The 144,179-nt window shown below is 47.2% G+C and overlaps 1 protein-coding gene across 3 annotated transcripts; it reads right to left on the reverse strand.

Annotated features, from left to right (window-relative positions):
* Positions 1–41,702: 41,702 nt before the first annotated feature.
* On the reverse strand, positions 41,703–100,745 carry Ypel2 (yippee like 2). Of its 3 annotated transcripts, XM_057776049.1 has the most exons (6): positions 100,584–100,745; positions 79,506–79,575; positions 78,871–79,184; positions 51,383–51,426; positions 50,083–50,191; positions 41,703–46,987 (listed from the first exon to the last, which is right to left on the reverse strand). In XM_057776049.1, the coding sequence occupies exons 3-6, from the start codon at positions 78,985–78,987 to the stop codon at positions 46,898–46,900; spliced, it is 360 nt and encodes a 119-aa protein (XP_057632032.1). In that variant the 5' UTR covers positions 78,988–79,184; positions 79,506–79,575; positions 100,584–100,745; the 3' UTR covers positions 41,703–46,897. The 3 variants fall into 3 exon arrangements, with proteins under 3 accessions (XP_057632032.1, XP_057632031.1, XP_057632033.1); XM_057776048.1 differs by lacking the exon at positions 79,506–79,575; XM_057776050.1 differs by lacking the exons at positions 79,506–79,575; positions 100,584–100,745 and adding an exon at positions 100,298–100,390.
* Between the last annotated feature and the right edge of the window lie 43,434 nt (positions 100,746–144,179).

Below are 144,179 nucleotides of genomic sequence, written 5' to 3' on the forward strand. Positions count from 1 at the left end.
GGCTTATTGTCAGATATTGAGGTCCCCGTCTCAGCACTCCATGCTGGGTAGAGAAAAGTGGGGGCCTATAGTCAGATAGTGGGGTCCCCGTCTCAGCACTCTGTGCTGGGTAGAAGGCATGCCTTTTTAGGGAACTAGCTGATACAATTGTGGCTCTTCTTGGCCGGGGTCTAGCATTTCAGAACTGGCCCATGTACACTCAAAATCACTCACCATTCCTCTCAGGCTTCATTAGTAAAACAAATGTATTCCTAGAATTTAAACACAGACTCCAACGGCTGCCCCATAACAAAACCATGTTCTCAGGCTTCAACTAACTTAGGGGACAGACTAGCGATCAAAGCAGGGAAAGACCTTATTAAGAGATAGCATTTGACCTCAGAGGGGAAATTTTCCTAGAAACAACTACCAATTCAAAGTTTACTGATTTAAAAAAAGAAAGAAAGGAAAGAAAAAAGGCCTAGAAGCTCCCAGCGGCAGAGTGTGACACCACCAAGTCCCAAGAGCAGAATCAGCTGCCCCTCAGCTGCCACCTGAAACTACAAAGCGTGGGCATTTCCCCAACCTTGGTGCAGAGTGGGCCTCATCAGAACAGTCAGCATGGTGGCAAACACTTGTGATCCCAGTACTTGGGAGGCTGAGGCGGGAGGGTAGTGAGTGTGAGGACCAGCCTAGGTTACATAGAGAATTTCACGCAAGCCTAGGCTATCTATACAGCAAGAATCTATCTCAAAAACTGAAATAAAGTCTTTACTAGCTATACTGAAGCTCTGTACTTGGTATCACAAGGCCTTGCAAGGTGCAGGCAGGAGGATCGGGAGTTCAAGGCTATCCTTGGTTATGCATCTAATTTAAGGTTAATCTGGGCTACATGCGACCCTTTCTAGAAAACAAAAGCACACTGCTTTAGGATACCCAAGAGAAAAGACCACCAATAACAGATGCCATGTCTCCTTTGCTAAAAATAGCCCTTACCTCATAGAATATAGGTTCTGGCACCCAAACCAAACATGAAAAACGGTGTGAAGAAATACCACGTTGGGAAAAAAGTAAACAAGAACACAAAAAGAAATGTTAACATTCGGGTTTGTGAGCTGGCCTAACCGGTAAGGGCGTTTGCCACCAAGCCTGATGCCTGCATTCAGTACCTGGGACCCACATGGCAAGACAGCCGCCACCCCCCAGTTGTCCTCAGGTCCCCAACAGGCACATCCCCCCTAACCACCACACTAAATTAAAAGTGGGTTTTGTTTTGTTTTTAAGACAGGATCTCACTAGCTGGCCTGGAACTCACTATGTAGATCAGGCTGGCCTCAAACTCACAGAGATCCTCCTGCCTCTGCCTCCAGAGTGCTGGGATTAAAGGAAGGCGTGAACCATCGTAATCTGAGTAATTTTTTAAGATAAAAAGGGGGGGGTGAAAAGAATGCATCACTGGAACCAGATGTGGCGCCTCCTATACTCCTGAGGCTGAGGCAGGAGGGTTTCTACAACTTTGAGGTCATCATGGGTTGCATAGTGAGACTTAAAAAAATAAAACAGTGAGAGAGAGAGAGAGAGAGAGAGAGAGAGAGAGAGAGAGAGAGAGAGAGAGGAGACAGGGAGGGAGGGAGGGAGGGAGGGAGGGAGAGAGAGAGAAAGCTCACTAATGCCAGAGAGTTGCCCTATTGGATGTATACAAAAGGTGTCTTTGGGCCTGTAATCCCAGCTGCTCAAGAGGCTGAGACAAGAGGACCTCAAGTTCAAGAGCTGCCTGGGCAACTCAGCAAGACCTTGTTTCAAAACAGAATGTTCAGAAAAAGAAAAAAGAAATAATGGCCGAGTTGGGGAATTGCTTCCAAATCAACCTGCTGGTTTTGATGCTGTTCTGTAGCTACTCATGGTGTTAATCCTGCAGCAGGCAGGTTGAAGAATACATGAGCCTTCTCTGTCCATTGTTCTTTCTTTCTTTCTTTCTTTCTTTCTTTCTTTCTTTCTTTCTTTCTTTCTTTTCTCATGTATTCAGTGTACGGCTTCCCTAGCATTCATTCATGAGGCCCCAGATTCAATTTCCATATTTTTTTAAAAAAAGAAAAGCAAAGAAAAAAAAGAACACTCACAGCTAAGGGAGGTTAGTCCAGGCCATCTTCTGCAGGCAGTACAATTTCCTGGGCTCTAGAATAAGGTCATATCAGGTGCTACTGGGCTTGGAAAGCAAAGAGAGGAAGGGCAGGAGACGAAGGGTATTCCAAGTCGACAGAGTGGGATCAGGCTGAGAGGTGGCAAGTTGTAAATTCCAGGCAATTGCAAGTGAGCTAGTATCTCACAAATGTTCGCAGACTTTTCATGAATCCTTACACACACACACACACCTGCTGCCTACCTGTTTAACCTCCTCATAGAAGCATAACTTCTGGCTCGTTCCTGGTTCCTCTGGGGATTCACCGAGTGTGTGCACCAATATGCAAACAGTTGCCTCTTTAGTTCCCTACAGATGGGCCTGGGCCCTTTCTCCCCCTTGTACGGTTGACTGTTTTATAGTTCTTTTGCAATTTCTTTTGGAACGTGGTAAATGGAACTCCTGTGTGAATTCTTCCAGATCGATAGTCTCTCTCAGAGAAGTGCACATCTCTGTCAAAGCCCTTAATCAGATCTCACAAATGATTAGACCAGAAGCGCTCATCCTTGAGGACCCAGCCTTACTGGGAGAACAGGGAAGATGCTCTTGTTTCCCTATCTTTAGGGCTAGATTTACTTTGCCAAGTGATTCCATGGAAGGTGAAATCCAGAGTTTTAGCGTCTGCCTTCCAAATGGCCTGGTGTGGCGTTCACGGTTTCACAAGGGAACCTGACAACCCCGTGTTCTTCTGGAAGCGGAGTAACAGGGATGAACTGGAGAGTGCCACAGCGCCCCCACTGGATGCCTGCGGAAAACATGCAAGAGGGAGGATGTGCCAGAGTCAGGGTTCAGAGAGAGCGATCAACACTTGGGGGAAGTAATACCCTTACATAATTCATCATTCTTTCTCTGTCCCTCCCTGTCTCTCCACCATACACACGTAGTGCAGTCCATGTGTGCGTGCATACATGTGATGGTCACATTGATATTAGATGGACCGATGTCTTCCTCAACGGCTCTCTGCCTTATTTTCTGAGATAAGGTCTCTCGCTGAGCCGGGTGCTGGCTGATTCAGTTAGACAGGCCAGCAAGCCTCAGCAAGCCTCGGGGACTCTGCTTCCCTGCCTGCCCCTCCCAGCACTGTGATTACAGGCATGCCACTGCACTTGGGTCTTACGTGGGTGCTGGGAGAGCCTAATTCGGGGGCTCAAACTCATGCAGCACCCACTTTACTGCCTGGGCTCTCCCCAGTCCCCCTAATTCTTTAGGTCACACATCAGCTCAGCTGCTGCTCCCCTTGGATGAACCCTGCTGGGAGATCGATGCCATCAGGACAGAGCAGGGAGACTGCCTGGGCTGTGGGGTTACAGATGACTCTGCCCAGCAACATTGACAGGGAGGAAGGCCTCGCTGGCCCAGGGCAGTCAGCTGTGTGTCTCTGCCAGAGCCCATCAAACGGCTGCCTGTCACTAGCTACCCGGCACACTGGGGAGGAAAAAACACACAAGATAATTTGGGTGCATAGCATCAGGAAAAGAAAGTGGTGTATCAGATCAGTTCTTGAACTTCACAAATGAATGTTTTGGCTCTGGCTCTGGCTCTGTCTTTAGGACAGAGACACTAAACGAAATGGACAGTTTGCTCCCAAGAATAGAAAATTCATTTTTCTTAATGAGACTCATCTAGAGACTTGATAGATTAAAGAAAAATCCATGGTGAGCGTCCCTCAGCTGGGAAGTTTGCACTTGTTTAGCATCCCAGACAGTAATGTGCCTAGCTGGGAAGACTGTGTGGCTGTCAATAACGCTGGCTGTCTCTCTCCTGAGACAAGGGCTCAGTATGTAGCCCAGGCTGGCCTAAAACTCTTTCCCACCTTCCACACCCTGAGTGTTGGGGTTTCGCGTGTGAGCAACCGTGCTCAGCAATAGTCATTCTTAAAAATCTGAGTGGTGACACATGTCAACAACCCCAGCTCTCAAGAGGCTGTGAGTTCGAGCCGGGCAGTGGTGGCGCACGCCTTTAATCCCGGCACTCGAGAGACAGACGGATCTCTGTGAGTTTGAGCCTAGCCTGGTCCATAAAAGCTAGTTCCAGGACAGGCTCCAAAGCTACAGAAAAACCCTGTCTCAAAAAACAAAACAAAACAAGAGGCTGTGAGTTCAAAGCCATCCTAGGCTGTAGATACAGAGGGAGACCCTGTCTCACTCCCCACCCCCACTGATTCTTCAGCAGGTATGGGGTATGGTGGTGTCCCCTCTAGTAGTCCCAGCTCCTCAGGAGATCCAGGTGGGAAGGTTACTCTGGCCTTTGAGCCTGGACAGGACAACATATTGGGACTTTGTCTCTAGAAAGGAAGGTAGGGGGATCTTTTCGGCATTATCCACAAGAGCAAGCCAAATGTCTGCCCTGGGTGAGCAGGAAAGTACTCTGGATACACGATGGAGACCGTCCTCCAGCCTTAGAAAGGAGAGAAAACTGCTTCAACACTAGTGAGAAGACACGAATGCAGTGAAAGAGAAAAAGCTACAATGGGGGTGAATGACAACGACGTAACCGCGAGTAACATAAGCCAAGTATAGAAAGACAAGAGTCATAGAGTTCACGGATACCTGGAGCAATCCAGTTCATAGGAACCAGCAGTACCGTGGTGGTCAGGGCTGGGCTGTGGGCACCATAGGGTGTTGTATTCCAGTATAGGAAGATGAAAGCAGCCGGGAGCTGGGCATGGTGCTGCTGGCCCGTAATCACAGTTCTCAGAAGGTGGAGGTAAGCACATCAGAAATTCAAGGTCAGCTTTGGCTGCGTAGTGAGCTTGAGGTTAGCCTCAGTTGTAGAAGAATTTGCTCAAAACAAACCAAAGCAGCAAAAGGTCAGTGGTGTTGAAGAAATGGCGGAGCGCTTAAGAGGACGCCCTTGCAGAGGGCCTGGATTTGGACTCCAGCACTCAATCAGGTGGGTCACAACCACTTGTAACTCAAGCTTCAAGAATTTAACACCCTCTTCTGAACTCCTCTACTACACACCAAAGCAAACACATATCCCACACCTCCCTGACACACAGAGACATAATTACAAATGAAGTAAATCTTAAGAAACAAACACCAAAGCGTAGCAGTCTTTCTTATGGGCCACGAACCAGCTTCCAAATCATGACAAGGAGACTTCTTATTAGTTATGAATGCTCGGCCTTACCTTGTGCTTGTCCCACCAGCTCTTATCACTTAACCTGCTCTCTTCATCGATGTTGGCTTGGGTTTATCACCTTTCTCTCCTTTTGTAGAGCTTACTTTCACTGTGTCTCGTGTCTGACTGGCAGCTGCCTAACTTCTGGGCCCCAGTGTGCCTCCTTCTCTTTTTTTGTTCTCTCTGTTCTTTTCTTCTTCCCTTTCTCTCTCCCTCCCTCCCTCTCTCACCTAAATTCCTCCTATTTATTCTCTCTGCCTGCCAGCCCCACCCATCCCTCTCCTACCTAGCTATTGGCCATTCGGCTTTATATTAGACCAAATCAGGTGCCTTAGGCAGGCAAGGTGAAACAGCAGCACATCTTTACATAGTTAAACAAATTCAGCATAAACAAATGTGACACATGTTTACACCATTAACAAAGGCAGCAGAAATAAATGTAATACACCTTCACACAGTTAGAGCAATATTCCGCAGCATAAACAAATATAACACATCTTTCCCTAGTTAAAATAATATTCCATAACACCAAAGGAAAAAGAACACTGGGTGGATGAATAGTGGTGACGGTGTTCAACTATACCAATGCACAAAATTCACTGAGCCATAACTTAAAATTAAGTACAATGCTGGAGAGATGGCTTAGTGGTTAAGAGCGCCAGCTGTACTTCTAGAGGACCTGGGTTCAATTCCCAGCAACCACATGGCAGCTCACAACTGTCTGTAACTCCAGCTTCAGGGATCTGACACCTTCACACCAATTCACATAAAGTTAAATAAATTATATAAAAAAATAAGTACAATGAGCCAGGCATGGTGGTAGACACCTTTAATCCCAGCACTCGGGAGGGGAAGCAAAGCAGGAGGAGCTCTGTGAATTCAAGACCAACCTGGTCTATATACTGAATTCCAGGACAGCAGGACTATAGAGACCCCATCTCAAAAACAAAACAAAACCACCAAAAAATGGATACAATGGTGACAAAATAGGCCTATAGCAATTCCAGCTACTCTGTAAGGTTGAGGCAGGAGGATCACAAGTTCAAGACCTGCCAGGGCTACAGAGGGAGCCCAAACTAGCCTGGGTAACTTAGTGAGAGCCTGTCTCAAAATAAAAATATTTAAAAGGGCTTGGGATATATAGCTAAGTGGCAGAGTGCTTGACTAGCATGCAGAAGGCCCTGGGTCCTGATACTGATAAAAAAACATTTTTGAAAACTTAAAAAGAACAAGTAGAGTTTACTTTTGATAATAAATTTGTGCTCATAGAGGCTGACAAACTGATCGTATGTCAAAGCAAAGCCCAGGTTGCGATACTGTGACATAAAGCTTACCGGCCAGGCAGTTTCCTATCGTGTAGATCAGGTTTTCAAGCCCGAATGTGCATGGGGCTCAAGCTGGCATATCTTAACAGACTCTGATACAGGAGATTGACAGTGCGGCTGGAGATCTGTTTGCCCTGTTGTTTGTCTAGAACTCTCTCTGCAAAAAGATCCATGTTCAGCCCTTGAGGGTCCCAGCTCCTTTTAAAATGGGAACACAGGCAGCTTGGGGTGAGAGGAGGGTCTCTGGGTGATAAGAATTATTTCTGGGACCCTCTCACTTTGCTTCTTACTTTAACCAAAACTTGGACTGCAAGCTGGCATGGTGGCACACACCTGTGTTCCCAGTTATTTGAGAGTACTGTTTCAGGCCCTCCTGAACTACATAAGGAGACCCTCTCTCAGAAACCTAAGGCTGAAAGTTGGGCCTGGTGGCACATGGCTTTAATCTCAGCACTCAGGAGGTAGAGGCAGACAGATCTCAGTGAGTTCTAGGCCAGCCCGGTCTACAAAGTGAGTTCCAGGACAGACAGAAAAACCCTGTCTTTAAAAACACCAAAAAACAAAACAAAACAAAAACCCCAAGGCTTCCATCTGATCCCCAGAATGGGTGGGAATTGGCTGTCTGGGATCTGTGGTTCTTAACTTTTTTCCACACCAAAGCAAGGATAAACTATAAATAACCCCCTGCCTTTGTCTTCCCCGGGGACATGCCAGACCAGCTAAGATTTGAAAGTACAAACAGAAATGAAGGAACAAAGGACAGAATGAAGAAAGAGGGAAAGAAAAAAATGGAAAAATTGGTTCAAAATTAAATCTTTATTTTATTTTGCATGTATGGGTGTTTTACTTGTGTGTATGTCTGTGAACTACATGCATGCAGTGTTCATAGAGTCCAAAGAGGGCTCAGGTCCCTCTTAACCCCCAGAGGGCTACAGACTGGCGCAAGCCTCCATGAAGGGGCTGGAAATAGAACCCAGGGCCTCTGGAAGAGCAACAAGTGATCTTAACAATTGAGCCATCTCTCCAGCCCTGTAAAATGTTTTAAAAATATAAACAACATAGGAGTAGGACAGCTAGATTGCTCAGTGGATCCCTGGGACCCACGCGGTAGGAGACACACACACATGCACGTGCACACATACAACACACACATATACACACACATGCGTGCACGCATGCAAGCACACACACAGACATACATACAAGTTGTCCTCTAACCTCCACATTTGTAATGTATGCTTGAGCTAGCTCTCCGCACCCCCTCTCTCTCTTCCTCTCCCTCTTTCTGAGGATTGAACCCAGAGCACTGTGAATGCCAGGCAAGTACCCACAGGTACATTCCAGCAAGTTCACACTCTAGGGCCACGGGGCCCACAAAGTCACCTGATGCCACCTCTCCCCATTCATGTCTGACATCCTCCTCTCTGGACACTGTTTGGACACAATGGAAGTCCTTTGTTTTCACGATTGTTCTTCCTTGGACCTGGGTCCTCATCCTCTAGTGTGTTATCTGGCGGGCACTGCCTCTTCTGTTTGTTTGGTTAGTTGGTTTGATTTGGGGTGGATTTTTTTGTTTTATTGTTGTTTTTGTTTTGCTGGGTTTTTTTTGTATTTTTTTTGTTTGTTTGTTTTGTTTTGGTTTGGTTTTTCAAGACAGGGCTTCTCTGTGGAGCTTTGGAGCCTGTCCTGGACTAGTCACTCTGTAGACTAAGCTGGCCTCAAACTCACAAAGATCCACCTGCCTCTGCCTCCCTGAGTGCTGGTATTAAAGGTGTGCATCACCACTGCCTGACTTTTTTGTTTTGTTTTGTTTAAGTTTTGGTGTTTTATTGAGACAGAGTCTGTGTAATCTGGCTGTTTTGGAACTCCTTGTGTAGATAGAGCAGGCTGGCTTTGAACTCACAGAGACCCACCTGCCTCTGCCTCCAGAGTGCTGAGGTTAAAGTTGTGTGCCATCATACCTGGCCTTGGATTGGGGGGTGAGATAGGATGTCATGTATCCCTGGCTGCCATGAACTTGTTATGTAGTGGGTGACCTAGAACTCCTGGTCCTCCTGCCTCCACCTCCCACATGCTGAGATTACAGACATGTGCCACACCCCCTCTGCCTCTTCTAGAAAGACTTCTCCAGCCATGCTCACAGCCATGTTTCCTGCCTCTGCACTAGGACGTTTTTTGTCCTCGGCTGCAGACTGGGCCTGCCTCAGCAACAGTCCCCTGCTTAGCTCTGCTGGGCAATGAGCTCCTTGAGAGATGAAAAGGCGCCTTTTGTCCGCAGCGCTCTCTGGGCCACTTCAGATATTCAAACAAGGCTGAAAGACGAGCAAAGGCAAAGCCCTGACACGCCGCGTGACATCTGAAGACGCGGCTTAGTTCCTAGAACACTGTGAAGGTGGCCTCACAACGACTCTTCTAAATGTCAAACCAATTATACCCATTCCTGTGTTCTAGCAACTTCTACTGAGCTCTCCAATCCCAACAAACTCCATTTCCACAGTATCGACAGTAAATAGCATTTAACATGTATGTCCTCCCGAAGACCATAAGACCGAATGCAAAGAAATATGCAGGGGGTACACACGCACACACACCTATACTCTCTCCTCTCTCTCTCTCTCTCTCTCTCTCTCTCTCTCTCTCTCTCTCTCTCTCTCTCTCTCTCAAACTGGGTTTTATTTAGCTCAAGCTAGCCTAGAACTCTCTAGGTAGAAGTGAATTTTTCAGTCCCCTGCTTCTACCTTCGGAGTACTGGGATTACAAGTCTATCCTCCATGCCTCGTTTATGTAACAGTAACTGGAGCCCAGGGCTTCATGCATGCAAGGCAAGCATCAACTAACTGTATTCTTTCTTTAATGGGGACTGGCACAGATGCTCTTCAGGAATTCTCTCTCAGAAGCTCTGCCCTAATGGCTGCCTCTTCTGTTTCTGTGGTCTCCTGGTTCTCCCAGCTCTTCTCTGGAACCCTTTTTACCCCCACCACAACCCCTGCCCCTCCGGTCACCTCCCTTGACCAGGCCACTGCGCTAGAGTCCCCTCAGGTCGGCTCTAGTGCTTCACCTCCACTGGTTCTTCAGCTCTGCCTAGTCTGTGCCAGGAGTCCACAGACCCAAGCCAAGCTCTCGCTTCCATCTTTCTCAACGCTAAAGCCAGTATTTTAAAAATATTTTGGCCCTGTGTGGTGGCACATACCTTTAATCCCAGCACTTGTGCAGCAGACACCAAGACCTGTTGGAGAATATTATTTTAAGCTGTGTTACTTTTGTTTACGTTACGTTTGTTTAACTCTGTGAAGCTGTGTTACTTACTGTGCCTGTCTAAAAACCTGATGGTGTTTTAAAGAGCTGAACGGCCAATAGCGAGGCAGGAGCAAGGATTGGCGGGGCTGGCAGGGCAGAGAGGATATATATGAGAAGTCCGGGGGAAAGGATCAGGGAATAAGAGAGGAAGGAGAAGGGGCCAGTCACCCAGTCAGACACGAAGTAAGAAGGAAAGAAAAAGTATACAGGAATAGAGAAATGTAAAAGTCCTGAAGCCAAAGACAGATGGGATAATTTAAGAAAAGCTGGCAAACCAGGTGATGGTGGTGGCGCACGCCTTTAATCTCAGCACTCAGGAAGCAGAGGCAGGTGGATCTCTGTGAGTTCAAGGCCAGCCTGCTCTACAGAGCTAGTTCCAAAGCTACAGAGAAAACCTGTCTTGAAAAACCAAAACCCAGGGGCTAAGAGATGGCTCAGAGGTTAAGAGTACTGACTGTTCTTCCGGAGGTCCTGAGTTCAATTCCCAGCAACCACATGGTGGCTCACAACCATCTGTAATGAGATCTGGCGCCCTCTTCTGGCCTGCAGGGATACATACAGGCAGATGCTGTATACATAATAAATAAATAAAACTTTAAAAAAAGAAAGAAAGAAAAAAAAAACCAAAACAAAACAAAAAAAAACTGACAAGAAACAAATCCAGCTAAGGCCAGACATTCACAACCAAGAATAAGCCTCCTTTTATTTGGGAGCTGGGCAGTGGCCCCCCCCAAATAATCTAAAGAGTAGAGTGAAGGAACTACAACACAGATCTCTGTGAGTTCCAGGCCAGTTACAGCGAAGCACTGTCTCAACCAAAAATAAAACAAAAATATTATTTTAAAATGAATTAGGTGGCTATGGGGATGGGGAGGGGACATGCTCTCATGCAGTACCTGCAGAGACCTGAAGATGGCATCAGATCCCCTGGAGCTGGGGTTACAGGCGGTTGTAAACTGCCTGGTGTGGGTGCTAGGAACAGAATCCTGGTCCTCTGCAAGAGCAGAGAGCAGCAGTCACTTTTAACCTCCAGCCTCACAAGGAAGAAGTTACTAACTACAAATGAGCCATGTCCATTGGCTGTTCTGCAGACATCTTAAACACAGCACATTATAATCTATTACCTGTGGTGGAGATCAGAGCCCCAATTCCTCAGTGGCACAGGTATTTCCAAATCTTTTTTTTTTTTTTTTAATGCAGCTCAGACTGGTCTTGAACTTGCACGATCCTCCTGCCTCAGCCTCTGGAGTGCTGGGATCATGTCCCTCCAGTTTTTTTGCATTCTTAACTCTTTTCTCCGTGCCCACCTAGTGGCTCGAGTCTGGCTGATTGGATCCCTCTGCTCTTCCTGGAACGCATCGAGTTCATTCCCTTTCCAAATTCAGTCCTAAAGACCTTATCATCGCCCTCCCATCTTGGCTGCTGAAATAGCATTCCACATGACTTAACCCCCACTTACCTTTTCAGGCCCCATTTCCTGCACACCTGGGATCCTTGCATACCAGACTGCTTACAACAACCTTAGCACGCTTATCAGTTCCTCTTTCAGGGGCTTTCCAGTTCCCCTGGAAAATCGGTGCTAGACATTTCTTCCAGGTGACTTCCCTTCTGAAGACATCACCTCCAGGCACTCAGAGTGCGCTTCTGTTAGAGCATCTGTCGGACTACAGCCATTATGTACGTGTGCCCCCCCCCCTAAGCTCCCAGCATGCAGAACCTCAGTCGCTCTGCGTTGTACCTGGCCCTTGGCGTGACTCCAGGTCAAGTGACCTTCTGTCATGGTTCAGTGACAGAATAAGGGACTAAGTCATCAGCCGTGACACAAGTCAGCACAAGAGCAATAGAAAAAGTACAGATTGCCTAGTGCCGTCGTGACCAGAGGGCTGAGTCACACTCATGCAAAGACTTGGTATGACTGACTAGATTCTCTTGACCTAACCTACTTGCTTATGGCTTAGTGTAAGGTCAGTTCTCAGGCACAGCTTACCCGTTCTCCATCGTCCTCTCTAGAAATGAAACCAGTTTTGCCCTTTCTATCCCTGGAGTCCAGGCTCACCCTGACTATACTGCGTACTCCAGGTGCCCATGTTTGAAAGGAGGGTTAGGGCCCGTTACTTAGTACAGCCTGCTTGGCAACCCAGATTCACTGTCAGATGGAGCAGCGTGTATTTGTAATCCCAGCACTTGAGGGGCGGGGGTGGAGGCGGGAGAATTCTAAATTCAAGGTCATCCTCGGAGCAAGCTTGAGGATAGCCTGGGCCACATGATCTCTTCCTTATCTTAAAAAGGTTTCAAGGGGGGCTGGAGAGATGGTTCATTGGTTAAGAGCACTGGCAATTCTTCCAGAGGTCCTGAGTTCAATTCCCAGCAGCCATCTATAATGAGATCTGATGCCCTCTTCTGGTGTGCAGGCAGAACACTGTATACATAACAAAAACAAAAACCTTTTAAAAAACGGATTCAAGAGCCTGCTGTATAACCAAGGGGAGAGGGTGGATCTGGTTGTGCACCATGGGAATGACTATCACTGAGCTGTACCCCCAGTTCCCTGCTGTAGCTTCTTACATAAAACGTACCTAAACAAACGTTTACTCCAAAACCACAGAGAAACCCTGTCTCGAAAAACCAAAAAAAAAAAAAAACGTTTATTGACTCAGCACTGGGGAGGTAGAGGCAGAGGCAGAGGCAGATGGACCCCTGAAAAATAAGGGACTGCGCAGCTACCACAGACACTTTTGAGTTGTGTGGCAGCTCTCACAGCTCCCGTGAACCAGCAGTGGCGGTGAGCAGCACGCCCCCTTTACACTGCGCATCTGGCTGCACTCCACGGGTTCTCAATTTGCTCGGGTTATATCTTGTTCACAGATCGCTTGAACTCAGAACACGGAGGGCCAGTGGATCTTCATGGCTCATAACTCATACAGTGCTGGTCTGCGCCAGGGTGGTTAATGGTTAGCCCTCACATCTGATGAGAATAACTACCCACACTCAAGGCAGCTTGAGTGAAGGGATTTGCTTGTTTCGCTTTGTGCCTGTCGCCTTGATTATCCGCCCAGCCTCTCTCAGGTGAGCACCCTCCTTTTCAAACAGAAGATTGTTGCACATGCTGGCACACCTGTGATCTCTACACTCGGGAGGTGGGGGCAGGAGGGTTTCCAGGTTAAGATCCTTGGTTACGGAACAAGTTTAAGGCTAGCCTGGGCTACATGAGAATCTGTTTAAAATCCCGAGGTGCTAAGGATGTAGTTCAGTGGGTAGACTGTATGCCTAGCATGCACAAGGCCCTGGATCCACTGCATAAATCTGTCATAGTGATGCAGTCAGGTGGAGCAGGTTCAAGACCATCTTCAACTTCATAGTACATTTGAGGTTGGCCTGTTCTACATGAGACTCGGTACAAAAAACAATATTTTTTGAAGCCAGTTTTCTCTGCATAACCTTTGGCTGGCACAGAACTCTCTATGTACACCAGACTGACTTTAAACTCAGAGATGTTGGAATTAAAGGCATGTGTCCCCACAGTTAGTACAGATACATATATGTGTGTGTGAATAATATTAATTATACATTATATTTATTTATTTTTTATTTTATTTATTTTTATTTATTTATTTATTTATTTTTGGTTTTTTGAGACAGGGTTTCTCTGTGGTTTTGAAGCCTGTCCTGGAACTAGCTCTTGTAGACCAGGCTGGCCTTGAACTCCCAGAGATCCACCTGCCTCTGCCTCCCGAGTGCTGGGATTAAAGGCGTGTGCCACCACCGCCCGGCTCATTATATTAATTTATTATTAATACATGATATGTTGATATAATAATTATATAATGTTGATGCTATATATGATATATGTAAATATATATATTTTTTAATCAAAAAGGGAAGGGGGGAGGGAAGGATCACAGAAGAGGTAATTCTAACCTAAGGACAATTCCCGGGGGCCCAGATCAAGAAGGGATGTCTAGGGATGGAGAAAGCCTTTACTCCGCCAGTAAAGAGCTTGCCTTGCAAGCACTAGGACCTGAGTTCAGTCCCCAGAAGCCACGTAAAAATGTTAAGTGTGGTGATATCTGCTTGGAAGCCCAGGGCTGGGGACGTGGACACAAGAGGAGCCTTGGGCCTTGCTGGCCAGCCAGTGTAGCCTAAAGGGTGAGATCCAGGTCAGTGAGAAGCCCTGTCTCAAAGGAGGTAGGGTGAGTTTCTGAGAACAACATCCAAGGTTGTTCTGTGGTCGGCACATGCATTGAGCAAACACACGTGTACATACGCCCATGCAAAAACAAAACAAAAACAACAAAAAAACCTCAAAATCAAAGTCTATTCAACCCAACAGTGTCCCAAGGATCTGCTTTTAATAACACCTGCATAGAGTTTGCAATGTAAATTCTGGCTTCCCAGGCTTGAACCTGGCACGCCAATTTGATCAGGGTCCCCCACATATTAAACAAATGTTCTGCTGCTGAGTTGTGCCCCAGCATTCTCTTCCTTATTTTTTTTTTGTTTTGTTTTTGTTTTTGTTTTTTGAGACAAGGTTTCTCTGTGTAGCTTTGGAGTCTGTCCTGGAACTTGCTCTATATACCAGGCTGGCCTTGAACTCACAGAGATCCACCTGCCTCTGCCTCCCGAATGCTGGGATTAAAGGCAAGTACCACTACTGCCCCGCCATAGACTGCTATTGCATGTTATATAAGTTACTCTCCTACTACTATGATAAAACACCATGACCAAAAGCAACTTGGAAAGGAAAGGGTTTATCTTACCTGTCCAGATCACACTGCATCACTGAGGGAAGTCATAGCAGGAACTCAGTACAGGAACCTGAAGACAGGAAGGTAGGGGTCATGACAGAATGCTGCTTACTGGCTTGCTCATCCTGTTCATTCTGCTTTCTCATGGAACCCAGGATCACTAGGCCAGGGACAGATCACCCACAGTGATCTGGGCCCTCCCCCATCAAACAAAAATCAAGACAGTACCCCATGTACTTGCCCACAGGCTAATCTGATGGAGGCGTTGTCCCAGTTAAGAGTCCCTCTTCCCAAATATGTCTAGGCTTGTGTCAAGTTGACAAAACAGTGAGCACTAGCACTGCGGTCCCTTCTTCCTTCCAAAGAGACGTCCAAATTGCTGAGCCGTGTAGAGAGGCCCCTTGTTATAGTAGAGCTCATTGTCAACTTGACAGACTCTAGAACCACCCGAGATGGGCCTCTCCGGGTCAGGGGTCCCTGAATTGTACAATGGAGAAAGTGAGCGGAGCACTGTCATGGGTTTCCCCATCTGTTTTCTGATGATGAATGTCATGTGACTGCCTGCCTCAGGCTCCTGCCGCCTTGACGCCCCACCAGGATGGACTGGACCTCTGAACCGTGAGCCAAAATCTACATTCCCTTGTTTTTCTCAGAGTGCTATTTAAATTAAAAATCCTTTATGCATATGGGAGTCTTGCCTGTGTGTATGTCTGTGCACCACCTGTGTGCCTGGAAGAGGGTGTTGGAGTCCTTGAAACTGGAGCTGCGGACAGATGGTTGTGAGCCACCATATGGGCACTGGGAACTAAACGCAGGCTGTCTGGGACAATAGCCACCACCAGTGCTGTTAACTAGAAAGCCACCCCTCCAGGCCGCTTTGGCAGAGTACGTCATCAAAGCAACAGGAAAAGAAACAGAGTATCAGTGAGATGGCTCAGCCGGGACAGGGTACTTCAGCTGGGTAGTGGTGACACATGCCTTTAATCCCAGCACTTGGGAGGCAGAGGCAGACGGATCTCTGTGAGTTCAAGGCCAGTCTAGTCTACAGAGTGAGTTCCAGGACAGCTACACAGAGAAACCATCTCGAAAAACATAAACAAAAAAACAAACAAAAAGTTACCTCTTCCTACCTCTTCCTAGAACCATGTAAAGGGAGAGAACGGACTCCACAAAATTGCCCTCTGACCTCCATTTGCAGTCTGTGACACATACACGTCCACACACACCACGCCCACAGACACACACATACATGTCCACACACATCATGCCCACAGACACACACATACATGTCCACACACACCACGCTCACAGACACACACATACACGTCCACACACATCATGCCCACAGACACACACATACATGTCCACACACACCATGCCCACAGACACACACATACACGTCCACACACACTATGCCCACAGACACACACATACACATCCACACACACACCACGCCCCCCCACATACACGTCCACACACACCATGCCCACAGACACACACATACACGTCCACACACACCACGCCCACACACACATACACGTCCACACACACCACGCCCACAGACACACACATACACGTCCACACACACCATGCCCACAGACACACACATACACATACACACACACTATGCCCACAGACACACACATACACGTCCACACACACCACACCCCCCCACATACACATCCACACACATCACGCTCACAGACACACACATACACGTCCACACACACCATGCCCACACACACTATGAGACAGGATAATAAAATTTAAAAAGTCACATTTAAAGAGACACTATACCAGGATGGACCCTCTGGTCAGTGTGCACTGTCCCCTGAGTGTGTGACCCAAGATATCCTCTGAAGGTCTAGTCACAGAAAACCTCAGGCACTTGAAGGGACAGCTAGGACGCGGGGTCTTCACTGTCTGGTAAGCGGTACATCCACAGTCTGCTGCAGCCAGAGCGGGAAGCACCAAGCTGCCGGGAGAGAGAGAAAGAGAGAAATGATGTCATGGGTGGCTCAAGAATGAATCCAACCCAGAGAAAGCAGGGCCAAGGAAGGATGTGTGTTGTCTTAGCTCTGGATTCAATCGTTCCCAGATTTCCAAAGAGCCATTCGATGTTTGAAATCACTTTATTTCATTTGCAACATTAAACACCACAGTTGATACACCCTAGTTAGACTATAAAGTTCGATGGCACGGAGCATCTCTCCCCACCATCCATGCATCCCTGGGCATTTGTTATGTTACCGTTGATACTACATTTCAGATGGGAAAACACTCCCACTCCATCTGCTCATTTGACAGCTAAGGAACCTGGCATTCTAGAGACAAGTAAGGAAGCACTAGCAGCCAGCTTCTCAAACTTAACAGGAAGTTCCCAGTAAATCTGGTGGGGTCTTTGTGGGGGACTAAAAATAGTAGCCCTTCCCCTTCCCTGCGAGTTTCAAATGGAATCAGAAGGCAGGAGTAAGTTAAATGAGAACCCAAAAAAAATCTGCAGTGCAGATAAACTGACTGGGAATGTGGCTCACGCTGTCAAGAAAATGGGCTCCAGGACTCAATCTTAGGATCAGACCATCTTGGCCACGCAGGGAGAGGACCCTGGGCCACAATGGACTCCTGTTTCCCACCCTGCACCTAGGAAGACAGGAAAAGGGGGTGCTATGAAGCCTGCTTCCTCCTTCCTACCCATCAGTCACACTAAACTCCTCCTCCTTCTCAGGGAGGAGAGAGGAGGGGAAGCCAAGAGAGCTCTACTAATTGAGTTTCTTTCAGAAGAAAGAAACCACCAGCCAGGAAGGATTCTGGGCCACAGACCTATAATCAAAGCTACTTGGAAAGTTGAGTCCAGAGGACCAGGAGTTTAAGACTATCCGGCTACAAGCGAGTTCAAGGCCAGGCTGGGCTACAAGAGACCTTATCTTAACTGAAAACGAAATAGAAAAAAGTGTCAGCTAGGCAAGGCCTGGTGGTACAAAAATACAGTCCCAGCTGCTCCAGAGCCCGAGGCAGGAGGATTACAAGTTTAAGTGCATCTGGGCTACAGAGTAAGTTCAAGACCAGCCTGGGCAAAATTAATGAGACCTTGTTTGGAAAAAGAGAAGGAAAGGAGGGAGCATCAGGAGGGCAAGGGAGAGGAAGGGAGGAAATTAAAAGTGGGAGGACTGTATTGTCCTGTTGTGTACTGGGTGAGATTCAGTCAATAATTCTACTTTGCTTTCAGCCAAACGGGATTCTTCTTCAAAGCTGTGGAATTTGAATCTAAATTATCTGTCTCCATAAATAGCTCACACACCATGGAAATCATAAAAAATAAATAAATAAATTTAGTTGGGCAGATAGACGAGCGGTGGAGATCTCAATCTGAGGTCTCATGGTAGAAGCTCCCATAAGTGGTTTTCTGACCTCTACACACGCATGAAGACATGAATGCATACATGTGCACACATGCACACACACAAATAATGGGGGGGGGCAGGCACGGTGGTGGCGCATGCCTTAAATCCCAGCTTTCGGGAGGCAGAGGTAGGTGGATCTCTGTAAATTCTAAGCCAGCCAGGGCTACATAGATTCTGTTTGGGGGGGGGGGGGAATTAAAGCAAAATTCAGAAGAAGAAACTAGAATTCATGGGGAAAAAAAAGAAATTACATAACCAGGGGCACTAGGTGGTAATAGTCCTTTGTGCCTACTCGCCATGCCCATCAAAGGCATCCCAAGAGCACGGAAGCCTCACACACTTCCCACGCCAACTGTCAATGTCTTTCTGGATGATCTCAGAACAGCACAAGTACGCGTGAGTCACTCGGTGAGCAGAACCAAGGCAGAACTCCTGCTGGCAGGGGAGGGTGCACTGGGATGGGATGCTGGGAAATGCAGCCATAGCAGTCAGCCTCGGTCCCCACTCTCCAAAGTGTCGATGCTGGGGCATGAGCATTGTTCAGAGCAATGGTCAGCCTGGCAGTTGTGCCTGCCTGCCACATGCTTTTAGTTTCTCTCCTGGGCACTTTTCCCTGCTCCTGTTTTCCAGGGGCTTACACGGTGGTTTTGTTGTTTTGAAACAGGGATTTGTGGTGTTCAGGCCAGCCTCAGACTTAGAACGCAGCTGAGATGGCTTTGAATTCCTGATCCTTCTGCCTCCACCTCCTGAATGCTGGGATAGCAGGCATGTGCTTTTGCACTTGGTTTATGCCATCCTGGGGATCAAACGTCGGATCTGAGAGCAAGCGAGACAGGCAGACTGCTGATCCCCAGACCGTATCCCCAGCTAACATTTATCACCGTTCCCTTTTTCTTTAAAGTTCTTTTGTTCTTGTTTTTCCAGACAGGGTTTCTCTGTGTAGCCCTGGCTGCCCTAGAACTTGCTCTATAGACAAGGCTGGCTCCAAACTCGGAGATCAGCCTACCTCTGCCTCCCAAGTGCTGGGAGTAAAGGCATGAGCCACCAACTCCTGCTCTAACTCAAGGATTGAATACAGGCCAATTGCTCTCCTGCTGAATTAACAGCCCTTTTGTTTTGCTGTTGTTATTTTCCCCTTTGGTTTTTTTTTTTTTTTTTTTTTTTTTTTTTTTTTTTTTTTTTTTTTGAGATACTTTGTATCCCTGGTGCCTAGAATTTGCTATGTAGATCAGGCTGGCTTTGAACTCACAAAGGTCCACCTGCCTCTACCCCTGAGCACTGGAAATGAAGGTGTATGCCACCATGCCTGACCTGGTTTTGTTTTAAATTTTTATTTGCATGTAAGTATGTGTGTCTGTGTATGTCTATGCTACACATATGTACAGGGGTGCCTGTGGAGGCCAGAAGAGGGAGCCAAATCTTCTGGAACTGGAGTTTGGGGCTGTTGGAGCCACCTAACACGGGTGCTGGGAAACAAACTCTGGTCCTCTTAAAGAGCTGCAAAGATTTTTAACTACAGAGACGTTTCTCCAGCCCCAGCTTTGGCTTTTGAGGCAGTCTCACTCTAGTTCAGACTGGAGATCACTATTTGGACTCTGTGGCCAGGCTAACCATGGAAAACTAGGACATGGTGAGTTAAGACAATCCTTGCTTCTCAAATGGAAAGCCATTTTCCCATCTACCCCTGGCCCGCTTGCTTGTACCATCCACGCTTTCCAGCTCCACTAAAGCTCTCAAAAGCTGGCAGTGAGTTTTGCACTAAACGCTGCCCAGAATCAATCGAAACCACTTCCTCCAAAAGAGCCGACTGGGGGATTACTCAGCCTCCTACCTATCCTCTCTTTCCTTTTTTTCTTGCCTCCTACAAAATCATCTACCAGAAGAAGCTGAAATGGGAACCATTTTACCTAGATGCGCAGTTCTGAGTATGCACCGGATATTTGAGAAATGCTTGGGTTGACGAGCGAAGGAGCAATGGCCGCTCCAAGGAGGCGCTGGCAGCCAAGAGAAGTGGTGTCCACCGGAAATCTCAACACGTGCAAGGTGGATGCAGGAGGATCTGAAGATTGAGGACAGCTTTCAGAGTTTCAGTTCGAGTTGAGGTAAACGTGGTAATAATAATAATAAACACCAAAATAATTTTTAACGAAGTTGCGCTATTCACAACGAACATGAGCAGGTTTTCCTGCTGACTCATTAACTGTCACTATTTAAAGTCAAGGCCCCAGGGACAGCATTGGGTAACAAACATGGCTACAGGGAAAACCAACAGAAACTTATCACATCCCCAAAGAGAAGAAGTAGAGAATTACCAGCTGGGGTGGGCCATCTTCACCTTTGCTGGTTTCTTTCTTTCATGAACAAGATGCTCCCTAGGAAGCCAGACTTGTCTTTCCCCCATTCCCATGACAGGCATAGGACAAGGATTTTTGGTTAGCTCCCCATAGTCTCTGTCAGCTGGAGACATGGAAGGAGCTGGTCCTGTCTCTATGGTCTCAAAGTGACTCTAGAGCAGAAGGCTGTGGACCTCCACTCTCTGGAGAACTAAGTGCTTTTGATTTTTAGAGACCTTCCACATTCGGAGTAAACGCTTGCTTCCCTCTGTTCCTGATCTTGTGTCTGTGAGGCAAAACACTCATTGTAGCGAAGCAAGCCAGGAGAAGGTGTTTTATTGTGCAGGAGCGAGGGCCATGGCCTGAGGTGAGGGAGCCTCAGAGGGCACAGGGTTTCGTGGACCCGCCTTTCCCCTCGTGATTCCACTTGTGCGTCTTCAAGTCAGCCTCAGCACCGTGGTTGTCATATGGCCTGGTGTTTACAGCAGAGATAACGGAGCCATGGCGATATCTGTGTTTATACCCTGACCCCACGGTCCAGGAACCATCACCTGTACCAAGGGTAAACTCCGTCCTGTTTTTATCTGTGCAAAATAACAGGACGCCTCTGCCTCAAAGAGCTTGACCCTGCTGTCAGCTGCAGGGGAAAAAACACAGCCAGAGTTGCTATTTACACCCGAACTGTGAGCTGGGTAAAAATAGTGCCAGCAGCCGGGTCCGGCTTCAAACCCACTACAGAAAGAGGTTATTTTGGGAAGATTTTTCCTTTCCTCCCACAGATCTGAAAATGGTCACTTCTCCGGAAGAAAAGAGACAATCCCACGCAAAGGTGAAGTGTCCCCTTTTGTATGCCTCCCTAGGAGATTGCCCCAGGAACCAGCCTGGCAATGTCCTCCTCTGATAGCCAGGTCTACCCCCAATACAGACCTGCAGGTGACCTAGTTCAAGGTACAGTGAGAATTAATTAACTTTGACCACAACGAGCCAAGGCAGCTGTCTGGGCCTGGGTGCCTCTACTCCTGTGTTGGTTGGCACTGTTCTGAGGCCATTTACCTTTCAAAACAAGGAGGGGAAGCTGCTTTCCATTTCTCTCAGGCTCTTTGCAAGTCTGATCTGACTGTAAAGAGATGAACATGTTCCCAAAAGCCAGGGCTGAAAACCCTTGTGTATGGCTAGAGCCCAAAGCCTGTGCCCAGGGTCATGGGATCTCTTTCAGGCTCAGGAACTGACCCACATGACAATCAATGGCAGGAAAGCCACACCTTGAGATATCATTCTTCCCCCTTTGTTGGGAATTTTTTAAATTCATTTTATTATTTTATGTGTATGAGGGCTTGCCTGCAGGCATGTCTGTGTGCCATGTGCACGCTTGGTGTCCACTGAAGTCAGAAGAGGGCATCAGATTCCAAGGAACTGAATTGACCAATGGCTGTGAGCAACCATATGGGTGCGGGAAATCGAACCCTGGTCCTCTGAAAGAGCAGTCAGTACTCTTAACCATTGAGCCGTCCCTCCAGCTCCCTGTGCTGGGTTTTTAACTCAGGTTTTAAAGGGAAAAAAAAAGATTGTACAGATACATCTAAGCACATAGTAAGGACACCTAGGTAACTCTAAAAGAAGCAGATACCAATGGATATCTGTTTGCTTAAGATAGTCTCTGGTAGCCCAGGCTAGCCTCCAGTTCACTACCCTAAGATGACCTTGAACTCTAAACCTCCTGCTCTCTCCTCCCGAGTATGGGACTCACAGACTGTAGCCACCATACGCAGTAATCCGTGTATCGTTCTCATCACAGGAAATGGTGCTAAGATGTGTTAGAAAGCTGGAGAAAAAAAAACCACACCGACTCAGATGACCGTGGGAGTGCAGGCACAGGCCTGTGATCTGAGCCACCCAAGGAAGCTGAGCTAGCACAATGGCAAATTCAAGGCCTGCTTGAGCTACCGAGTGAGTCAAGGCCAGCCTGAGCAGTTTAGGAAGAGTGGGTCAATAGACAGACAGACAGACAGACAAATAGACAGACAGACAAGCAAAAGGCAGGCTGGGGACATAGCTTAATGGTAGCACACTTGCTGAGCACACACACAGATACTACAAACAACCCCAGACAGACCAATGGTGTCATTAAAGTGCTCTGTAATCTGCAAGTCCCCGGGTTACCCAGAGCTCCAGCCCAGGGGATACTTAAGCAACAGTGCAGGACACAGGAGACATCTTCCATGTCCCATCTCCATTCTCCTTCAGTGACCCAGGAGTCAAAACTGGTCTTCCAGTTTGGGGAAACATACCTAACCAATGAAAAGAATTTCTTCTGAACATCTTTTTTTTGTTTTGTTTTGTTTTTTTGTTTTTTTTTTTGAGACAGGTTTTCTCTGTAGCTTTTTTTTATAGTTCTTTAAACTAATTTTTTGTTTATATTTCTTTTCTTTCTCATTCTTTTTATTCTTTTTTAATTAAAATTTCCAACTGCTCCCCGTTTCCCATTTCCCTCCCCCTCCTCCCACATATTGCCCCCTCCCCCCACTCCCCTCCCCCTATCCCCACTCCTCTTCTCCTCCCCCCAGTCCATTCCCCCTCCCTCTCGATACTGAAGAGCAGTCCAAATTCCCTGCCCTACAGGAAGACCAAGGTCCTCCCACTTCTATCTAGGTCCAGGAAGGTGAGCATCCAAACAGGCTAAGCTCCCACAAAGCCAGTTCATGTATTAGGATTGAAACCTAGTGCCATTGTCCTTGGCTTCTCATCAGCCTTCATTGTCCGCCATGTTCAGAGAGTCCAGTTTCAACCCATGCTTATTCAGTCCCAGTCCAGCTGGCCTTGGAGAGCTCCCAATAGATCAGTTCCACTGTCACAGTGGGTGGGTGCACGCCTCGTGGTCCTGATTTCCTTGCTCATGTTCTCCTTCCTTCTGCTCCTCATTTGGACCTTAGGAGCTCAGACCGTCTCTGTAGCTTTTGAGCCTGTCCTGGAACTAGCTCTTGTAGACCAGGCTGGTCTCGAACTCACAGAGATCCACCTGCCTCTGCCTCCCAAGTGCTGGGATTAAAGGCGTGCGCCACCACTGTCCGGCTCTTCTGAACATCTTTAGCAGTTCTCACAACACACACAGACACAGACAGACACGTGCACACATGTGCACGCACATGTGCACGCACACACACACAAATGCATGTGCACACCTGCATCCATGCCCTCAGGGTGCAGATACAATAGCAACAAAGATGAGACTACAGCTGTCTGGGTCGCAGACTTACAAAGGACAGGGTGCGTCTCAAGTGCAGATGCCGCTAGCTGTAGCCTGGCCTCTCCCCCTGGCTGTCTTACAGGCTCAGGTTTTCATCTCCTCTCTGTCACCAAGTCACTCCACTGGGGGTGGGGTTTATACCACTTATTGTATCTTGTGGAGATATATAAAATGTTCACTGTGAGGCAGTACTCAGGCTGTGGGTTATGGTCTGACAGAGACTGGAAACAGGAGTCCAAACCATTTCAAGTCTACCACGACATCCTCTGGGCATGATCTGGGGATCTATCCTATTTCCAGGTGCCAGATGATGTTGACATCACCAAGACCTGCGGAAGTGCAGCACATTATACAAGTTACGAAGGCTATCTTGTTCCCACGCTTTAAGATCCCCTGTGGGCCCTCACCTTTCCGCTCCCACCTTTCTCTAACAGCCACATCTTCGAGCCTAGCCACCAAGCCAGAAATGGAATCACCCTGCTCAGATGTCTCAGCCTCTGGGGAGCTCCGACAAGCTAAGGACTGGATCAGCACTGGCTGCCTGGCCGAAAGAGGCCACAGAAATGGAGCCCGAGTGCCTCTTTCCAAGTCCCATCGACCCACGGCAAGGAGAGAAGGGTCGCTGCTGCACCTCCCCATGGACTAGGGAGAGACAGTTAAATGACCCTTTGCCCAGGACTGCTTCAGATTTGCGATTTCCCAAATTGAGAGCTCCAGATAATGCTGATGATTGCCCCAGGAGGGAAATGAGCTCAGGTCTGTCCCATCCCCTGACCTCTTACACAGGATTGTAGGCCAAGGTGGCCCGGCTCCGCTCGCCAGCCTAAGTCAGCTTCCTTCTGAGTCAGCTTTCTTCACCTCCCTATTAATAGCCACTGCTTTGGCTGACCCCACTCCCAGAATGATTACAGTTTAATAATACATCGCAAGCAAGGAAGCAGCGCCCTTCCTGAGCTGGGTTGCCAGGGGCCTGCAGGGAACACACACTTCAGCTGGGAGTACAGAAAGAGGCTGTGGTTGGCTTTTCCCAGCTGAGGCGGTTTGATAAAGAGGCTGGGAGACTAACCGACAAGTCAACTGCTGTAGGGTTTCAAGCCTGAGAATGTGACCCTGATTCGGAGCAGAAGCTAGGCATGCAGCCTGTCATCTTACCCCCAGGTATTCCTGGGCACCATTGACAAACTGTGGCTGCTGGCATCTCTGCCATGCGGATCTCTCAGCTACCTTGGATGTCCAGTTCTGAGCCAAACTGGAGTTAATCTCTACCAAGGTCATCCTTTCTCAGCCTCTGTGGTAATACAGTGACCTACTTACAGGAGTTCTGATTAGCTGGATGGGATGGGGGCACTTCAAGCACCCAGAACTCCACCAAAAAGAATTTTTTTTTCATGCCTAACCCCCATCCAGTTTCTTCCCAGTAAAACCAGACAAGCTGAGAGCTGGAGATAAGACCCTGGATTTAGAACCACTTGTCTTTGGAAAGGATCTGAGTTTGCGGGTGCACAAGCGTGGGTATGCACGCACGCACGCACGCAGCCAGAAAGCAGAGGGCTCCACTGTTTGCACCATGGAGTGTTCCCCTGTTTTCAAAGTTCTCATTAGAAGAACCAGGTCAACACTCCTGCCCGGAAGGCCAAAGGAGCAACAAAGTATCACGACGACACTTTCAGCCTACAGAGAAGAGATCCGCCCTCAGAACCTGATTATTAGACGACAAATAATGGTCCCTTGCACCCAGTACCAGGTGGCTCTTCTCATCAAACTCCTTCACCTGTGGGGGAGGGACCGGGAGACTGAGTTTGCTCCAGCTTGGCTCGCTTCCTTCTTGCTCGCCAGAAGCTGGCTTACGCTTGACAGCCAGAGGTCTTGGCAGGGCGAAGCAGGGCAAGCCCCAGCACGACCTGGCCCCCACCCCTGTGTGCAGCCTCTAGCCTGGCACTGACTAGGACAAGTGAGGGAGAGGAGAGTGCTGGGTCTAACTCGGCTCAGGCACCTTTCCATAATCGCAGCCCAGGCTGGATGCTGGTTCACACCTTTAAACTGAGCACTCAGAAGACAGACGCAGGTGGAGCTCTGTGAGGCAGAGGTCAGCATGGAATACAGAGCAAGTTCCAGGCCAGCCAGGGCTGTATAGCAAGATTCTGTCTTACAAGGGCAACTCAAAATTCTCCTCTGTCATAGGCATACTCAACACCCCTGAGAGAATGGTCCAGATTTCCTTTCTATGCCTGTCCTTTGTGTTGTCCCTAGCCTGGATCCGCCTACAAACACATGTTGAGGGGAACACACATTAGAATTTATTTGCACGCCACAAAGACTGCCCCAGGGAAGGACCAGCCACTCAAACACTTGTCCAGTTATTCTAACAAATCATAGTTTTGCTTTGTTTTGTGGTAGGGTCTCCTGACGTAGGCCTATCTGGCCTGAAAGGCTCTTCTGTATGTAGATCAGGCTGGCTTTGAACTCACAGAGATTCACCTGCCTCTGCCTCCCTGTACTGGGATTAAAGTCCTGAGTCACTACGGCCCAACACCTGTTCCAGGTTCTTTTTTTTTTCTGGGGGATGAGGGGAGGGAAGTGGTTTTTCTTAAGACAGGGTTCTCTGTGTTACCCTGGAATTCGCTCTGTAGACCAGGCCGGCCTCGAACTCACAGAGATTCAGCTGCCTCTGCCTCTGGAGTGTTAGGATTAAAGGTGTGCGCCAACACCTCCCGGCTCTGTTCCAGGTTCTTAACACAAGATAATGAACTTTAAAAAAAAAGTCTGTGTTCTAGACAAGGAGTATGAGAATTATCAAGTGTAAATAATGAGACCCATGGGAGATGCTAGTGAGGGAATTACAGCAACAGAAAGTAATGATGGCAGCTCAAAGGGAGGCCCAAAGGGTAGCTCTTAAGAGCTAAGGGACTTCCGTAGCAATTGCACATGAATGTCTCTTTTCACTGTTCATTTGAAAGTCCCTGAGCCTGGCATTAATGGTAGTGGCTTCCCAAAACAAAAGCCCCAAGAAGAACATGAGGGTACCTCAGTCAGGGGTGCTTAGAAATGAATTCTGGGAGAAGGGAGGAGGCTGGAAACCCTTTCTTCCATCTCTCTATCGAGAAGTATTTCCCCTCCCTTTCCACTCCACGACCCCCAGCATCCCACTGTCCTCAGTGCCAGGGCCTTTCTTTCCTACACTTATCTCCCCAGTATTTCCTATCCTCTGTGAGGACACTGCCTTCCTGACATACCCCGGAGAAGCTCTTCATGGTCTCCTCTCAGCATTTGTCAAAACTCTTTCCTTTAGGGACCCCGAAGTCCTGCCCTTGAATCTCTAGAAGTCAAATAGCTCTGCATTTTCGCAGATAAAGCTCTCCATTCCTGCTGGGCCAGTTAATTAGAGTCACTTTTCTAGAACTCTTCATCTTGGGGTTGTTTTCCTAAATTGGCATTAGCCAGCTGATGGATGAAGGATTTGGATAGTCAGTCTGCCATAAACCAGCTCAGAACATCAGAGCCGAACAGACCTACCTCTGAGCTTCATCTTCTATCAGTTTTTCGGCCTTGGACACATTATGCATCTTCTTTGGGCTTCAGGTTTTTACATGCAAGATGAGGAGGATTGTTATCTGCTCTGCAGAGTCTTTTTTTTGTTGTTGTTTTTTGAGACAGGGTTTCTCTGTGGTTTTTGGAGCCTGTCCTGGAACTAGCTCTTGTAGACCAGGCTGGCCTCGAACTCTCAGAGATCCGCCTGCCTCTGCCTCCCGAGTTCTGCAGAGTCTTGTAGAAAATGCTGAGAGGTTCGGAAGAAGCCTGGGTTGGAAAAGGTGGACTACTGGTTGGAGTCTTGGTCGTTTCATCAAGGTATAAAATCGTCTTTACAGAAGTCAGGCACAGCGCCACATGTTTATAATCCCAGCCCTTGGGAAACTAAAGCAGGAGAATGGAGTAGGTGTTTTCTTTTGGGTCACCAACTGGCACCCAAATCATGACGTGGAGACTTACTAGTTATGAATGTGCTGCCTTAGCTTAGGCTTGTCCCACTGGCTCTTATAACTTAACCTGTTCTCTTCATCTATGTTTTACCTTGGGCCTTTTTACCTTTCTTTTATTCTGTATGCCCTACTCTGTGCCCCAGGTGTCTCCTCCCTTTCATTCTCTCCTCTTCTCCCTCAAGCCTAGATTCCTCCTCCTACTTATTCTCTCTGCCCGCCAGCCCCGCCTACCCCTCTACCGCCTAGCTATTGGCCACTCAGTTTTTTATTAGACCAAGCAGGTGCCTTAGGCAGGCAAAGCAAAACAGCAACACATTTTTTTTTTTTTTTTTTTTGGTTTTTCGAGACAGGGTTTCTCTGTGGCTTTGGAGCCTGTCCTGGAACTAGCTCTTGTAGACCAGGCTAGTCTCGAACTCACAGAGATTCACCTGCCTCTGCCTCCCAAGTGCTGGGATTAAAGGCGTGCGCCACCACCACAGCAACACATTTTTATATAATTTAACAAAGGCAGCATAAGTAAATGTGACACATGTTTACATCTTTAAGCAAACAGCATAAACAGATGCTGTACACCCTTGCATAGTTAAAGTAATAATTTACAACATAAACAATGTAACACATCCTTACGTAGCTAAAGTAATAGTCCACAACAGGAAGACAGTGAGTTTGAGGACAGCCTGGGCTACATAGATGTTCCAGGTTAGCCTAGGCTGCACAGTGAGACCCTGTCTCAATAACTGTAGCATTTTTCTGCCAGACAGTCATCCTGGGTTACACACTCCCTCAGGGGAAGAACCTGTCCAAATGGGGTCTGCAGTATGGCTGTCACACCCCATGAGGCTGAAGTTGGCATCTGACAATGTAAAGTAACCATGCACAAACAGCCCAAGAAAAGCCAGACTCCTAGCCGGGCACACACCTTTAATCCCAGGACTCCGGAGGCAGAGGTAGGTGGATCTCCTGAGTTCAATGCCAGTCTGGTCTACAGAGCTAGTTCCAGGACAGCCAGGGCTACAGAGAAACCCTGTCTTGGAAAAAAAAAAAAAAAAAAAGAGAGAGAAAAGCCAGACAGCAGACTCCCTCAGAGACTGGTATGACCCAAAAGAAACCGCATGGTATGTACAAGTACATTTGTAACTGGCAATAAAATCTTGAGAATTTCAAAGTCCACAGGACTTGTTCCTGTACCTCCTGAGGTGCTCCGCCACCTAACTGCGAAAGCAGATGCCTTCTACAAGCATCTTGAGAGACAGAGAGGATAAAGATGCTAAACAGAGACCCGAATTCAGATTGGCTCCTTCACCATAAGACTCTCCCTCAAGGCAGGTGGTGGTGGAGCACACCTTTAACCCCAGCACTTGGGAGGCAGAAGTAGGCAGATCTCTATGAGTTCAAGGCCAACCTGGTCTATAAAGCAATTTCCAGGATGGTCAGGGCTACACAGAGAAACCCTGTCTCAAAAAACAAACCAAAAACCAATAGACTCCCCCTCTCTGTATCGGGTTGTTCCCACGTCATAGTCCCACCACCACCCCAACCCCAGTTAGGAGTCATGTAGGTTCTGACTTGGTATAAATTTATCTCCTGTACTTCAGCCATAAAATCAGTTTAAATAATAGTAATTAAAAAATAAAAACAGCCGGGCGGTGGTGGCGCACGCCTTTAATCCCAGCACTTGGGAGGCAGAGGCAGGCGGATCTCTGTGAGTTCGAGACCAGCCTGGTCTACAAGAGCTAGTTCCAGGACAGGCTCCAAAACCACAGAGAAACCCTGTCTCGAAAAACCAAAAAAAAAAAACCAAAAAAAAAAAACCAGTAACAAAAGGATACTTGCCCAGCATCAATTTCTTGAGCCATTTGGCCACAATAGCTTTGCAAATCTGTATACTGTTCAAACCTGGGGTCTGGCGTGCTAACAGTCACCTTTAGTCCCAGCACTCATGAGGTAGAGGTGGGCAGATCTCTGTGTTTGAGTTCTGCCTGATTGGCACAACATTCTGGGCCTCCAGGCTACACACTCTGTCTCAAAAACAAACAAAGAAGATGAAAGGCGAATATTTCAGGACCCAAGAAATGGTGAGGCTCCCAGAATTCCAGCTGGCGCGGCTCTGTGTTCGTGTTCAGACTGAACTTGGACGCTGGATGATGGGGTTCTCTCCAGCATAGGAGGCAGCCGTCAGCCACACTGCCCTCGTGGAACCATGCTCACCTATTGTGTTCAAACCACGGTGGTGTCATCCTATAATCCATCCAGAGACAGAGTGAAAAGGGAGGAGAGAAGGAAAGGCAGGGAAGAAGGCTCTAGAGACAGGCAGCAGGAGGAACATGAAGCCAGGTGACTAGGGAGCGACTGGAAGACAAAGGGGTGGTGTGAAGGAGCCACCCGATGGCTCCTGAAGTCCTGGACACCCGGGTCCAGCTGGGAAAGACTGTCCTCTGTGTTAAGGACCTCTGTGCCAAGTCCCCAGGCAGTGGACGTGTTAGAGGCACAGATTCAAGGCCTACGATGTGGTCCGGTGTTGCCAGGCTTTGATTCAGAATATGTAGGGCCTCGAAGAGTTCGGCTGTGATGCAGTCATAGAGGAGTTGACAAGTTCTCGAAGACTTCAGGACTCGTGGGAAAGTACCAGAAGGAGCAAGACAGGACATGGGGGAACTGCTGGTTAAGGAGACTACCGTGGTTCAGGCGGTAGGGGGACTAGCCAGCAATCGTAGGACCGCTGGCCCCTGCCGCACTGGAGAGAAAGAAAAACACAAATATCCTCAACACAAGGACTGGGGGGAAGCTCAGCTGATTGGAGAGGGTAAGAACTGCCAGGCTGTACAATGTGGGGCCTTGCAAATGAGTCTGATGTGAGGGTTGAATGACAGAAAGAAAGAAACCAAACTGGATAGGAAGCCTAGTAAGCTGGGAGGGGAAGGTGCTGTTAATTGAGATGCTATCTTTGGGAGGCGTTGTTTGTTCACATAACATCTGTCTCCTCCCTACATAACCTGGAACATTCAGATGTACCAGGGTTTTTTTTGATGTTGTTGTTTTGTTTTATTTTTTTGAAACGGGCTTTCTCTGTGTAGCCCTGGCTGTTCTGGAACTCACTCTGCAGATCAGGCTGGCCTCGGATCTGCCTGCTTCTGCTTCCTGAGTGCTGGGATTAAAGGTGAGCATCACCACCCGGCTGAAGCATCAGTTCTTGTGTGGCTCCAACAAAGTACCACAGAGGCGGTTGTCTTTGGGCCATCGTGGTGGGAAGGGTGTGGCTGACCAGAGACTCATCTTGTATGCCTGGGAAGCAAAGGCAGGATGGCCCCATCATGGCAGTGATGGTCCAACCTACGAATTTTTGTCCTACACCCATACCCCCCCACACACACACAAAGGCCAGGCGTGGTGGTACTTGCCCATATTCCCGACACCAGCCACATAATGACTTTAAGGCAAACATGGGTTATGTGAGACTTTGTCTGAAAACAAAATCAAAGGGACAAAGAAAGGAAGGAGGGAAGGAAAGTGAGTTAGCCATAGGCCCACCCTAAGGGCTAGTGTGATAGGTAATAAGACAGGCTCTAAGGGAGTGTGGCCATGGACACAGAGGTGTGCCCACACCTACAAACTATTGCTACCAGCTCTTTTCTTTCATTTGACCCCACTGTGACACCATTATTTTTGGAACCAAATGCTTGGATTCTAGTTCTCAAATGTGGGTGCTTTATTTTATCAGAGTTCATATTTGCCTTCCATGCTGCGTCACCTTGGAGCTCTGGGGCAAATGGACCCAAACAGAATCTAAAACTAGGAGGAGACTCTCGCTTCTGCATTTTGATTTATTGCCCAGAAACCAAAAGCAAGCTCTGCCGGCTGGTCACCTGGATTCTCCGACATTTCCAGCCTTAGGCTCGTGTCCCTTGTCCATTTTGCTTGGTTTGAAAAAGATGACTGACATAGCCAGTTCAGAAAACAGCAAGCACTTTCGGCTTGAAGGAGGGAAATGAGACAGACACTTACCTCAGGGTGGGCCATGGGGTATTTTGTTCCTGGGGGGGGGGCAGATGGGTGTGGGTGGGTCCTGGGTATTGAATATAGGGTCTTCAGTGTGCTAGGCACATGCTCTATCAATGACTCTCTCTCTCTCTTTCTCTCTTTCTCTTGTCTTTCCCTTACTTCTTTCTATGTCCGTGGAGTATTTTGTTCCTGTGTGTGCGGGGGCAGATGGGTGTTGGTGGGTCCTGGGTATTGAATATAAGGTCTTAGGTGTGCTAGGCACATGCTCTACCAATGAGACTCTCTCTCTCTCTCTCTCTCTCTCTCTCTCTCTCTGTCTGTCTCTCTCTGTCTCTCTCTCTCTGTCTTCCTTTTCCAGTTCTCCCTACCTTCTCTCCTCCTTTCCTCTGTCTCTTTTGTTTTTGACAGTCTCTATGATGTAGCTCTGAGTGTCTTGGAACTCTCTATGTAGACCAGGCTGGCCTCCAACTCCCAGAGATCTACTGGGATTAAAAGCATGTGCCACCTACCCCCAGGCTTCTCCCCTTTCTTTTCCTCCTCTTTTACCCCAAACCATCCCAGATACAGTTTGGGGAGTCAGTACTGGGAATTCTGGGGATCAAATTCAGGTCATCGGGCTTGTACAGCTAGGACTTTTATCTTCTAAACTATCTCACTGGCCCTATTTTTGGGGTGAGGGTGGGGGTTGGTTTTTAGGACAGGATTTCTCTACATAATAATCCTGGGTGTCCTGGAACTTGCTCTGTAGACCAGGCTGGCCTTGAACTCACAGAGATCCAGCTGTCTCTGTCTCCCAAGTGCTTGGGTTAAAGGCGTGTGCCACCACTGCTGGGCTCCCTGTTTTTAATCACTATAGAAACTCACCCTTGAATTTCTTCTTGGATTTGAACTTCATTTTGCCAAATAGGATTTTATATATATTTATCCCAAGGAAGAAAAACGTTGGTAAAAATCCGAGGTGGGGACCATGTACTTCTGTGACGACGACTAAACCGATGAATGAATGGTTGGCTGACCTTAAATGCAACAGTGATGCTCAACCAAGAACTCCAAGATGCTGCTGAGTGCGAAATGACGCAACTGCTAGAAACGCAAGTTTCTTATACACTTAAAATCCCCCGCACAAGATCTTGTGGTCGCATTCCTAGGAAGTCACCAAAGAGAACTGTTAAAAAATTATGGGGCTTGGGCTGGAGAGATGGCTCAGTGGTTAAGAGCATTGCCTGCTCTTCCAAAGGTCCCGAGTTCAATTCCCAGCAACCACATGGTGGCTCACAACCATCTGTAATGAGGTCTGGCCTGCAGACATACACACAGACAGAATATTGTATACATAATAAATAAATAAATATTTTAAAAAAAGTATGGGGCTGGAAAGGTGGCTCAGTGGTTAAGAGCACTGGCTGCTCTTCCAGAAGTTCTGAGTTTAATTCCAGCACCCACATGGTGGCTACAACCATCTATATAATAGGATCTGATGACTCTGGCATGCTGAACACACAACATAAATAAATTTTTAATTTTTTAAAAAATTATATTTATACACAGACACACACATTTACACAAACCAGTTTGCAAATGTTCTCAGAATTTTTTCATAGCAGTTGAAAACTACACAAATGTCCATTGACGGTGGGTCCACAGGGGTATATCCATACAATGGAATGCTGTTCAGCAATAAAAGCCGGGTGGTGGTGGCACAAGCCTTTAATCCCAGCACTTGGGAGGCGGTGGCAGGCTATATATAGAATTAGGCATGGTGGCTCATGTCTGTAATCTCAACATTCAGGATGCTGAAGCAGGACGATCACCCTAAATCCAAGGACAGGTAGGGCTATATAATGAGTCCCATGCTAGCCTGGACTATAGTGTGAAACCCTGTCTCTAAACAAAACAAACAAAGACAGCTACATTTGGGGCTGTGCGTATAGCTCAGTCGGACAGCTTTGGTTTAGATGCTCAAAGTCCTGGGTTCAAACTCCAGCACTTCGGAGGCTGCAGGAGTAGGGTGGTACAGAATTACTGAAAAAGCAAACAGGCAAGAAGAGAAAACGGTGCTGTCAGGAGTGGGCCGCACGAGGAGAGCGGGACAGCCCCAGGTCGTTCCTCAAAGTGGCTGTTTGCAGGCGGCATTGTTTATGTTGCTTTTTAAAATTATTTTTGAGGCAAGTTCTCTCAGTGGTCTGGGGCTCCATGACTCAGAGGATCTGATTGGTCAGAGAGACCCAGGAAACCACCTAGCTCCACCTCTCCCCCTGCCCCCACCCACAGTGGGATTATATGTGTGTGCCCCAAACCCCATTTTTTTTAATGTGGTTTGATAGAAATCAAACTCAAGTTTATGCTGCAAGCTCTTCCCCACTGAGCCTCTCCCTAGCCTCAACAGAACTTACTTTGTTGTTTGAAACAGGATCTCATGTAGCCCAGGCCGGCCTCAAATTCTAGGTAGCTAAGGATGACCCTGAATTTCTGATGATCCTGCCTCCACCTCCCTAATGCTGGAATTACAAGTGCCTGATTTAGGCATGTCTGGGAACTAAGCCCTTGGGTGACGGGAAGTCTATGCCTCTGCCCCCTTAGGAGCTATAGAGGGGACAGGCAAATACTGCTTACTTGATAAGGGCGATACCTGAGACCCCAGCTAAGAGCTTCAGGGACTCATTGGAAGAGGGGCTGCAGAGCAAGGACCCTGGGAGAGAATTCTGCAACTCTTTACTTCTGCGGGAAATGGATGGAGGGCAGGCAGAAGCCAGGACCTGCATTTAGGCAGAGCCTCTGCCACCAAGTTACGGCCTCAGCTTACAACAGATGCCTTCTAGTCCAGACGGTAAACTCTGTGGCAATGCGGACCTCTCATTCACTGGGAAAGTGAAAAAGGCACGGCCTTTGTTAAAGAAACATTTCCACGGGGAAAACTGGGGCTTTCACCCTTTTTCTGTGGTTTCTGGGGGTGACACACCTGCACCCCAACCTCGGCTATGACAGTGTTAGAAGAGGGGTGTACCCGCATAGGACTGCTCTCCTGGTGTGGACAGAGACCGCGTTCTATGCCAGACTTACCGAGAAAACGGAGGTTCCTAGTTTTTTAAAAAAAATTAAACACATATTTTTATAGAATAATTAGTTGTATGTATGTGTATATGCTTGCATGCGTTTTTGTGGTTGTCAGCTCCCATGCCAATTTGATGCTTAGAAGGAACCCGGGTTCTCAGCAAGAGCAGAAAGTATTCTTAATCGCTAAGCCATCTTTCCACCCCCAGTTCTTAGTCTCAATATTTTTTTATTTAACAAATGAACTCAGAAGGAAGTTCAAGGACAATTTTAATGGAGTTTAAGAGAGAAATCTAGAATGGATTACTTGAAAAATCCCAGTAGCTACCATGAAGAGAGATGGAGAAAAAACCTTGCCTTTTCAGTGACCAATGGGACAGAAGTAGAGATGATTCACTAAGAAAGGGTGAAACACTCCAGGGGGCTTAGGAGGGAATCCAAAGCATCCAGCCAGGGTTTTGGTCGATTGTAGGTGTCATCCTCTCGGGTGGGCCTGTATTTCTCTCTGTTTCCCACCAGGTTCTCTTTCTTAGATGATGCCAGAGAAAAGATGGGCTTCTGCCTTCACACGTCCACCCCAGCCTGTCACACGTCCATTCAACACACTTTCTGTCAGTTCCCACTCCTGTCGCATCAGTACCACCAAAATAGAAAAAAATAGTAAAGTGACAAACTTGTTTAGGAAGTGATACCAAAAAGGAAGAGAGAGAGAGAGAGAGAGAGAGAGAGAGAGAGAGAGAGAGAGAGAGCACCTCCATTATATTACTCATACTTCTCTTTGTGTGGTTGCAGGATTGCTTTTTTCCATTTTAATGAACACACATCCAGATTTGCCCTCACCACTGCCTAAGCAGTGAGCTTCAGGTTGAAGGTTCCAGATATGCCTAAGTTCTAGTATGTCTCCCTTGACGTGGCCTTCACAACTGTTCGAGTCAATTGAACCTCGGGGGGTAACTGACCCATCCATGTACAGAAGCTGGAAATCTAAGTGCGGGCATTTGTCCCAGGATCCCCAAAACATGGGTAGGAGAGAGCTTCAACACAGCATAGGGTTTTATTTTTTCTTTCAGTTTTTTCCTTTTTTTGGTTTTTCGAGACAGGGTTTCTCTGTAGCTTTGGTTCCTGTCCTGGAACTAGCTCTTGTAGACCAGGCTGGCCTCGAACTCACAGAGATCCGCCTGCCTCTGCCTCCCGAGTGCTGGGATTAAAGGCGTGCGCCACCACCGCCCGGCTTTCTTTCAGTTTTTTGAGACAGGGTTTCTCTGTAGCTTTTGGAGCCTGTCCTGGAACTAGCTCTTGTAGACCAGGCTGGCCTTGAACTCACAGAGATCAACCTACCTCTGCCTCCCAAGTGCTGGGATTAAAGGTGTGCTCAGCAAAGGTTCTTCAGTCTTGGATGTACCACACCCTTTAAGGCAAGCCTCCCTCAAGCTAAACATGATGTCACCAGTGCAAGAGGAAGTGTCCAAAGCTCTGGACACAGTTGGCCTGCACTAGTCACCTGGGAGGCAGCTCTTTCCAGGATGACTCTCCAACCCCTTTGTTAAACAGAAACTCCCTCAGGTCCTTCCAGAAGGTCAGTGGTTCCTCTCCTGCTGCAGTTTTCGCTCTCAGATGGCTGACATTCTCCTTGGTAAACAATTTCTTTTATAATATCATTGAGATCTAAAACAAAATGAAATTGGAACATTGGCTGCGTCTTGTTGCCATGGTAACGACATCAAGCCTGAGAGCCTCCAGGAGATGTGGGTGCTGGGAGACCTCCTCCCAACTGTGGGGCAGTAAAGGATTGGGCCCTGGCCAAGGTTAAACAGGTTTGCCATTCGATTAGCAGCAGTTTAGGGCATACATACATCACATTCAAGACAGAGCTGTGCCACCAGCAGCAGCACAATCCAGACTATGGTTTCAGTGTCTGTAGGGGGCTGGATTGGTACAGAATGTTGGAGACTGCGGACCACCAGACCCCGAATTTCTTGTAAACAACCTGTTTTCCTCTGCTCTGAGCACGAGACCCTGAAGGCAGGCTGAAAGATCCCCAGAGCTGGGGTGTGGCCAGAGCCCTATATAAGCTGCCCCTGAGCACAATAAAGGGGACATTCTTGGCATTTTTGTCTCAAGGATGTCCCCGTCTGTCTGTCTGTCTCTGTGTGTATATTTTTAAATTTTCAGCCTAGTTCCTGTAGTGTGTAGCGAGTATGATGCAGAACAGAACCGGTGTAGTTTTACAAGTGGAGGCCCCAGCGAGATCACCCTTGGGAATGGTGAGGGTGGATTAAGATGAGTATGTGTGTTATGTGTGTTTGAGTAAGTCTTAAAGAGACGGAGCACAGACAGATTATAAGCCACGAAAGTATAGGATGTGCACAGAGAATTTGGATTATGTATATTGTGTTTTGGTTTTTTTTTTTTGGACTGGAGAAAGACATTTGATTCCAGGAACTGCAAAAAAAGGTATTTTGACTTTAAACTACGGGTCTAAGGATATGTTGCTTTGGGAAAGAGGTTCTGTTTGTTTCCACAGAGCATGATGACCTGTGGATTTCTTCTAACTGGTGTGGTTTTGTGGACCAAGAGCCCCTGAAATGTCACTGTGAATACCCCCAGAGAGCAGGAAGTAGTCTGGAGAGAGAACTATGCCCAAATTCCCTAAATGATTGTTTAACCAGGGCTCAGGAGCCTGTTTGCCACTGTGGGCCTGAGGAGTAGTTTGCAGGCTAATAAGAAACCAAAATTACCCAAGAAATTCCTTAATCAAGGCCATAAACAAAGCCTTTCTGATTCTTTAGCATGGCTTCTGTGTTTATATGGCTTCACTCTGGCCCAGCGGGGGAACCAGGAGAGGCTGGAGGACAGGATTCCGACAGAAGTAAAATGAGCCAATGTTGGTTTACTGAAGACCACAAAGGTAGTGCCCATGAAAATCAAGGATGGACTTTCTGATCCCCTCTCCTCCATCTTCTCTAATGTAGTTTGTTCTGTTTTAACGGTGCTCAGAGTAGAACCCAGGGCCTTGTGTATGCTAGGTAAGCACACGACTGCTGAGTCACCCCCAGCCTGCCTTCTTTTGTACACGCTCTCTATGTGTGCCAGATACTACATGGAGTTACTTACTATATTTGACTTTTTTTTTTTTTTTTGAGACAGGGTTTCTCTGTGTAACAGCTCTGGCTGTCCTGGAACTAGCTCTTGTAGACCAGGCTGTCCTCGAACTCAAGAGATTCGCCTGCCTCTGCCTCCCGAGCACTGGGTGTATTTGACTTAATAACTTGGGTTGCTGCTGGCATCTCTGAGACCCGGAGAGAAATCAGTTAAGTAACTTCTCAGAGATGAACGTCTATGCATGAAGTCAGGTGATGTCAGGCTGTACCTGACATAGGGTTGTACATCCTCCTCGGAACTCAAGAGCCAGAGTTCCTATTGACTCTGGAGATTGTGTGTGTATGCTTTGTTTTTGTTTGTTTCCTGTTAATGTAGTTTAGGCTGGCCACAAAGTTGCTGTGTGGCCCGGCATGGCCTTGGCTCTGATCTGGCCTCTACTTTCCAGGTGCTGGGATTACAAGCAGCCACCACTATATCCAGTTTGATTCTGAGTTCATGAACTCGAGATAAATCATTAACACTATTTTAATCCCCCCTCAAAACACTTAATTGTTCTGGCATGGATTTCCAATAATTTGTTAAGAGCCTTCAGAATATTCTGGCTGTTCTATTAAAATGATTCTCATTATCACTTGGAAATTAGAAATCTCTTCATGTGACATATGACATTTAATCTGAAAAATTAGTCTCAAGAAAAAAAAATCTCAGTATATAGCCCATGCTGCTCTTCAATGTTCAGCCTCTTGCCTCTGCCTTCTCCTGCTGGGATTAAGGGGTGCAGCACCAAGCCTGCTGTTTACTGATCTTTTCCTGGGCAGAGCAAACATCTACCCACCCCCCATCCTCCCCACAGAGTTCCAAAGATAGACCAAAGTAGTCCATTACGCCAAGATCCAATTTTGGGAACCAATAACTTTGCTGGGCTTACTTACAGAAGCATGAGTGAGGAGGTACTTATAGGCCTGTGGGTGACCCCCAAATAACCACATCATTGAAGTCTCTCCACCAGTCACTGCAGAGATGATATCATACATCTGCTTCACCTTCCTGCCCCTGAGACCAGACAGTACTGCAGACGGCTGGAAGGGATCTGCAGGAAGGCACGGCTGGGATTGCTGGTGAGGGTCGCATGACCTTCCTCACTCACTGCCTTCTGGAAGGGCGTCCAATAGATCCAATCACATCACAAGGGCACCTGGAAGCAGTCACAGCTGCTTTGATGGGCATGGCTGTTATACTCTGAGTCAGCCCCTAGCCTTGTTCACAGGCTGGCAGAGAACTCACACAGATCCGCCCGCCTCATCCTCCCTAGAGCTGGGATTAAAGGTGTGTGCCATCACCACTGCCTGGCTCTTTTTATTTTGTTGACAGACTCATGTGTCCTAGGCAGGCCTCAAATTCAACTTGTCTCCAAGAAAGACTTAAGACTTGTCATTCTCCAGCATGGTGTGCAGTGCTGGGGACCAAACTCTGGGGCTCCTGCTTGCTGGTCATAATCTTTGCTGGGCTGTATTCCTAGCCCTGAGACTTAGAAATTTTAAATAATGTTAAACCATTTTCTGTGCTTAATGATAAACCCTTTTAAAAAGATCTATTTACCTATTATTTATTATGTATACAGCATTCTGCCCGCATGTAACCCTGCAGGCCACAACAGGCACCAGATCTCATTATAGATGGTTATGAGCCACCATGTAGTTGCTGGGAATTGAACTCAGGACCTCTGGAAGAGCCACAGGTGCTCTTAATTGCTGAGCCATCTCTTCAGCCCGGTAAACCCTTTTTTTTATTTGCCAAAGATTAAGGGAGCAGAGAATGGGAGAGAGAATACCATGACATCTGGATGTGTGTTTAGCTTGTCAAAAAGGGTCCTATACAGAGACGCCAGAGAGGCTGGTGCTACAAAAGAATTTTTTTTTCATAAGTTGATTTGTATTTTTTGTTTTGTTTGACACAAGATCTCTCTATAAAAACCCTGGGCTGTCCTGGGACTCCCTCTGTAGACCAGGCTGGCCTCAAACTCAGACATCTGCCTGCCTCTGTCTCCCATGTGCTGGGATTAAAGGTGTGTGCCACCACTGTGTGGCCTTAGGCACTATATGTATTTTCAAAAGCATCTCACATGGTTGACCAGGCAGGTCTCAGTCAAATCCTCCCAGCCCAGTCTCCCCAGGGCCAAGGTCACAGCATCAATCACCAAGCCCACAAAATCCTAGTTTTGCCTTGGGGATTCATTTAAGGGTCTCAGAGCCTTGGTTTCCTCACCTTTAAATGGAAGAATTAGTGTGAAAGCAATGGTGTGGAGAGCAAGGGACCGACTAGATTGTGCCTCAGACAAGCCACAGCAAATTTAAGGCTGGAGGGGAAGGGGAGCTGGGCCTTTGATCTCCAGTACATGTGTCCTAGGATAGCTAAGCTTACATAGTGAGACCCTGTCTGAAAATAAAACAGGGGCTAGAGAGATGGCTCAGTGGTTCAGAGCACTTGGTCTTGCAGAGGACCTGGGTTCAGTTCCCAGGATCCACATGGTGGCTCACACATCCCTAAGCCCAGTTAAAAGGGTCCAAAGGGCATAAAGACATGCATGCTAGCAACACATTTATTCACATAAAGTACAAAAAAATCAAAGAATAAAAACCCAGCTTGAAACAGTATAGGGGAAAACCCAAGAGTCGTGAAGTCAGATGTTCTGCTTCCTGACCCATCCCTTGTAACTGGCATTTGTCACTGCTTTCCTGTAGGTGCTGAGAACTCGGGGGATGTAAGGAAGAGCCTGAGCGTAAAGACCCTGCTCCAGGTTCTGCAAGCCAAGCACCAGGAGTCACACAGGTCAGGCACTCTGTACTCTCCCCTTGCTGGTCACTGTAGGCGGCGGAATTAGAACAAGGGCCCAGGATGACTGGCCTGGGACTGGCCGTCCGCTGCGTGTGTTTTTTTTCTCCTCTCTGTCCACTAAAGGCGAACCAGAGAGAGATGATAATGGGAAGTCTACTGAAGCAAACAGGTCACAGGAAGGAGACCATGCTCGGCGACAAATAAAAGACAGCTGCAGCTGGGCCCGGAGAAGACAGCTGGACATGCGTGGGACGCAAGCTCGGGGCTTTGTTTTACACACACACACACACACACACACTTTTCTCGGTGTGTGGCCCGGGCTGTCTCGGAACTTGCTCTGTAAACCAGGTTGCCTCAAACTCAGAAAGGCCAGCCTCTGCTTCCTGAGTGTTGGAACTAAAGGGGTGTGCCACCATGCCTCTGAAGAAGCTTAAAATACAGAGCATGGGTGGGGATCTAGCTTGGTAGAGTCCCTGCCTAGCCTTGCACGCATGAAGCCTTGGCTTTAAATGTAGAGTAAGACAAGCACTGGCACACGTAAGTGTATGTAGGTACTTACAAGCGACTGGTTATTCAAGACTGTGTGCTTGGAAAACATACACGGCTGACTTATCACAGAGACAGAATTCTCAGGTTTGTAATCTCAATTTAATACCTGAGCAAGATTTGATTAAGCCAGACGGTGGTGGCACATGCCTTCAATCCCAGCACTCGGGAGGCAGGGGCAGGCAGATCTCTGTGAGTTTGAGGCCAGCCTGGTCTACAGAGCTAGTTCCAGGACAGGTAAGGGCTGTTACACAGAGAGACCTGGTCTTGGAAAAAAATATTTTTTTATTATTTTTTTCACGTATTGAGATTGGATACTTATCTTCCATTGTTAACCCCCCCCCTCCCCAACCCGCACCTTTAACGCAATCTTCCATCTAAAGACAATGTCAACAGAAAAGCTTTCGGAAGGTGGATCATGGCACAGATAACTGGAGAAAGCTCATTCTGCACTTCTGATAGCTAAAGCCAGCTGAAAGGAGATGAACAGGAGACCTGAGATTCGCTCATGAACAGGCTTGCTGTCCTTAAAGAAATGTCCTTTACGGACTCAGCTAACAGGCCTGTGACCAGTGACAGACAGACGACCCAGCAGTGTATGCGTTAAATGTCAAGATAATACACATTGTGTCAATGAAAACAGATGCCTTCGGCCCCGGAATTAATATTTGAAAACTTTATTTTCTCAAATGAGCACCAACACAGATTGGAAATGACAAACAATACAACTTCTCACTAATACTGAGTCATTATGTACAGATACCGAAAAGAGGTGAAGACGCATCACTCAAAAAACAATCGCCTTTGTTATTGGAGCAAAGTGACCTGCGGGGGGGAAAAATGCCACCGAAGACAACCGAAAATGAGAAACAAACACAATTTGAAATCCAACAATATAGTTTGTAAACACAGACAGACAAACCTGTGGTACACAAGTCTCTGCGGGCTGGGAAGAGGGGACTGATTCTGCCTTCACCAAAACACTGTAAAACACCGGGCAGAGCTAACCTTGTAGAGACAATAACGTCTTTCTAGGCTTTATCTTTGATTCTGGTACATTTCATGACTGTATAGTAATTTTAGAAATCAATCACGATTTTAAAAACAACCTTTCCCCCTCACAGAACTAGAATGTATTTTCCATTGAGGCAGATTTTTTAAAATATAAAAGTGATGTTCAAAATTTGATTTGCCAGCCTCTGCCTGAACCTGAAGCAATCGGACCTTCAAAAAAAAAAAAAAAAAAAGAAAGAAAAAGAAAAGGAAAGCTACCGTGTTATCAATGTCCTTTTAGCCTGAACCAGTTAACATTTAATATGACCTGGCTTCTAGAACAACCAGAGCCCTCGGATGTGTGACTGATCTGTCCACATCTCAGAAGCATGGACCTGACTTTGATTTCATCTTACAGGTTTGATTTGCCAGCTTTAGAAGCAGAACACAGAGCACACTCCAGCTCAGGGAGAGAAATCCTGCTCCATGCTGTTGGTCCACTCAGACAGGGAAACCAGAGAGGGAAACTCTACGTGCCCAAGGTGTAAACTGTAATTCATATAGTGTCCTCAGTAGAAAAGGAAGCGCGCGCGCGCGCACACACACACACACACACACACGCACACACGATTCCAATTTCTCAGAAGTTCTCCCAACTACAGCAATTACTTATAAGTTGTTACTACTGAAACTTGTTTCTTTTCTAGCCAAGACAGGGTAAGAAAGTATCATTTCACAACCTGGTAATTTACTACAGTCTGTTCCACTGGGGAAAACGCAAACACAAAAATGCAAAAAAATGTTTTAAAGCCTCAATCCAAGTTAAAGTGACAGATCTTTAAAAAAAAAAAATCTTGGTGATTACTCTTTCCCTTAAAATGTACTTCAAGAAACACAGAGGAAGCCATAGAACTGAAAACAACGTGCTCCCAGGGATCTGAGAATACAGCACCAAATATATTATTTAAAAAATTAAATATTATTTACAAAAGTATATTTCACAAGAGACTTGAAAACCTTATTATAAAGGGGACACCGCTTTAGTACACACTAATCTACCAGCAAAGATTTACTTATCTACATGATCTGACGGTCTAGGTGCTGGAGCGGGACTACTCAGCCAGGCCCAGCCGAGAACCCGTGGGCATCAAGCTTGGCTACCCTTGTCTCATGCTCATTCACCCATTAGCAGCCTAGGGAAACATGGGGGAGGGGGTGAACGTACTCCAGGGTGGCCACGGCCGTTACCTTTCGGTGGCATGGGGAGACGGAATGGGAGCTGGTCAACCAGTCTTCAGTTCAAAACGAAGGCAGCTGTGGGCTGAGGTACAGAACTTGAGGCCCCTCCCTTTCTTTGCTGTTCACCCACCCCTGCCCAAGGTCACCCAATCAACTCCAATTCCCTGAACCTATGTGGGGTGAATGGATGAGGTCTTTGGTTATGCTGAGTCAAAAATTTGGTGAGGAAAATAAAGAAACTGACCGAGGCTTGGAGCACACTTGTCTCCCTTGCTCAGCTGTGGACTCTAATACTGCTAAGTGTTAGGTAGACACGCCACGGATGGAGCGAGGGTCACACTGCTAAGTGTTGGGCAGACAAGCCGCGGATGGAGCGAGGGTCACACTGCTAAGTGTTGGGCAGACAAGCCGCGGATGGAGCGAGGGTCACACTGCTAAGTGTTGGGCAGACGCCGCGGATGGAGCGAGGGTCACACTGCTAAGTGTTAGGTAGACACGCCACGGATGGAGCGAGGGTCACACTGCTAAGTGTTAGGTAGACACGCCACGGATGGAGCGAGGGTCACACTGCTAAGTGTTGGGCAGACGCCACGGATGGAGCGAGGGTCACACTGCTAAGTGTTAGGCAGACAAGCCGCGGATGGAGCGAGGGTCACACTGCTAAGTGTTAGGCAGACAAGCCGCGGATGGAGCGAGGGTCACACTGCTAAGTGTTGGGCAGACAAGCCGCGGATGGAGCGAGGGTCACACTGCTAAGTGTTGGGCAGACGCGCCGCGGATGGAGCGAGGGTCACACTGCTAAGTGTTGGGCAGACGCGCCGCGGACGGAGCGAGGGTCACACTGCTAAGTGTTGGGCAGACAAGCCGCGGACGGAGCGAGGGTCACACTGCTAAGTGTTGGGCAGACAAGCCGCGGACGGAGCGAGGGTCACACTGCTAAGTGTTGGGCAGACAAGCCGCGGATGGAGCGAGGGTCACACTGCTAAGTGTTGGGCAGACGCCGCGGACGGAGCGAGGGTCACACTGCTAAGTGTTGGGCAGACGCCGCGGACGGAGCGAGGGTCACACTGCTAAGTGTTGGGCAGACGCCGCGGACGGAGCGAGGGTTTAAGAAGCACTTCTGGTGTCACTACCACAAAGAGAAGCCTAATGGGCTTTGGTCCCACCCCCAAAGTAGCTATGGAAAAACCGACCTGCTACTCCCCTTCGGCACCAAATATGGTGCCAGACACCCACTGGATGCTCGTCAGACAGCAGTTCAAGAAAAATCCAGAACCAGGCTCCTACTGGAGCTTGCTCTGTTCCAAGATGATCAAGGACCCCACCAAGGAAAAACAGTGGCACACTGGTCTCCTTCTCTGACCCTTGAGAATGGCAGGGCATCACATATCCAAGTTCTACGCCTCACTAATTTTAGTTTTAAAGAAAAACTATCCATCTAGGTTTAACCCCCACCCTCCATTAAAAAAAAAGAAAAAGGACTTTAGTAGAGCTGGGATATTCCCTGAGCAAAGGGTGTGTGTAATCAAATCCTTACATGAAGGCCACTTCCCTCGGGCAGGATTGGGGGGTGGATGCGACAAGGCATGACTCTGGAGACAGTTTTGGAATGTGAAAGTGGAAAAATGTGTGTCACTGAGAACTTGAGCCTGGGAGCCACCGAGTGGTTTTCAGGAAGCAAAACTTAGTCCTTCTGAGGCTCAGTCTGTCCTGCAGTCCATGGTGGTGGTGGGGGATGGGAGGTGGAGCTAATGTTCCAAGGCTCTGGAAAAGGAGACTTGAGGAATAAAATCCTGTTTCTAGGAATCCTTATGTCCCACAAGAGGAGCGATCTGCTGTTAAACAGGCCTGACCTGCTCTCTGCCACCTTGCCATCACCACCAGCAGGGCAGGGCCAAGTCCCAGATCAGGACATGGGGGACAAAGCCAGGGAACCACAGCTCTCCTGCTGGGAAATTAGTTCTGTTGAAGATGAGATTTGAAAATGCCCTGGGTCAGATGCTTTAGTCTGAGTTAACCAGTTTTACAGATTCTTATTCCTATGAACTCTTTTATTAGGCTTTTTTTTTAAAGAAGTGCATTTTCCTGTAGGACCAGCCTAGTTGGAGAACAATGTTGAGAATTACCTACTATGTGTGTATTTTAACATTATTTTCTGCCTACGAAATGAAATTAATTCAAATGAGTTTCAGCCATGTGCCATGTCATAGCTGAACTGCTGTAAAACATTCAGTGTTGACTCAATGTGCTAAGTTCCTTATTGTCTCGAGACTTACAGGGAATTTTCCCCCATTGCTAATGTAAAGCTTGGGTGGGGTGATGGGTGAGGGGGCCACAGTGAACCTCTGATTCCTCCCCACTGCAGGACCACACTGTCAAAAGATTACTCTCCCCACATAAGACATTCGGGTCTAAAACAACAGAGGCATGAGGGGGATGCAATATCTTGAATCTTTGCTTCCTAGGTTATGATGGAACTGGAGAAAAAAAGCAAACCAGAAACACTATGCACAGAGAATTGCTAATCCCATGGAAGCTACTGCACACTGAGGAAGGATGTGCCAAGCCCGGACTGGCTTGAATCTAAACTGTTCCTCCCCGAACCTCTCCTCATTGCATTGCAGCCACAGAACTGCTGACTAGTTACCAATTCTTACTTTTCCTGCTCGTTATCAGGAGTTCCCAGGCTGCGACCCGTGCTCCCTGGCTTCCCTCCACTATGGATTTCAGGATGCTGCTGGCTAAATGGAATATTTGCATCTTGCATCTCTCCCTTCACTGAAAGAGTGAAAGAAACCAAGGTGATTTCCCACGGGTGGGGTGGGGTACGGGAGGCAGAGTCACTAAAACCCATTTGGGCTTTACCTACCCCCCACCCACCCTAGGAGGACATTCTGCGGCCCAGAATGCCAGGGTCTTGCCCTGTCAGCAAGAATCAGGGCCATTTCTTGTGCTAATCTGCTATTCTGGCACATTTGATGTTAGGACAGAAGTTTGTTGTCAGAGAGAACATAGCCATGAGGTATTTTTTTTTCTCTTTGTCCTTTAGAAAGAGTCAATTATTTCAAGCCAGGTCCCCAAGAGTAGCACGGCTTTGCTCTACCTCTACCCTCCTGCCCCTTCCCCAACCCCAGGACTCTGGGGTTCATCTTTGCTCTTCCTCGTGCCCAGGTGCCACTGCTCTGACAAGAGACAGCTCTCATATGGGCTGGGGGCCCCTGTTCAAGGTGGATGCCCCCACATGGCCCCACACGGCCAAGGATCTGTTCTGTTTGTCATTTTGTTTTCAGCCAACACTGGAACAGAGAAGCCAAGATCAACTCACAAACAGATACAAAGCAAAGAGACAGAGAGACAGCGATTCAGAGGCCAGTCACCGAAAAAGATGGCGTCAGGGTAGGAGTATGCCCCCTGATGGCAAGGCCCCTAAATGGATGGAACCAAGTGTTCAGTCACTCTCTCACGCTTGGGTAGAATGTTCGACTGGATGGCATTCATGTGGATGCTGGACCGGATGGACGCTGTCACGTCAGTCCCAACCATTGTCCTTGATCATGTGTGCTAGTTCGATGATGTATTTGCCTTCTTTATATTTCTGACTGCTTTCAAAAGCATGTTCCTATAAAACAGAGGAAGAGAAAGAACACTGAGTGATCAAAGGCAAACAGGTCACCGCTGAGGCGCAGAAGCAGGGATGTTGCTGATGAGAGGCACCAGGACAGCAGAAGTCAGGTCTACTGAAGATGTTAGCACACAAGCATTCTGAGTTCCTCAGTATCGTGACAGAATTTCTTTTAAACCTCTGCTTCAATGCCACCATCTTGGTAAGTTCTTTCATCTGACATGCCTTTGCCTGCTATGCCACCGTCTTCCCAGCTTCTTCCCTTATCTCTATCCATAGTACTTCATATTTCCCAATGCACACAACACACTCCCGTTCAGTTTCTATTGCCTGTTATGCAAATGTTAAGGAATGCAGAGATGTTCATGATTTTTTTTAAAGGATTTTATCTATTATGTACACAGTGTTCTACTTGCATGTATGTCTGTATACCAGGACACCAGATCTCATTATAGACAGTAGTGAACCACTATGTGGGTTCTAGGAATTGAACGCAGGACCTCTGGAAGAGCAACCAGTGTTCTTGACCTCTGAGCCCTTTCTCCAGCCCCAAGATGTTCATGTTTTCTGCACACTAGAAGATTAAACGCCAGCTAATAGGCTTCAGTGAATCAATGAAGTGCAGTTGTTGGATCTGAAAGTCAATTTGGAAGCTGAGTTGAGGACAAGGAGTTGTCTTCACGTGGAAGGCAGGAAAGACTAGAGTTGGCTTCATGTGAAGATCGTAAAAACAAAACCAGGATTGGCAAGACTGAACATCTCTGATCCCAGCACTTGGGAGGCAGAGGCAGGTAGATCTTTGGAGTTTGAGGCCAGTCTGGTCTATATATCAAATTTTAGGACAGTCAGAAGCATGTAATAGACAAATCCTGTCTCAGAATCTAAAAAACAAAAACAAAGCCTGCAATCCCAGCTCTTGGGCGTCAGAGGCAGAGCAGCTCTCTGTGAGTTCCAGGCCAGGTAGGCACAGACACACACACACACACACACACACACACACACACACGCACGCACGCGCGCGCACTCCTGAGCTCCTTAGGTACCCATATTTCTAAAGCTTACTAGAGGTCTGCCCTAAAGATGTATCTAAAGTTTGTATATTATTTCCACTAGTTTCTAGGAACACAGGGAAGCTTGGTTATAATCTTTTTTAAATGAAGGTCTAAAAAAATGATATTTTTATTTTATGTGCATTGGTATTTTGCTGGAGTTATAAGCAGTGGTGAGCTGTCATCTGGGATCTGCAAGAGCAGCTTTTAACCGCTGAGCCATCCCTCCAGCCTTGGTTATATCCTAAAATGTACTTGTTCGGCTTAGGTGGGATAGCAAGACTAACAAGTATTATGAGGCCAGCCCGGTCCTGTTTCCTTTTCTTGTTGTTTCCACCTTAGATGAATCGAGTGTGTGTGGCTCTTTCACTGCTGTGCTCCAAGGTGATGATAGAGGCTAGTACAGAACCTGTCCCCACCCTATCCCATCACGGCCCCACCATCTTGCCTGGGTGTAGGATCAAGGACTGAGAACACTGGTCCCTGGAGCCGTAACTCCGGAAATGATTGCGGTACAGGGCAGTGGAAATTGTCTCTTCTGGCCGGGCGGTGGTGGCGCACGCCTTTAATCCCAGCACTCGGGAGGCAGAGGCAGGAGGATCTCTGGGAGTTCGAGGCCAGCCTGGTCTACAAGAGCTAGTTCCAGAACAGGAACCAAAAAGCTATGGAGAAACCCTGTCTCGAAAAAAAAAAAAAAAAAAAAAAAAAACCTGTCAGTGTTTCAGAACCCCTGGGCTTTAGTTATCTTGCTGACCAGAGAATTGTTCTATGAAGTGAAGAGCAAGAGGGGAACCAGGAAAATGTAGTCACAAGACAGGAAAAGCAGAATAACTGGGTCCCCAGATGATCAGCATCAGAACTGGGACTGCATGGTGGTCCGTGCTTGTGATTCTAGCTTGTGGCAGGCTGAAGAGAAACGACCCAAGTTGCAGGCCAGTCTGGTCCTCGGCAAGACCTAACACCTCTGCCGCCACAGTCCCACTGCTCATAATTTATTTCCCCACAATAAACGTCAATACTTTTAGAGCTTTCATTACTTCCTCAGCAAGGCTGGCTGGCCAGGATCCTTCAGCCACCACCTACCATGCCCAGGGGCTACTATATTCATTAGCACTTAAAAAGCAGAGAATGAGGCCATAAAGCCACCTAAGAGCCAGAGCCAGGTTTGAACCTCATTCCAATGCTTAGAGGGAGGCTGTGGAAGCATTGGCCGACATTTTTCTTTTTGTCTGGCTGACACAATCTACCCGCTGGAAGCTCTTGAGTGCAGGGAGTACAAGTGGTTTTTTTTTTTTTTTTTTTCGAGACAGGGTTTCTCCGTAGCTTTTGGTTCCTGTCCTGGAACTAGCTCTTGTAGACCAGGCTGGCCTCGAACTCACAGAGATCCTCCTGTCTCTGCTTCCTGAGTGCTGGGATTAAAGGCGTGCGCCATCACCGCCTGGCTAAGTACAAGTGTTTGAATAGCCAGTGTTTTTATTACTTTCTCTGCATACAGATATCTATTTATGTGTACACGTATTTGGGTGTGTGTGAGTGTGAGAGAGAGACTGCGGGTGTGTGTGTGTGTGTTGTGTTAGCCACAGGTTAATGGCACATGTCTTCGTGTCTTCCTCAGTTGCTTTGCTGAGACAGTCTCCCACTGAACCCGGAGCTCACCAATTGGCTAGACTGTCCCAAGTATTCTCCTGGTTTGTAACTACCGAGCTCTGGGATTACAAACGTGTTACTGCACCCAACTTATTTTTTCCACTGGTGCTGGGGATCAGAACTCAAGCCTCATGCTTGTGGGCAAGCACTCTGCTGAGACATGGTCCTGGTGTTGTCACATGACACATCCCGCACACTGTCAGATGCTACTAAGTCCTGTTATAAACGTATGCATGCACACCAACAGGGTGTTCCCAGAACAGGTGAAGGACTGAGCTTGGAGGAGTCATCTACTTGCCAAGCCTGAGGGAAGCTAGTGGAAGAAAACACCCTCAGAGAGGAGGCCCTTCGCTACCTGCCGCTCCAGGCCCCTTCCACAGGCCCTTTCGTACTTACGTATTTCCAGCCCAAGGTGGTTTTGCAGTTTTCACAGTAGATGTCTGCAACCGCATGGAGGCCTGTTAGCAGCACCCGCTCTTCTGCAGGCCCACAGCCCACATTAACTCTACGCCAAAGACAGAAAGAGAGCGGGTAGTTAGTCATATGGGTAAACAACCATTCGTCATTCAAGTTGAGCTTCTGGCAAAAACTGACTAGACAGGACTGCTTCCAGGGAAGCCAGCACTGAGAAGAAAATGGTCTAGAGAGGAAATGAGAGGTAGTCACGTGGAAATATCTAAGAGGGAATAAATACTAGATCTGCAAGATTGAATTCTGCAAGCTTACCAAAACAGCTCTGGATGAGTTTGCTTAGGGTTTAAATTTTCTGACACAGATTTTTAATCTTGTAACTAAAAGAAAAACTGTATTATATTTACTTGTTGGGGACACATGTACGCTAGGGTGCATGTGGAGGCCAGGATGCCTTCAGGAGTGGGTTCTCATCTACAATAAGGATTTCCAGGGACCTAACTCATGCTGTCAGGCTTTTGGGGAGCATTGCCTTCACCTGCCCAGACAGCTCTTCTCCCCTAATTTGGCAACTGCACAGTGAGGTTCACAGCCTTGAGACAGGTCCTTAAAAGGTTCCAGAGGGCTGAGCAGTGGTGGCACATTCCTTTAATCCCAGCACTTGGGGGCAGAGGCAGGTGAATCTCTGAGTTCAAGGCCAGCCTGGTCTACAAGACTTAGTTCCAGGACAGGCTCCAAAACTAGAGAAACCCTGTCTTGAAAAACCAAAGTTGACGATGCCTAACCTGGCGAGCAAGCCTTAGCATAAGGGCGGGGGGCCTAGACTACCAAACAGCACACCTGTTCCAAGCTGTGCTAGGTTTCCTTACATAGTTCAAGTGTCTGTGAGCTTTGCCTTCCTATTCCAGCCAGAGGACTCGCGTGTCCATGGTTGACAAAGGGCTGTGTAGACATCCTCGGCAGAAGGGATGAAGCCTTCCATAGGTTCTAGTCACCCCTCCTTTCTCCTTTAATAATGAATCTCGGGTCTTGCTGACTGCTGTGCTGAAGAAGCCACCCCAGTGTTTTCCTTGTGGGAAGACCCAGTGCTGGACACTGCAGTGAGTACTTTATAGTTGGAGGGGCTGTTAACAAAATTTCACCTAAGGTTCCTGACAGACACTGACTACTAGCCAATGTAGTAATATTGAGAAGACAGAGATCATGGCCCAAACACTGAGGAGTACTTTCCCCGCCCCTCAAGGATTTCACCCAATAAGCAGATGCTCCATTCAGAGACACTCACACTGAGTTAAAGAGGTATGCTCGTCCTTGACTTCCCTGGAACGACTGAAATACAAGAAAACAAATCAATTGTTAGACATCCACGTCTCTTATGCCCACCTGGGAAAAGACCCCAAATCACAAGCCTGACCTTCCCTGCAGAAGGGGACTGGCAGACTGCAGAGTCTAGCTGGCAGGAGGCATGGGGGAGAAGGCGAAGGCAGAACAAACAGCTCAACAGAGATCAAGCCAGCCTGCATGGGGGCTAATTCACCAGCTCAGGTGAGATGAGGGACCGGGTACAGGTTAAGCAGCCAGCTGGCATGTTGGTGCAGCCTCAAATACCAGCGCTACCATGGGGCACACTGAGAAACATGATCTTTATTTAACAACAACAGAACTCTGGGTAACTAAATACCCCTCTGTTCTTGACACTGCCTGACAGCGAATTTGCTGAGAGGATTAATCCACACCACCATTCCCAGTTTGAGCTGATGTCAGCCATCTGTGTTAGCCATCGCTTCACACAGCAGCTCAGCACAGAAAGCCAGGGGCAACAGTCTGTCCTCTTCTTACTCAGAGCCTGGCACAAGAACTTGTTCTCATCACGTGCCTGATGCTGGTCATTTCCACCGGCCACAGCAGTTAGGGTCCTGAGGAGGAGTCTAGGGCTCCACTTCTGGTCTCTAGGTCTCAGAGATGCTTACCCAGCAGAAGCCGCAGCACTTCAACCTCTAGCTGGGTCTGCCTTCTGGATGTCTAGTGGCAGAGTGACCGGGGATGGGACAGAAAAGAGCCAGAGCTGCCATGCAAGCTGGCATCTACTTTCATTAGCACAAGCCTTGCCCGTGTTTCCCATCTCTAGTTTCACTGAGCTGTCTGGCCGACATGCGCTAGCCATGTTCTGTATTGCTACTTGCATTTTTAATGTGGTATGACAATTGTATCCGAATTTAACTTCCTAGTCAGCTCTGGGGGAAAAAAAAGTATAAAAGCGGACAAGGAAACAAGGAAGAAATCTGGGGCATCTAGTTGACAGATGATGAGAAGAGCCAGCAGGGTTCAGAGCCCTGTGCCTCAGACAGTCATTTTGTCAAAGTACAGGTCTTTGGAAGTTGGTGTCTTTGGCCACAGAGAAAGGCAGCATTCCTGTGGCGAAGCAGCCACTGGAACAGCTGGATAGCTGGATGTCTTCCCGCCCAGGTGCAGCTCAAGGAGCAAGCAGATGCTCCCCAGCTGTTGCCCACACCCAAACCATGTCTCCTGAAACCGGTGACAACCTAGACTTTACACAAACGGTCCAAGGGAACAAAAGCTGCCGACTTAGTGGTCTCTTCTTGCTGCTTCATCACTGTACTGCTTACTCTAGCCCAAGCCCAACCACACTGCTTAGTGAATGTGCACAGCTTTGCTCACCTGGTTCTCTGACCTGCTCAGGAGGCTGTGCCAGCAACACCTGTGCTTGGGCTTCCTAGTTTTCCTCCTCCTCTGCCTCTGGATTTAGTTTCAACTATGCTGTGAGTTTCAGAGGGCACGGCCCACACCTTCAAGTCTCTCTGAACCCCCAGAACAGCGTGTGAATCTGGCACATAATGATTGCTGATTTATTATTTTTATTTTATTTGCATTGGTGTTTTGCCATGGGTGTCAGGTCCCCTGGAAGTGGAGTTACAGACAGAGTCTCACAATGTAGGCCAGGCTGGCCTTGAACTCCCAGTAATCCTACTTCAGCCTCCAGAGCTGATAGGATCATGGGTATGAGCCATTACACCCAGTTCAGTCAGCAGATATTAAATACTATTCCAGTGAACTGCCTCTGTATTTTCTTTAAATACTATTGGGGTGCATGAATTCATGTGTTCGGATATCTGTATGCCTGTGAAGCTAGCACCACCATCATGGCCTGGTGGCACTGATTTATAAGTAGCATTTCAGAAATCTAGGATCACACACACACAACCCTCATTACACACACAGTGAGGCCAGTCCCTGGCTGACGTGGAACTCACTATGTATACCAGGATGGCCCACCTCTGCCTGGGACTAAAAGCGCGCACCGCACTAGACTACAATACATTTTTATATGAAACTCATTGGTGTTAGCTCCACCATCTCGCCTCCCTTTCTTCTCAAACAACCAGTTACCAAATGCGGATTTACTCCATGACCTCAGAACAGCACCTGGCATCTGTCTGTAAGACAGTCTGATTATGGGCGGATGTGCATTTTCTTTAGGATAGTGGAATCCTAGGATTAAAGACACGTGCCACCACACCCTGCCTCGACTTCTGTTAGTTGAGGTTAACCTGGTCTACTAAAAGTGTCCCAGGTTAGCCAGGGTGACAATACTGAGACAGACACAAAGGACAGATCACGGACTCTTCATCGTGCCTCAGGATTTCCTTGGGTCTCTCCTCTGCATCCCTCTCTCAATAACGGCTCGGCAGGCAGTCAGTGCTTTCTGTCACTCATACACCATGTAAGAGTTTTTGTTTGGCCTCTTTTACTTAGAATTATTTAAAACAAATTTTTAAGGTATATTTTATTTATGACTATAAATGTAAACTGATGTCCAGAGGACAGGAAAGAGAGTGCCGACCTCCTGGAGCTAGAGTTATAGATGGTTGTGAGCCATCTGATGTGGGTGCTGGGAACTGAACCCAGGTCCTCTGTAAGAGCAGCAAAAGCTCTTAACCATGGAGCCATCTCTTCAGCCTCTAGCTCAGTTCTTTTAAGAGTCATCCATGTTGCTGGGTGGTGGTAATCCCAGCACTCAGGAGGCAGAGGCAGGTTAGCTCTGAGTCTGAGGCCAGCCTAGTTCCAGGAACTAGTTCCAGGACAGCCAGGACTGTTAAGAAACCCTGTCGCAAAAAACAAAAACAAAAAACAAAAAAGAAAAAAAGGAAGGGAGAAAGAAAGAAAAGAAAAGGCTCTACTTATGCACTTATGCATCTGATGTACATGGGTGATTTATCTGCACACCAGAAGAGAGAACTGGATAGTGTGCTCATTGCCATGAGGGTGCTGGGAATCGAACTCAGGACCTCTGACGAGCAGCCAGTGCTCTTAACTGCTGAGCCATCTCTCCAGGCGCCATATAAAAAGTTCACACCATATATACTTTATAGCAGCGCATTCACGGCACCCATGCATATGGACAGTAAACTTACGCTCAAGCATTTTGCCAAAAGAGCACCGCACTGGGAACGCCCATCTGCTCCAGGGCATTGACCAGGAGTAACTACTTGGAGCCTGACACAGATTAAAATTCCTAGAGAGCAGGGACTGTGAGGTAGGATGCATGGCAAAGAAAACAATTTCCTTGGGCTCAAAGGTGGCTCACAGGTATGCCAGGACAGATCCTCCAGGCCTGTTTGGTAGGAGTAAACTGGCAGAAGTCCAGGCCCTGCTAAGGGTGCTGGACCCAAGCAGGGCTGTTCTGGTGGGAGTACGTCTTCAGGTACGCTCCAAGAAGCAATCTACCACTGTCTCCCCAGCCTGGCACTCAGAGCCGCTGCATTTTCTGAGGCGGAAGTCTGGACGCTCTTCCACTGCGGATTCCACCACCCTGGGGACCCTACCAACCCAACATTTATGATGAGAAAAACAGACAGGGAGAACAACAGGCTTCTTGCAAACAGACACAGACAAGAATAGCCTGACTGGGTCACTGTATTCCGTAGGGCTGGCCCAGCCCAGCCCAGCCCAACCTGGCACAGCCTGGTGTTCCCTTGGGTGAGGGTGGTACCGAAGGTGGGGAGGCTAAAGGAAGCTAAGGAAGCAATTAAAACAAGGCAAATAGAACCAAGACCAGGAGATGCCAGACTGTCAGACACATTTGTTTGCTGTCATTACTGCCAGGCAACAAAGCAGTTCTTTTCCATGCTGTGTGTTAACCAGGGCTGGTGTGCAGGCCGGCACCAAAGGCTTTGTTTTGTTTCGGGCATACGAAACTTTTCTTCTGTCCTTCAAAGTACACGATCAGCAGTGGGTCCAGCCCTTGCAGGCAGCTCAAAGACACAGAAAGGGCCCAAACCACTCAGTTCTGGCCCTGTTGGACGTCTGGAAGGCAGTAACTCCTTTTAAGCAGGGAGCTGCTGAAGCTGGGTGTGGTGGCACATGCCTGCAACCCGAACTCTTGGGAGGCAGAGGCGGGAGGAATGCGGGGAGGCCAGCCTGGGTCACACGCAAGACCCTGCCTCAAAAAGAGTGAACACTGGAGCATTAGGGAGCAGAAGGCAGCGATATGGGGAGCAGGTACAACCTCTGGCAACAGACTGAGCACTTGCTCCTCTGGGTAAGGTAGGAGCAGCTCGTCATTCCAGGAGACCTAGTTCCAGTCCTGACTGTGACACCCCACTCACCTGCTAACCGACTCGCGCCTCTCTCGGCTCTCACTTTCATCTATAAATGGAAATCATGCCTATTTCAAAGGGCAGTTAAGAGGGGGAAGCAGCCAGGCAGACACATTTAATCCCAGTACTCAGGAGGCAGAGGCAGGTGGATCTCTTTGAGTTTGAGGCCAGCCTGGTCTACAAAGAGTTCCAGAGCAACCAGAGCTGCTGCAGAGAAACCCTGTCTCAAAATCCACACCAAACCACAAAACAAGGAAACCAGCAAGCCCCACAAGGTAGATGGCCAGAGTAGAAAGTTCTACTTCCAATCATGGCTTCTCAGGACCTCAGGGAAGAGAAGTTGACTTTTTAACTCTCCAAGGCTCTTCTCTTGGGGACTATTAAAAATAAAAGTTTATGTGTCTGAGTATACGTACGTGTGTGTGTGTACACATGCATCATGTGTGCCTGGTGTTCAGAGAGGTCAGAAGAGGGCATGAGATCCCCTGAAAATGGAAGGAGTTACGGATGGCTGCAAGCCTCCATGTGGAAGCTGGAAAACAAACCCAGGTCTACTCCAAGGTTACCAAGTGCTTTTAACAGCTCTCTAGCCTCTCTCTTACCAAGCTGAAAGGTAGGGCTTCCCTACTTTGCACCTCAAGTGTCATCATGAAAAGGGAAAAGAGCCGGGCAGTGGTGGCGCACACCTTTAATCCAAGCACTGGGGAGGCAGAGGCAGGCAGATCTCTGCAGGTTCAAGGCCAGCGTGATTCACCAGAGCTAGTTCCAGGACAGCTGGAGCTAAACAGTGAAATCCTGTCTGAAAAACCAGGAAAGAGAGAGAGAAAGAGAGAGGGAATGAGAATGAGGCTAGTGAGTTCCAGATCAGCCTAGGCTAGAATATAAGATTCTGACTCAAAAATACTTTTGAGACATAAAAAGGATGATGGAAATGTGTCTTTAAATATAAAATTAAGTGGATCTTGCTATAGTCTTAGGGTTGTACAATCATTATCATGTTTAATTCCAGAACATTCTCATGTTCCAGAAAGAAATCTCAGCAACCTTTCTCTCTCTTGCCCCAGCCCCTGGCAGCCAGTCTCCTCCCCACCTCTACAGAGCTGCATGAGGCACTAACTATACTTATGAGGTGGTTAAAACTGACCTTTGAAACGCTTTCAAATGCTTCATCAGGATGGGAGCCAAGTATGTAGATATAGGTACAAAGGAGGATCAGGGATCAGTAAGACCTTTTCCCTTGGAACTGTGGCTGGCGCCTCCCCATACCCAGCAGGAAACAGATGTGGCATGTTAGGAGAAAGGGTCAGGTCAGCCATTTTCCTATTATTTGTTCTCATCCTTTTCTCTGTCTATCGTTAGTGTCCCTGAGGTCACAATAAAACACAGCCATTGCAAAGGGCTGGAACCCAAGCCAAACAATGCTAGATCCTGCTGGACGTCACCCTTGAAGAGCATATGGGTAAGTGAGAAGAATGGTAGTAATGAACAACGCTAGAAACTTCCAGAATGAAGCACACATGTAGCTGATACACGCTGACTGTTTAGTTAAGAGGAAAAGACTCCTACAGGGGATTTCTTCCATCATCTCTACAATAAGAACCGAGGAAATGGACTCAAATGGAAATGGGGAGGTGGTTAATTATGAAGGTATTTCCTGGCTGTGGTTACCACACTGGGACATAGGTCACCAGGAAGACTGGGATAAAACAAAGCCATTCGGGTATCTTTATGATTTACCAAAAAAAAACAAAACAAAACAAAAAAAAAAAAAAAAAAAAAAAAAAAACTTCACATAGAGATCTAGCAGTCTTAGTGGTGTGACATACCTATAATCCCAGGACCTGGAAGAACTATTTACAGCTCTACGTGATAAGTACCATGTGACTCCGAGTGACAGAGGGACACCCTGTGTCAAACAAACAAAAGGGACTTCAACAGGATGGCTTCCTCTGTGCCTGTGGCCTATGGGTCTCACTGAAGGAGGGGCAGAGAAGGGACACTTTTGTTTGTTTGTTTTGGTTTTTGAGACAGGGTTTCTCTGTAGCTTTGGAGCCTGTCCTGGAACTAACTTTTGTAGACCAGGCTGGTCTTGGACTTACAGAGATCCGCCTGCCTCTGCCTCCCGAGTGCTGGGATTAAAGGCGTGCGCCACCATTGCCCAACTGAAGGGCCTTGTTCAAAAGGAAGAAATAGTTGCTGTGCATGGGATAATTCATAATCGCTTTATTTGCAAAAGGTGGTAAGAGCCCCGAGTGCCTGATTTATTGCTGAAGGTATGGCATAGTTGCAGATCTCCGCCTTGGTGAGACCTTTCACTTCCTGTTCCTGTTGACCCAGGTGCCCTGCAGTTTCAAGGTTGGGTCTAAGGACAAGTGGTGCCCCAGCTCACCCAGTCATAACTGCCTGGTGTCTGGCAAAGAGGACGCAGGCAGCTTCGGTGCTTGGGAAGCCTTGGACCAGCTCTCCCTAGCGGCATGTCCCTGGGCAAGGCATTTCTGAGTCTCTGACATCCACAAGTAGGATCTGGAAAACTACCTACTCCACAATATATACTAGATAAGAGGGGTGTTGTTCATGTGTGCTTTCAGGGAGATCCCAGACTCCAGACCCTACAGGTTCGTCCCTCGGCTGTCCCAGGGCCTCAGATGGACTTGGAGCTGTGGTTGTTCTCTGTTGCACTAAAGGCAGGGAAGATTCTGAGTGTGTGGCTGTGGGTTCGAGTGGTAGAGGCTAAAGTAAACAACCAGGCAGTGAGAAAACAGATGCTGCCAGCTAGCAGGACCCTCCCTCCCTCCCTTCTCCCCTTGGAGAAGGCCTGGCAAATGCTCATTCTTCACCGGACAGAGTAGAGGGTGCTCAACACACCCTGTCCCCTAGGACAAAGGCTGGCAAGTCAGCCTCACAAGGCCTGTTCAGGAAGATGACATTTTTCTGAACTGGCCCCTGGGAGTGGCGGAATGATATAATGGCAGCTGGCTACTGGACATCAAATTCAAATCAAATTTGAATTTGCTTTAATTTTGATGCCATTCATCTATAAAACTAAAAACTTTTAACAAAGAGTATTCATATTGGAGCTCAAATTCCTCTCAAATCCTTCAGGCCTTTGAAAACAATTCAGGGTTGCTATCATTTAAGGAAAAATGCTATTACTATGATCAAAGCATAAATATCAGTATATTTTAAATATACTAATCAAAATATAAAAGACTCCTATTCCCAAAGTTAATGAGGCATACGCAAATGAAATGTCCTTATACTACGGAAGGCGTGAGTCAGCAGTTAAAACCTACAGACTCCTATTGCAGTAAGCGCCCAGTGCCTTCCAAGGTAAGCGACACGCGATACAGAAGGAACTGCTTTCTAAATATTTCTAACAATCACTCAGAGAAATTGGGCAGAGTCAGTAACACGAGATTAAAGGGGTTTATGAAAAGGACTGAATGGGGGCTGGAGAGATGGCTCAGCGGTTAAGAGCATTGCCTGCTCTTCCAAAGGTCCTGAGTTCAATTCCCAGCAACCACATGGTGGCTCACAACCATCTGTAAAGAGGTCTGGTGCCCTCTTCTGGCCTTCAGGCATACATGGAGGCAGAATATTGTATACATAATAAATAAATAAATACTTTTTTTTAAAAAAAAAAAAAAAAAAAAGGACTGAATGGGTGGCAAGGTGGCTGACCGGGTTAAGGCACTTGCTAAGTCTGGTAACCCTGAGTTCATTCCCTAGAGTCAACACCTGACAGAGAGAACCACACATGGTAAGTTAAAATGTAGTTAAAAAAAGGTTGGAAATAAGTCACGGCTCACACTGGCCTCACCACGGACCAGGCATGATCCAAACTGTGATCCAAACACAGCCAGTCCTCTAGGCAATACAATGAAGAAGGCTAAATCACCCCCCACTTTACAGATGCTTAAGGAATATGCCTAGAGTCAAACAAGAACATGAGAGACTCAGGCAATAATAGGCTCTAAAATCTGGAGGAGCACGAAGTCGGGGTAACAAGGGTATGGTAAAAGGAAGGGAATTAGTTTCAAATGTATGTTGGGCACCAGGACGTAGAGAGAGCATGACAGATTTCACCTCCAAAACAGAACAGGAAACACCCAAAGTCACCTTGGGAACCTCCCAGGTTCACTCAACTTAAGTCAAGGTCATTGTAAGCCTAAGGCTTCTGACTTCCCATCACTGGGGAAAGCTGTCTGTTGGGAGCTATTGGGGGCTGTGGACCCCTGGACCCTGAATTCCTTGTGAGCGGCTTGTTTTTCCCCTGCTTGCAGCTGCTCTGAGAACGAGACCTTGATGGCAGGCTGGTGGGTCTGCAGCTGAAAGATCCCGGGAGCTGGGGCGTGGCCAGAGCCCTATATAAGCTTCCCCAGTGCACAATAAACTCCGGCATTCTTGTATCAAGGATGACCTTTGTCTCTGTGTCTCTGAGCGTTTCCATCTCCAGTCCCTTGCCCGTAGCAGTAGCACTAACCGTCCTGTACTGCAGGCGTAGAACTTTACATCTCTTTATGAGAGAGGGATGGGTCAATCTGTCAGAACTGGTGAAATCTCATCGGTTATTCAAATGCCTCTGCTCTGATGCCATGTTTACTTAATAGTCTAAATTTAACTCTCGTTCAAGTGGGTTTACCTTCAAGGAAGATAATACACAGTCCAAGCTTTCAGGATTAAGCGCTGGAAATTAATGAATTCGAATTCTGGCTTACCAGTCAGCTCCCTATGAGTTGTGTTACAGTGAACCGCTTCAGAGTTTGGTTGCTCTTGAGTAAACGAAAAAGAAGACAAAAAACTTGATTTATGGACCTGTGGTGTGTGGGGCTGTCTAAGGACCACCCAGGGGATGTTCTGCACCCCGGGCTAAAAACAGCTTTCCAGCTCACTACTGAAAGATTATTTCACAACACTTGAAATAAATAATTCAAAGCTAAGAAGTTGGCTTTTAGCTTTTTAGCTTTTTAAAAATCCTTTCATTGGCAAAGAAGGATTAGAAGGCTGCTTGGGCCTTGTACAGCAAATGCGCCAGTAACCACAGTCCCTTGAAAGCTCCCGTAGTGGGCTGCACTCTGAGCATCCTGGAAGCCCTCCAAACACATAGGACGACTTCCTCTTGTTTATTTCACAGACCCACATGGCTTTTGCTCTTATCGCAATCTCCCAGTACTTTTTAGAGCAAACTCACTACCTTCTTCAGCCAATTGGCCCTTCACTGCCAAATTTCTTGAATGAGCTGAGTGAGCCCCTTCCCCTTAGGGCTGCCTACCTGAAGTTCTGCGTGTCTGCATCAAGCGTCTATGAACTAGACATCCAGCGGTTTGATGTAAAAGAGTATAGCTAAGTCGGCTGGCACATAATTAATTCCATCACCTGGAAGGCAGAAGCAGTTCTAGGGTAGCCTGATCTACATAGCCTGGTGTATGGTTACTTGCGGGCCATCCATGGCTATATAATGAGAGCGAGGGAGAGAGAGAGAGAACTAAGAGTCCCCTAGGCATGGTGACCGAACAACCGTCTAGGTTTGCTTGTGTAAGTGCTCTGTGATGTCTGTACAAGGCTGACCTCTGGGGACAAATTTCTCAGAAAGTCTCTGACACATGACCGTGCTTGGGTAAGCCAGGCTTTTAATTCCTCGTTCTAGCACTTTGTCATGAGCTTTGTATCTCTGGTCCCACGTTCTTCCTCTGTACAGCGGAATGACAGTGCCTACTTTCCTTCAACTATCGTTTGCGTTTTCTCTACCTAACTTGGCTTCACATCTCCCTGCCCATGCCCCATGCTTCTGTACCTCATTTTCAGCCCTAAATGTCAAATACCAACTCCTCCCGGAAATGCTAATCCACGTACAAGGTCTTACGACAATTAATTTCACTTCAGGTTGATCATATGAACTAAAGGAGGCTGATGAATATGTTCCTTCCTGCGGTGGCAGCTGTCCAGTTTCTACCGTATTAGCATGCTCCCATCTCCAGTTCAGCAGATGCATGCACGCAGTCAGATATATTACTTAAAAGGTCATGATCAGCATCTGAGAGGGGAGCTGAAGCAGGAGAAATACCACAAGTTGAGACTGGCTAGGCAGTGCAGTGAACTCCAGGCCAGCATGGACGCCAGAAAAAAGCCTGACTCAGGTGTAGTGGGGCACTCGGGGAGCAGAGGCGGGCAGATCTTTGAGCTCCAGATGCTGTCTACATAGTCAGCAAGGACAGCCAGAACTAGAGAGAGATGCTGTTTCGGGAAAGGGGAAGAGGACATGGTGGGGGCTGTGAGAGTCCAAGTGTGGACCACAGAAACCAGGCAGAGCGCGGAAGGCGCTGCCAAAGGGCCAAGAGGCACACACAATGAACTCCTGGCTTTTCTGGCTCACCAGAAATAGAACATAACCAGATCGGAATAACCAGCCTGTTGGCTCCTAAGCTAGGAAGAACTCCATAACCTGCCTTTCCCGAGGAGAGTGTCCCCAGCGCTCTGTGAAATGAGGGAGCTGAGAAAGGTCTCTTACAGAGCAGACCTCCGAGTCCATAGTCTCTAGAGAACAGCCACCTGGCACACTGAAGGTTTCTGACTCAGACCTCTCCACACTCGTGGTGGTAAACATCCTCTTTGCTTTTCACTGGCTAACCTATCTGATGATCCCTTGGCTTAGGGCTCTCAGCACTCAGATGGAGAAACTAAAATTCCTGCCGTATAATCTGGTGTTCATCTTTCTTCCTAGGCCAACATGAAAGTATTGGGCTCACTGTGAATTAGGCCCTAGTAAAACATTGCCTAGTCAAAGGGAAATCCCCAATCTAGGAGGGGCTCAGAACCACGTGGTATGGCCACGTGATCATGCCAGTGTTCTTTATTTCAATCTGCAAGGCATGCTGGATACCATGGAGGATTTAACTAGTCGTCTGTGTACTAAAGGTGCTTATTACAATCTGGCCAAGCAGGAGACAGGCCTAAAACACATAAATAAAACATGCTAACACAGTTAAAAGTTTAAAGATGGCTGGGGCCCAGAGAGGATGGGAGCAACAGTCTGGGGCTGTTCAAAGGAGAGGGTGCTCCTCGGAGAGGAAAAAGGGATTAAATCTAAGAATCCAGGAAAGTCAGAAGCCCAGCAACCTTCCCTATTGCACGTTATAGAAACCAACAGTGGAGCCAGGCGTGGTGGCACATGCCTTTAATCCCAGCACTCAGGAAGATGGATTCTCTGAGTTCCAAGACCAGCGTGGTCTATAGAGGGAGTTCCAGGACAACCAGGAAAACACAGAGAAACCCTGTCCCAAAACAAACAAAAAACAAAAACAAAAATCAAGCAAGCAAGTGTTCCAAACATTTGTTCAAAAATAAGACAGGGTCTTGTTATGGATATATAGCCTAGGTAACCCTGAACTACTTGATCTCACCTCAGCCATGTGAGTATAGATATCAGCTATTTGGACAAAATAAAGACTCCACCCCTTATATTTCCCACAATTTTATATACTTGGGGCGTGGTCTTAAGCAATTTTTTAGATGCATCCGTTTGTTTTGTGAACGTGTGTACACGGAGGTCAGAGGTCAGAGGACACTCTCCAGGAGTCAGGCCTCTCCTTCCGCTCTAAGCTGCAGGGTCTAAACTAAGGTCATCGGCTTGCAGCAGACACCTTTAGCTTCTGGGCCGTCTTGAAGGCCCCTAAGCACTCCTGATAACGAAGCACTCACGTCTCATGATAACCCTGGGACTATGTAGGCAGTATAATTTGCATTCCAAGGGTGAGGAAAGTAGATGGGATCTGGGCCACGCTTAGACCCCAAAGAGAGACCCTGACCCTTTTCAGCCACCCACATTCTTCTGTGAGCCTTGTCTACTGTCTATACTTCCTAACACCAGACATCTTCATCCCTTAGTCCTCAACATCCCTGATGGGGTGGAGAAGGTGTGCCATATCTACCAGACGGGCAGGGAATCCCAAAGCAGAGCTTGTTAGTTTTTAAGCAAGGACCGGCCAGTGGGACCGAGAAGCGGGACTTTCACCCAGACTGCAGGGCTTTCATGTTGCTCCGTGAATGCAGCCAGGACAGTAAGCCCGGGTGTTCTGCAGTCCGTTACCAAGTCTCTGATTAGGTCTAGCAAGGGACTCAATTAGCATCATGGAAACACGGAGCAGATTTTGGAAGAAAGGTCAGCCACAAGCCCTAGCATTTGCTGTCAGCCATCTGCCAGGCAGGAAGTACTACTCAGATCTATTTTTAATCCTCTTCCCTGGGCTAGGACTCCTGGGAGAATGCAGAGGCTGGGGTTATTCCGAGACAAACATCTAATTACCACCTTTCTATACACATCTGAAAACACTGGATCCTCAAGACCAGTGCAGACGTGGAGGCCCAGGTCCTGGACTCTGTCATTCTGGACTGGACCCACAGGTCATCTTTGATAGCCATGGGAAAGTATCTTAAGTCTGATTGGGTCATGAATTCTATTAGGTAATTTGGTGATCTCTATAACCAGGTTCAAAGGACTGGATAATGGAAGGGACTTCCGGCGAGGCATCCCTGGGTTTTCCACAAAGTAGGCCTGTGGAGTGACATTGTAGGCTTCCTCACTGCTGCCATCTTTATTTACTCTCATTTGTCAGGTAAACTGAAACCAGCGAAGCTAGGCAGAAACCTCATTTATTACTCAGTACAGGGAAAGAGGAGGGAAAGGGGAGATGTTCCAACTCAGTTCCCAAGGACCAGGCTTCCAGAAGCAGGAACCTTCTGTCCACTGGCTTCCTCTCCCTCTTGTTCCCACCACAGTCCTGTCTCACTTCAGTGCAGCCCAGGGGATTGGATGGGGAACCTGGCAGGACCAAGGGAGATTATGCAGAAAGGGGCCTGGTGGTTCAGGGAGCCCTTCTGTTCCAGGCTCACACCTCAGAGTTCCCTTGTCTCTTGATGCAAACTTCAGCCTCCCGTTCCCATCCAAAGGTAAAACCGCCAGCATCAGGGTACTGTGCCCTCTGACAAAGGGGCCTGGGGGGGGGGGCGTGTGTTAGCCGTCTCTCCACCCTCCCCTTCCCCCCAGCAGCCTTATCTATCAGTGAGAAACAAGTGGGAATGGGAAGCTGACACAGCATTTGGTTGCAGGAGCTCAGCCTAAGGATGTGAAACAGGAGACTGGGCGGTAGAGCAACTCAACACCAGCACCCGCGGGGCCAGAGTGCGGGGAGGAAGGGAATGAATAGGCAGGTCTGTGCTTCACAGGTGCCCTTGGCTGGATGCTGGCATCCCAACCCCTCAGTGGTGGGGAACTCTGCTCCAGTGAGCTGGGACATACATGTCTGGGAGGGGGGGACACACGACACTCCAAAGGTCACATTCCCCTGACCTAGTTGGACCACAGTTAATTAAGGCTCCCAAGCCCTGCTGACTCCTGGTTTCCTCTTCTGGTCTGGTTTCAGGAAAGCAGGGAGTTAATCAGCAAACAACTGAAGACTGGTTACTCTCTACCCCTGCGGAGGATCATGTGTTCCCTCTCCATCCCTGTCTGCGCCCAAGCAGAGCCAGAAAACCCCACTTTTAAAAGAATAAGGACTGGGAGACAGTGATCACCATAAAGTCTGATAATCTGACTTCCAGGATACACGTGAAGGGAGGTTACTAACTCCTACGAGTTGTCCTCTGACCTCCACATGTGGGACACAGCAGGTACACCCAAATATACACTCTATCCCTCACACTCACAGAAAAATAAAAGTTGCAAAATCAAACAAATAGAGTCAGGCCTGCTGGTCCACACCTGGAGGTAAGACAGAAGGATCTAGAGTTCAAGGCCTGTCTGGGCTATATGGTAAGTCCTTGTCTTTAAACAGCCAAATATGGGCTAAGGAGATAGCTCAGTGGTAAGCTGATCGGTGTGCAAGCCGGAGCCAGCATCCACAGGAAAGCTGGGTATGGCAGCACACACCGATAACCCCAGTGGCGGTGGGTGGCAGAAGAGTGGGGAGGAGCAGGGAGACAGGCAGAATCAGGGGACCCACAGCGGGTTGGCCTAGCCAAACTACCAAACTCCAGGCCTCGGCCTCTCTACATGTTCCTGCACAGACAAACTCACTGCATGCACATGCACAAATAAATGTGATATATTTAAGAAATAGAAGAAAAAAAAAGCTTCTAAGTTAGGGGCTACAATCACCAGTCATTCAGGTATCCTTACTCAATAAGTCAGGGACATCATGCTAGACGACAGTGCCCGGGCCCTGGGAGCTTCTGGGTCACTACAGGTCTGCCACTCAAAGTCTCCCTGGCTTCCTGTCATTTGCAAATGATTTACCTGCTTCCTGTTATTTGCAAATGATTTACCTGACTGCTGTTTAGCTGACAGCATCACCAGAAGGTTATTAATTATCAACATACACGGCACATTATCGATGCTTTTCCAGCTGCTGTACAGTATCAACAATGCTAGTCACTCACAGCTCCAGGCCACGCTTTTGCCTGAAACTGGCCACACTATACTATTCCTGCCCAGTTCTAATAAAATCCTTTTGTTCCCTCCCTAAAGTCGTTTAGTGGTTCCCTATAGCACAGAGAATTAAGTCTAAACTCCTTAGCACAGCCTTGTGCACCCTGAGACCCACACCTGCTGAACCGAAACACACTCTCTCTGCTCAGAAGGCGTACCCATCTATACAGTATACAGAACGATCAGGTGCACAGGAAAGCCTGTGTTTCGACCCATTTTATAACAGCTTAGCTGCTTGTCTTCTGCACTAGAAACACATGCCGTCTGCAGGCGTTAATTATATTCTAGCCACCTCTATAGCCCCAGCATTTCACACAGCAGTGCTCCCTGTATACTTCATCAGTGAGGTTAAGATATTTTGTCCAACACAGCACTGAAAACTTCGCGCAAAGCCAGGCCTGAAGCAGAAATGAGCGGACCCTTCCATTCAGGGTTTTGAGGATGGTGCCACTGACTCTTTTCCCAATAGGGCTGTGCAGTGTTTTCCAGTTAGAGTGAGCCTGGCTACACTGTCTGGCTCAGTCACCAGCTTAACCTATGGTGGGAACCTGTGGGTGCTCAGCGGCTAAAAATGAAGTGGAGCCAGAGGAATGGAATTTTCCATAGTTGCCTCAATTCCTGCCCTGTCCCTGCCATGTCGGGTCCTGTGGGGCCACCACTTTCCCCACCGTTCACTTCACAATAGGCACTTCAAAACAAACATCTGCCCGAGACGCTGGCAAGGCCTGGAAGCCCAGGTCACGCGTGCTTTTGGTAAAGGAGGTTTCAGGGGCTCTCTGCCTCTCTTGATGTTTTCTCCAGTACCACAGAGGTTAGCCGTGAGGACTATGGGCTGGGCAATGCCCAATGTTTACTATCTGGTCTTTCTATGGAGTCTTGCAGACCCCCTGGCTTTAACCCGGAGAAGAGAAGATCAAGCTTCAAGAGCCCCTCCCTCCTGGGGCAGGCTCCTCTCTCTCACTCCCACCCCCAACTCCCTATTGCAAGCTCGGTTTTTTGAATGAAGTCATTTCTTTTTTTAGCGCTGTTTTGCAAGCCTGGGATCCACAAGTCTGTCAGAGACATACAGGAGCCTGAAATACCTAGCACATGACCTGGCACCTGATGGTGCTCAATAAATGTTTATTGAGTAAACCAAGGCATGGGAAGTCAGCCAGTCTAGCCCTGAACCAGAGGTCCACCCCCCCCTCGGTTTCAAGGTGACCAATCACACAGGTGGCTGGCAGCAGCCTGGTGACCTAGATGTGCCAGGGCTTATCTTATCGGCTTTCCTTCTTCCTCATGTACTTACCCAGCACCCCCACCCCTCGGTGCCCAGGGCAGAATGGCCTGTTGTTTTCACAGAGAAGCAGACAGGCAGGGAGGCACTCTCCTCCCCCACAGATGTATTTTTGTGGTTCTTTTTTCTCCTGGTAGGGGGAGGATGAAGAAATATGGTTTCATATGCATCTACCCCTCAGGGTTCCTGGGTGAATCTGTCTGGAATAAAGAACCCACCTCGGTGCCCTACCTGTCATTTGGAGCTTTCAGTATATAGAAAGAAGAGGAGGCTACTAGGAAGAAACTTTGGCAGCTTTTTAGCAGGTCCAGAGTTGGGGACCAAGCAGCCACTAGCCAACAAGGAGAGGCCCTGAGAACAGACAGTCTCCCCAAACAGAAGCCAATGGCAGGCAGTTTCACTAGACTGAACTAGACCAAAGTCCTGATACTCTAGGATCAATCGTCAGGAGGAAGCTGAAGTGTTGGGACATCTCACATAAAGACAATCTGAACGGAAAACAGAATAGGGATAGTGGCTTCTCGGTACCCGAGATAATTTCCGGGGTCAGGCCCAGAGTGAGGACCCCCACTGTGGCTGCCACCCACCAGTAGCCAGAGGGTCCCGTGGGCCACTCCACTCCCCCAGGCCAAGGCTTCTATCTGTCTGCTACTGCAGACCCTGGGTCTATCAGCTAAGGCCAGGGCTCACAGCACGCAGCAGCTCACACACATCTCTCCCCACCCATCTGTTGAGAAACTGATGCTAAAAAGAAAAATGAAAAATGCTTTTAATGGGGCCAACTCTAACAGGAAGGAAAAGGGGCAGTTTTTCTTCTGATGGTTATAGATTGCCTCCCAAAACAGACCCAGAGGGAGAGGAACTATAGGGAAAGGGAGACCACCTATGACCCCTGACACTACTGTGGTCTAGAGAGGGTGTCTGTGGACAAGTGGATGCTGCTGTTTTTAGCAGCAGCTGGTGGAGCTTTCTCTACCACCCTGCCCCCACTCCTCCTGACACCAGCCATAGGCCAGGGAAAGGAGAGAACGGAGTTTGGTAGCCCTGACCTCAAAGATAATACTTAGGGATCACCAGGTCAAACCCTCCCCTCCAGAGTTTTGCTGAACTTTGGGAACAAAGATATCAGTTTTTGTTTTGCTTTGTTTTTTTAAGATAAAGAAAATGGCTCCTTTCAAAAGAACCACCCCAACCCCCACGCTGTAGCCTCACAGAATGAAGCAAACCAACGGAGCAGTTCACAGCTAGGGACTTAACACCAGCCTGGAAACCCTCTTCCAGATGTCAAGGCAGCGGTTGTCACAGTGGATTGAAGTCTCTGTAACTGGTTGAAATGTGGGTCAAAAGCAAAACAAAAAACCAAGCTCATTTGACAGATTATCAGGGAAGATGGGAGCCCCTCTGCTGCTTAGAGGCAAGGCCTCCGAAGGGCCCTGTTGCTAGGTGCTGCTATTTAATTACCTTAGAACTGTAAAGAAAACAGAGTCCAGACAGACTAGAAAGGCCTCGGTAGATAACTGATGGCTAGCATAGCTAAGCCTTCCGCGAGACAAGAAGATACAGAGTGCCAGCCCCTGGTTATATCTGAGCGCCACGTTCCATCTGATTTTACTCGGCAGAAGCTACTGCTGGCTATTAAGCACACTGTGAACACTACCACCTCATTTAATATCCCTAAAAAAAATCCAACCACATCTCTCTCAACATATTCCTCTTATTTTGTCGCTTACACCAAAGTCACTTAATTTGCACAACTACCAGGTGAACAGCCAAGATCTGAACACTGGTGGGCTGGTTCACACCTTACTGCAACCTTGTGGGGGAGGTTGAAGGAGACGTACTGCACTTATTGGGATGTGTGCCACAGTGGAGCAGTCTTGGAAGATCCCAGGCTGACACCTTCATTTCCCCCGCTGCAGGGGCTACGCCCAGCACTTAGAAGCTCTAATGTGCAAGGCAGTAAGCTCAGGTTCAAAGGTATCTGGTCTGAAAGTTCCTCACTAGGAAGCAAGGCAAGGCTACATTAAGAGCGCACCTGAGGCTGAGGCCAGAGTTAGGGTCCTAGACCCCAACTGCCTGGACCACACTCGCTGGACTCTGGGGGTGGAGGTGGGGTCTATAACAATTCAAAGTTGGGAGGGACTCTTACAGGCAGGGCACAGCTCCCTGGGAAAAATTCTTAGGTGATCTTCGAGAATGGATAGAGGCCCTGGGATTTCAAGTAGCAGCAAGGAGCCTGCCTAGTGCGGGTGAGGTCCTACGTGCCATGCCAGGGCCCACCCCCAATGCTCCAACCCACCAACTCCAGTGTGTGGCAATTAAGTGGAGAAACAGGGAAGATTCCCCAGGCATGGGCTATGTCAACAACACAGGGTGTATCTACCACCAACACTTGTACACAATCATAGGTCAGCCAATGCCAAAGGAGCAGCCCGGGCCACACAGACAGGTTGTGGCGAGAAGAACTGGGCAGATCTGAAATGGCCTACCTGACTTCTCTGTAACCTTGGCCTTGGGCAAGCCACCTGATGCCTACCTAGAAGGGATGTGGTAAGTATGAGAAGGACCAGCACATCTGGGGAGGTGGACACACAGCAGATAGTTAACAGTGGCCGCTCTCCTCAGCACCACTCTTGGGCCTCTGCGGCGAGGCCAACATTTCATCTCAACTGCTAAGATCTCCGGCTCTCATTGCAGGGATCAGGGACCGTGCTGGTTTCATCTCCTCCTCCTTAGCTCTGAGATCAAGTGTTTAAAGAAGTATTATTCAGGCTGGGTCTGGGACTCCACCCTATAATCCTAGCACCAGGCAGGCTAAGGCAGCACTGAGAAGCTAGCAAGACTGTCTTTATGAAGGGGGAGGGCGCAAGTACCAGAAAAGGAACTGAACAGACAGCACAGGAGCAGGGGAGCCTGGCCAGGAGACAAACAAACCAGCAGTTTTATCATTCCAGAGGCCAGAGGGAGAGCCTGGGCTAACACAAAACCACAGGAAGGGGCAGTCCTACAGCGAAGTCTTATCCCCAAACATGAGCAGTCCTGAGAAAGTCTCTCCCAGGAAGAGTGGTTCATGCCTACCTGTAATCTCAGCATTTGAGGCTGAGACAGGAGGACAAACAACCGCAAGTTTGAGGCCTACACTATATACGGATTTCTAAGCCAGCCTGGACTCCAGAGCAAGACCCTGTCTCAAAAATATATATGATGTGATACATATAATGTTATGTATTATACATCTCTCCCTGTGTATTTTGAGTGGAAACACACACTTTTAAGTACCTGCGACCTCACTAAGTGTCTACATATCTTAGGGGTAAATTTGGCAGGCATGCATTTATAGGTCACAGAGCAGGCTTGCAGGACACGCCTCATTTGGTCAAGTCAACATCTCTTTTTGCTATTTAAAATACCCACGATCCCACCGGATCGGATTTGCGTTCCAGCTCCCTGTAGTCTGCAACAAGACACAAAAAGATGATTATCAGGCCCCCAGAAGCGCCCCAAAAAACAGACTGGTGAGCAGCGCGACACATGCCAGGTCATTCACTTTCCCAGGGAGCAACCATGACTAAGGGACCAGTCTGACTCTTGGCTGAAGACGAAGAACCGGAACTGACTCCCCTGGTTCACACCAAAAAAGGAGTTCATGGTTTCAACCACTAACTGTACACTTTCTGCCAAACAGCACTCTACAGTGGGTCCTGAATCACCATTCAGCTCCAGAACGTTCAGACCGCAGCAGTGCAGCCGTGGACACAATCAAGTAGCCTTCCAGCCCCTCCTTAGCAGCTCACCTTCCACATGACAGCAACATGGACCATAGAGGACTTATCCCGTCTTCAGTAATATCCACTGCCAGCAGGATGGAGCCTAACTCCAATCTGGCTTCAACCTATCCCTCCAGTCTGTTCTCACGCACTTACTAATCCAGAAGATTGGCTTCCCCTTCAGGCTTCTCCGCTGCTCTTGTTCATGCTGCCCCTCCTACCCACTTCTACAATGTCCTCCTGCCTTTGTGTCCTAAGTGCTGGGATTCTCTGGCAAGTGCCACCACCCCTGGGTCAAGGGCACTCTTCAAGTATGCACACACCCTTACTCTTGCAGATAGGGGTTTACATGGTTCAAACAACAACCTCAAAGACCGGACGGAAGTTATCGTCCTAAAAAATACACATGTGTATAACTTCAGGGATTCCTTCAGTCAGTCCACAGACCCTAGACTGCGTCTCCCTAGCTGAAACCCTGCTTTGTGGTGCTAATATTTTACTAATGGAAAATCTGCCACCTTGAAGCACTACCCTAGAGATAACGTGACATCATAAGCACCTTAAGTAACACATGGGCTAATGGGACACAGGTGTCAACATACGGGTGATAACTGTCTCAGGAGAGACTCAAGCCCAGTCCCCACCGTCATGACAGGATCAGCCTCATCTCACCCTGAAGTCACCAACTACATGGCACAGTGTTTCCAGTTCCAAATAGCGTTTTACCAAGTGCTGAAATCCAACCAAGTCACTTGGTCACTTGGTTCAGAGATTTTTCCGTTCAGCTCTTTTACCTGCCCCCCCCCCCCACATACACACCTTAGGTGGTCAGCAGACAGCTCTGGAGAAGGATGAAGGAGTTAATACTTCATTAGGAGACAGGGCTTTTTGGGAGTAAATGCTTGAAATAAAGGAAATAATTTAAAGTTGGAAGTGTGATTCCCTTTACAAAGACTAACTGGTTAAAAATCCTTTGGAATAAACTTTGGGTATAGCTCACGTGCTGCTGCTAGGGAGATACGGAGCTGGCTGCACAAGCATGGGGACCCAAGTTTGAATTCCACAAAGCATGTGAAAAGTTGGATGTAAAGGAAAAAAAAAAGGTGGGTGAGAAAGAGAGAAAGCCAAGTGTGAGAGGCATGGTGGTATGGAGGTGTGGGTGTGTGGGTGTGGAGGGAGGTGTGGGGGTGTGGGGGTGTGGGTTGTGGAGGGAGGTGTGGTGGTGTGGAGGGAGGTGTGGGGGTGTGGAGGTGGGGGGTATGGAGGTGTGGGGGGAGATGCTGGTGTACGAGGGGTAAGGGTGTGGGGTGCGGGGGTGTGGAGGGGGGGGGGAGGTGGGATGCAGAGGTGTGGGGTGTGGGGTGTGGAGGTAGGGAGGTGGTGGTGTGGGGGTGGAGGTGTGGTAGTATTCACTTGTAATTCCAGCACTGGGAGACAGAGACAGGGAGGTTTCCCGGGTCACCTGGGTCAGCCAGGCAGCCAAGTCTGTGGGAGAAAAGGCGGGTAGCAGCTGAGGGATAACAATGAAACTGACTACGGCCATACACGGAAGCACAGGCACACACACACACACTACAGAGAGAACTTAAAAAAGAAAAACAGACTCAGAGGCACAAGATTCCCAACTAGGCCACACAACGATAGTTCAACCTCCCGATTCTGAGAGCCCTTTAATTACTGGGTAGAACTGGAGCCCCAATAAAAACCTTCTATGAGATAGATATTTATAGAACAAGCTTCAATCCTGTTTCCTCCCCATTGTCAAAATAGAAATACTAATTTTGTTTCAATTTTTTAATCCAGTAGAGCATATATCCATTGGATTAAAAAAACAAAAAATAAAAGGGGCTGGAGTAGTGGCTTAGCAGTTAGGAGCATTGGTCAGCTTTGCAAAAGACCAGAGTTCAATTCCCAGCACCCACATGATGGCTTAGGCCTGTAACTTCAGTAACTCAGGGGATCCAGCACCCTCCCCAGGTGCCAGCCACACACAAGGTACACATACATTCAGGCAAACACACACACATACACACACACACTCACACACACACACACTCAAAGTGAGAGTTCCACATGCTTTGTGAGCTAGCCAAGTCCACGGCCCTGTGACGTGGACATGTTCCTCAGGAGTTGCTGTGCTTTAGGGGAAGATGAGTACCAATCTTACACCCCAACGTCTACTTTGCTTATAGATTTGCCTAAAGAAAAGGAAAGACATTATGTTTTCTCCTATATTCCTCATGGGATTTTTTTTCCTCTTTTGAGACAGGATTTCATGTAGCTCAGGTTAGCCTCAAACTTGCTATGTTGCCAAAGATGACTTATGAACTTCCCAACCCTTCTGTGTCAAATCCCTAGTGCCGGAATCACACACATAGAGTGCCATATTTTTGTGGTTCTGGGGATCCAATTTAGGGCTTCCTACATGCTAGATGCATCATCAGCCCAGGACCTTAATACTTTAGAACACCAGTACTCAACCTGTGGGTCGTGACCCCTTTGTGGGTCAAATGACCCTGAGGGTCGAATATCAGATATCCTGCATACCAGATATTTACAATTCATAACAGTGGCAAAATTAGTTATGAAGTAGCAATGAAAATAATTTTATGGTTGGAGGTCACCATCACATGAGGAGCTGTATTAAAGGATCACAGCATTAGGAAGGTTGAGAACCACTGCTTCAGAGTACATGTGGTTGTTTTTGTTGAGACAGGCTGTTTCTGTATAGCCCTGGCTGTCCTGGAACTCGCTCAGTAGGCCAGGCTGGCTTCTTCTTCCCAAGTGCTGGGATTAAAGGTGTGCGCCTCCAACGCCCAGTTAGAGTACTGAAAGCTCAGAATGGTGGGCAGCAGAGACCAGCAGAAACAAAGTCCTGCCTGACAGCACGGTCAGCAGGGTGGGGCAGATCTCTGCACCACAGCAGCACCCTGCCAGGTCCGCAACCTTTAAGCCACTGCACTGGAGTGAGAGGTAGAAGGCTTGCTGGGAACCACAGGTGTGGAACACTAGGGCTCAAAGGCACAGGTGGGAAACTAAGGACAGCTTAGCCCTTTAGCGGCCACTAGATCAATACAGCATCAGCACACAGCGCCTCCCACCCCTCTTCTCAAAGCAATGCCACAGAAAATCTCTTAGCGGGAGGAGAGTCCAAATGCCACCACAGCCAGCCCGAGGACCCCCACAAGGAACAAAACCTGCCTCCCGAGTTCCCAGCCTTATTTAGAAGGCAAGTCAGCTCAGGGCCCTTCGCAGAGAACATGGCCCAGACTGAGATAGAGATCGCTGGTTCAGAGTGCCGTGACCTAAGGCTGGTCACTGCCACACCCAGAATGGTTTCCTCACCAAGACCAGACAGTCTGCAGTCCTAGAACACCTGCCTCCAGAAACAATCAGACCCGCAGCTCCGACCAAACACTAACAAGTAGGTTGGGTGGTGAGCAAAATATTGCTTCCTTCCACCTGCCCGGACACCCACCCAACAGCCTCCCACAAAGCCCTTCCGATAAGGATCAAGTCTCGGAATGAAGTCACAAGTTTCCAAACGCCCTACCGCTCAGTTGAGGGCTGACGGGCAGACAGCAAGGTAAGGCCTCCTCACAAAAGCTTTGTGAAATTGGACTTGGTGGCAGGGGCCTATAGATTTTTTTTTTTTTTTTTAATTTTATTTTTCGAGACAGGGTTTCTCCGTAGCTTTTGTAGACCAGGCTGGCCTCGAACTCACAGAGATCCGCCTGCCTCTGCTGGGATTAAAGGCGTGCGCCACCACTGCCCAGCGGGGCCTATAGATCTTGACTGCTTGGGAGGTTAAGGCATAAGGACTCACTGATCGGGTGGAAGCCGGTGTATTTTTATGCTGGGCCTGCCAACATTAAGAAACAATAGTGTGAGCAATTCCTCATGTCAACTCAAAACACCCCAGCACGGGGACCACAACACCCTCTAAGAGAGGCTGTAGGAACCTCGGCACACTCCCAGGTCTCCCCTCCCACAGACCAAAGGCTGTGTTACTTCCTATGGACACGTTAGGCTCCCAACTGTCCCCTCTGTACATACAATGCCCAGGCACAAGGTCTTAATGGAAAACACGTGACTATTACCCAGAATACCCCCTCCAACATACTCCCCCTATTCTACATTTGCATGGGAAGACCAAGAGAAGAAATGGAACCATTTCATATTGCATTCATATTTACAAACCACCTATGCACCCCTGACCTCACCTGAGCTGTGTGGCGACCCCATGAGGTAAGCCTTGCTATGGAGGCACGCACGAAGTGTGGTTACCTGCCCCCTGCTATGGGTCTGAATGCCCCTGCCCCACCATCGTGTTGAAATACATGTATTGGGACATGTGGCCTTTAGGAAGTTATTAGGCCACGAGGGCAGAGCTCTCATAAGTAAGATGATGGTCAGGATAAAGAGGCCAGAAGAAGCCAAGCTCAGTAGCACATGCCCTGATACCTGGGAGGTCAAAGCAGCAAGACCGCTTTAGCCCAGCAATTCAAAGACATACCAGGCAACTCAGCAAGACTCTCAAAACACATACATAAAATACGAGAATACATAAATAAGCCAGAGAAAGATCCCTTGCCCCTCCCACTATGGAAGGCCACACAGTAACAAGAAGCCTTCTGTGAACTGAAACGTGAACCTTGAGACAACCTTGAGTTTGCCAAATTTCCAGATCCGGGGTTTCCCCACCTCCAGAAGTGTGAGAAGCCAATGTCTGTTGATGGCCCACTGTTACACCAGCCTTCACAGATGTCAGACTCCATTGACAGCCAATAGCATTTTGCCCGTTTTATGAGCAAGAAAGGAAAGACTCAGAGGCTGGGCAGCTGGCTGCTGGCACTTACCTCCTGGGTCTGTAAAGAGAGTTGGGAAGGAAGCAACCCCAGCACAGCTTTCCAGCACCAGAATCAACATACTCTGGCTGTTTAAACTTTACCATGTTGTACTTCCTTAATGGCTTAGCAATGCTGATAGGAAGGGAGCCTGAAATCCCCTGCTCCTAGGCTCACTCTGTGCTCTAGACCTTTGCACTATAATAAAGCAGCCCCCAAACAAAGGTCCAGCTCTCTGACTCAGGACCCCATTTCACTACAAAGCCTCATTTAGTTGCTCCACTGCACCCACCCCCGCTATCTGCTGCCCAGCTCTCAACTCCTACTGGGCAGACTCTGAAACCATACAGGAGATTAAGTCAAGAGGGAGAACAGGAGGGACATTCTCTCCTTGAACTTTCTTAAATGGAGGAGGGGGCATGAGAAAAGAAAAGGCCCATTTTTCCAAGGAGGGGGCAGAGGCAATGATCTTTCCATTAAGCAGACGTGCATGAGAATGTATAGATTATTTAATGCTGGGGGTGGCAGAGTGGAATAAAGGAAGCTTTGTACCTTCCCCAGCACACTTCCCTCACTCTTTCCCCAGCCAGGCATTCCACCCAGCTCTTTAAATCATCCAGCCCTGATGTACCCCATCTGTGCACTGGCTGCAGCCAATGAAATCAAGGCCTGTGCTGACTTTGGCCTGGACTTGTGAGCCTTCCTGCCCTGGGAGTGGGTAAGAAGGAGGACACGAGGCCAACCAAGCTTTTCTTTCTGCCTCATCTCCCAAGGCTCCATCTGCCCATTTATTTGATCACTTACTGAGTTTTTGCCATGGGTCAAATTCTGATCTGGGGATTAAGTCAGACAGAACACAATAGAAGGACATGGAAGGGTACATGAGAAAGGGGAGCTGCTCTCGGCAGAGGCTTGAGACCCCCACCTTCATATCCACAGAAGGCCGCTTGTGTCTCGTGGCTAACTGAAACAAAGCAAGGACGTGACAGACCACCAAAGGCCCTGTCCACCTGACCAAATGCAGTAGAGATAACCTCGAAGGTCATTGCCATCTCTACAGAATATCCGACTTCCATCCATCTTTTCAGACCTGCAGACAAAACCAGCTTCCCTGCTGGTATGGCGTGACCTTCCACTCACCTTAAGGAGTCACAAGGGTTAGTGGAATAGCATTTTTTTAGTCAGTACACAGAAGATGCTAAAATGCACTGGAGCCTTGACTTCTTACACCACAAACACTTCTTCCTTAAGTTAAAATGGTGCCATTGATGTATGTCTCCCTGGATAGAAACACTTATTTTGGAAATGTCTCCAGGAAAAGGTTGTGGAAGGGATACAGCGCCAACTCAAATACGAGTTTTTGGCTCACATTCCATGCCAGGAGACTGGCTAGCTCTTCCATGGACATGGCCTCCCACATCCAAATTTCCAGTGAAGGGTTTACCCCAAAACTCCAAAGAACCCTGCACCAAGATGATACAGTAGATAGCTAAAGGCTCACCTAAGTGTAAATAACAATGTTTGGGGATGAAGAAGAGTGGAACAGGTGGACATTCTGCCAGGGCCCTGGGGTATCGAGGTTGAGCTTGTAGGTTACTGGGCAGCTTGGAACAGACCTACAACAGCAGATTCTGTTCTGGGCCCTCATTTCAGAATCTGTGACTGCAGACTTGATTATCTGGTCAGCCTTCACGTGCCAGACAAGGCAGCCAGCTGGAAGAGGAATGTTCTGAACTGCTGGCTGGAGCTGTCACCCCTCTTGGGCTGAGACTACCAAACCCAAGGAGAAGAAAGCAAGAGAGTCTTTGCCTAAGTATCTGTCTGTCCCTTAATTGTGTGGAGGCTAGCTTCTCAGGAAAGATGCTATTAAAGGGGAAATTCTCCCACGATCTTTTTCTCTTTGTCATCGAGCCTAGTAAAACCTGTTTCTCCTCCCCTGGGAACCCAGGGCCGGGAGGGAGATAGCTCCCCTGAGAATACTGCCCGAAGTATTCAGTTCCTGTATTACACAATCGAGAACCCGAGTTTATTCATTAGTAACCCCCAGCCCCAACTTCAGAAGCAGCTGTCGAGGCACCTCTGGGAAAACAGGGACTCGTTCTTTAGCTATGATCAAATGTCACCCTGTATCACTTTATATAGAGGTTCCTTCAGGCCCGCAGCTCAGCCTTTCAGCAAGCCACTTTTGTTCCTCCCCAAAGGACAAGTTTTCACAATGCCTCAGCCTCACCACTTTCCTTGGGGCTTGCCAGGGGCTCTCCCATCTGAGCTAACAGTGGGGATGGAGCGTGGCTCTGTGGTAGAGTTCTTGCCTAACATACAGAGGCCCTGATGGACCACAAAACTGTGAGCTGCCAGGCCCCAAAGCCTCCAACAGGGTTGACATCTAACTTCTAACATAAGCTGCTCCGAGTTCGGCGGTGGTGGCGCATGCCGCCTTTAATCCCAGTACTCAGGAGGCAGAAGCAGACGGATCTCTGTGAGTTCGAGGCAAGTGTGGTCTACAGAGGGAGTTCCAGGACTGGTTCCTAAGCAACACAGAGAAACTCTGTCTCAAAAAAAAAAAAAAAAAAAAATCAAAACAAATACAAACTGATCCACTACTCTGTCCCTGCAATTCAGAGTTGATTCTCAGTGGACAGTCTGCAGGTTGGCCCTCTCCTTATAAAGACAGTGTGCAAACATCCTAGACTGTAGGAGAGCTTGTAAGTCTGTGACCACAGTAACAAGAAATGCACCCTTACTGGGAGGCAAGAAAAGCCTTCCGTGACACCAGTACCTTGGAAATGAGTTCATCATGATTGGCCAGGTGAGCTCTGCAGTGGATGCAGCTGTAGGTGCGGTGGCAGGAGGGCAGGTATGCCTGAAACGTCTTGGATCTTGTCATCTTCACCATCGGTGCAGCTGAGCGCGGGGCGAACTCTGGGGCAGCCCACGAAGCACTCCCACAGGACGGGTCGCACGGGAAACACCGGAAGACACAGGTAAAGGCCGTGGTTTGGCAGGGGGTGGGTGTGCGGCAGGCTCCACACACTGGTGACGTCTTCAGAGGAAGGACTCTCTAGCAGAGGCCTACAGCTGGTTCTCGGCAGCCTGCGGCAAAGGAAAACACCATCAGATGGAGCAAAGCTTCTGACAAGATGAGCGCCAGCGCCTGAGAGGGATCAGCAGACGCCGGCCACAGAAGACCCATCCTCGTCTCTGACCCTCACACTGCACCACTCCAGTCTTGCTGGCTTTGTCAGATAACTGGAGATCCAGCATTAACACAGTATTTTCAAGAATGACACAGGTGCCTAGCAAACTGGCATCCGCATCCCTGAGCACAGAACTAAAGGTGGGCTATTGGCAGCCCCCCGGGAAGACCACTTAGGAACCCACACCCCCAGACTCGGAAGCGATTCAGCTACCCACCACATCCAACAGTCCAGAAATCTCATCTATTTTCAGACTCCAGGAGCACGCCAACACTTGAAGCCACCACCTGCAGGGAAGCAAACCACACAACAGCCTCAGCTGGAATAAAGTGTGGGACTTCCCACTTAGCAATGTCCCGAAGGGTGGTAGCCAGCTTGTCTGTGAGAAGTGATTCTCGGCAACACCTTGCTCTGACAAGATGCCCAGTGTATGTGTTTATTTGTGTATTTTAAAAGGCAAAGAAATGACCTAAAGCAAGCATAACATTTGAAAAATCACAATGACCATGGATCTCACAATTCCTTTCCAATTCTCACATCTCCCACTGCTACCTGGCCTGCTAAGAATGGGGGAGAGGGATGGGGCTCCCAGTGGAGCCACGTGAAAGAATGCCTCTGAAGTTTTGCTTACCTGAGGCTCTGGCACCTGTCTATTCTCTGGACTTCACTAATGGGGGAGGCAGGCGAGGCGTTCCCACTTGCCTGTCTTCCCAGGAGAGCCGTGAATGTTAATTAACATTTGCATCATGCTTTGCAGATTCGATGATTTAAAGAAATGGGGGAGGAAGACAAATAAAACAAGCTCTCTTACTGGACTATCTGGGGTCCACCTATACTTAACAGCAAACCTGTAAATCATACTGTGCTTTTTCCTCTAAATCCACTACCTAGAGGCAAGTCTCCCATGGCAGTCTGCTCCGACCCCGCCCTTTCGTTCTCCCCACCACAGCCATCACAGCTGCACACTACCCTTTTCTGATACCAGCACAGCACAACCATGAAGATAAAAGTGGTCCCTAGCCCTTATCCAACAGTGTCAGCAGCTCTTCCCAGCATCCTTGAGCCATGTGGGCTCCATGCCCAACACACATCTCCTGTGTGACCTGTCTGATTTCTGAAGGGATTCAGACTCGGGCCCACAGGGGCCAGGGCAGGATGTCTTCTCTGCTCAGTTTCTCCCATGTTCAAGATGAAGAACTGGGTTGCTTTCCTGAAATAGCCTCAATATTTCCAATATTCCTGTTCAGTTGTTAGCAAGGACAAAAATCCCAGAAGAGGCAGAGGAAAGTGGAGGCAGCACCCAGTCCAGTCCACATCGTCTTTCTTATTAGCAGAGTGGGAGAAGGAGGGTTCTTTCTGTTTAGTCTGGGTTGTTTGGTTTTGTTTTGTTTTCCCATAGCCCAGGCAGGCCTAGAACCTCTTGCCTCTGTTCTGTAGAGCTGAGAGCACAAGTCTGCACCACCATGCCCAGCTGTCTAAGCCAAATGGTTCAAGTCCACAGCCTTGGCTGCCCAGGGGCCAGGATCAGTAACATCAACCCCTGGGGCTTACACAAACACCAAGGAAAGAAGGGAAAACAATGGCCCTGGCAGCCTCTTTGCTTTACAGAGGCCATAGTGTGTTTTCTTATGCACGCAGACAGCTTCTCAATTATGCATTTCCCTGGAGTAGAATTATTTCTTTTCTCACTTCTCTGTAGGAAGCCTAAAAAAAGTACACAGGCAGAGGTTCCTGGCTATGCCCTAAATCCAAAAGCATTCACGGCTCCTTCTACAGAAGCAGCACTTGCAGCATGCATTAAATGCTGAGTAGGTCACAAACATGGACCCATGCAATCTACCTCACATGACTCTGAACTGAAAAAGGAGAGAAAATGCTATGATGTAGGTACTGGCTCAGGCTGCACGGTGCTGGAAAACCCTGGAAAGACCCGGCCATGGACATTTGCCTTGTCTTCGGGCAGACTCACTGTCCTCTTAGTGGGAGATGTATTTTGAGACAGGGTCTTACTATGTAACCTTGGCTGTCCTGAGGCTCGTGTACCAGGCTGGCCTTGAACTCAGAGATCCAAAGCGCTGTGCCTCCAGAGCACTGGGATTAAAGATGTGCACTATCGTGTCTTACACTATTGTTCTTCAGTAATCCACAAGCATCCCATAGAAGGGACTTCTCTCTGGGGGTTGGGGGGGTGGGCAAGACATAAAGTATTAGAAATGTCACATGTTCAACTGTCAGGACAGCCAGAAAGACCTAGAAGAGAGGAGCGAGAGAGAACACTACTGAAACGAAAGGGCTGGAGAGGGCAGTTAAGAGCACACACTGCACTGGCAGAGTTGGTTTCCAGAACCCACATCAAATGGCTCACAGCAGCCTGTAACTCCAGCCTAGGAGGATCCAATGCCTCTGACCTCAGTGCTGCACCTACACTCACACACATGCACACATGGACACACACATACAGACACACACATACACGCTCTCTCTCTTAACAAAAAAAAAAAAAAAAAAAAAAAAGTCCTGGGACAAAGAATGATGAGGCAGTGGCAAGACACATTCTGTATCTAGTAAGAGAGAACACTGGCCAAGTAGGAAAACAAAGATGAATATCAGGCCCTAAACAAAACAAACAAAAACCCACCTAATCTCCTGGTCTTCTTCCCGTTTGTATTAGTCAGGGTTCTAGAGGAACAGAACTGACACACACACACAGAGAGAGACGGAACTTATTACACTCGTCTAGGTACACACACACACACACACTCACACAAGAACTTATTACGCTCGTCCAGGTAGTGAGTGGTACAGGCAGCAGTCCAGCTAGTCTAATGGTCGTCTATCAGAGGCTGGATGTCTCTGCTGGTCTCCTGCATATGTCTGAACCCTGAGTCTCCTGGATCAGCAGACTTGCTGTAAGAACAAGCAGGTGATGAGCAAAAGCTTCTTTCTTCCATGTCCTTATACAGGCTTCCAGCATTAAGTGGGGCCCAGATTAAAGGTGAATCTCCCTACCTGAAAGATCCCGATTACAGCGGGTCTTCTATTTCAAATGAATTAAGAATAATCCCTGTCTGGGTATGGTGCATGCCTTTGATCCCAGCTCTGTGTGTATGTATGTGTGGCACATGTATATATGTGTACACCTTGAGTACAAGGCCAGAGAGGAGTTCCAGAATACCCAAGGCTACAGAGAAATCCTGTCTGGAAAAAAGTCAAAAAAGTAAAATAAAATAAATTTTTAAATTGCTTGATTTAATTCTCAATAAAGAAAATGCATTGAAGTTCCTGAAGAGAAATGAATTACATATACAGGCACAGCACTTGGCACATTTTAATTTCTGAACTTTGGTCCCTGCTAATGGTGCCACAGTGGGCATAGATTACAAGAGTCCAACTTGTTGAGCATTTTTGCAAAGTCCAATTGATTTCCAACAATAATCAAAAGCCTTAGGGTGTGTGTACAATTTAAATAGCATTTTAAGTGAACTAACAGTGGAAATTAAAGAAAGCCTTTCTACCACCCCCAGCTGGCTCATGATGCTCACCATGGAAAGAAAAATGTGAAATATTATGATCAAAAACAAAGACCCCAGCTATGCCATCTGGAGAGCCGAAGGCATGGGGACCCTCCTGACTGACAGGCCATTCCCCATGGAGAGTCACAGTAGCCAATGAAATTCAAAACTGTACCTCCCAGGTGTGAAGGGGAGGAAGAGTGACATGTACTCTGACTTTAGCTAAGCCATGAGGAATCTGAGAAGCCGGGCAGCATCCCACAGCAGCCTCGGAAGCTGGCCCTAACAGGGGCCTGTGCGGTTTAGGTAGAGCAGGCGGAAGGTGACTAGAAGTGGGTTCTAGATGTCACAAATGAGTTCTAGTCCTTCCTAGCAGGGTGACATCTGGCAAGTTCCTCAACTTGCTGACCCTCACTTCCCCACTCCAAATAACACGAGACAACTAAATGAAATGAGATGGCCCAGGGCTCCCCATTCTTAGGGGCCAGTGAAAAGAAAACGATGCCGCGTGGGACGGACACCCTGAACATGTGTGTGGGTCCAGCCCACCATCCTCACACCCTCATCCACACTTCCACACCCCTGCTGCACTTGGCTACAGCCTTACCCTGGCCCATCACCAAGCCCTCACTCGTCCATTCTGACTTAAGCCAACTAAGGTCCCTGTGGCCGTACTGGAAACTGGCTTTTGGCAAGCAAGGCGGGAAGATGCCGTGAGTTTGAGGACAGTCTGGGCTACATAGCAAAAGCATAGCACCTGGAGGCAGGTAAACTTGGATTCGGTCTGAATTCTTCTCATACTGGGCAAAATGCCTGAAAGGAGGTAACAGCACCTTCATCCCAAAGGAGACAAATCCCACAATAGAGTAAAAGCCGTATCTAACGCAATACCAGGCAAATGGTTCTCAACTGCCCTGATTAGCTACAATCTCTCTCGCCAACTAGGGGCACAGGAATCATTGTTCCCACTCCCAGGACCAAAGGCCCCAATGCTCCTGTGCCCCTGGCTGACTCATGGTGTTAGGAGAGTTCCAGGACAGCCATGAGATGGGTGTGAAGGCACAGGCCTACGATTCCAGCACTGCAGGAAGACCACTCCAAGTTTGAGTCAGGCTGGTCTATACTGCAAGTTTCAGTCCAGCCAGGGCTACACAATGAGACCTTGCCTCAAATTTAACACCCCCCCAAAAAAACAAAACAAAACAAAACAAAAAAAAAAAAAACCAGAAAAACCCCAAACAAAAATCTCTCAACAGGAAAAAAAGTCTGCTATATTTTGATACCTCTTATATAGCCATGGGCAGCAAAAAGACCTACCCCTTCTGAAACAAAGCCAGCATCCATCACAACCTGGACAGAGTTGAGCCTTGATTTGAGCAGGTATATGATATCTGGGACTCCTTATCTGTTTGACACAGGGTTTCTCTGTGTAGCCCTGGCAGTCCTGAAACTACTGCAGACCAGGCTGGCCTTGAACTCAGAGCTCTACCTCCGCCTCTGGGATTAAAGGCCACCATTGCTCCTTCTCTCTTTAAAATCATGTATGATTCAATAGTTTCTTGTTGCTGTTGTGCTTGGATTAAAGGTCTGCATGGCCATCCCAAGCCTGAGTTAGTGGTTTCTACATCTAAAAAAAAAAATGTTTGAAGGCAGTGGAGCATTTAATCCCAGCACCTGGGAGGCAGAGGCAGGAGGATGTCTGTGAGTTAGAGGCCAGTCTGGTCTACACAGCTAGTATCAGGACAGGTGAGGCTACACAAATAAACCTCTTCTTGAAAAAAACAATCAAAACAAAACAAAAAATGTTATGCATATAAGTATTTTATCTGCATGTGTGTGCGATGCCCTCAGAGGCCAAAAGAGGATGTAGGATCCCCTGGGCAGGAGTTACCACTGGCTGTGAGTCACCATGTGGATGTTGGGAATCAAATCGAGGTTTTCTGAAAAGTACCCTTAACCACTGAACCATCACTCCGGCCCCTCTAATTTAGCGTTTAAGTAGAACCTTGTCCTACAGTATAAAGCACTTTCCATCCACCAACCTTCATTTTCTAAGGCCTGCAATTCGGCACGTTCACAGAGCACGTCAGTCTTAGAAAGTCCATTCAGAAGTGGCCTCAGAATGGCGCCTCTGCCACATCTGTTGGCAGAGCAATGTAAGGCATGCTTAGTGCAGCACTTTACCTGGGGAAAGCTCACATCCGCTAGCACATCTGTGTGAAAAAAGAATGGCTCCCTTGAACATCTTCCCATAGGCATTGGGCAGAAGTAGCTGGGTCTGCTTATCAAGAAGATCAAATACTACAAGTTGTGTCTACAACTGCAAAATAGAAAATGATTCAAAAAACTCCATCTGAAGACACGTAAGGCCACTTGGCTGAAATCTGGTGGCTTCTGTTCTTTCCTTACACAAATCCCAGCTCCAAAATGGATTTAAGATAACTTATACAATTGTATACAGGGCCAGTTCTGGTACTGCGTACCTTAATCCCAGCACTCAAGAAGTAGAAGGAGCTGGACCTCATTCTGGTCTACAAAATGAGATCATGTCTCAAAAAAAAATTAGGATTTAAAATAGTTACAAAATTAGGATCAGGTAGCAAAATTAAGAAAAAAAGAAGTTAGCTCTCTCATATGAGGAATCTAGAATCAAACTGGAAAATATACACAGGTAATGAAAGTAGAAAAGGAACCGAGAGCAGACGAAGAATTAGAAAGAACTCTTGTTTGAGACAGAGTTTCTATGTAGCCCTGGCTATCCTGGAACTCACTCTGTAGACCAGGCTGGCCTTGAACTCAGAGATCCTCCTGCCACTGCCTCCAGAGAGCTAGGATTAAAGTTCTGCACTTGGCTAGGGGAGAGTTCTAAAAGGAAGGGGGGGGCTGGAGAGATGGCTCAGCGGTTAAGAGCATTGCCTGCTCTTCCAAAGGTCCTGAGTTCAATTCCCAGCAACCACATGGAGGCTCACAACCATCTGTAATGAGGTCTGGTGCCCTCTTCTGGTCTGCAGGCATACACACAGACAGAACATTGTATACATAATAAAATAAATACATATTTAAAAAACAAACATAAGCCAGAAACTCTAACGAGCGGAGGCCTTTAATTAAAAAAAAAAAAAGGAAGAGAGGGGGGAATGGGGGTGTTTGGAGGAGGAAACGCATGTTCTTTCAAATGCACAATCTAAGTTTTAAATATATTTAAAACAAACAAACAAAAAACCAAGAGCTGCACTAGAGAGAGATGGTTCAGAAGTTAAGAACACTTGGTGCCCTTACAGAGGACCTGGGTTTAATTCCCAGCACCCACGTGATGACACACACCATCTAACTCCTGTTCCAGAGAATCTGATGCCTTCTAACCTCTGGCACACACCGGGCACACATGGTGCACAGACATACAGGGAAGCAAAGAATTCACACACATAAAATAAATCAATCTTATTTTTTTTAGAAAATAGCAAAATTAGGGCTTTGGGGTGGTTTGAAGAAGAATGGCTCCCCCATAGGCTTCTATCTGAAAGCTTAGTCACCAAGGAGTGGCATTATTTGAGAAGGATTAGGAGGTGTGGCCCTGTTGGGGGAAGTTTGTCAGTGAAGGTAGGCTTGCTTGAGGTCTCAGGACAGGCCTCCTGTGTCCCGCTCTCTGCTTGTGGGTCAGGATACAGCTCAGGTACTTCTCCAGCACCATGCTCCTTGCCATGATGGCACACACACACACACACACACACACACACACACACACACACACAGACAATCTTTTTAAAATATAGGAGTACATACATCACTGTGTACATGTATGATAAGGAGGTCAGGCCCAGCTTGAAACGAATGCTCTTGAAACTGCTATACTACTGGAGTTCAAATGCAAATCTGTCTTTGCACACCTCACAATCAGGGAAAGCAAAAGAATACCCAACCTGCAGGGTTTATACGAGTATCCTCGGGGGCTGGAGAGATGGCTCAGAGGTTAAGAGCACTGGCTGCTCTTCCAGAGGTCCTGAGTTCAATTCCCAGCAACCACATGGTGGCTCACAACCATCTGTAATGAGATCTGGCACTGTATCCTGGAAAGTGTATATATAATAACTAAATAAATTTAAAAAAAAGTATCCTGGAATTGAGTGTACAGATTTTTGAAAATTTCCTGTTGAGGACAGGGAAGACAGTGAGAACACTAATACACAGAACCCCAGCATAAGCCAGGCATGGTGACTCAACACTCAGGCTGAGGCCAGAGGACTAGCACAGTCCAGGGCTAGCCTAACCTACACAGTGAGTTCTAAGCCACCCTGGGCTACTGTGAGGCCGTTTCAGAAACAAGATCACAAGAGTTCATACCATGTGACCATCTTTCATGTTGCTTGGAGCATCCCTCTGTGAGAACAAACAAACTATGGCTCAATGGGGATGTGGGGGTGGGGAGGGGAAAGGTCGGAAAAGCAGAGCAGGTCAAAAATTCAGATTGCTGAGGACCCTGCTGGATCCCTGGGTTAACGCCAGAGAAGTTCCCGGCAAAGCTTCCCAATTATCATAAATCACAATCAAGACTGAGTAACAAAAATACGGGCCAGTGTAACAGGCGAGGTGCAGGAGCTAATGCTTCATTCGCCGCTCACACTATTCGGCCGCGGTGAGGCATGCAGCTCCTTCTCCCTAAGCTTTATGGACCTGAACTGGGCAAGGTGGTGCACTCAGGAGGATTGCTAGTTTAAGAGGGGTCTAAACAATAGAGCAAGCTCCAGTCAGCCTGAGCAAGACCCTCTTTCTTGAAAACAAAGAAATATAGGCCTCCCAGCATCCTCCTCTCCAGACACTTAGCTTGTACATTCTGCTTCTGTACCTTTGACACCCCCCCCCTTTTTTTATTTTTTTATTTTTTGCTTTTCTAGACAGGGTTTCTCTGTAGCTTTGGTTCCTGTCCTGGAACTACTCTTGTAAACCAGGCTAGCCTCAAACTCACAGAGATCCACCTGCCTCTGCCCTTCCAAGTGTTGGGATTAAAGGCGTGTGCCACCACTGCCCAGCTTTTTTGGTTTTTTTTGAGACAGGGTTTCTCTGTGTAGCTTTGGAGCCTGTCCTGGAAACTACTCTTGTAGCCCAGGTTGGCCTCGAACTCACAGAGATCCACCTGCCTCTGCCTCCTGAGTACTGGGATTAAATGCGTGTGCTACCAATGATCGGCTAACCTCTTTTCTAACAGGCACTTCTGATAAACTCCTAAGACACTTCAAATGAAGCTTAGCAAAGTTGACACCATGGGCTGGGATGAAGCTCAATGGAGAACACTATCTTAGGGTTTCTAGTGCTGTGAAGACACACCGTGACCATGGCAACTCTTACAAAGGAAAACATTTAATCGGGGCAGCTCATTTACGGTTTCATCATGATGGGGAATATGGCGGTGTGCAGGCAGACGTAGTGCTGGAGCTCAGGAAGTCAACTGAAAGTCACACTGAGGAAGCTTGAGCCAGAGACCTCAAAGTCTACCCCACAGTGACACACGTCCTCCAACAATGCCACACCTCCTAATAGTGTCACTCCCTTTGGGGGCCATTTTCTTTCAGACCACCACAAGCACTTACCTACCCATGAGGCCCTGGGTTCAACTCCCTGAACGTACTGCACTTTAAAAACGTAACTTTATTATCGCGTAAATGTGTATACATGGATGTGTGCATATATGCTTGTAGCACCTGCACGGGCACAAGGACAACACAGTTCTCCAGGCTTGCACCACTGAGTCTTCTCACTCGTCCTTGTAAGTAGTTTTAGATTTGTTTATGTATTGAGTGTTTTTCCTTTGTGTTTATATGTGCAGAGACTGCCTGGGGCCTGCAGAGCTCAGAGGGCACTGGATCCCCTAGAACTGGAGCTACAGAGGGTTGTGAACCACCAGGTAGGTGCTAGGGATTGAACCCAGTGCTTTACACGCTAGGCAGATATTCAGCCTCCATCTCCTTAAAGACCCCACTAACGAAGCAGGCAACTTCATTTCCTTTACTTTGTTCAGGTCCCCTAAACAGTTGACTTTTTAGGTTTTTGTTGTTTTTGTTTTGCTTTTGTTTTTGTTTTTTTGTATGGTTTGGTTAATTAGCTGGGTTCTTTTTTTTTATAATGCTGGGAATCACGCCCAGGGCCAGACATGCCTGGCAAGCACTCTACCACTGAGCTACACCCCAGACCTTCATGCATGGCAGTCCTCGGCAGCAGCACTGTGAGCCCCATCCTTTCGTCATGGGCTACCGTCCATCCTTACTCCCTGACTCAGCTCTTCTGCCTCCAGCTCGTTCTAGAATTCTACTTCTAAAACAATTTGAGCACATCTCTCTCGCGTTTCAAAACCCGTAACAGTTTCCTATCAGATTACGGGGCACAGTCCGAACGCCTCTGGTGGTACCAAGAGCCTGAGCCAATTTTCATCGCCTCCCCACTCCACTCTTGGCTAACAAACCACATCAGTTACTACACTGTTTCAAATTATTCCAGTTACCTGCCACATTTTAATCTACCTCCCAGGCCCTGTAAAAACCTGCTCACCCCTCAATACCCAGCACAAATCAAACCCTAAGCAGAGCTGGCAGCCCCTTATCCCAGCCCACAAAGAATGTCTTTCTCTGAGATAGAATTTATCCCACAAGGCATGAAAGTGCCTGAAAAGGTCCAGTTTTCTGACCCATCCTCCACAGTGGTTTCTCTGGGACTCCGCATTCGGCCCTGAAACCTGGTTAACTGGGGACAACAAGCAACTCTGGAAACCATGCTGGTGGTTTTAAACCTTCTCCTGCGCTTGCCTGCCCTCCAGCACTCTTACAGACCCTCCCAAGTCTTATACCTAATTCTGGGCATTACTCCAAAGGCAACTGACTCTTGAGGGGCCAAGTCACCAGGACTGGGAGATGGTGACTGAGACTCGGCACTGTGAGGTCATAGCCGATGAGCAGCGTGAACCTCTGTGTATTTACCTGCCTGCTGGAACGCTGTCTCTGCTCTGCCTCCCTGAGCCTTTATACTCCACTACTCCACCATACCCATGAGAGCTCCCACATGACCCTACCCAGGCTGTATGTGCCTTCTGAACCCTAGAAGCTCTCGGGCTCCTCTAGGCACCCTCTCCCAGGGGATCCCACAGAACTCACAGGCAGTCTAAACTGTAGATCATGGCCTTTCAGGCCGGGCATAGAACCCCTCAGCTTTGCCTTTATTAAATGCAGGCGAGGGCCCATTCACCTTTCTTCCTCCAGGCCAATTCTGCCCCCCTTTAGTGTCAGCCTTTACACTTCCAGATGGCGATCCTGGTTAAAATAAAACAAGTAACATCCATTCTATGTTTCGTGGCCTGGAACAGTACTTGGGCCCCAGACAGGGCCAGACTTAACTATAATGGAAAACAGACACTTAGAAGCTCTGTTGAGAACACAGCTTTAGACCACAAGAGACTCGGGCGAGCAGTGGTCTTGTCTGGAATCCCAGAACCCGAGAGGCAGAGGCAAGAAAACTGCTGTACACTTGAGGCTAGCCAAGGCAAGTGAGTTCCAGGCCAGCCTTAGCTAAATAGGGAGACCCAGTGTGACCCCCAACTTACCTACTCCCCAAAGGAAATGATACGGCCTCTCTTCACAATTCTCCTTTGCCTTCAAGCTCCAGTCTGGTCCCCTCCCTTCAGAACTCAGAGGCTCAGGAACTATCCAGTTCTGTCAGTGATTGTTTGATGCTTCTGGGCTTCCCAAACTCAACTATCTGCTGGATTAATGAATGTCTTTTGGACTATGGGCGCTGCCATGACCTTGATTTCTCTCTCGGATGGGTCTCCAGGGCACAGCTGGGGCCCCAATTAACTCCAAGCTATCCATCCCAGACCTGCCAATACCGTTCTGCTGTTCAGCTGTCAGCGTGCCTTTGGCTTTCTCGCTTTTATCCGTAGTTCTCATAAATCCCACATTCTAGATACAGACTGTCTGTGGCTGAGCTCCCTGCCTTTCCACAGCTGAAATCTGGAAATTCAACTTTTAAAACTGAGAGCAAGAAAGATAAGAGACAGTATCAAAAGGATGCCTTAGACAACGAGCCGGCCAGTCTGGGAAGGGCTCTGGTGTCAGGGCCTCTCAGTACCTGCATAGCAGATAGACCTTATTCACAGACAAAGCTGCTTTCCTTGCAGGACAGACTCACATGCACTTGGCCAATTCAGCCTTTCCATTTAAGAAGCTCCCGCAAAACTAGTTTGTGGGTCATCCCAGAGTCGGACACAAAGTACAAACCTGGAAAGCTCAGTTAGGTGGGCATGGGGGTGCACGCCTGAAACTCTAGTGTTTGGGAGGCTGAGACAAGAGGTTGGAAGTTCAAGGCCAGCCTGAGCAGGATTTAATCTAGAAATGTAGGTCAAGATGACCTTGAATTCCAGCACCTTCTGCTCCTCCTTCCTGAGTACTAGGATGGATCCTTTCAAATCAGAAGTCTGGGGAGATGTCACTGTGGTCCCTGTGTCCTCCAGAGTTTAAGCTAAATGGAAGAATCTGCATGCTAAGCAATAGGCTAGCACAGCCAAGGCCAGTCTGAGAGACTTACTAAGAAAGATGCTGCCCCAAAATACAGGACTAGAGATGCATAGATACAATAATATAGCTATAGGGATGGTGTTTGGTGAAGTGCTTCAAAATGCAAAAAGAGCCGGGCGGTGGTGGCGCACGCCTTTAATCCCAGCACTTGGGAGGCAGAGGCAGGCGGATCTCTGTGAGTTCGAGACCAGCCTGGTCTACAGAGCTAGTTCCAGGACAGGCTCCAAAACCACAGAGAAACCCTGTCTCGAAAAACCAAAAAAAAAAAAAAAAATGCAAAAAGAAAACTTTGATAAGTCTAATCCTTGGACTGAGGAATATAGCTCAGCGACAAGATGCCTGCCTGCCAGGCACAAGGCCTTGTGTTCAATTCCCAGCACCACAAAAATAGAATAAGATTTATATACACACACAAATTATTGGTTTTGTTGGGATGAGGTGAGGCTGGCCTTTCAGAATCGAAACAATCCTCTGACCTCCAAATGCTTGGACTATAGGTTTGCAACACATACCTATAATATATGCTAGAATATAATATATAATATAATATAATGACCTGAGATGTCACTGGAATACAATCAGATTCAATACTTCAACAATAAATAGCTAAAAAGGAAAGATGGCTCAGCAGTTAAGAGCACTGGCTGCTCTTCCAGAGGCCATGGGTTCAATTCCCAGAACCAACATGATGGCATCACAACCATCTGTAACTTCAATCTCAGGGGATCCAACATCCTCTTCAGCATCAGGTGCATACACAGAGCACAGACAAAATGTCCACACATATAAAATAATCCTTACAAAACTGAGGAGAAGCAGGAGGGAAAAGGACTGGGGGAACAGCCGGAACCAGAAGGGAAGGTGACAGTAAAGACTTATTAAGAGTCTTTACTCTGAGGCTTTAGTTAGGTGTGCAAACCACCTTTTCGTGAAATCCTGAAGAAACCAGACATCTTCAAATCCCAGCCTTTGGAGGTGAAGGCAGGAGATTCAGGAGTTCAAAGTCGCCTGGACCACATGAGGTGGAGGGAGGGGGATGGGAAAATGAGATGAATAAATATCTCTAGAGGTTTTCCACTGAGGACGTGTACACGTGTGCCAACGAGCCACTGTTCCAAGCTCTCCAACTTCCTTCTATTCCTGAGAAGAGAGTCACAGTTCACGTCCATCAAGTTGTCCCTTGCCACAGCAATGGAACCCAGGCAGCGGTCCCACTCCAGTGTGCACTCTTGAGCATATTCTGCCCTCACTTTAGAACCTCTTTATTTAGGCTCACCTCCAAGCACCCACCCCTCTTTCCCTGTCCCCATAAAGTCTTTCTAGTTTGTACCCTGCTTACTTATACATATACCTTCATCACTGGTTGGAGGGGACAGGTACATGTCTTAACTCATCTCTATCTCCCCCAGCTCTTATTATCTGAGTAATGATTATCACCCATGAAAACAAAACAAACAACACCAAGATCACATTTCAGCCGAGTTAGAAGTTCTTCATCAGTAGTTGTGGCCAAAGCTAAGCTCCCAAGCCCCAGGTATTATATTCCCAAAAGGAACTGGAAAAGCAAACCTGCAATGATTAGGAAGTTAGTGTCTCCCGGGACTAAATTTAAATCAACCAAAACAAAATAAAGCCAATTTCATATAACGAAATTCAGCTGCCGTTTCCCCCAGAGACCCTCTCTGAGCCCAGTGGTACCCATTGGCCATTTTCACATCACCTTACTCTCTTTCCCAGCCAGAAGCATGAAAACTCTAGGCCTGCTTCTTTCTGAGCTGGCAATCTTGCCTGGACATAATTCATTCTCAAGACCAGAAGGAAGGGCTGCCCTATAGCTGGGAAGACAGAACAGCCATGCAGCAGAAATGCGGGTGGCAACATTGCACCACAGTGGAGAGATGCACTGGCATGGAAAAGGCTCCTTTACCATCTGGAAGGAAGCGTGTTTTGCTTAGGACTGAAACATTCTGGGCAATTGAGGGCTACTCCTCTAAAATGTGCAGGAATAGAAAGAACTCTGACCTAAGAAACAGAAGGTATGACCTGTACTTGGGGCTTTGATTTTTCTCAGATCCTGGGCTGACCAGGAACTTGTTGATAGACCTCCACCTTCCAAGAACTGGAATTACAGATATGCGCCACCAAGCCAGTTTATACATCGCTAACACCTAACACCGTGATCAGTTCCAGCTACCCCAAGTTACCGCAGCTTCTGCCTCCACCTCCCGGCACCCACTGAGCTGTAATTTATCCAAGCAAGTTCTTTTTGCCTGCTTAAGCCTCAAGGTTTAGATTTCTTGATTTTCGAGACAGGGTTTCTCCATAGCTTTTTTGGTTCCTGTCCTGGAACTAGCTCTTGTAGACCAGGTTGGCCTCGAACTCCCAGAGATCTGCCTGCCTCTGACTCCCAAGTGCTGGGATTAAAGGCGTGCGCCACCACCGCCCGGCTAAGGTTTAGATTTCTAAAACAAAATTATCTCACTAGATTTAATTCTCAATCCAGCATATATCGAGTTTGAACCTAATGTTACAAGTCATTCATATAAAATTAGAAATAAAACAAAAATTATAAGGTTAACCCTGAAAAAAATATTAAGATGCAGGCCTCCATGGAGTTAGTTAAATCAAGCCACAGTTTTTGGCTATGTACCTCCTGGCAGTCAAAGCAAAAAGAGAAATATGAGCAGTTATAAATTCCCAATTTTCAAGACAAAAAAGCATACCAGTTCCTCTGGAGGGCCAAGGCTTTTCCTGGCACTGTGTTCTAAAAGAATTTCTCCCTCCAACTTCTTAAAGGAGACATTATAGGAGGCTGTAGCAAGTTTTCAACAATATAAATCCTGAGAACTGCAGAAACAAGTTATATAAAGCTCCTTCTCCTGTGTTTTCTGTGAAAGCAAGGCACTCAGGGAAAGTGCTCCTAGAGAAGACAGAAGAGGGTCTCAGTTTGCGGCTGCCAGTCAACCCAGCTTGATTAATCAAGGCCACAGGTAGACAGCGTGTTTGTTTGTTTGTTTGTTTGCTTGTTTGTTTATGGTGGTATATTATATCTCTGGGTTTTATTGCTTCAACATAAGCTTTCTCTGTGTAGCTCTGGCTGTCCAGGAACTAACTCACTCTGTAGACCAGGCTGGCCTTGAACTCAGAGACACACCTACTCCTTCCTCCTTCCTCCCCGTCCACCACCCAGCTCACAGTATGCCTTTTCTAAAGCTTCCAATCTTCCTTCTTCCAAAGACACTTCAATAGGAAGCTACTGTAAAAGCAGCCAGCTGGAGCCAGTGAGCTCCCAGACAGCCCGAGTACAGCAAGACCCCATCTCAAGATCCAAAGAAGAAAAGAGTTGGACAGCAGTCTGTATACAATTTGATGATCTCTAAATTGTATTCCAGCCAGACGTGGTGGTGACCGGCTTTAAGCCCAGCACTCAGGAGGCAGAGGCAGGTGAATCTGTGATCTTGAGGCTGACTCTACACAGCAGGTTCCAGGCCAGTGCTACACTTATCTCTAGTATAATTTCCATTCGAGTTCTGTCCGGCGTGTGGTTTTGACCTTTATTTACTTAATATAAATGAATACTTGGTAGTTGCCCACCACTCACTGCCACATCAGTTGATTGGGAATGGACTCCTGCCAGCCAGGAGTGAGTCCACCCCACACTATTATGCTGTTATTAATAGCAGGCTTCCTAGGTGCCAAGCTCTAGGCCTGGCTTCCCCTGCATTCTCTCACTTAATCCTCTCATAAATCCTGAGTGATGGCAACTATTATTAGTCCCATTTTACAAATAAGGACCAAAGATTTAGAGAATTGTAGATTGCCCAAGGTCACAGAACTAATTATCCGGTTCTTTCTGGTTCCAAAGCCAGGCCCTCAGCTCCACTGTAGGGCCTGCTGGTATTAATGAAATGTGTGATTACTGATAGAAATGCTAATGCATGTCAGAGAAAAAGAAAGAAAGAAAAGAAAACCCAGCAAGGACCAGAGTGAGGTCAGTGGAAGAGGCAAGAGATGTTTATTAACAATGAGCGACCGTGGAGCTTTAAGAGACTGGCAACCTATAAATGGAATAAAGGAATAAAAAAAAAATGTGGAAAATGCAAGGTGTGAAAGAAAATCAGAAAATACTATCTTCATCCCAAGAAAGACAAAAAAATTTCCTCATTCTCATATTCTCCTAGAAATAGTTGCACACCTTTAATCCCATAACTTGGGAAGCAGAGGCTGGTGGATTTCTGTGAGCTGGAGGCCAAGCAAGGCAACAAGAAAACCTGCCTCAAAAAGGCTTCCTGCTCTATAGAGATTAAAGCTTAAAGCTTGGCTGGCTTCTTTGGGCATTACGCTTTTAACCAACAGGTATTTATTTATCCAGTACCTGCTGAATGCCAAGTATTGTCAGCAGGGAATTGATGCTCAATATTCCATTCCAATAAACAAGTAAACAATAAATTTCCACATGAAAGTAAATGGATTTTAAAAATAATAAAGTTGGAGGCTGGGGATGTAGCTTAGCATGCATGACACTGGGGGACCAGGATGCAGAATTCGGTCTGCAATTAGGGAGAAAGAGGCCAGACGTAAATTTCAAGACCAGGCCTAGAGACCCTGTCAAAACAAAGTTAAGGGATTAAAAAAGCCTGTGGGCAAAGAGCAGCTGCTGGTAACCAGTTAGGGAGGGGCAGGTTTTCATCTGGAAAAGGAAAGGAACAGTAGAAAAAACAAACAAGCTGAAAGGTGGTGGTGCACACCTTTAATCCCAGCACTTGGGAGGCAGAGGCAGGAAGTACTAGGGTTCAAGGCCAGCCTCATCTACAAGAGCTAGTTCCAGGACAGGTTCCAAAGCTACAAACAAACCCTGTCTCGAAAACAAAAAGGAAAAAAAAAAAAAAAAACCAAGGCAAACAAGAACAAGCAAGGTTAGAGATTATGTCTCTTGTTGCTCTTGTAGAGGCGCCGGGTTTGGTTCCCAGCACCCACATGATGGCCCATAACCATCAGAACTCCAGTTCCAGGGGAGTTTTGATACTCTCCTCCAACCTGGCACCATAAATACATGCAGACAGCCGGGCAGTGGTGGCGTAGGCCTTTAATCCCAGCACTTGGGAGGCAGAGGCAGGCAGATCTGTGAGTTCGAGACCAGTCTGGTCTACAAGAGCTAGTTCCAGGACAGGCTCCAAAAACCACAGAGAAACCCTGTCTCGAAAAACCAAAAAATACATGCAGACAACACTCATACAAGTGAAATAAATCTTTGAATAGAAAATGCTGTGACCCAGAAGAAGGGAAAAAAGGCCTTAAATTGGGTGTGGTGACGCACACCTATAATCCCAGCAGTCAGTGGTAGAGGCTTAAGGACCAGGAGGGCAAAGCCAGCCTGGACACACAGCAAGCCTTCTGAAGACAGCTTGTGAGCATGGCATGTTTCAGAAAGGCCCAAGTAGTTGCAGGAGAAATGAGGGCAGAAAGGCGGGTGATAAGGTGGGGCGAACCGGGGGAGGGCACGGAGAACGGAGCTGCACCCGGCTGAAGAGCATGAGGAAGAAATTGCTGCAGCCCACGGGGAAATTCAGGAAGATGCAATCTTTTACAGACCCAAGCAGACAGCACCTTTTGTTATGGAGAACATCACCAAAAACCTGTCAGCCCTAACAGAATACCTTTGGCTGGCAGGCAGGCAGGAGGGCACTGGTGGCCTCTCCATCACTGTGGGCTAGAATTCAAGATGATGCTTTGAACCTGTCAAGAGGACCCAGTGGTTTGGTTTGTAGACCCAGAGAAAGGCTGAGATAGTTTACAAAGGGAACTGTGCCTGATCTCCTTTCCAACCCTTCCCCTCTGCTTTTCCTAAGACTTGTTGGCCCTTGCCACTCTTGCTTTCATTTTTTTCTCTGTGCTCAAAACTGGATATGCTGAATATGAGCAGCTAGGCCAAATGGAGCGTTATTAAAGTTAATTTAAACAATCTCCCAGTGAACGCTCTCCTGGAAGGCACTTTGTTGCCAAGAAGGACCAGAGGAGAATCTGAATTTGGATAATTAAGTGTCCTTTGTAAAGCTAAACTGTAGCTTTAATTCAAAGAAACCTTTTCCACCAACCTGTTTGAACAAAAAAAGAGAAACTGACTGTTTAGCTCCACCAGCATGTTTCTGTATGTCTGTGCTTAAAGGCAGAGGAGGTAAAAGCATCAAGAACCGAATGACTAAGGAGACCCACCTGCACACACTGTGCCCATGCAGTTCAAAGAGACAGCTGACTAGGCAAGAGAGGTGGGAACTTTAGTCTCTTATTAACATCTGATGATAGACAAGTCCCTGATTCCGCCTACCCACCCACCCACCCCCAAACCCCCAAATCAAAATAAAGTCACAGCCTGCCTTTCCCTCGGGCTACAAAGTCTGGAATACCAGCCAGACACAAAACAAAATCAATCCTTTCTTCTGCTGGACAGTTGTTAATCCCCCAGGCACCGACTGCCTCAAAACCATTAACATCATTATGACAACGAAAACGAGCACAGCACCGCTCACATCTCCACATCTCCAACCCCCCAAGCACTCCGAAGCACCCAGTGCTACAGAGCCAGGAGCAGCAGCTTCCCGGGAGCTGGAGTGGAGCAGGGCGCAAGGGCTGCCTGTTTACCTAAGCTTTTGAGCACGGGCCCACTCTGTAGTGCCAGCGGCTCTGGAACAAGCTGTTATGCAGAACAAGAGATCTGACTGCCTCTGCCTCCTGAGTGGTGGAACCAAATGTGTAGCCACCATGCCAGGGCCCCTTTCAAAGGGCGACAGCTAGGAGCTGAGTGATCTGAAAGCTTGCACCCAAGTGTGGGACAGCTTCCTGACTTTGCACGTCATATCCATTCCCCGTGTGCACTGCCATCAGCTCCCAGGAGACCAGGGTTTCTAATCAGCTATCTGCATTGTCCTCTAACAGGCCACGCGGTACCCTGAACTAGCAACTCTAAACAGGTGTGTGGGGCCTAACGCCTGTAATCTCTACACTATGGAGGCTGAGGCTGGGGCTATTCAGGGTGTTCCAGGCCAGCCTGGGCTGTAGTATGAGAGGAGTAATTAACACGCTATACATAAGCATATATATGTTTAATGTACAGGAAATACACAGAAACGCATATGCATTTCTCTTAACCACTGTATTTCCAAACCCTACCCTAGCCCTCGTCCATTCAGGCCAGAGGACCTCCGCCCTAAACCAATGTTTCTCAAACTGAAGGTCGTGACCCATTTGGTTAGGAAATCAAATTAATGAGTCATGACCACCAGTTGATTTTTTTCTAATGAAGCGGGAAAACAAACATCCCGGCATACTGCAGGTACTGTGGGTAATAGTTACCACTTCCCAAAACTTCTTTCAATAGCTGGCCAGTGCACATATTCCTTGCTGTGGATCCAAAGTTTGAAAATCATGGTTCTAAAGAACTAAAAGGTTTTTGTTTATTTTCTGAGACAAGAGCATCTCCTTACATAGCCCTGTCTAGCCTGGAATCCCTTTACACAGACCAGGCTACCCTTAGTGATCCCCCTGCCTCTACCTCCAAGAGTTCAAGGCTTAGTCATATACCACTATCACTAGCTAGGAAAATTGTTTATTTTCCATCCCTACCTCAATTCAAGCAGAGAGATAAGATCCAAGAAATGTTGTTACTGAATTCTAAACTGCTAAGGCAGAGCCCAACTGAGGCAGGGCATGAGCCCAGGCGCCCCACTCCATCCCATTTTGAGCCTGTCATGAAGTAGGGAGCAGACAGTAGAAGTCAAAGTGAAGTTTACCCAGTTCTCCCATGCTGGGCAGTGTAAAGAACTCACTGCCACTCACTTCACAGCGCAGGACAAAAACGGGGGAACTGTCATAGCTGAGTATGAACCAGACACAAAGATACATATTATGAAAATGGCATAATAAAGTCATTATTTTGTAAACTACAGAATTTTTTTAAAAAATTATTTAAAAAGAATAAAACTTCCTTGGAGGTAAGACGATCAGCATTAAAAGCAAGGAAAGTTGGCTGGATTCAGGTAAAGCCTATGGCAGTGAGTGGCAAAAAGGTGGGAAAGTGTGAACCCCATCTTACTGATCGGATTCTGAAACCCCAAACCAGACTATCGCAGAGCTACAAGCCTGAGATTTTTCCATAATTCCCTTGTGTCTTTAATGTTCTGTAAATGGGATACAAAAAAGTAATCCTAGTCTTGTCCAAAGCTCTGAGCAGAGCCCATCTTGCTAGAACGACAGGACAAAAGACTAGTAGCCAGGGCCCTTGTGAGCCCTAAGCCTTGCCAACTCAGTAGCTCAAAGACACTCCAACGTGGCAACAACAAATAAATCAACAAGGAGGCAAAAAACAAACACCCAGCAGAGCTCCTGAGCAGACCAATTTGCCATTTCCAGACCGGACTGTGGAAGGTTGGGTAAACCGGGGGATGCTCACTCAGCTTTCTAAAACGGTGGGTAAAAGTGAGGTCAAGAGGTGGCAGGCAGTTGTTTGCACAAGGGGTCCAAAGGAGCAGGCGTGGTCCCCCTCCTTAGTGCCAGTCACAAGACGCGAGTATTGTTGTGTGCCCCCACTCTTTCAGGAAAATCACCCAAAAGGAGTCAGCAAGCAAGCAGGTGAAACTTGAAGCAGGGAGAGACAGGAGCCAGCTCCGGGGAGGAACCCTCCGCAGAGGCCCCCGCAGCGGGTCTGGCAGCAGAGTTCGCGCCTACCCCTTGGCAAGGCCGCTGGGGAGGTGCCGGGAAGCGTCCAGGCAGGAACTCGCTGCGGTTCCCTCGGCCTGGGGCTGGCGTACCACTCCGGGGACTTTTGAGGGCCGTGTGCCCCAGACCCAAGTGTCTCGGTGGAGACACAGACCACACAGCCCGTGTCACCGTGTGCCACCCGCGGGGGAAATCAAGCCAAACAAGGGAAGCGGCAGCGCCCAGACCTGCCGGTCTCCACCGTCGCCAGTCAGCTCGCTGTCTTCCCCAAGCCCCGAACTCGGAGCGCGCGCCAGTGTTTGTAAACAAACCGGTCACGTGGCCGCGGCAGCCCGCTCCCCGCCCCTGGCGCCCCGAGAACCCTTGGGGAGATCCCGAGGGACCTCCCCAGCATCGCCCCAACCGAGCTGGGCTGCGTGCTGTGCGGGAGCCCGACCGCCTCCAAGGCGAACAGCTCGAACCCGCGCGGACAGCGCCCCACGCCCACGCGCAACCGGCCAGCGATCCCTTTACCTGGCGGCAGGCTGCCCGGTCCCGCCAGCGCCAGGCTCGGCTGCTCCGGAGTGCTTGGCGACGAAGGACTGCACGGCTGACTCTGGCGCTCCCTGTGCGCTCTTAAAGCCACAGTCTCCGCCACCGCCGCCGCCACTGCCGCTCCGCATCCCTCCGAGTCCGGGCCGGGGGCTTGCCGGGTGACAGACGCGCCCCCGCGCCTATCCCATCGGCTCAGCACATAGCAACACGCCACCGGTTGGTCCGGCACGGCCGCAGCCCATCAGCGAGGAACCAATCAGAGGAGGACGGAACTCCGCCCCTGCTTCCCCTACCTCCCGCCCCCAACCCCCACCCGCCCCTCTGTCCTGGTGGGGCGCGCGTGCGAGGAGTGTGGCGAGGTCCTGGTCCCGCCTGTCCCGGCAGCTGGCGGGCGGGGCTGGGAGGAGAGAGGATTGGGATGGGTGAGCTCGCTGAGACAGGAGGCTGTTTAGGTTTACTGCAATTCCCAGGACCCGGGGCTACGATGGGACTTGGGATTTACAGTACTTCTTGGAAAACCTAGATAGTAATTCCTTCCTCCCTTCGCTTTTAATTCCTGACCCAGAGCCTAAGTTACCAGAAGTGGCCCTCAGACTTCAAGGCAAGTGCATTTAATAAGATAGGAGCAGTCTCAGCAGGCCCACCCATGCCCTGCTCAGAAGCAGAGAGACAATTCTCTCTGCCCTGCTAGTCTTTTCGACCAGATAAAACCAGAAAAGGACGGTCTGGTGTGTGCCAGGCCCTGCGTTCAATCCCAGTACTGGGGGTGGAAGAGCATGCAGGAGGACTTTAGAGGAATTGGGGTGCTCTATAGCAATAGCTTTTCCAGGGTCTTCAGAAGTTAAGGAGGTCGCTTAACATAACCAGAAAGTAGAATAAGAATGGTCAAACTGACCAAAGAGGAGGAGTCGGCATTCTGGGTCAGTGGGGTGGTGCTTTTCAAGGAAGAGAAGGTTAAAAAATAAACCCCTGACAGTCGGGAAATCCAGGGAGGTACCAGGTGGGTGGAGTGGCGCAGAGTCTTCCAGCAGGAAAACAGGTCAATTTGATAAAGAATTCCTGCCAGAGACAGAGGATAGAGCAGGTCTAGCCTTTCCACTGGGGTTGTGCATGGTGTGGGGGCAAAAACATGTTTTCATTGACACTTTAGAAAGGAGAAAATAAGCCGGGCGGTGGTGGCGCACGCCTTTAATCCCAGCACTTGGGAGACAGAGGCAGGCGAAAAAGTACGTTTCTGGCTGTGAGGTGCTGCAGGAGGCCCAGGTAACTTCTGTCTCGTGCCCTGCAGTAATTATTGCATAAACCCAAGTATGGTGTTTGGGTAGATCCCCAGGTAACTCAAAATGTCACCTGGAACTCCACCCAGCTGTTTCTAATATACATTCAATCAACCAAGTTGTCTTCAGTTAATGGACATCACATGGTTAGGTATAAATGCAGTCCCAAAGTTAGTAAAACCAAAACTGTCTCATGGTCGCTGGTAGGTATCAGTTTCGGTGTAAGAACACTGTCATTGTTTACAATTGACTACTTTGAGAAGTCTAAATTCTGGGTGCAAAAAGCCTTCAGCTAATTAATCACAAACTTGAAAGGTTTAAGCTTTAAGGATGTATATTAAATTCTTCAGATTTGATTACCAGCCCAGGCGCTTCCTGGATAAATTACTTTGTGTCCTTAGGCCTTAGTTCCCACAGCTTGAAATAAGGGGCTGGAGACAGGGCTCACAGGCCTCTTGCCTGCTATGCTTGAGGCTCTAGAATCAATTCCTATTACTGCGAAAACAAATAACGAGGCTGAAATAAGGTGGTTTCTGAAGTCCCTTCCAACTCTCAGGTTTCAAATAAAGAACCAGAAAATCAGCTGGGCAGTGGGGAGGTAGAGGCGGGCAGATCTCAGTGAGTTTAAGGCTAGCCAGCCTGGTCTGAAAAATGAGTTGTTCAGGACAGCTAGGACTGTTATACAGAGAAACCCTGTCTGAAAAGCAAAAAACAAACAAACAAAAAAAACTAGAAAATCAAATTTGTTACATTTCTGCAATATTGTATTAGTGAATATATTTGTATCTACAGGTCCCCGACTCCCTAACAGTAGATCTGTACACCCTAGGATACTGGTATGTTATGTAACAAAATTGAAGGCTACTGTTTTCAGTTTAAATAAAAGATAACATTAGCTAAAGAAGACCTGCCTGGTGTGGGGTGTTCTGAGGACCCCTGCAGGCGTGCTGTGTGATTGCAGGCAATTGAAGAGGCAACAAAACACCCGCTGGAAAACAATAGAATCAGCCTGCCAGAAAAAAAAAAAAAAAAAAAAAAAAGATTAAGCCAGATCATGCCTCCTCCCAGGCAAAGGGGCCAAGCTTTGTAAGTAGAACAGAAACCAAGAAGTGGCGGGGGAGAGGGGGAATTGGCCTATATGCTAGAAGTTGCTTCTCTTCTGTAAACCCAAACACCTTCTCTGGCCATCAGTAGGTTTCCTCACTGCTTGGCTTGAGCACCATTTCCTGCTTGACGAGAATGTGTTCTGAGAACCTGTAGAGAGGAAAGAAGCAAGGGCCAATGGACTAGACAGATATTTATCCTGAGGGCAGCAACAGAAATGAAGCGATGTGTAGAAAAGACAGCAACAAATGTACTCAGAGCCAAAAGACTCTGTTTAAAAAAAGAAGCCAGGCAGTGGTGGGACATGCCTGTAATCCCAGCACTCGGGAGGCAGAGTCAGGCCGATCTCTGTGAGGCCAGCCTGGTCTACAAGAGCTGGTTCTGGGAGAGCTAGGACCGTTAGATAGAGAAACCCTGTCTCAAACAAACAAAAAAGGAAAGAAAGAAAGAAAGAAAGAAAGAAAGAAAGAAAGAAAGAAAGAAAGAAAGAAAGAAAGAAAGGAAGAAAGGAAGAAAGGAAGAAAGGAAGAAAGGAAGAAAGGAAGAAAGGAAGAAAGGAAGAAAGGAAGAAAGGAAGGAGGGAGGGAGGGAGGGGGGGGAGGAGGAGGAGGAGGAGGAGGAGGAGGAGAAGAAGAAGAAGAAGAAGAAGAAGAAGAAGAAGAAGAAGAAGAAGAAGAAGAAGAAGAAGAAGAAGAAGAAGAAGAAGAAGAAGAAGAACTGTGGCAATAAAGTTCGAAAGGTTCCTGGTCTCACAGGCATATCATCAGGCTGGCTATCTCAGGGAGTGTGTGGTGCCAAGTCAAGTTTATTCATCCCCAAAGCCTTCACCCATTCTTTTCCGTTAGCTTCGATTATCAATCCTGTGTCCCCACTTTTGCCACATGTGTGCTGCTATTGCTGTGAACACAGTCACTTTTGGTTTTTTGTTTTTGTTTTCTCTTTTTATATTTATTTGTTTGTTTTGTTTTTTGAGACAAAAACTCAGTATGTAGATCAGACTAGCCTTGACTCACAGAGATCCGCATGCCTCTGCCTCTGGAATGCTGGGATTAAAGGCGTGTGCCACCATGGCTGATTTCTCTTTTCATTTTTCAAGGCCGATTTTTTTTGGGAGTTTTATTTTGTTCTGTTTTTTTGTTTTGTTTTGTTTTTGGTTTTGTTTTTTTTTTGTTTTTGTTTTGTTTTTTTTTTTTTTTTTTGGTTTTTCGAGACAGGGTTTCTCTGTAGCTTTGGAGCCTGGCCTGGAACTAGCTCTTGTAGACCAGGCTGACCTCGAACTTCCAGAGATCTGCCTGCCTCTGCCTCCCTAGTGCTGGGATTAAAGGCGTGTGTCACCACCGCCCGGCTTTTTTTGATTTTTCAAGACAGGGTTTCTCCGTAGCTTTTGGTTCCTGTCCTGGAACTAGCTCTTCTAGACCAGGCTGGCCTCGAACTCACAGAGATCCACCTGCCTCTGCCTCCCGAGTACTGGGATTACAGGCGTGTGCCACCACCGCCCTCAAGGCCGATTTTTAAAGCATATTTATTTTGCTCTGTGTGTGTGTGTGTGTGTATAAGCCATGAAAGGACAACTTGTGGAGCTCAGTTCTCTAATTCCACCTTGATTTTGTTTGTTTAACAAAAGTAGAAAGAGAAATTGTAGTGAGAGATTAAAGAAGTAGCTGTACTTGGTTTTCTTTCTTCTTTTTTGTTGTTTTGTTTGCTGCTATAATCCAGTACACTTATAATCCACACTTATCAATATCACAGAGATATTGAACAAAATAATAAGAGAAACAACATAATATTTAGAGTGGCTTTTCAAAAAAATGTGCAGATGGGGAATGATCAGCCTTAGCCATATTTATGTAGGATCTCTGCCTTCTGCAGAACAAAGATATGTTCTCATTTGTCCACATGATTGACTCTGAAACTTCTACTAACTGTTTTTTTTAGTGTGTATAACTGTGTGCACATGCACCACCACGTGCATGTGGTGCTGATGGAGGTCAAAAGAAGGTGTTCCATTGCCTGTAGCTGGAGCTACAGGCAGTAATGAGTGTGTGCACACCCCCCCCCATGCAGTGAGTGGAACCCTGATCCTCTGGGAGGACAGCTAGTGATCTTAACCGCTGGGTCTCCCTTCCAGCCCTTCAAGATAAGTTCATTCAAAGAAAAGGGAGATTACAGATTAGAGAGACACAGTGTAAAGGTGTAAGCACTACCGGAGAGCCCTCAAATGCCAGCTGTCACCTTGTTGAGTAGATCACTCTTGTTCTTTCTTTTCACTGCATGCTCCAGGCTACCTGACCTGAGAACTTCTGGCTAAGTTGCCCCTAAACTCCAAGGGTCAAACTCAGGTCCTTAGTGTCCAGTTGGAACCTCTTGCTCATCCCTACATGATCTGGGGAACCCCATTTCTCAGTCTCTCTGTCTCTCTGTCTCTCTCTCTCTGTCTCTCTCTCTTTCTCCAAACCCCACCCACTCAGTCTCTTAACAAAGGGAAGGCACTAAAAACCCCAGTTCTGCATTCTTGGTGGCTACTGCAGCTTCCTCCCCTGAAGTTACCAGCTGCCCACATCCCAGTCTAAAGCATTCAGCTTTTGACCATATGTGGACAGAAACCTAGCTTGTGACAGACACGTCATCACCCCTCACCTACAACCTATATAATCTCCTTGCTTTAATTCAGATGTGTGACTTCTCCAGCCTCAATCTCTGGGACTGGAGAACCCATCTGGGAGTTACTTTGCTCAAATAAACCTGTTGTTATACTTTTTCAGTTTAGCTTGATCTGAATTACTGCATTGTTGGAGAAACCTATTATCAGGGAGCAGAAAACCTATTTCTTAGATTTACACAAGCCCTTTTACCTTTGGAGCAATAGTTCCAGCCTCAAATTACTTTTATATGTCCTAATTTTGTTTTGATGTTTAAGACAAAGACAAAATCTGTAGAGCAGGCTTGCCTCACAGTCATAGCAGTCTTCCTGCCTCAACCTCCTTAATGCTGGAATTATAGGTGTGTAGTACCAAGTCAAGTTCTCTCTGTGTGTATATTTGTGTGTGCCTGTCTGTGCATCTCTCTGTTTCTCTGGGTGTGAAAATGCATGAATCTATATTGATACCATCTGTAACTCAGATTGCTTTGAACTCCCTATGTAACCAAGGAGTCATTCTACTTTGAAGTGCTGGGATTATAAACATTCACCCACCATACCCGGCTTTACATAGTACTGGGCATCAAATCTAGGATTTGGTGTGCATCAGACAAGAATTCTATCAAGTAAGTCACATCCCAACTTCTCTTTTTTGTTTTTATTAACTTAAAATAGCATATAAAGCAGTGGTTTATAGTTTGGCTTTTTTTGGTTTTTGGTTTTATGCTTTTTTAAAAAAAGATTTATTTATTTATTTATTATGTATACAACATTCCTTCCATGTGTACCTGCAGGGCAGAAGAGGGCACCAGATCTCATTATAGATGGCTGTGAGCCACCATGTGGTTGCTGGGAATTGAACTCAGGAACTCTAGAAGAACAGCCAGTGCTCTTAACCACTGAGCCATCTCTCCAGCCCCCTACTTTTGTTTTTTGAGACAGAGTTTTGTAGGTGGAAGTTTCTGTCCTGGTCCTGCAGCCATTTAGTCCCCAAAAAACACACAGAGGCTTATATTAATTATAAACTGGTCAACCTATTGCTCAGGCTTATTACTAACTAGCTCTTACAACTTAAATTAATCCATAGTTCTTATCTATTTTTAGCCATGTGGCTTGGTACCTTTTCTCAGTAAGGCATTCTTGTCTTACTTCCTCTGCATCTGGCTTGTGACAGTGTCTCTGCCTTTCTTCCTCCCAGAATTCTCCTAGTCTGGTCACCCTGCCTATACTTCCTGCCTGGCTACTGGCCAATCAGCACTTTCTTTTTTAAATTTTTTTATTGATCTATTTATTCTTATGTGCATTGGATATTTTGTTTGCATGTACATCTGTATGAGGGTTTCAGATCCCCTGGAACTGAAGTTACAGGCAGTTGTGAGCTGCCATGTGGGTGCTAGGAATTAAACCCAGGTCCTCTGCAAGAGCAGCCAGTGCTCTTAACCACACAGCCATCTCTCCAACTCCCAAATCAGCACTTTATTAAACCAGTACGAGTAACAAATCTTTACAGTGTACAAGAACATTACCCCACAGCAGAGTTTCTCTGTGTAATAGCTCTGGTGGTCCTGAAACTCACTCTGTAGACCAGGTGGGCCTCAAGCTCACAGAGATCTGCCTGCCTCTGCCTCTTAAAGGTATGCTGTGCTGCCACCTGGCTACATTGTAACATTTTAATACATATGTGTTATTATGCTTTGCTCTAATTTGTCCCCCTCCCCACCAGCCCCAATTTGGATTTGCTTTTTTGATGCAGGTCTCTTGTAAGCCAAGCTAGCCTCTATAGCCGAGGATGGCCTTGAACTACAGATGATCCTCCTGCTTCTGCCTCCTGAGTGTGGGTACTACGGGCCTGCTGACCCCTCTGATCCTCCAGGATCTGTCCTTTACTCCCCCTGAGCAAGTCAGGCTGGCCTCCTTTCCATTCCCCAATATCCAGGCCTTGTCTTGTAGGATGTTCATGAGGCCATCCCTTAAAACCCACTGAGATTGGCTCCAGCCCCCCTCCATGTTGGTTCCAATTCCTGCAGATGTAGATGCTCACATCCCTGGTCACATCCGCTCATGTACTTTACATATGTCTCATTTACACCCAATGCTATATAAACAGTTGCTAGGCTATTGTTTAGAGAACGACAGAAAGTTTTTATCCGTTCACCAGAGATCATAATTCTCTTTCTGACTTTCTGAGATATATTCAAACTGTAGTCTATTGCATCTGATTTCATTGTTCCTCTACCCAGAACACTTTGCCTAAGAAATCTACCTCCTGAACATGTGGATCTCGGGGCAGTGCTCCCTCGAGAGGGATCTCCAGAGCACCCAGTCTTGCTTGTCCCTTGACCCCCAGGCACTGTTATACCCAGCTTTTGTGCTTCCTACTAAGAGGCCCCTGAAGTCATGTTGTTCGTTCACCTAGTTTGTTTTCTGTCCCACCTAGCTCGAAAGTGTAAATTCCATGACAGCACTGTCTTCCTCCTCCTCTCTTCCTTCCGTCCATCCGGTCCGTCCTTCCTTCTTTCTTTTGAGACAGGACCTCAGGTAACCCAGGCTGTGTCCTTCAACTCCTGATCCTCCTGCCTCCACTTCCCAAGTGCTAGATGCCAGGTATGTGTCACCCTATCTTGTTTATATGGTGTTGGGCAACCCAGGGCTTAGCGTGTGCTGGCTAAACACTCTGCCAACTGAGTTATAATCCCAACCACTTACCACTTACTGTATCGTTTTGTTTTTACCAGGCTGGCCATGAATTTAGATATTTGTCCGCCTCTGCCTCCTGAGTGCCCCGATTAAAGGTGTGTGCCACCACACCCAGCTTCCCTTCCTCATTCTTTAAGGTCAAAAATCCAACACTTGGGCATGACACCCACCTCAGTCCTAGCAACCTAGAAGACTGAGGCAGTAGGATGGCTGCACATTCAAGGCTAGCCTGGGCTAAAGAGTGATCTCCTGTCCTAAAAATCCAAATAAATCTAGATTGGTGGTGCGCATCTTTATCCCAGCACTGAGGTGGAGGGAGCAGGTATCTGAGGCACGCAGATCTCTATGAGTTCAAGGCGAGCCTGGAGTACATAATGAGTTCTAGGACAGCTAAAGCTATGTAAAGAAATCTTTCTCAAAACAAACAAAAATCCCAAATTAAAAATAAGCAAAGCATGATGGGTTACACCTGTAATCCCAGCACTCAGGATGCTGGGTAGAAACGTCTCTGAGTTCAAGGTCAGCTCGGGTTACAGTGTAAGCTGCAGGTCAGTCTGTGTTACTGTAGAGGGGATCAGCCGTGCAGTATGCCCCCTCTATACATTCCCTAAGCTTTGAAGTTCCTAACATTAATGGCCCCAAGGTAGGTTGGGACAATCAGATCGGCTGCCTATAGTACTTATTCCCTTACATCCTATCTGGTGGTCTTCACTGACCTGCTGATCTCAGAAACTCTGCCTCTTTGAGCTCAGAGACCCCTACCCTCTAAAGTCTATATATAAACCTAGAGAATTTCCTTCGTTTTGCCAGATGCTCCCGGATTACCACCATAGCCCAGCTTCCCTTGCTGGGGGCGCACAGCGTCTTTAAAGGACCCAATCATCTAGAATCTATCTCAGGACAACTACCTACCAAACCTGGAGAGACTCTTCAATATTTAAAACAAATAAATCATATAGATACCAATAATAAGGAAGTAGAAAGAGCTCAGCCTTACAGTGCTCAGGGGTTCAGACTGTTCAAGGCTCTGAGTTTGATCTCCAGTCCCGGAAAAGAAAAGAAAAGCTATTTGCCTGGGACTCAGTCCAAAGAGCAGATCAAATGTCTCTTTAGAGGACTTTCTTTTACCCTCCCTAACGAAATTAATGTCTCTCCCTCTCCCCAGTGCCCTGAATAGCACTTTATTCATAGCTCCATTACATCAGCCAGCCCTCCACAGTCCCTAGGAGGAGTTATCAGCATCTGCCTTCTCTGCCATGCCCCGCTGGCAAGACCTTATCAGATCAACAGTGCTCTCTGCACCTGGCACCTGGTTACTCTCTTGACAGGTTCCTGTCTGAGTCGGACCCAGCGGGAAGCAGGCGGGAATGGATAGGGTCTGCTCGCACGCTGTGTGCTGATCTGAGGATAGCAGTCTTGCTTTCAAGTATGAACACGTTGAACCTGAAACTTCAGGATGTTCTGTAATAAAAGGGGCAGGCTTCATTTAAAAAAAAAAATCACACAGTACAATGGGAACTTCCTGAAGGGTAAAGGCTGAAACTCTCACAGTGTGCCACCCCACCGGGGAAAACTTCCAGCTCTGACCCTGTGGGGGGGGGGGCCCTTCCCAGGCTCTCACCCACACCCATCAGTAAAGTCCCGAGGCATGACATCACAGAGGAGGGCCTGGTGCCATCATCTTCCTGTGTGGACAGACATTGTAACTGCGCTTTGTTTCCTTATGTACAATGAACGCTTTCAGCTCTGGCCAAGTCACTGTTTTCAGGCCCCAGTGTAGCTGAAGATGTGCCCCGCAGACTGTTGCCGAGTTCCTTGGACCTTCCTGGACGCGAACTTGTTCTAATAAAATAGCTGCTTCCATCCATCCAGAGCATCTTACATAGAGAGTGGCATCTGATTCTTTGTTTTATTTTGTTTTTGAAAACAGGGTTACGTCGGGCGATGGTGGCGCACGCCTTTAATCCCAGCACTTGGGAGGCAGAGGCAGGCGGATCTCTGTGAGTTGGAGACCAGCCTGGTCTACAAGAGCTAGTTCCAGGACAGGCTCCAAAACCACAGAGAAACCCTGTCTCGAAAAACCAAAAAAAAAAAAAAAAGAAAACAGGGTTTCTCTGTAACTTTGGAGCCTGTCCTAGCACTAGCTCTGTAGACCAGGCTGGCCTTGAACTCACAGAGATCCACCTGCCTCTGCCCCCCTCCCAGTGCTGGGATTAAAAGTGTGCACCACCACCGCCCAACTGATTCATTCTTTTGTTTGTTTGTTTGCTTATTTTTTTTTTTTTTGAGACAGGGTTTCTCAGTGTAGTCCTGGCTGTCCTAGAACTCACTCTACGGACCAGGCTGGCCTCAGACTCAGAGATATGCCTGCCTCTGCTTCCTGAGTGCTGGATCTAAAGGAGAGCCTGACCACCAATAGGCTTGTGATCCATTCTTAAGGCAACCTGCAAGATAAATATTTTCTTCCTTAAAAGGTGGAGGAGGTCCCAGCACTCGGGAGGCAGAGGCAGGCGGATCTCTGGGAGTTCGAGGCCAGTCTGGTCTACAAGAGCTAGTTCCGGGACAGGCACCAAAGCTACAGAGAAACCCTGTCTCGAGAAAAAAAAAAAAAGGTGGAGGGGGTGGTGGCAGCTAGAGAGATGTCTCAGTGGTTAAGAGCACTTGCTGACTTGGGAGGCAGAGGCAGGTGGATCTCTGTGAGTTCGAAACCAGCCTGGTCTACAGGGCTAGTTCCAGGACAGGCTCCAAAGCCACAGAGAAACCCTGTCTCGAAAAACCAAAAAAAAAAAAAAAAAAAAAAGAGCACCTGCTGTTTTTCCAGAGGATCTCAGTTAGGTTCCCAGCACCCACAAGGCAGCTCACAACCACCTTAACTCCAACTCTTGGGGACCATCCCTTTTGTTTTTACAGGGACTGCTGCAGAGACACTCGCACCGCATCGCACGGCACAGCACCACACAATACCACACAGCACCACTTGCACCACACAGCACCACTCACACCACACAGCACCACACCACTTGTGCCACACAGCACCACACGGCACCACACGGCACCACACCACATCCCACACCACACTGCACCACACCACTCACACCACACAGCACCACACCACTTGCGCCACACAGCACCACACGGCACCACACTACATCCCACACCACATCCCACACCACATCCCACACCACATTGCACCACACCTAGTTTCATGTCTGTGAGTTTCCAACTGTCTTAAACAGGACTTTGTAATTTTTTTATTTACTTAATGTATTAATGTTGGGAACCAAACCTAGGGCCTCTAACATGTAAGACAAATAAATGCTCTGTCATTGAGTCCCACCGCCAGCTCGGTACAGTTCAAACTCACTGGAAGTTTCCCCGATCCTGGGTAATACACAGGTGAAGCCACACAGGGCAGAGTAACAGTTTGTCCTGACCACTTCAACCAGGATTGCTGTTTTAGCATGGCAGCCTTCTGAGGTTGTTTGTTTGCTCATTGCCTTGTTTTCGTGAGTCAGGGCCTCAGGTAGCCCAGGCTGGATTCAAACTCACTATGTAGCTGAGAATAACTTTGAATGCCTGATCTTCTTTCCTCTGCTTCCCAAGTCCTGGGACTCTCTGGCTCTGAGATGTTTCTTGAAATAATAGAAGCCAGAGGCCAGCCTGGTCTACAAGAGCTAGTTCCAGGGCAGGAACCAAAAAGCTACGGAGAAACCCTGTCTCGAAAAATCAAAAAAAAAATAAAAATAAAAAAAAAAATAAAAGCCAGTGCTGCCCTGGTTCCCTCCAACACCACTCTGTGATCTTGTGTAGACAGTGTCATTGTTAGGCGCTCCCAAAACTTCAGTCATAATAAGTAGAATCAAAATGGAGTAGGAGACAGCCAAACATCCGCAGAGCCCTCAGCGCAGCAGCAAATGGGCAGCTGGAAAGTCAAGACCACACATGACCAATAGTGCTTGGGGCTTGGTTTTCAGAAACGAACAATCACGTAACCCTATTGTATCCAGAGCTGTCAAGGGTGATGTTTCCTGGTGGATCCATTGTGTTGATCAATGTCTGAACGTTGCCCCATTAGTCACTGAGGAGTGCCAGTGGAAAAAGGGAATTCCACACTGGGGAAGTTGATACAAACACATCACGCTTTCTTTTCAGCGTGTGGCACTTCACAGTTTACTGCGTCCTGTAATAACATTTTAAAGTTACTCCCCCGCCCCCGGCACGGGGGCATCTATGAGGCTGTCAGAGGGCATTTGTAGGAACTTAGTTCTTTCCTTCCATTATGCAGGTCTGGGATGGAACTCAGGACAGCAGGTTTTGGGGCGAGTGAGGGTCTGCACTCACTAAGCCTCTCGCCAGCCCTGCATGACAACAATCTTTTTTCAACTTCATAAAACAGACAACGATTTAACAAGACTGTTATTTGTAAACATTGCATGTGTGTGCTTGTCTGTAGGTGTAAATATGTACTTATAAGTGCGTGTGTCAGCCGGGTGGTGGTGGCGCACGCCTTTAATCCCAGCACTCGGGAGGCAGAGGCAGGCGGATCTCTGTGAGTTTGAGACCAGCCTGGTCCACAGAGCAAGTTCCAGGACAGGCTCCAAAGCCACAGAGAAACCCTGTCTCGAGAAACAAAAAACAAAAAACAAAAAACAAAACAAAAAAAAAAAAGTGCATGTGTCTATGGAGGCCAGAAGCCCCCCTGGAACTGGAGTTCTGGGCGCTTGTGAAGAGCCTGATGAAGACTGTCCTCGGAACCAGTCTTCCTCTGCAAGAGCAGTACACATTCTAAACTGCTGAGCCATCTCTCTGGTCCTGGTTTTTAGTTTCCATTTTGTTTGTTTGTTTGTTCATTTTGAGACAAGGTTTCTCTGTATACCCTTGGCTGTCCTGGAAGTCACCCTGTAGACCAGGCTGGCCTTGAACTCAGAGATCCGCCTGCCTCTGCCTCTGGAGTGCTGGGATTAAAGGCGTGCACCACCACCTCCTCCACCACCACTATGCCTCTAATCCTGTTCTATTTGTTCATTTGTTTTTTCATTTGTTTTGAGAGGTAATCTCAAGTGTAGCCCTGGCTAGCCCGGAATTCCCTAAGTAGACCAGGCTGGCCTTGAACTCATGCAGATCTGCTGATCTCTCTCTCTCTCTCTCTCTCTCTCTCTCTCTCTCTCTCTCTCTCTCTCAGTTGGGATTAAAGGCATCTGTGCTCACACCTCACCTGCTGGGTTTTTCTTTTAAGATAGGGTTTCTTGTAACCTGGGCTGGACTCAAATATAGAACATATAAGTGATCATGACCTTGCACTTTGTTCTTATTCTAAGTGTCTGTGAAGTGAGTGTTCTCTCGAGTGTGTGTGTATGCATGCCTGTGGAGGCCAGGGTTAGACATGAGATGTCTTCTAATGCCCTCCACCTTGTATATTTAGGCAGGATCTTTCACTTGACCCCAGAGCTCACTGATTCAGATTGTCTAGCTATCCGTCTTGCTCTGGGGATCCCCGGTTTCTGCCTCCCAAGCACTAGCACCTACCTGTCATGTGGGTGCTAGAAATCCGGACTCCAGTCTTCTCCCCAGTTCCAACCTTAAAGTTTTTGTTTGTTTGATTGTGTTGGTTTGGGTTTTATTGTTGATGATGATGTTGTTGTTTTGAGACAAGGTTTCTTTGTGTAGCCCTGGGCATCCTAGAATTCATTATGTAGACCAGGCTGGCCTCAGGTTCAGAGATCCACCTACTGAGGACCAGAATTAAAGGTGTGCACCACCATGGCTGGCGAACTTTGAATACTGTTCCTCCTGCCTCCACCTCCCAACTGCTGGAATCGCAGAGGTATGCTACCACTCCAAGCTATGGTGTTTTTTTTGAACGGTGTTAATTCATTAACCTGTATGTTGATTGATGATTTGGTCAGCTGGACACTGAGGCCCAGCTTTCCAATAAAGGCTCACTAAGGAACACGACAGCCGAGGTAACCTGATACACTGAGCTGGGTTTACATAGCCCAGAGCAGCTTCTGGGATGCTGGAACACTACCAGAGTATAGAGCGGTAAATAATCCCGTACCCAGCTAACCATCCTTTAGGGGGCGCTCTGGGCACCCCCTCCCTTAAGCAACGCTGAAATGGATCTATTTCCATCCATCAGGTGGTGCACGCAGGTAGGATTTGCTGAAGAGGCAGGAGGATCACGAGTTCGAGGCCAGCCTGGGCTACACATTTTGCCGGGCGGTGGTGGCGCACGCCTTTAATCCCAGCACTTGGGAGGCAGAGGCAGGTGAATCTCTGTGAGTTCGAGACCGGCCTGGTCTACAAGAGCTAGTTCCGGGACAGGCTCCAAAGCCACAGAGAAACCCTGTCTCGAAAAAACCAAAAAAAAAAAAAAAAGACATTATCATCCGGTGCCTAGCAACTTGACTAGCCAGACTTTAATTTAGTCTCAGCTGATGGCAGTATTCCAATTCCAGCAATTTCTTGGGGATAAAGAACAATGTATATTGGCCAGGGATGGGAACACATGCCTGTAATCCCAACACTCTGAAGGCACGTGAAGGTAGTCCTGTGAGTTCAAGGCCCTTTCTATATGAAATTGGGCTGACTTTTTAATGTAATTTATTTATTGAGGTAGGGTCTCACTATGTAGCTCCTGCTAGCTAAAATTTATCATGTAGTCCAGACTCTGACCTCTACATGTGTGCTTGATAGATAGAATATATACATGTGAATATATTCATTTCACTTTTACCCGACCCTCATACCAAGAACTGAACCTAGGGTCTCCAATGTACTAGGCAAGTAGTATATTACAGAGTGCTCCCCCACATCCCTTCCAAGACAAGAACTCCCTATGGAACCCTGTAATTCCCTATATAGACGAGCCTGGCCTCCAACTCACAAAGATCTACCTGCCTGTGCCTCCTAAATGCTGGGATTAGAAGCATTAGAAACATTGCTACCATGCCCGGTCACTCCTGTTTTCTTTACTTTTTACTTTCAGAATCAAGACTGGCCTTGAACTCACTCTATAGTTCAAGCTGGCCTTGAGCTTTGTGTGGATTCTTTTGCAGCCTCCTTATTAGATGGGACTGCAGGCTTGGCCTTTACTACCAGGATACTAGGACTAACAAAGTCTCTCCCCCCTCTCTCTCTTCAACCCTGGCCAGAGCTGGAGATGAAATCTAGGGCCTTGTGTACGCTAACACTATCCCTAAACTGTCTATCCTCCAGCCTGAAGCTCTTGAGTTGTTGAGTGTGTTTGGGTTTGGTTGCGTGTGCACGCATGTGTCATGCATGTAGAGGCCAGCAGTCAAGGTCTGAGGTCTTCCTCTCCACCTTATTTTTTAGGCAGGGTCTCTCACTAAACCCAGAGTTCACTGATTCAGTGGAACTGGCTGGCCAATGAGCTCCAGCAATCCACCTCTCTCTGCACCCTCCTCCCCCCCAGGTGCTGAAGCTGGAGGCCCAGCTTTTACAGTGCGCTGGGGACTCAAGCTTGGGCCCTCCTGATTGTGTCATAAGCACTTTAGGGGCTGGGTTGTCTCCCCAGTTCCATTGTCGTTTTGATACAGGGTCTCATACTAAACTCATTGTACTCAGTGGTTTTGTGTGTCAGTTTGACACAAGTTAGCCTTATCAGAGGAAAGAATGCCTCCCCGAGATCCAGCTGGAAGGCATTTTCTCATTTAGTGACCAATGCTGGAGGGCCTAGCCCACGGTGGGTGGTGCCATCCCTGGGTTGTGGAGCCTGGGTCCTATATGAAGGTGGGCTGAGCAAGCTATGGGAAACAAGCCAGTAAGCAGCTCCCCTCCATAGCCTCTGCATCAGCTCCTGTTTCAGGAATCCTGCTCTGTTTTGAGTTCCTGTCCTGACTTCAGTGATGAACAGCAATGCGGAAGTATAAGTTTAATAAACCCCTTCCCCCCAGTTTGCTCTCAGGCCCTGGTGTTTCATCACAGCAATGGAAACCCTAAGACACACACCCATGCTAGCTTAGAACCCACTCTATATAGCTCAGGCTGGACTTAGACTTGAGGCAGTCTCCACGTGCTCCATGTCACAATTCACAGAAAGATTTACCAGGGGCCACAAAAGCAGAAGTGCGCTCCCCAGGCAACGGTGCCCTTCATGGGTTGCAGAACATCTCACACACTTTCGTCTGACCCTCAGGATAGCCCAGGAAGGTCAGCCAGACAAGGACTATTAGCCACAGTGAGGAAATCTCTAGTGAGGAAATTTACAACTGGAGCCCAAAGAGGAGCCATGCTTCCGGATTTGGTTTTGTTTTGATTTGGTCACTATGTAACCCTGGCTAACCTGGAACTCAGTATGCAGACCAGGCTGACCTCCAATTCCCAGAAACCCACTTGCCTCTGCTGGGGTTAAATGGCACGTGCCACCCTCCCATCCACAGCTTCCCAGTTTTATTAAGATTTATTATAGGGAAGGCACCAATAAGTACATTTTAAATCCTATTCTTCCTTTTCCCTGAGATTTTATATGATCTTTTTTTTTTCTTTCTGAGACAGGATTTCTCTGTAGCTTTGGAGCCTGTCCTGGAACTCATTCTGTAGATCAGGCTGGTCTCGAACTCACAGAGATCTGCCTGTCTCTGCCTCCTGAGAGCTGGGATTGAAGGTGTGTGCCACCACCATCCAGATATGTTTTCCGTTCTTAACTGGCATCCTACCTGAGAGATCAGGCTATAGTTGGTGTCTGTCATTTTTCTCCGTAGTAATTACAGCACACACACACACGTGTAGCTTTTTTAAAAATTTATTTAACTTTATGTGTTGCTGTGAAGGTATCAGATCCCTTGGAACTGGAGTACATAGAGTTGTGAGCTGCATGTGGTTGCTGGGAATTGAACTTGGTTCCTCTGGAAGAACAATCAATGCTCTTAACCACTGAATCATCTCTCCAGCCCCTTAACTTTTTTAAAAAAAAAAAAAGAAAGAAAGAAAAGAAAAGAAAAAAAAAGCAATAGTATGTGTACTTCTTTAGAGTATGTGCAGCATTTATTTGGAATTCTTTTGAACCAGCAATTAGTCAAATGCTTTAGTTAAACCTTTAGCCCAGTGTAGGACTAATTCAAATCATAATGGGGTCTAGGGAGGCCTCTTGTGGTGGAATTTGGGTATAGCAGCCAGCGCCTCCCTCTTCAAGCCAGGTCATTCCTAATTTCTAATTTCTCTCAGAACCCAGAAGTCCCCACCCAAGCCAGCCTCAGGAAATGCCAAACCTAAAGAGATTCCGGGAGCATCGCTGTTGTCGTCCAGTAAGGAGAGTCAGAGACCCTGCTGAGCTTCCTGCGATGCTTAGGACAGGCACAGTGAGGGATCCCCTGACTGTATCCATAGCGCCCCGAGGTTTAAAAACCTGAGGCCAAGATTTGTGAAAAGGTTATAGCTAAACAAAGAAAACTGCTATAATGGAAAGGAAAAAAATTCTGGTTTGGGGAGCTGGGAGATACATTCTTTTATTTATTCAGGATTTTAAAAACAGTTTTGCCTGTTTTGTTTGTGAGCCAGGGTCTTACTGTACAGTCCAGGCTATTTTGGATTTTACTACGGAGTTTAGGTTAACCTCGAACTCTTAGCAAACCTTGTGCCCCAGTTTCCCAAGTGCTGAGGTTACAGGTGTGCCTTGTCATGCTCTGACTTTAGAACAAAACAAAACAAATCCTTTTTCATTTTGTGTGTTGGGGTGCTGTGCGCAGGTCGGAGAATAACTTGTGAGAGGCAGCTCTTCTTCCACCAGCTGGGTTCTGGGGATCAAGCTGGGTTCTGGGGATCAAACTCAGGTCGTCACTGTTGATAGCAAGAGCCTTTGCCTGCTGAGTCATCTTGTCCACCCCTCACTCCACTCCCACGGCCACTCATTTTTAGACAGGGTCTCATTTTGAAGCTCTGGTTGGATTGGAACTTGAGACTGGTCTCAAGCTCACAGAGGTCTGCCTCCCGAGCGCTAGGATTAAAGGTGTGCCCTGCACACCCACCACCCAGCAAACTTTTTTCAGGCAATATATTTTCATTATGTTTTCCCCCTCCTTCAATTCCTTCCAGATCCTTTCTACCTTCCTACCCACCAGATTTTATATTCTTTTTCTTAAAACACAGGTGCGCGCCCGCGCACACACACCAGGCAGTGGTGGCCCATACCCTTAATCCCAGTCAGTACTTGGGAGGCAGAGACAGGTAGATCTCTGTGAGTTTGAGGTCAGCCTGGTCTACATAGTGAAACCGAAACAAACAAAAACTATTGGCAACAAAATCCTCAAACAAGAAGCAAACAAAAATTCTCCACAAAAAAAAAAAAAAAAACCAAACAAATAAAACCGAAATTCAAAGCAAACAGGCAAAAGATCAATAAGACAAGAAAAAAAAAAAGCCCAAACAAAGCAAACCTAAGCAAAAAGTCTACAAAAATACCATGGCAGCTGGGCAGTGGTGGCACACACCTTTAATTCCAGCACTCGGGAGGCAGAGGATCTCTGTGAGTTCGAGGCCAGCCTGGTCTGCAAGAGCTAGTTCCAGGACAGGCTCTAAAACTACAGCGAAACCCTGTCTCAAAAAAACAAAAACAACAACAACAACAACAAAAAAAAGGCATTTGTTTTAGGCGCCTGTCAGTGTGGTTGATACCCACCGGATAAAACTTGTTTTCTCTGTGCCTAAGGGGTATCAACTGCAGCTTCAGCTTGCTTGCTATTTTATACACTCTAGGACCTCCTGCCTCGGGGATAGTACCACCCACAGTGGGCGGGGACTTCCGGAACTACACTAATAAAGAAATTGCTCAGCAGATTAGCCTGTGGGCCAATCTGATGAAGGCTCTTCCCAGTTGAAGCTCCCTCTTCCCAAACCACCCCAGTTTGTATCAGGTGATAAACACTAACCTACACGCTGAGTTGTCCTTTTAAAGTTGTGTGTGTGTGTGTGTGTGTGTGTGTGAGAGAGAGAGAGACAGAGACAGAGACAGAGACAGAGAGAGACAGAGAGAGACAGAGAGAGAGAGAGAGCGCTCCGAGGGTCAAACCTAGGGATTCTTCCAAGATAGTGTTTTACTTAACCATTTTTATTTTTGTTTGTTTTATTTAACTAATTAAGTGTGTGTGTGTGTGTGTGTGTGCGCGCGCGCGCATAGCACATATAGCTCCTAAAATCTTGTACACGTGAGGCAAGCACCATAGCAACCCAGTTGTATCTCCAGTCCTCCTTTCTTTTTCTTCTTTTAAATTTTGAAATGGGGTTTCTCTGTCATAGAACTTGCTCTGTAGACCAGGCTGGCCTCAGACTCACAGAGATCCGCCTGTCTCTGCCTCCCGAGTGCTGGGATTAAAGGCGTGCACCACCTTTAATCCGCCCGGTCCTCTTGTTTTTCTAAGAGTCCAGATGTTACTCTTCTGAGAGATTACACCAATATTCAATGCCACAGCCTACGCAAAACCTGGTCTCTTTTTACTACAACCTCATAAAAAGTTTTACAGTTTACCTAGGTTTTTATTAGCTTATTCTACTTTGCTGGATGAAAGATAGTCCCAAAAGTGCAAAGCTGTCGGCAAAGTGTCATCTTGAGAACACTTTCACCACAGGATACAGAGAGAAAGCTGGGGGCAGAGTTCTGAGACTGTGCCTGCCAAGCATCCCCGAGGCCCTACATCCAGTCCCCAGGAGAAGCAATGGCAATGATCTGTGTTAGGTCTCTGGGGCCTCCATGAAAAACACCGGGAACTGGAATTTTTGTTTAGTAACCTTCTGGGAGCAGCAGCATCCACCTCTAAAGCTTTTTGGTTTGCTTACTTGTTTTGTTTTTTTGAGACAGGATTTCTCTGTGTAGCCCTGGCTGTCCTGGAACTCACTCTGTAGACCAGGCTGGCCTTGAACTCACAGAGATCCGCCTGCCTCTGCCTCCTGAGTGCTGGGATTAAAGGCGTGCGCCACCACCGCCCACCTGTTTTTGTTTTTTTTTTTTAAGATTTATTTATTTTTATGGTGGTTTAGTGTTTACCTCCATAGGCACCAAGTGCATGCAATATATACAGAGGCCAGAAGAGGGCACTGGATGCCGTGGAACTGAAGTTACAGAAGCTTGTGAGTCCCTGTAGGTGCTCAGGACTAAGCCTGGTCCTCTAGCAGAGAAGCTGGTGGTCTTAGCTGCTGAGCCATCTCTCCAGTCTCTTGGCTATTCTTTTTAGTTTTTCTTTAACTTTATTTTGTTTGTATAAGTATTTGCGGGTGTTTGATACAGCACTCATGGAGGTCAGAGGAGAATCCTAAAGTCACTTCTACCAAGTGGATTCTGGGAATTAAACACAGGCAAGGAGCAAGTGACTTTACCCACTGAGCCATCTCACCAATCCTGACTTATATTTTTGGATTTTTATTACTCTTGTTATTATTGAGACAGGGTTTCTCTGTGTAGTTCTGGCTGTCCTGGAACTCTGTAAACCAGTCTGGTCACGAACTCCCAGAAACTAGCCTGCCTCTGAGTCCCAAGTGCTGGGATTAAAGGTTTGGGTCACCACTGCCCAGCTTTGCTTATTTTGTGCCTTGTGAGTGTTCTTCCTGTGTGAATGCCTGCACTTACTCAGTGGTGGATTGCGAGTTACCATGTGGGTGCTGGGAAATGGAGTCGGGTGCCCTGCGAGAGAAGACAAGAGCTCTTGCCCTCTGAGCTGGACTGGACGGCTTTGGCAGCTGCCCCAAGAGCAGGCTGCAGAAGGAAAGAAGCATGGGGAGATTCTGCAGTGATGCAGGAAGGAAGTGGTTTGGGGTGATGTCACAGCCGTGGCACTGAAGGAAATGAATGCTCTGATTTGCTGGACCTGGTGGTGTAGGCCTGTAATCCCAGGCACTGGGATATCTGAGGCAAATGGTTCACAAGTTCAAGGCCAACCTGTACAATTTAGCAAAACCCTGGCTAGGTAAGAAGTTAGTTTTGTTTAATTGTTTTAGATTTATTTATTTTATCTATATGAGTGTTTGGCTAGCTGGAGTTGTAGGTGATTATGAGCCACCACGTGGGTGCTCGGAACGGAACCTGGGTCCTCTGGAAGAGCAGCAAGTGCTCCAAACATCCAGGCTATCCCTCCAGTTGTGTTTTGTTTTTTAAAGAAGAACAACTGGAATTCTAGGTCACGTGTGGAGACCTTGCCTAGTATGCAAGAGTCTGTAAGTGATAGGCCTCAGTCCTGCCTCCCAAAAAAGTCGCATAAGCCATATATACTAGGATATCCCTGTAATTCAAACACTGACGAGACAGGGCCAGAGGATTGCCTGCTAATCCACGGGCAGCTAATACGCACAGCAAGTGTTAGACCAGTGAGTGGAACTTAGTAATGAGACCCAGTTTCAAAAGAAATGAAGTTGGGTGGAGCTTGGAAAACAGTTCAGTTGGTAAAGGGTTTGTTGTACAAGTGTGAAAACCTGTGTTTGAACCTCCAGAACCCATGTAAAGCCAAGGTCGTAGCTCACATTGATAACCCCAGTGCCCTGAGAGTCAGACAAGACACAGAGACCGGAGAATCTTCCAAGATCACCAGCCAGCTAGTCTGTGGTAGGTAATGGTGAACAACAAGGAAACTTTGTCTCAAACCAGATGGAAGGCCCTGAGGTCACTGTTAAGTATTTTTCAACCAACAAATCTCTCCATCACAACGCAATAATTCCAATCAGACCAAATCAGACCGAATTAGAAGATTCCCAGGTTTGATGGGTGCCAGTGCTCCCAGGTGCCCCCCCCCCCCGGGAAAACAAAGAGTGGGGAGAAGGAGAATCAGGATGACCACCAAAGAGAGAAAAGGGGAGACCATGTGTTTGTCTCTAGGGGGCAGTTTATTTATTTTTTTATTTTTTATTTATTTACTTATTTATTTATTGGTTTTTCAAGACAGGGTTTCTCTGTGGTTTTTGGAGCCTGTCCTGGAACTAGCTCTTGTAGACCAGGCTGGTCTCGAACTCACAGAGATCCGCCTGCCTCTGCCTCCCAAGTGCTGGGATTAAAGGCGTGCGCCACCACTGCCCGGCTATTTTTATTTTTTTAAATATCTATCTATCTATCTATCTATCTATCTATCTATCTATCTATCTATCTATCTATTATGTATGCAGTGTTCTGTCAACATGTATCTCTGCAGGACAGAATTGGGCACCAGATATCATTACAAATGGTTGTGAGCCACCATGTGGTTGCTGGGAATTGAACTCAGGACCTCTGGAAGAGCAGCCAGTGCTCTTAATCTCTGAGCCATCTCTCCAGCCCCCTGGGGGGCAGTTTAAATAGCCTGTGGGAGTGGTCTTGATCCTCCCTGGGGAGGGGGTCACCATTTGGTGGGCTTTCTCAGAGGTGGAGTTTGGACTGAGGCTTGGAATAGAATTTTCTGCCCAATATTTCAAAAATGGATGCCAGAGAGCTGGGGTGAAGCCCCCAACTAAATAGTCACCTTCTGACCTCTACACACACACTATAAAGAATGTACACACATGTTCACACGCGCGCGCACACAAACACCGAGTCCTTTAAACTGAATGAATACCATTTGACAGTAATCACTTCTCACTTCTTTACCGATCTTACCCAATGGTTCTGCATAATTCACAAATCCACCCGGAGAATTGCATCACTCCTATAACGAAGCCATTCAGAAGCAGAGAATGAACTGTGAAGAGGTCAAGAATGTGGGTCAGGCAAGCTAAAGCTCTCCACGCCCAAATTGCTCAAAACTACCTGCAATGCTTAGAGAAGACAGTGTTCTGAGGGCTGAGAAACGGCTCCAACATTGTGTGTCTACACCCAGTCTCCCATGCAAGGACAAGCCATCTGAAGTTACTTAGGACATTCATAAAATGAAATACCCTGGCCAACCAAGAGTTCAAGATTAAAACAAAGTATGGACAAGTACTTGGAGAATTCTCTGCCATGCTTGAGTCAGCTTCCTATCTTATGGCTGCATAACCTGTGCTTTTCAGCCAGGTGTGGTGGTACCTGCTTTAGTTCCAGTACTCTGGAGACAGAAGCAGGTGGAGGTCCGTAAGTTCCAGCCAGAGCAAATAATTTATTTGTTTGTTTGTTTGTTGAGACAAGGTTTCTCTGTATAACAGAACTGGTGTGTAGACTCAGAGATCTGCCTGACTATGCCTCCCGAGTGCTGGGATTAAAGGCGTGCGCCACCACACCCAACTTTAGACCCTTTCTTTAAAAAAAAAAAAATCCTTGTCTTTCCACCTTGAGTGCCCTAATATGGGAAAGAGAATAATATTCGACACACACATAGTAATCCTAAGTAATCCTAGTTCTCAGGAGGGAGTGGCAGGGAGCTCCTCAGCACAAAATCCGTTGACTACACACCAAGACCCTGTCTCAAGACCTGTCTCAGGACTGGAGAGATGGCTTAGTGGTCAAGACCACCTTCTGCTTTCCCAGGGGACACTGCAACTCCAGCTCCAGGGGATGTGATGTCTTCTGGCCTCCTCCTCAGGCACACACACACACACACACACACAAATATATCTTAGCTGGGCAGTGGTGGTGCACACCTTTAATCCCAGTGCTCAGGAGGTAGAGGCAGGTGAATCTCTGTGAGTTCAAGGCTAGCCTGGTCTACAGAGTGAGTTCAGGACAGGCAGGGCTATACAGAGAAAAGAAACCCTGTCTCTGGGAGGTTGGGAGTAGACGTAGCAGGGGTTGTAGGTGTAACTCAGTGATAGAGAACTTGCCTGTCACGCTTAATGAACCCTGGACTTCATGAGATTTATCTCAAAAAAAATGAAATAAAGACAGAAATATCAAATGAACATCTCATATTTCAAAAATATAAGTGAGGACATAGCCTAACAATGGGAAAACATAGAAACAAAACTGTTGCTGGGCGGTGGTGGTGCACGCCTTTAATCCCAGCACTCGGGAGGCAGAGGCAAGCGGATCTCTGGGAGTTCGAGGCCAGCCTGGTCTACAAGAGCTAGTTCCGGGACGGGCACCAAAGCTACAGAGAAACCCTGTCTCGAAAACAAAAACCAAAAGAAAAAAAAAGAAAAAGAAAAAGAAACAAAACTGTTGCAGGGGGCCACTTGGTCGTTCCCAGCCACTTAGCTCCAAAATGATCACACAGAAACTGTATTAATTAAGTCACTGCTTGCCCCATTAGCTCTGGCTTCTTCTTGGCTAACTCTTATATTAATTTAACCCATTTTGAATAATCTGCATATCACCACGAGGTTGTGGCCTACCAGCAAAGTTTCAGCATGTCTATCTCCGGCAGCGGCTCCATGGCGTTTCCCTGACTCTGCCCTTCTTTCTCCCAGCATTCCCTGCCTAAGTCCTGCCTTGCTACAGTCCAAAGCAGTTTCTTTATTCCCTAATGGTAATCACAGCACACAGAGGGGACTCCCACATCACAAAACTGGTTAGTGCTGTGTGTATGCAACTTTTATGTGCAGCACTTGGCGCTCAGTCTTGAGAGACAAGAAAGGAAATGACCTCTTTCCCGAAAGGAACAGAAGCAGCAGGGATCAGCACTTGGGACTTCTACTCCTAGGCTGTGGTTTTCACTGGTACTCAGCAAAAGAAGGCACTTATAGCTGAGTCTGACAAAACACACAATCTTGGTTTAGCCATGCTGCATGTGGAAGGCTTTAAACTTTCATTGTGGACATTCAGAATAGGGATCTTGCCTGCACTTTTCCACTACAGTGTCCCTAGAACATGATACATTGTAAGTAGGAAACTATTTACAGGATAAATGAAATGATAATGGGCTCTTTGCAAGCACTTTTGAAGAAAAGTGACTATGCTTTCTTGTTGTTTCTTCTTTTTAAAGTTAAATTATCATTTGTGTGCATGTCTGGTGTGCATACATGCATGTGTGTGTGTGTGTATGTGTGTGTGTGCATAGAGAACAACTTTGTGGAGTCACTTCTCTCCTTCTTCCTTTATGTGGCTTCCAGGTATCAAACACACATTGCCAAGTTTGTTCAGTGAGTATCTTTACCCATGGAGCCATCTCAATGGTCCTCACATTTTCTTCAATGTGGTGATGCAGGACCATTTTGTTCTTGGTCTCTACTTTAGAAAGAATGAAGTAACCACATTTGATGCCTCTGCCTTGTCTAAGGATTAGACAAGTGGCTGCCCAGCATGGTAGCATGTGCTAATAATCCCAGAACTGGGAAGGCTGAGGCAGGAAGATCCTATCATGAGTTTGAGGCCAGCCTAAGAGGCAAGGTAGAACCTTGTCTCAAAACAGAAACCCCATAGAACCCATTGGCTTCTGTAGGTGGAGTTTTTATTGGGATCACTGGCCAGCTCCCAAATAACTACACAGAGACTTAATGTTAATTATAAATGCTCAGTCAATAGCTTTTGCTTGTTAGCTCTTGTAACTTAAATTAACCCATTTGCTTCCCTGAGGCTTGTGTACCTTGCTCCATCCTGCTCACTCTGCACCTCCTGCTGTCTCTTTCTGACTACTGAGACTCTGCCTTTCTCCCTCCCAGCATTCTCTCTGCCCCCCAAAATCCTGCCTAGCCATGAGCCAATCAACTTTTCATTAACAATGAGAGCAGCACATTTTCACAGTGTACAGAGGATTATTCCACAGCAGGCTTCTCGGCCTCTTCTCAGACCATGTGGAAGGGTGAGCATGGTTGTCACTTAGTGATGGTTAACCATGGCTTACTGGGTTGGCCAGTGCCAGGCAGACCAGGGCCAATCTGAGCAGAATCAGATTTATAACTGTGTTCAGTCTCTACAGCTCTTCTCCTTGAATCAAACTCATTCCTCCTTGAAGGATCGTTTTAGAAGATTGATTTTATTTTTGATTATGTGGGTATTTAAAGGCATGTGCACATGTAAGTGCAGGTGCCCTTGGAGCCCAGAAGAGGGCATCACATCTCCTAGAGTTGGAGTTGCAGGCAGTTGTGACCTATCCAATATGGGGGCTGGGACTCAAACTCAGGTCCTCTACAAGAGCAGGAAGCATGCCATGAAGAGAAAGTGGGTATTTATTTAGTGGGTTATGGAAGGAAAGGGGGAAGGGGAGAGGGAGGAAGAAGGGGGACAAGGAGAGAGAGGCAGAGAGAGAGACAGAGAGACAGACAGACAGAGAGAGAAAGGAGGGGAGAGGAGAAGCTACCTCTTTGGGAGAGAGATGGAAAGGAAGGGGGCTCCTGCTGGAAGCAGAAGGAAGATCTGCTTGCCTTGGCGGATGTGGGGGGAGTGGGCGGGACCTATCTCATAAAGGGTCAGGACAGATCATTACAGAAATTACAGGTCTTCCTAGCACACAGGATCTATGTTTGTCTTCTCTATACCAACTTTAGGAAGTGCAGCACTACTTCAATTTTATTTTTTCTCTGTGTGTGTGTGTGTGTGTGTGTGTGGTGTGCATGTATGTGTGGTGTGCATGTGTGTATATGCATGTTCATATGTGTGCAAATGCACACTGCACTACTTGAATTTTTATTTTTTCTATCTACTTAAAAACTTATTTTATTATACTTTAGGTGTTTTTTGTGTTGAGACAGGATTTCTTTGTAGCTCTGGAGCCTGTCCTGGAACTAGCTCTTGTAGACCAGGCTAGCCTTGAACTCATAAAGATCCACCTGCCTCTGCCTCCCAAGTACTGGGATTAAAGGCATGCGCCACCACCGCCCGGCTTTATACTTTAGGTTTTATTCATTTTTATTTTATGTATATCAGTGTTTGCTTGAATATATGTCTGTGTACCACGGACATGCCCACAGAGACCAGAACAGGGTGTTGGATCCCCTGGGACTGAAGTTACAGACAGTTGTGAGTCACTGTGTGCTGGAAACCGAACCCTGCTCTTCCAGAAGGGCAGCCGGTGCTCTTAGCCCCTGTGCCATCTCCCCAGGCCTCTACCTGGCATTTTAAGGGGCATCTATCTCATGTCTGATATGAAGGTAGTTGAGGGAAAAGGAAAATGGTAGAAGTGGTCAGATAGCTTCCTCAAAAGATCAGTATAATAAAGTTGTGTGTGTGTGTGTGCGTGTGAATTTTTGTCTTGTCACCAGACTAGTGGGTCCCTAAAAGAAGTTCCTATTGAAAGAAACTTTTTTAAAAAAAAAATATTTATTATGTATACAATATTCTGTTGTGTGTATGCCTGCTGGCCGAAAGAGGGTACCAAACCCCATTACAGATGGTTGTGAGCCACCATGTGGTTGCTGGGAATTGAACTCAGGACCTTTGAAAGAGCAGGCAATGCTCTTAACCACTGAGTCATCTCTCCAGCCACTGAAAGAAACTTTTTTTATAAAATTAAGCTGTCTGTAGTTTGTAACAATTTGTTTTTTAAAACATTTCTAAACAAAACTTAAAGTGTTTGAGAGCTTTTGAAAGACTGAGCGGTGTGGGCTCCAGGGGTGTTTCTCTGGAAGAAGGTAAGCAAGTTCCTCATTCTTTCCCGTGGATTTTGCTTCAATATCTCCAGATCTATTTCCTCTGCCCTGCCACACCCGCAAACCACAGATACCAACATTTCAAATCCTCCCTGTGACGGGTGAGCTCTGGCTTCCTTCCTACACCCTGGACAATGTACCTTTCTAACCTTCAGCCTTATGGGAGGTTGGCTTTGACGTTGACGGAACAGCTGCTATCTGGTATATCTAGTTTCTTGGCACAGAAAAAGCCAACTCCTCAAAACTCCTGCTCCAAAAGTGCCCCGGTCACTTCCATCTATGTTTCTCTAGAAGGAGGTAGGTCATGACCTCTGCCAGATCACAGGTGAAGACCACACAGACTTCATGAGAGCCCACAATCTAGGAACCTTAGCAGGGCAAGGTGGCTCAGCAGATAACCTGAATTGACTGACCTCAGATGACCTCTGAACCACACTGGAAGAAGAGAACTGAATCCTGGAAGCTGTTTCTTTGGCTCTGGAAAATGCCAAATGTCTCGGCAGGATCTACGGAGATAAGCCACTGGGAGGGTGGGGGGTAATCTAGACTCCTTTTACTGGAGAAAATTTACCCCGACTGTGGTGTTCCATCAATGGGCTGTGTAAAAAGCAGAAAGCAAATCAAGGACAAGAATTCCTCATCCTGTTTCCTGACTGGATGTAATGTGACCAACTGCCTTCGATCCTGGCGCCATGACTGCCTTGCCAACGTATCCTCAAACTGAGAGGCCAAACAAGCCCTTCCTTCCTAAGTTACTTTTACCAGAGACTTTAAAAACATTTTTTTGCTGGGCAGCATTGGCGTATGCCTTTAATCCCAGCACTCGGGAGGCATTCTGTGAGTTCGAGGCCAGCATGGTCTACAAGAGCTAGTTCCAGGACAGGCTCCAAAGCTACAGAGAAACCCTGTGTTGAAAAATTAAAAATAAAACATTTTATTGCATTTATTAATTTGTCTGTGCATGGAGGTCAGAGAATCACTTGCAGGAATTGTTTTTCTCCTTCTACCAAGTGTGTCTCCATAAGAAAGTAACCAGCATAGTTATTTCTTTAAAAAAAAAAAAAGGTGTGTGTGTGTGTATGTGTGTGTGCAGGCGTAATTTCTCTATAGAGCTCATGGTGCCCTTGAACCTTCTTGCACCTGCCTCCTAAACACTGGAACTACAAGCGTACTCAAGAGATCTGCTGGTGCATTTTAAATCGTTAAAAGCAGTACAATGTCTGGGAAGATGGCCAAGATGTTGTAAAGCAGAGCGAGAGACCTTGGCAGGCAGAGTTTTATTGAGATAAAGGGAGTGGGGGAGGGAAGAGAGAAAGAGAAATACAGAGAGAAAGAGGAAAGGGAAGAAAAGGCAAGGAGCAGCCTGCCTCTTCAGAAGAGGAGGTGGGGAGCGGGAGTGGGCGGAGCTTGTCTTTTAAAAGGACAGGGTAATGTCTGCCATGCAAGCAAACAGGGCGCAGGCCGTGACGCACTGAGCCAAATTCCCAAGGGGCAGGGCTAAGGTGTGCCTAGATGCAGACACAAGGTTCAACAGCATGGAATAATTTGTTACAGGAAGTGACAAACTCAGAACCATACTGGCACCTTATTATCTCTGGGTTCCAATTACACTAACAAGACTGTAAAATGGGCAAAGATATCAGGCAGTTAAAGCTGTTAAGTATTTTTCAATACTTACAAACAATAACAGCCTAATGTTTCAAGTTGAGTCAGAAGCTCTGGGAAAGAAAAGAGGAAAGCAAAAGTTCAGGGCATGGTGGCACTCCTGCTGTCCCATCACTTTGCAGGGTGACAGAGGCAGGAGGGTTAGGAGTTCAGAGACCAGCAGGGCTACATGTGACCCTGTCTCAACAAAGCTAAAATTAACTATTAATATAGCCAGGCGGTGGAGGCGCACGCCTTTAATCCTAGCACTCACTTGGGAGGCAGCGGCAGGCGGATCTCTGTGAGCTCAAAGCCACAGATGGAGTTCCAGGACAGCCTGGGTTACACAAAGAAACCCTGTCTCCAATTCTACTCTGCTCCCCCCACCCACCCAAAAAAAAGGAAGGGTGAGAGAATTCCTGAAGTGTAGGGTTTATGCTATGGGAGAAAGTTCTGGAAGATTCAGAGGTGTTCTAGGCCTGGAACTCTACTTGGTGACTAGAGTTTAGATTGCAGCCATGTGGGAGTGCTGGGGTGGTTCGGATCTGTAGACCAGACTGGCCTCGAACTCACAGAGATCTGCCGGGTCTCTGCCTCCTGAGTGCTGGGATTAAAGGTGTGGCCACCACTGTCCATCCTGCTACAGCCTCTACAGTTAAATAAAAACCAAACACCACTGGGTCTCTACCTAAGTATTGATGTGAATATCTCTTTTTAATATTTCCAGTTAAATAATTAAAATAGTAATAACAATTGGGGCTAGAGAGATGGCTCAGTGGTTAAGAACACTTGTTGCTATTGCAGGAGACTGGGGTTCAGTTTGCAGCACCCACATGGCAACCCACAACTCCAGTTCCAGGAGATCCGATGCCCTCTTCTGACCTCTGTGAGCATCAGGCACTCACACGGTACACTGACACACATGAGGAAAAACACTAATACACAGAGAATGAATATACTGAAAAACTAACCTATTAACAACGAAAGTTTCTGACCGTACCTGGGGTATTTTTTAGACATGCAATGGACGTATTTATTATCTCACTGAAGCTTAATTCACTTAGCATATAATTCCAGACAATTTATTTATTTATAGACAAAGTCTTACAATGTAGTGAAGGCTGGGCTAGCCTAGTACTCAGTAATAGCTCAGGTTAGGCTCTAATTTAGTATTCTTCTGCCTTACCCTTCAGTAGTGTAGAAATGACAAGCATATGCCAACACACCTGGCAACAATGTAATGTCTGTCTGTTTGCTTGCTTGTAGGAACAATGTCTCACTCTGTAGTCCAGGCTGGCCCCCAAAATCCTCCACCTCAGCCTCTCTAGCTCAGGGATTACAGTGAATGAGCCATGTCATTCATTTTAATTTTCTTGATCTGTTTTGACACAGGGTCTCCCAATAGCACTTGGGCAGATCTTGAACTTACTATACAGTTTAGCCTACCATGAACTACAGCTCCCCATGTCCCTACCTCTCAAATGCTCGAATGACAACTACACAGCTCCACTCAACTTTATAAGGTACTGGGGGTCAAACCATCATGCTCATGCATGACAGGCAAGTGTGATATCACCTCAAATAACTCAGTCTGACTTTCAATTAGTTAGCTATACAAGTGAAGCCGGCTTTGAATTCCTCATTATTCTGCCTCGCTTCCCCAGGTACTGGACTTACAAAGTTATACCACCATGTGCAGTTTCTAAATCTTTAAATTCAGAATCACAAGACCTAAAAAAATGATGACATTGCCATGCACCCAACCGAAAGGGAAGTGGATCCACTATGAAGGAGGAAGGGTCGGGAAGAACATTTTCAGTACACAGAGAACACTGTGTGCTAATACTAAGAATTATAGCTTTGTTGCTAGTAAAATTTATTATTTTTATTTTATTTTTAATCTAAAATTTTATTTAAAATATATGTACACGTACCTTATTTCATTGTTTTATTTATTTGTTTGAGAGAGAATCTCACTGTGTAACTCAGACTGACCTGGAACTTGCGACGCTCCATGTAATCCAGACTGGCATCAAACTGGTAGCAATCCTTCTGCTTCAGACTTCCAGAAAGCCAGGGTTCCATGTGTGAGTCATATTCCCAGTTTTTCCCCTTTGTGGTTTTTTTTTTGTTTGTTTTTTTGTTTGTTTGTTTTGTTGTGTTGTTTCAGAAGTTTTTGTTGTTGATGTTCATTTGGTTGGTTTTCGAGATAGAGTTTCTTTGTGTAGCCTTAGTTGTCCTGGAACTCACTCTGTAGACCAGGCTGGCCTTGAATTTAGAGATCTTCCTGTTCAGCCTCCCAAGTGCTGGAACTAAAGGCATGTGCCACCACATCTGACAACTTCGACTCTTTTTTTAAAGCAGTATTAATAAGAGATATATGTTTGCAAATCAAAAATGATTGAGGTCACTTATGAGGCCTGAAGACTAACTGGTTTTACCTGCTCTGAGATTCGTCAAGCCTGGTACCCATATTGTTTGCTTTCTTCTTTTAGATTGTTTGGTCATGCTGGGGATTGAATTTAGGCCCTCCCACATGCTGGCCTAGCAGTCTGTCTCTGAACCACACTGTGCCCTTTGCTGGGTGCCAGCTCCCTGTGAACACAGGGTATGGTAGAGCATACCCATAATTCTTCCTCTTGGGAAACAGGAGCTGAAGGCCAGGCTTGGCTACATGAGATGGTGTTCCAGAAAGAAAAGAGGAGAAAGAGATGGGGAGGGAGAAGGGAAAACAGGAGGGAAGAAGGAGGGGAGGGGAGGGAAAGAGGAGAAAATGTCCAGGGAACTTTCCTGTGGCTAACTTCCCAGCTGAACTGGCCAGAAAACAAGCAGGAAATAAAGGCACAGGAATGAGAACAACTGCCGCGGTTTAACAGGAGGAACCTCCCGGAGGGTGAGACTCTCAGACAGGAAGGGTGGCTCTCACACAGTGCAGACTGGAGAAAGCCTGCTTGTCCCTACACCCAAGGGGAAAGCTTCCCAGGGATGATGTCACCTCCAAACAGGCTCGCCCTTCTGCCACAGGACTTTAGCCCAAAGTGATCCAAGATAGAGACCTGAGAGAATAAACATTAGCCTCCGTCTCTCTGGTCTCGTGTAGAGTTTCAAATGGGTGGAATGTGGAACAGGGAATTGCCCTTTGTCTCCGTCTACGTGGTGTCTAGGGCTGGAGAGGAGGGTCAGTGGTTAGAGCACTCTGTCGGCTCCGGCAGAGGACCCAGCTTCAGTTCCCAGCACCCATGGGGGCTCAAACTGCTTATAACTCTAGTTCCAGAGGATTGGTGCTCTCTTGTGACTTCAAGGGTGCCATGCACATGCAGGCTAAACACTGATACACATAGTTGTTAGGTTCACAGTTGTTTAAGGTTTTAGGTTTTACGCATACACACACAGAGGATGCCACGGCTTAATCGGATATTCACTGTGTAGCCCGGGCTGCCTTTAAACTCTTTTTTTTTTTTTTTTTTTTGGTTTTTCGAGACAGGGTTTCTCTGTGGTTTTGGAGCCTGTCCTGGAACTAGCTCTTGTAGACCAGGATGGTCTTGAACTCACAGAGATCTGCCGCCTCTGCCTCCCAAGTGCTGGGATTAAAGGCGTGGACCACCACCGCCCGGCCTGCCTTTAAACTCTTGGCAATTCTTTCACCCCAGTGTCCTAATGTTGGGATTATGGGCATGAGCCACCATCCCTGGCTTTTTTGCTCTTAAGACTGTTCTTTCTAGGGTAGGGATGAGGGACAGGGTCTCACTTTGTAGCCCAGGCTAGCCTAGAGCTCATTAAATAGCTCAGGTTACGCCTTTAATCCCAGCACTCGGGAGGCAGAGGCAGGCGGATCTCTGTGAGTTCGAGACCAGCCTGGTCTACAAGAGCTAGTTCCAGGACAGGCTCCAAAACCACAGAGAAACCCTGTCTCGAAAAACAAAAAAAAACGCCTTTAATCCCAGCACTTGGGAGGCAGAGGCAGGCGGATCTCTGTGAGTTCGAGACCAGCCTGGTCTACAAGAGCTAGTTCCAGGACAGGCTCCAAAACCACAGAGAAACCCTGTCTCGAAAAACCAAAAAAAAAAAAAAAAAAAAAAAAGAAAAACAACAAAAAAAAATAGCTCAGGTTAGCCTTGATCTCATATCAGTTCTCCTAATTCAGCTTTCAGAGTGCTAGGATGGCAGACCTGACAAGCTCGATGAAAAGTGTATGTGTTTGTGTTTGCATGTGTGTGTATTTGAGTGTGTGTATATGTGTGTGTATATGTGTGTGCACTGTGTGTGCATGTGTGTTTGTGTGTGTGTGCATGTTTGTATGTGTGTGTGCGCGTGCATGTATTATAAACTGTTAACGTTGATTAAGCCTCTAGTGTTCAGAAATACACTGGGCATCACGCAAGTACTTACAGTCAAGCACAGGAAAACTTCATTTAGTTCCTTATATGTTTTTGAGGTATAACCTAAAACAAGCAACTGAAAACAAACCAGGGTTCTTTGGCTCGGGCCCTCAAACTGTCAGAGATTTGCTGAAATGGCACTTAAGATATTTAAACTTATATGACAGATGGAGACTCCTAGATTCTAGCAGATTCCCCCAAGTTCTCTAAGAAGACAAGGGACACAGCGATGGACCACTCTACCTGGACTATGGTCATGCTAACCACCAGGCAAGACTCCCTAATGCCTTGTCTGCTTGTCCAGGGTTCAGCCTGAGCTGTGGACATTGGAGAGTTGATGCCACACTTTGCCTAGACAAGATGATGTCAGTTCCCCATGTTCCTTCTCCACAGAAAGTCTCTCATCTTCTAGGCCTGGCAGCCAAGACTGCTGGACTATTACCTCTATTCTCATCGCCATGGAGACCACAGGATCCTGGGATATCCTAGTATGGACCACGGACTAGTCTCTGTCCTTTTGGTTAATCTTTTCAAGTCTCTATCACATTGACAGCAAGGCTAACTGAGCTTTGTCAGTTGGGCAACAACAGACAGCTCCTTCCCTCAAGGCTACAGCCACCTTGTTAGTTCATTAGTCAATTCATTAGTTAATTAGAGCTACTAGGTCTCTTGTTAAGAAAAGGTAAACAGGTTTACCTTGCTCACAAAGCTTCATGTTAAAGAATAAATAGGTTTCCTATGGAATTTCTCACTAAGGGAGAATAATAACTTCTGTCTCTGGTAAATGATTAGATGGGAAGGAAAAAAGTTCAGAAGCATTCACTCTTCAGCACTGAGTCTTTTTCTCATAAAACTCACTTTCTAATGATGTTGGGAGAGAAGATAATAGTAATCAAATTAGTTCATATATAAAATGTCAAATGCTAATAAATATAATGCAAAGAAAATAGGAAAGGGAAAAGAAATTGCAGAGAACCATGGAATTGGCTTGGTCTAGCTACCTTGAGAAGTGTGTGTCACAGGTTTTTCAGGTTAGAGTCCAGGGCTCCTAGGGCATGATGTACCTTCCTATTCCTGAGAGACTGATGCACTCCCTCAGGCAATGAAGGGTTCAGGTTAGCTTGTGTTCCTCTGTATCCTCCCTAAGCAGCCCAAGAAGCATGAACGCGTGACAGGACAATTGGTCTTGGACATTAATCTTTTTTTTTTTTTGGTTTTTCGAGACAGGGTTTCTCTGTGGTTTTGGAGCCTGTCCTGGAACTAGCTCTTGTAGACCAGGCTGGTCTCGAACTCACAGAGATCCGCCTGCCTCTGCCTCCCAAGTGCTGGGATTAAAGGCGTGTGCCACCACCGCCCGGCTTGGACATTAATCTTATGTACCCTGTATGACTTGCAAACTTTACTATATCCTGGCAACTCTATATAACACAAGCTGTAACGGAACATTGTTACCCTGAGATTTCAAGGGTTTAAAGTTTTAACGTCGATAAATGGAGTAAATGGAGTTCTGCTAAACTAGAGAACACCGGCTACTTATTCAGTCACAAGCTCAAGATTTTAACTTCCTTTGGTTGCCTTCTAAGAATAGACTTAAAGGTGCTTTTCATCAGGGTAACCCAAAGCCATAGCTTTTGCTATATTTCCAAGGTGTAAATCTGTTCCAGCTGTTTTACAGACACCTGTTAGCTTCTTTTTTTATACAATGTAGATTTCAGTACAATGAAAATGCTAATATATATCTAGAACTTTTATTTCTATCGGTAAACTAAACACTCATGTGAGTTTCAGGGAGTCAAAAAAGTCATAAGGCTCAAATTCACCTGACACAGGTCAAACAAACTTTAGATAAGCAAGAGTTCCAAATACAACATTTTCTTTTAAGTTAATAAACTTTAACATCTGTTCTTTGTCTCAGCAGGTTTAACAGACACCACCCAGGGAGCACATGCAGACTGCAAACTGCTGAGCTCTGGACTTGCTGTAAGCTGATATGAACCAGTCCAGCCGATGTGGTTGCTCTCTGTCCCTTTACCTAGATCAACTGGTCAGATGCTCCTGATAAATGCCCTGTTGCCCAGCGTTTGCTTACCCTTTCAGCATTCCTGGACTCTGATGACTAACACCCCAGTTTCAACTGGAAGTATTTACAGAACAGAGTTCATTGTCCCTGGTTCTTAACAGGCTGAAAATCCTAAGTCAAAGGCAAATTCCCTTTGGGGATCTCTGAGAAGAAACCTGTTTTTGACCCTGGCAATATCACCCTACACCTTGGTATATACCTATGTCCTTGCAAGCTCAAAGAGAATGCCCTCTTGGCTGCCCCCACATCAGCTTGGTTTGCCTGTACCTTTGGCTTAGCACCCTGGCATTCCCTAGAACATTCCACTGAGAGTTAGTTCATATTGTACCTCAAATCCTGTGCTATGAAGGGGAGGCACCGGGCAGTGGTGGCGCACGCCTTTAATCCCTGCACTCGGGAGGCAGAGGCAGGCGGATCTCTGTGAGTTCAAGACCAGCCTAGTCTACAAGAGCTAGTTCCAGGACAGGCTCCAAAGCCACAGAGAAACCCTGTCTCAAAACAAAACAAAACAAAAACAAACAAAAAAAGGGGGGGGGAGGCAGGGAGGGTGCATAGGATATGGAGACTACATGCTTACTGCACACCAGGAAGGCACCTCCCATTCTCATCCCCCTCTTGATAAGAGCAGCCTTAATCACTGGGGACCACAACTTGCAAATCCTGAGCTGACGTGGGAGTCCCCTCTGTAAGCTGTGAATACCATTGGTTAATAAAGGACTGTCTTGGACCTGTGCAGGGCACAGTAGAGGTAGGCGAGGAAAACTAAACTAAATGTTGGGAGAAAGAAGGCGGAGTCAATGAGATGCCATGTAGCCACCAGAGGGGAAAGAGGCAAGCTGCCAGCTGGAACCTTGCTGGTAGGCCATGAGCCTCATGGTAAAATATAAAATATTAGAAAAGGGTTAATTTAATATGTAAGAACTTGCTAGGACTATGCTATAGTGATTGGCCACACGGTGATTTAATTAATACAGTTTCTGTGTGCTTATTTCGGGAGTCTGGGCAGCCAGGGACAAACAAGCAGCCTCCTACAACACTAAGCAAATAAAACAACAGAGATATTTCTCATCTTCATTCTTCCATCTCTTTCCTAGAAAATCAAATTGACACACTAGCTGAGATGGCCTGTAGAAGCACTGTGGGCTGGACCTACTTTTCTTCGAGGAAGGAGGTTTATGCAGGGCCCTGGGAGAAATCTGTTGCTTTTATGCCAGCCAGCCAGGTGTTATTAGAGAGACCCTAACAAAGTTAAAGAAAATCTCACTAAGGAGGAGGAAAGAAAACAGAGTTCCAACTGGTATGACTCACATTTCAAATGGTTCCCCTGGTTGACAATCTTTATTACAAGTTTAATAGGTCGCCTAACCCTCCTGCTCCTTGTTCTAGTGTTTGCCCCGTGCTATCAACACCACTGTGTGCTTTGTTTAAGATCTCATAGGCATGCCAAGCTCATGATTCTAAGGGCACACAGTACAGCCCCTTATTTGAACCTTCCGATGAAGATTCATCTCAATCCTCAGATATGGAGGGAATGAAGGAAGCAGGCAAAAGCACCTTGGCCTAAATCCTCCCATTGTGACTGTTAGGTTGGGAGCCTAGGCCCCAGTCCCTCGCATCTATCCCAGGCCTGGTCCTGACTCCTCCCTGGGGGTGGGGTCAGGACCACTCCCCAGGGTACTTAAGAGATCCCCCAAAAGAAAAACACGTGGTCCCCCTTTCTTCCTCCCGGGGGTCGCTTTCTGCGGCTTCCCGTTTCCCCCTCGGGGCCACCTGAGAGCGCAGATCTCCCATTAAACCTGGATATTTCTTAATTTGGCTTGTTTTGATTTGGCTTGATTGGGAATTTTTGCGTCGCCAGAGAGCTCGCTTAGGAAATATTCCTAACAGTGACTTCAGACTCCAGTTTACCTGTATGGTGAAATAAAGTTCGGTTTCCAAAGCCCTAGGGGAGCTGAGAACTTTCCAATGACTGCCCAGCTTCCTCCTTAGACAATAGAAATAGTCTGCTATGCCCCTTAGTTCTCTAAAACACTATGGTTGTTCCTAACAACAGAAAGAACAAATGGATCTGATTGGTTGGACTGAAAAGCTCCCATTTTGTGTGAGCTGACAATGATGGAACACTTAGGAAAGTCCCTAATCTTTGACTTCCGATTGGTGAAAATTATAACTGTAGCTTGGCAACAAATCTCGGTGATTTTTGTGCTTATAAACCGTGCCTCTGTCCCTGTTGGGGCTGCCAGGAAAAGTAAGGTTCCTGAGTCCTTGCTCTGCAGCCCTGATTGACCAGTGGCCCACTCATGTGATGATTTACTAAAGTCTTCGGAGTCCATAGTATTGTCTCTTTCCTCCCTCGTGGTGCACAACGGATGGGTGTAACCCATCACCAAGCGGAGCTCTCTCCCACACAATGCCACATCAGACAGTATTCTTAGGGTTGGCAGAGGCTAGAGACCTGCTCTACTTAATAACACATTCCCAGAAGAGAAGTTTATATCATAGTCAAGAGACCATGATATCAATTACAAAAGTGTCTATTCAGCGACTTCAAATGACCCAAGATAAGTCAGCCTCTTGTCTTGCAACATGCAACATTGCATCTCGCCAAAATCACAGTGTGAGGTCAGTCAAGGTCGGCCATCTACAGAATCTTTGATGCAGAGGCATCTACAGAGAATACTAGTTTACAGTTCTCCCATAATTCTACACTGTCCCTAGGTTCAAATTTTAATTTGTGTTAACTTATGTATTTTTAAGTGCATGTGTGTTTTTCCTGCATATATGCTTATGCCTGTAGAGAATGTCAGATCCCTGGAATGGGAATGGAATCATGAATGGTTGTGAGCCACTGTGTGGGTGCTGTGAACTGAACCCAGGTCTTCTGGAAGAGCAGTGTTCTGAACAGCTGAACCTGCTCTCCAGCCCATCAAATGCCACTGTTTTCTGAAGCTTCATTTGGATGCAAACATTTGAGAAGATCTCTCCTTTCCAGGAGTCCACAGGCTTGTTTGGCCTTAGTGCTCTGAAATTCTCTAAGTAGGCATCATGTGTAAATGTTATGGCGCCGATAGAAAGGTATCCTGGCAGTCAGAAGCCAAGGAATTCCTACAGCTAGGAAGGAAAAGATATTCCAAAAGAAGCGTTACAGCTCTGCTCTGGTAGGGGACAGTTTCCCCCGCAAAGCCTTATAGAACTTGCTCTGGGAAAGGTTTCCCTAAGGTAAGTGTAACAAGTCTGCTCCAACAGGGGAGGGTTTCCCCAGTGAGGTTGTTACAAACTGCTCTGCTCCCCTGAAGTGGAACAACTCGGCTCTCGCAAGGGAAAGTTTCCCAGGCAAAGTGGTCCAGTTCCGCTCTGCTCTGGCTCCCGTCCACTGGGCTCTGGTGAAGGCCTTTACTGCTCGGCTCTGCTAAGGGAAAGTTTCCTGGTGGAAATGTAGCCGTTCTGCTCCAGCAAGACCCATTACAGATCTGCTCTGCTCTGGCCGAAGTTGTCACAGCTCTGTTCCACTCTGCTCTGCTCCAGGGAAACAAACCCATTACAACGAACCTCACTCAAGAGATTGGGAAGGAGGTGACCAGGAGTGGCTGATTCTGCCAGGTGGAAAAAGGCAGCCACAAACTGAACAGGTACAGGACTTATGTAGGGTTTCTTAGGGGCAGATCTTCTGGTTGGGTAAAGATTTTCTGGTTGGGGATTGGTAGGATCTCAAGTCCTGAGCTCAGAGATTGATTGGTTTTTGTGCTCAGGGATTGGTTGGCTTTCATACTCAGGGAATGGTTAGATTTCAAGTCCTGAGTTGGTTAGGGGCAGGGTGTGTGTCCATGGCTCTGGTCTCAGGGCCAGGGTGTTCTTTCACTGGCCCTTCTTACCCTACACCAGGAAAACTCATTGCTGTGTCAAAATACCTGATGGAAGGAAGATAAGGGAAGGATTTGTCTTGACTCCTGGTTTAAGAGAAGATACAGTCCATAGTGGCTGGAAGGCATTGGTGGCGGAAGTGCCAAAGAGGCCACAATCATGAGTGCTTAGCTGGCTTCCTCCTTTTTTCCCTTTTAATTCTGTCTGGGACACCAGAGTACAGATGGTGCCACCCATACTAGTCTTCCTTCATGTTAATCCTCACAGACATACCCAGAAGTGTGCCTCCTGGGTAATTTCAAATCAAGTCTGGTTGTCAGTAAAGAGGAACCATCACACCAACAAAGACATATCAATGTCTCTCTGACACTCTTAGGCATACTAGATGTCCTGTGTTCTAGCCACTCACAGTTGTCGGCAACGAGATCTTTATTTCCAACTTCCCTAGATTTCCTCAGTCAGTCTTTCCAGTTTCAGCCTACTCCCCAAAATAACCCATCTCCAGATTCCCGACTTTGACTTCTATCCCTGTCTGTTATAGAATGTATACTCCCATTCAATTCGTATATATGACCCTATAAAGCCACTATATTTGGAACCAGAACCTAAAAGAGGTAGCCAAAACTATACTAGGCCATATGGTGGAGTTCTAGTCTGACAGGACTGACTATGTGTCTTCTGTGGGTGCATGTGCACAGATCAGAAGCAACCCTGTGTGTCCTCTGCAGGTGCATGTGTGCAGATCAGAGGCAACCCTGTGTGTTTTCTGTGGGTGCGTGTGTGCACAGATCAGAAGCAACCCTGTGTGTCCTCTGTGAGTGCGTGTGTGCACAGATCAGAAGCAACCCTGTGTGTCCTCTGTGGGTGCGTGCGTGCAGATCAGAGGCAACCCTGTGTGTCTTCTGAGGGTGCGTGTGTGTAGATCAGAGGCAACCCTTACCTGCCACTTTGAGATATGGTCTGTTGTTCACTGCTGCTTTGTGTCAGACTAGCTGACACTTGAGCTTCTGGCAATTCTCCTGCCTCAGTTTCTTTTCTCCCTGTAGGGTGGCATTGGAATTACAGATGTTCATACTACAGTGTTCAGCTTTTACATGGGTTCTAGGGATCCAAACTCAGGTCATCAGGCATGTACAGCAAGTGCCTTACTGTAGTGGGACTTTCTTGTTGGACTTTCTCTTGGGGACTGCCAGCTCCCAAATACTGACATGGAGACTTGTTATTAATTATGAAAGCTTGGCCTTTAGCTTAGGCTTGATCCAAACTAGCTCTTATAACTCAAACTAACCTGTTTCTATTAATCTACATTCTGGCATGTGGCTTTTTACCTTTCTTCCATTCTGTATGTCCACCTCCCTCCACGTCTCGCTGGCATCTCTCCACTTCTCTTTTTCCCAGAGTTCCTCTCTCTCCCCCAGAAGTCCCACTATTCTCTCCTGCCTAGCCACTGGCCATTCATCTCTTTAGTAAACTAATCACTATGACCTTTCTTCACACAGTGTAAACAAAAGCCCTGTAACACTTTACCCTCTGAGCCATCTTCCCAGTTTTTTGACAGGGTCTTGCTGAATAGTTCTGACTGACCTGGAACTATGTGAGTCAGGCTGGCCTCAGACTTGGGGCTGTTGTTCTGACTCAACTCCCAAGCACTGAGATTACAGCTTCCACCACGTCCCAAGAGTTGCAATCCTCGAAGGAAAAGGGACATCAGAGACCGCTCCCATCTCCACTTGATTCAGCTATTCTATCCTCTTGTGTATGTTTGTTCATTTAGACATTGATGCAGAGTCTCATTGTGCAGCTGTGGCTGGGATGGAACTTGCTAAAAAAGACTCACGGGAATCCTCCTGCTTCTGTCTGTGCTGGGATTCAAGGCTGCACCACTTTTGTTTTATCATTTATCCTCAATTTTATTGCTGTTTCTGCCCCGGGGATGCCGCTCAGCAATAGGGTATAATGCTGTGGAAGCATCAGTTCCTGGGTTCGGTCCCCAGTACTCCTGCCAAAGCACCTGGATTCCTCTCCTAGCCGTAAGCGTCAAGGGCGGGTTTTCTTCAGATGGTTCACAGCTGAAATCCAGTGATCTGGCGAGGCAGGCATTCATCAGTGCGTGTGGAAGGCTTATAACCTAGTAAGTCTTAGCTAAAAGGTTGACACAACTCAGACGTGGCTTGCACCCTCCCTCTTAGGTCCTTCTCACACTCATAAGCCTCTACTTTCAGAACACACCACACTGCTGCCCTTTTAAATGTCCTGGTTCTCTCATTTCTTTGACTGTTACCGGCCTCACTGAGAGCCATTCCATAGCCTCTTCCCTTTGTAGTTTGGTATCAGTTCCATCAAGGGGAGAAACAAAGGAACCAGTCACAGCTGCCTCCTGGAAACAAAAACGCCACTGTCCTTTCTCAGCCCTGGCCTCCTCCTCTCTGCCAATTTGGGATCTACTGATAAACACCTTTTTCCACAGGTTGAGGGCATTGTCCTCCTCTGTTGCTTTTCTTTTCTTTTTAACTGTTTTTATTGAGCTAGTTTTCTCTGCTTCCCTCCCTTCTCTCCCCTCCCCATCTACCCTCTCCCATGGTCCCCATGATCCCAATTTACTCAGGAGATCTTGTCTTTTTCTAGTTCCCATATAGATTAGATCCATGTATGTCTCTTAGGGAGCTCTTTGTTGTATAGGTTCTCTGGGATTGTGAGTTGTAGGCTCTCTTTTCACTTCAGGGTTTCTCTGTATACCCCTGACTGTCCTGGAACTCTGCAGGCCAGGCTGACCTTGAACTCACAGGGGTCTGCCTGCCTCTGCCCCTGAGTGCTGTGACTCAGCATTTGTCACAGTGTCTGGCTTTTGATTTGTTTCTTTTTAATGAAATCTGTTGGCATATGAGAGTCAACAGGATGCTGAGAAAGGAAAAGGATTAATACTTCTTTTAAATAATGTTGTATTTGGAAGGTTGTATTAATTATACATAATAATCTAATTCATGATGATTTCTTTCCTCTTTCCAATTAGTGTCCCTCTCCCTTTGTGTGTGTGTGTGTGTGTGTGTGTTCTGAGAGAGAGTTCGAGGCCAACGTGGTCTGAAAAAGCTAGTTCCAGGACAGGCTCCAAAGCTACGGAGAAACCTTGTCTCGAAAAAAAAATTGAAAAAAAAGGAAGAAGAAGACAAAGAAGAAGAATGAAAAAAGCTGGGCGGTGGGGGTGCACACCTTTAATCCCAGTACTCGTGAGGCAGAGGCAAGCAGACCTCTGTGAGTTCGAGGCCAGCCTGGGCTACGAAAGCTAGTTCCAGGACAGCTAGGACTGTTACACAGAGAAATCCTTTCTCAAAAAACTAAAAAAAAAAAATTTAAAAACAAAAAAAATAAAAATAAATAAATAAAAACTGGGTCACCTACGAAGCTCAGCTCAGGAAGGCCTTGGGTTTGCAGTGTTCCTGACCTGGGCCCACCCAGTACTGAGATTACAGGTATGTGCCACCATGCCCAGCTGTAGACCTTCCATTGTCTTCTGTTTTTTAATTTTTTTGCTTCTTACATTGCTGGGGATCAATCCTAGGAATCTCTCTTTTATGGCAGCTACTCATGAGCTACAAGCCCATTTAATAATTTATATTTACTAGTAGTATGTGTGTGGAAGTCAGAGGACAACCTTGTGGGAATCAGTTCTCTCCTTACACTATGGGTTCTGGGACTCAGACTCAAGTCAGCAGGCTTCGATACCAAGAACTTTTACTCAATAAGCCATCTTTTTATTTTTATCTCATGTGTGCACGCGTTATGTGTGTGTGGGTGTATTCACATCCCAGGGTATTCATGAGATCAGAGGACGACTTGGTGGAGTTAGCGCTCTCCTTCCACCTCGTACAGCAAGTGTCTCTACTCAGAAAGTCATTATCTCATCGCCCCCCCTTCGACACGGGGTCTGGTGTGGGAGGTCCTTCTATCTATGTGTTGCTTTTATTGGTTAATGAATAAAGCTGTTTCGGCCAGTGGCTTAGCAGAATAGGGCAAGGTGGAAATTCCAAGCAGATAGAGGAGGGAGTAGGCAGGGTCAAGGAAGCACTGTGTAGCTGCCATTCAGAACCTTGCTGGTAGGCCATGAGCCTCGTGGTAAAATAAAAAATAATAGAAATGGGTTAAGATGTAAAAGATAGGAGCTGGAGAGATGGCTCAGTGGTTAAGAGCATTGCCTGCTCTTCCAAAGGTACTGAGTTAAATTCCCAGCAACCACATGGTGGCTCACAACCATCTGTAATAAGGTCTGGTGCCCTTCGGCATACACACAGATAGACCATTGTATACATAATAAATAATAAATAAATATTTTAAAAAAAGATGTAAAAGATAGCTAGAAATATGCATAAGCTAATAGGCCAAACAGTCTATAATTAATGTAGGCCTCTGTGTGTTTCTTTGGGACTGAACGGCTGTGGGATTGTTTGGGACAGAAACCTCTGTCAACAAGGGTCTCTCTATTATGTAGCTCTG

The sequence above is a fragment of the Chionomys nivalis genome, chromosome 7, assembly GCF_950005125.1.
Source record: "Chionomys nivalis chromosome 7, mChiNiv1.1, whole genome shotgun sequence".
NCBI lineage: Eukaryota > Metazoa > Chordata > Mammalia > Rodentia > Cricetidae > Chionomys > Chionomys nivalis.

What these genes read in the sequence shown, in the direction of transcription:
- Ypel2 (XM_057776048.1), bottom strand. Translation starts at nt 78,987, where the DNA reads ATGGTGAAGATGACAAGATCCAAGACGTTTCAGGCATACCTGCCCTCC. An exon ending in ATGATGAACTCATTTCCAAG is followed by an intron (nt 51,427 to 78,870) that starts GTACTGGTGTCA and finishes CTTGTATTTCAG; the next exon opens with TCGTTCCAGGGAAGTCAAGG. An exon ending in GCATACCTCTTTAACTCAGT is followed by an intron (nt 50,192 to 51,382) that starts GTGAGTGTCTCT and finishes TCTTTGGCGTAG; the next exon opens with AGTTAATGTGGGCTGTGGGC.